The 144,179-nt window shown below is 36.4% G+C and overlaps 1 protein-coding gene and 1 long non-coding RNA gene across 11 annotated transcripts; one reads left to right on the top strand and one right to left on the bottom strand.

The window, feature by feature from the left end:
• The first annotated feature begins 25,704 nt into the window (after positions 1-25,704).
• NR3C1 (nuclear receptor subfamily 3 group C member 1) lies at positions 25,705-142,508 on the top strand. 10 transcript variants are annotated; one of them, XM_023587154.2, is made up of 9 exons: positions 25,705-26,041; positions 30,463-31,650; positions 99,516-99,679; positions 105,232-105,348; positions 112,751-113,029; positions 114,010-114,154; positions 117,802-117,932; positions 137,685-137,842; positions 138,376-142,508. In XM_023587154.2, exons 1-9 carry the CDS (start codon positions 25,719-25,721, stop codon positions 138,526-138,528), a joined length of 2,658 nt encoding a protein of 885 aa, XP_023442922.1. In that variant the 5' UTR covers positions 25,705-25,718; the 3' UTR covers positions 138,529-142,508. The 10 variants fall into 10 exon arrangements, with proteins under 10 accessions (XP_023442922.1, XP_004452683.2, XP_058136173.1 ...); XM_004452626.4 differs by having other exon boundaries at positions 99,516-99,682; XM_058280190.2 differs by lacking the exon at positions 25,705-26,041 and adding an exon at positions 27,032-27,236.
• Positions 55,204-129,080, bottom strand: LOC111762776 (uncharacterized). The gene is made up of 2 exons (XR_002795804.3): positions 128,815-129,080; positions 55,204-55,454 (listed from the first exon to the last, which is right to left on the bottom strand). It is a non-coding gene; the product is annotated as an uncharacterized lncRNA (long non-coding RNA).
• Positions 142,509-144,179: the final 1,671 nt, after the last annotated feature.

Below are 144,179 nucleotides of genomic sequence, written 5' to 3'. Positions count from 1 at the left end.
CATTACTTCTTTGAATATTCCTTCTGCCCCTTTCTTCTCCTTCTGGGTCTCCCATAATAAATATGTTTGATGGTGTCCCACAGATCTCTGAGGCTCTGTTTGTTCTTTTGAATTATTTTTTCTTTCTGCTTCTCAGCCTGAATCATTTCAATTGCCTTGACTATGAATTCACTGATTCATTTTTCTGCCACCTCCAACCTGCTGATGAAACCATTTAGGGAACTTCATTTTTGTTATTGTATTCTTCAACTCTAGTATTTCTGTTTGGTCCCTACTGAGAATTGCAAAGAGATTCCCATACTGTTCACTCATTATTTTTCTCATATACCTTAGTTCTTTTTTTTTATTTTCAAGACTAAATAAATATGTTAATTTATTTTATTAGTGTATTAGTCAAAGGGGTGCTGATGCAAAATACCAGAAATTGGTTGGTCTTTATAAACGGTATTTATTTAGGATAGGGGCTTACAGATCCCAGGCCATAAAGCAAAAGTTACTTCCCTCACCAAAGTCTATTTTCAATTTTGGCACAAAATGGCTGCCAATGTCTGTGAGGGTTCAGGTTTCCTTGTTTCCTCTCTTCCCAGGTCTCTCTGGGCTCAGGGCCTCTATTTACTCCACAAGGTCAGCTGTAGACTATCAGGCAAATGGCCCTGTCTTTCTCCCTGGGGCTTCTGCCATGTCTAAGGAGCTGTCTGTGTTCCTCTGTGTCCTTTTCCTGGCTCAGGTCCTCTATTCTTGGGGCTTGCTTCTCTTTCCTTTGTAAGCTTACTTCCTGGGACTCCAGCTTAAGGCTTCAGCATCAAACTCCAACATCAAAACTCCAACATCAAAAACCCTCAACTCTGTCCTTTGCCATGCCTTTTACCTGTGAGTCCCCATCCACCAAGCAGTAGGGACTCAACACCTTAATGAGGTGGCCCAATCAAAGCCCTAATCGTAACTTAATCAAGCCCAGATACAGACCAGATTACAAACATAATCCAATATCTATTTTTGGAATTCATAATCATATCAAACTGCTACAATTAATGTCCATATAAACCTATGGAGATTACATTTAAGTTAATAAAATTGAAACAATTATAGATTATGTAAGAAATTTCTTTTCCTCCATAGAAGACTAAAACCTCTTCCTTCATAATATTCTTAAAATTGTGAACAACCTTAAAAGCATACTGATTAACTTCTTGAATATACTATAATTATTTAATTTGTATTAATCATAATTTAGAAAAAACTTCCTATGGCTTTTTTATTTTGAATGCTAATAATTTTAGTCCATAGTTCATTTCCCAATTCTGAGAACACTAGCAGCTTTTCCTATTGATTTTTTGGTCTTTATTTTTTTTTTTTAATGTTACATTCAAAAAATATGAGGTCCCCATATATGCCCACCCCCTCACTCCACTCCTCCCATAACAGCAACCTCCTCCATCATCATGGGACATTTGTTGCACTTGGTGAATACATCTCTGAGCACTGCTGCACCACATGGTCAATGGTCCACATTTAGTTTACAGTCTCCCCCAGTCCACCCAGTGGGCCATGGGAGGACATACAATGTCCAGTAACTGTCCCTGCAGTACCACCCAGAACAACTCCAAGTCCTGAAAATGCCCCCACATTACACCTCTTTTTCCCACTCCCTTCCCTCAGCAGCTACCATGGCCACTTTCTCCATATTAATGCTACATTTACTTCCATTACTAATCACAACAGTTCCAGAATAGAATATCAGTAAGTTCACTCTAATCCATACTCTATTCCTATTGAGTTTGATGTGGCATTTTCTTGATTCAGCACCTTCCCAGTTAATGCAGTCCTTTAACTGTTTTCCATAGTTTTGAGGCAGGTTGCTTTCTTTGCCCAAGGAGGGTTGGAACAATGGCTGCCCTCAGATCTAGTCCCCCAGCAATCAAAAATAGTAATCAGCACGTCTCATCATGTAGCACGGCCCACAATTCATGTCTTGGATTGGGTACTTGCCTCTTTTCTTATTTCTTAGTAAACTCTATAGGAGGTATCAGAGATTGAACCCGAACCACTGTATGTGGGAAGCAGGCACTCGACTTCTGAGCTACATCTGAGAGTTGGTTTTTTCATTTGTTTGTTTGTTTTAGGAGGTACTAGGGATCTAACCCAGGGCCTCATATATGGGAAGGAGGCGCTCAATCATTTGAGTTACATCCACTCCCTCTCAATAAACTCTTTATTCCCTTGTCTACCCTATAGTGTGTCCTTAAATGTATGAAGACTGGGTAGTCTAGGCTTTTAAATTAAATCCTGTGCCCTCTTTTGTTTTGTTAGTGATTTCCCCAAGACTCTCAATCTGGGCCATGCCTGAAATTTTTTTCCTTACTCAGTCCCTGGGAAGCCCTGAGATTCCTCTTAATCCATTACTTCTGGGGTTCCCTAGTCTGTTTTGCCTGTAGGCTGCTGAAAAGTCTCTGTTTTTCACCATGCCTCTTAATGTCTGGTTTAACTGTAAAACTCAGTCCCTGGCAATGGCCATAAAATGAGCTCTCTCTCACAGCCACTTTCTTTCTAAGACTTCTGCAAGAGTAGGCCGAAAGAAAGGTCGCTAGCCAGTCCCTTTTCTAGTGGGAAAGCTCAGCTTGGAGATTCAGTCTGGGAACCAGACCCAGATGTCTCCCAAGACCTCTAAGGCTCTGGGGATGCCCAGAGACATAAGACTCCTAATCCCTGAGACCTGGGGATAGTGAGTAGGGCTCCCTACCGCCAGGACACTAGCTCAAAGAGCCATTCATTCAACTAGGTCTAGCAGTGGGATGCCACCAAAACTGACAAACACATTTATCCTCCCCTAGGGTAATAAGCAGCTTCTCCAGCATTCCAGCAGATTCCCCATTGTGGTGTCTTCCCAAGAATTGAGACAACTTGCCTACTGATGGTCTAAAAAGGAAGAGGCTAATCTTTTCTTGCCACACCCCTTGGCCACAGTACAGCCAAGAGTGGGTTCTGTATGGCACCCTGAATTCCAGTTAAATCTGTATAAGAGGAAAGAAGGGGGCAAGCAGATCTGACTGCCAGAGACTATGTGATCATGCCTCCTTAAAGGGATGAGGAAATGTGCTACCAAACCAGTCAATTTTAAAAGCTCAGGTAGCTTTTACTCAAAGGTAGAACCTTAAAACTGAGCCTTATTTCGTAGAAAGCTGGTAGAAGCAATAAAGATACTCTCATAGATCCTAACTCTAGAGAAGGACAGATCCCCTTAAGAACTCACTTTATTAGCCAGTCTGCCTTGGAAATCCATAGAATGCTGCAGAAACTTTCCCTGGGCCCCCAAACTTCCATTAACTCCTTTTTAGAAATAGCCTTCTCAGTTTTCAACAATTGAGACCATGCTACCAAGATGGAGAAAGTAAGGAGCAGCAGGCATAGGGCCCAGAAGCAGGCTCACCTTTTAAATGCTGCCATTACAGGCACTGTCACCTTAGAGCCACCCAAATTCAGGCTGTCACCAGGAACCTAACCCCAAGTTGCCTCACCACTGAGACGGGGCTTTGCACCTGTGAAGAATGGAAGGTACATGAAGCCATGCATGAACCATCAACCAGGAGAAGCCTTGGATGAACCTTGACATGGCAGGTAAAATTGATAATTTCCTAATTAACATGGGAGTCAATTACTCAGTCCTAGTCTGCCACTCTGGAACTCTCTAGCCTTAGATGTGCCTAATAAGGGGAGTGAATGGGGAATCAAGATATAAACCATTTACTAAACCTCTACCCTGTAGAATAAGGAATTCCTTATATGCCATCAATTAAGATAAAAAGGTTCCTGGAGAATGGCTTTCTTGAGGTTTTTCCTTATGCTAAGTAAATGTGTAAAATTCTCTTTTAATCTGTGTTCTCTGTTTAACTTTTTAAATCTGTGTTTAACTTTGTCAATCTGTCCATGGCTAGGAACTCGTATATGAGATTTGGGGTTCCCCTGTTATAAATTGGATAATGGTAAAAGGTGGCCTAAAAATGAGCCTTTAAGTGTCAATTCTATTGAAGCCAGCTAGTAAGATAAGGAATCAATTGATGGGTCTGAAACCTGGCATGAAGTCCATGTGAATGTTGATAGCCCCAAGATGGCTGCTGGAAGACCCTCTCCAAGATTCTGTCATTCAGAAGAAGATTTCCTCTGGAAATCAGAAGTGCCAGATATTCTCCAAAAACTTTATCATTGGGCCCTCCTAGGGGATTGATGGGTGGGGTAATCATCAAATCAGTAAACAGCCAGGGCTCCTCCTAGGCCATTAACAAAGGGGTGGAATAATTAACAGTTCAAAAAGCAGGCGCAAGGCCTGAACAGGCTCTCTCTCACCTTTGTACCCCTGTTCCTGCCTTCTGCACCCTGCTCTCACCATTTTTCCTCTACCATGATGGCCATGCAAATAAAACCTGGGCATTTATAATCTATAATGGGAAATTGTAGTCTGTAAATCAGCCCACTTTATCACTTTTCAGCCTCTTCCTCTCTACCTGGTGAAGCCAGCTAGTAAGATAGGGAATCAATAGATGGATCTGGAACGTGGCAAAAAGTCCATGTGGACTCAATAACCCCAAGATGACTGCTGGATGACTCCCCAGCCACACATAAGATTCTGCCATTTCCTCTGGAAGCCAGGAGTAGCCCTGGATATTCCTCAAGGACTTTATCATTTGACCCTCCTAGGGGATTGATGGGTGGGATAATCAATCAAAACAGCAAGCAGCTGGAACTTCTCCCCTGCCATTAGTAAAGGGGTGGAATAATTAATGGTTCAAAAAGCAGGTGCAAGGCCTGAATGAGCTCTCACCTTTGGACCCCTGTTCCTGCCCTCTGTGCCCTCTGCTCTCGCCATTTTCCCTCTGCCATGATGGTCACACAAGTAAAACCTAGGCATTTATAATCTATAATGGGAAATTGTAGTCTATAAATAGCCAGCTTTATCACTTTTCATCCCCTTCCTCTTCATCTGGGACCCAAGGTCTGTTATTTACTCGCATTTCTCTTCCCTCCCTACCTGAATAAATTACTGGCCTAACTCACCGGACATGTTCTTGAAATTCATTTCTACAGCATAGTCAAGAACCTAGACAAAATCTGTTAACACTATTTTGCGATTGGATTTGATGTACAAAAGAAATCAGAAGTGGAATTAGTGCAACTGCTGAAATAGCAGAAAAACTTCGCAACATTGATGTTACTAATAAAATAGGTTTAGTTACCTAGTTAATAAACTTAATTGCCCACTTTGTTTTTAAAGTGAAAACTTACTAGAAACTGGAACTAAGGGTTAAGATCATTATGTATTAATATATGCCTTTATTTAAAAAACAGCAAAAGCTGAAATTGCTGTAACTGGGTGGATTTAGCCTAAACCTACCATTGTGATGGTAATCTTAGACTAATTTACCTTTGTTTATGGTTACTTCAGGTCGAGCATTACCCTTGCATGTGCTTGTTATAGTAATGATAATTATAAACTGAACTTACTTTTGATTATGGTTATTTTAAGACTAACTTCTTCCCTGGACCTACTATTGTGAGTATACTGAGTTTGCCTTTGTTATTTCAGGAATGGCCTCACCCTTGAATATACTTCTCACCTTTGTAATGGTAACTCCTCTATTCTTCAGGAAAACTTCTGCTCCCCATGGCGTGGGAAAAGGCAAATTTGAGACATCCCTGTCTCTTGTCCTTCCACTGGTGTTAATAGTCCTGCTTTCTTTCATGATTATCCACACCTAGATAATTTACCTACTCTTACCCAATTCACCTACTCTGGGTAAGAGCCCAGAGGGACCTCATGAACTTTAAGGAGATTGCTGCCTCATGAAATCCTTGGTCCTCAGGGTTGGATGTTCACTCTTTCAGTCCATTGGCCACTGGAGTCCTGTTATCTCTGAGGACTGGGGAGTGGGGAGACATCCCACCATGAGCATCAAGAATTCTGAAAGCAGCAGGTCATAAGAAAAAAAACAACTGTTTTCCATGAGACTTCAATGACCTCAGTGAGTATATATTGGCATTAGCATTGCTAATCCGAGGTCTGCCAAAGTCAAAATGGGAAATAAGCAGAGCTCTAAAGTAAAGGAAAATGTTGCAGACTGTATTTTAAAGCATTGGGAACAATTTGGTTATAAGCTAATAACTAAAGAATAAAATTCTTGTGAAATACTGCATCATCATAGTACAGAATAGAATAATCAGAAATAGCTTTCAAAGAGATTTTAAATGTTATTTTACAATTAAACTTTTATTTTGTAAAAGAATGAAAATCATAAGTAATATTATTGAATTGTGGTTTGTGTGTGTCTATGTCTGACTCTATGTCTGCCTATTTGCTCAGTGTATATTTTCATACATTGGGATGGTAATATCTAATTAAAAAATGAAAATTCTTAAAAGAGCTCTATTCAAATTGTTAAAAATTAAATATCCACTCACATATGTGAAAGAATATTCCTGGAGTCCAAATTAGGCTATGTAGGATGGAAAGGTCATATAGAAATCTGAATATAGGGAAGCGGACTTGGCCCAGTGGATAGGGTGTCTGCCTACCACATGGGAGGTCCTGGGTTCAAGCCCCGGGCCTCCTTGACCTGTGTGGAGCTGGCCCACGTGCAGTGCTGATGCGCACAAGGAGAGTCCTGCCACGCAGGGGTGTCCCCGCGCTGGGAAGCCCCACGCGCAAGGAGTGCACCCCATAAGGAGAGCCACCCAGCGTGAAAGAAAGTTCAGCCTGCCAAGGAATGGCGCCGCACACACGGAGAGCTGACGCAACAAGATGATGCAACAAAAAGAAACACAGATTCCTGTGCTGCCAATAAGGATAGAAGCAATTACAGAAGAACACACAGCAAATGGACACAGAGAGCAGACAACTGTGGGTGGGGGGGAATGGGGGGGAGAAGGGAAGAGAAATAAATAAAATTTTAAAAAAAAGAAATAATCTCATTAAAAAAAAAAAGAAATCTGAATATAGAAACTATTTGGGAAAGGGAAAAAGGTTTTCCTAAACTCTTTGACCTGTCCAACCTCCAGGGCCTTCTCTTTGCAACAGCTATGAGGGAAGAGCTAGGTGTGACAGATTAAAAGTCTATCTTCTACTTAGGAAAATGATAATCATAGTGTGTCCTGTAATCCCCCAATTTACACCTTTTAACAGTCTTAAAATAAGGGTGGTCAATAATCCTATTAACAAATTTCAGGAAAGAAAAAGTTCTTGAAAACTTTGGAAAGGTCTTTTCTAAATTATGATTCAAACAAATTAAATAATTATACTTTATTCCAGGATCTAGCTGTCAGTACGCTTTTCAGATTATTTACAGTTTTAGAATTTCATTAAAGAAAAGAGGTTTTAACCTCCTGTGAAAGAAGGAAAAAAGAACACGCCTTAAATAAAATATAATTGTTTCAAGTTTATTTAGCTTGGATGTAATCTCCCTTGGTTTATAGGATAATAACAAATTAACATCATATATATTTTATCTTTAAGATGATGAAAGTTGTAAGTTTGTGTTTAATGAAATTAAAGAAGAAAAGGTAGATCTGTCCTAAAATGAAATGACTAGCTTTCACAGAACAGAATGAAGAATGTAAGACAAGGCTTTTAAATGCATAAAGGTAAATTTCATTGGTTGCCAATTATAATTTAATAATCTTATTTAAAGGTAAAAGCAACTTATGGTTAACTATAATGAGTTTGCAAAGGCATTGTCTAAACTGAAGTACTTAAATAGCTAATTCCAGAAAGCCATTATTAATTAGAAACCTAAACTGATTTTTTTTAAGATTTATTTTTTTATTTATTTCTCTCCCCTTCCCCCCCGCCCAGTTGTCTGCTCTTTGTGTCCATTTGCTGTGTGTTCTTCTGTGACGGCGTCTATCCTTATCAATGGCACCAGGAATCTGTGTCATCTTGTTGTGTCAGCTCTCCCTGTGTGTAGCACCACTCTTGGGCAGGCTGCACTTTCTTTCGCACTGGGCAGCTCTCCTTAAGGGGTACACTCCTTGCGCGTGGGGCTCTCCTACGCAGGGCACACCCCTGCGTGGCAGGGTACTCCTTCCGCACATCAGCACCGCACATGGGTCAGCTCCACACTGGTCAAGGAGGCCCTGGGTTTGAACCACAGACCTCCCATGGGGTAGGCGGGCACCCTATCCATTGGGCCAAGTCCACTTCCCTAAACTGATTTTAATAACAAAAAGTAGCTTCATAACACAGAAACCTGTCAGAGGTCACCTCAATCTGCATGTTAAGGTGGTGGTAAGGGTAAGATAATCTTGATTCCATTGGGAATCATAGATTTTCATAAAATAATGGAGAAAGTTTTTCTGTACTGCTAAAGTAAAATACCTGTAATTAACCTAATCATGGTAAAGGTGCAGAAGTAAAAAGTAAAGTACTAAAATAGTTAAGTTCATTTGATATGTTATAAACTGCATTGGAAGTATTTAACGGGTATATAAAAATTAAGAGACAGATTTCAATATCATCAAACTTTCTTGTGCATTCAAAGTAAGCTTTCAATGCCCTGCATGGTGCCTCTCCATTTCAGTTTTGACTACGTTGGTCACTAAGACCCCTAAAAAAATAAAGATATCTACCACATCTCTGGTTATCTCCTGAAGTGGATGGAAAGTGCTTTGCAGTTTCAGACTCTTGCAGCGGCCAGCGATGGCTCAGTATGGTCATATTCACAACGGGCACTATGAGGGCAGGGGCCTATCTTATCTCTATCTCCAGTACCTTGTAGGTGCCCAACAACTTTTCACCAAAACTTTGCAGTTAGAGGTTTCCTAAGACTTTCATAACAAATCAAAACAAACTGGGTAGCTTAAAACAATAGAAATGTATTCCCTCACAATTCAGGAGACTAGAAGTCTGAAATCAAAGTGTTGTCAGAGCCACACTCCCTCCAAAGGCTCTAGGGCAGGGGGTTCTTAACCTTTTTCGTTTCACAGACCCCTTTGCCAGTCAGGTAAAAACCAAAGACCACTTAGGAAGTCCACACTATACTGTGTATTATTTAATAAGTATATCACACATGCACCAACATGTCCCCACAAGAATAATGTTTTTTGAATTTAAATTCAAGCCCATGGACCCCTCGTTAAGAACCCCTGTTCTAGGACAGTATCATTTTTTGTCTCTAACAGTTTCTGGTTCCTTGATTTGTGACAGCATAACTCCAATCTCTGTACCCATCTTCACATGGCTGTCTTATCTATGTTTCTCTGTGTCTTCTTCTCTGGTAAGGACACTAGCCATTAGATTTTAGGAAATTACCTAAATACAGGATGAGTTCATTTCAATATTCCTAATTATTTACATCTGTAAAGACTCTATTTCCAAATAAGGTTACATTTGGAGGTTCCAGCCAGACATGAACTTTGGGAGGGCGGCCACTATTCAACCCACTCCAGAGGTAATGAAAGGAACATAATTACTTTTGTGAGGATTGAGAGAAATGGGGAGAGAAAATCTGGAGACCTGAGCAGAGAAAGGCAAACAGTCAAAAAGAGGAAAAGTAATTTATTCAAGATGATGACATTAGAAGGGAGGCAGAGAAGAGTCATAAAGCCAAAATCAAAACCCAGTACCTTGCTCCTCAGTCCAATGCTTTGCTCAATAGGTTACACAAACTTTGATCACGAATTTTAAGTGTTTTGGGGCATATCCAAGTAAACAAAGGAATTTATAGGTTGATGCATGACTAACAATACATTCATAAACAATAAATAATGACATTTGAAGATTATATACCACTCTGGTTAATGGGTAGAGAACTTGACTAGGAGTTAGGAAAGCTTGCATGCCCATTTTGCTTCTTTGGTAATCAGTGAGACTCCAGACGAAAAAATATATATATTTCACTGTACTTTATTTCTTTTGGCTGTAGAATTTTGCTGGTTAAAGAGCATGTAATCAACTTCTTTGCTTTTAAATGTCTGCCTTTATTTGAGCATGCTCAGTTGGATGTGGAAAAATCTAGTCCCTTGGGTTTAATAAGGATCACATCCCACAGCAATATATAACTTGTGTGGTTTGTGGAATTACAGGACCCCAAACCTTAGGAACCTGATAAATCATAGAGTGATACCATTAGTTGGATTCAATAAACATTATTTAGTTATTAACAGCCTCAGCTCAGTCTAAAATAGACTTGAAACTCTGTCCCATAGTAGATATGTGTGTTTAGGCAAGTTGCTTAACTTCTCTGCCTCTTAGTTTCCTAATCTGAAAAATAAAGTTAATAGCTATATTTCTTTTACAAAATCCCTGGATGCAGGTGCTCCATTAGCCTAATTTTCCAATCCATGATGTAAGGAGAGGTTTAGTATGAAGGAAGCAAGAGTATAACGTGTGTTTATGTGTGTGTGTGTTGTGTATTTGCTCTTTCTGCCTGGGGTATGCCTAAATGTCAAACTTGAATACTAAACTTCCTGCAGGGATTATGGCTTATTAATTTTCTAACAATGCCAGTCTATAGCAAAGGGCTTAGCCCATAGCAGTAATATACAATAATAATAGTTACTTTACCAAGCATTTAATGAATGTCAGAGACTATCTTAAATGCTTTATATAGAATACTTATTTAAACAATATAAGAAACTTATGAGGCAAATACTACTAACTTTATTTTTCAGATTTGGAAACTAAGAGGCAGAGAAGTTAAGCAACTTGCCTAAACACACATATCTACTATGAGACAGAGTCTCAAGTCTATTTTAGACTGAGCTGAGGCTGTTAATAACTAAATAATGTTTATTGAATCCAACTAATGATATCCCTATCCACCACTACTTCATATTCCCCACTATAGATGAGCAAAGATGAATTTATGTTAACAATAGTAACAATATTTGTATATGAATGTCAAATTTAATTTAAGGGCTTGATTATCAGAAAGTAGAAAATGGACTGGTAATAGACATTCATTTTTAAAATAAACCCATTAATGTGACACATTTAGTGCTTAATGATTATTAAGAATCACATTTGCTTGAGAAATTCCAATTCCATCCTACAGAAATACTAGGATAAAGGTGCAAAAGTATAGATGCAAATGTTCATGACTTGTAATAGTGAAAAAATTGGAAATAGCTTAAATATTCACCAACAAAGGAAGAGCTAAATAAATTTTTAACATAGCTAAACAATAGAATACTGTGCAACTATTACTTGAAAATATTAACATGGATCACATTCCAATATGTTTGATGCAGGAAAATCTCATTTTTGGTTAGGAAAAAACTGTGCATGTGTGTACAAGCGTGCACACATGCAAAGACCAAAAGAGTCTGAAGTTACATACCAACTCTTTAAAAATAGTTACATCTGCAAATCTGGATTATGGAGTAGGGAGTTTTTACTCTTTATGCATTTCTGTCTTCTGTATTTGAATTTATACAAGAAGTATGCATTATTTTCCAGCATGTATTAAGTTTTTTAAAGACAGAAATTATATCTAAAGTTATGTTTCATCCTTCTAATGCCATCTAACATAATCAAAGATAGCCTTTTGTCTTGGAAACTCTCAATCTCCCTTTTGTATAATCTTTCCTCATTTGTCATAACTCAAACTCTCACCCCTCATTGGTCTCTATTTTCTCTGCAGGGTAATCCCAGTGAGGATTTACAGCCTTAGTAAGCATTAGTTATATTAGTTAGTTAGACTAACTTGTAAAACAAATGTGGAATGTACTAATATAACACCAAGCACACAGTAGCCATTCAATAACTTATTTTTTTTTTCACAATTTATCCCCTCACTGCTTCCAGAGAGGACTTGCATGGTTCATGATAAAAACAAATTTATTGACAATTATATACATACAGCATAGATGGAATATATAATTTACAATTACATACACACAGCATAGGTGGAATAAAACTGAACAATTAGAAACTCTGACCACAGGAAGCTCTGTCAGTCTATGAACAGAAACCCATGTGATGAAATTACAAAGAGGTAAACAGAAAATGAAAATCAGAACCAAGGGAAGAAGAAAAATATGCTGGACATCATTCAGTAACTATTTTCTGGTGGTAATTATAGGGATGGAAAACCCATCAGGCCTATGGAGCTAAAATTAATCAGCAAATATTCATGGAGTTCCTCCTGCTTCTATTACTGGTTCTGGCTTTCTGCCTGCCCAGTGTCAAGCGTGGAGAGAGCTGTGTGACAATCAGCTTGTAAAGACACAAGAATCAAAATAGGCAGGCAATGGTTCATACCAGCCACCTATATCCCATCATGTTGATTGGAATCAGTCAAGTGAGACAAATTCCTTTTGTGAAAGACTATAAAACTAGCTAAAAAGTAGTAAACATCATATCACCAAAAACATGCCCAATTAAGTGTAGGTACTATTTCAAATCATTCATGTACCATTTGAAATTTCAAAGTCCAAACCACATTCTTTTCAATTAAAGTCCAGAAGGGAAACCAATACGACTTGAACAAATATACTTTTTTCAGGGTTCTTTCAATTAAAAACTTAATTAATTCCCTTAAAATGTAAAATATGATGTTTATGTCATTGCTCATATTTTGATAAATAACTATTCTGGTGGATACCCTTTATTTTCTGAATGTCCAGCATATCTTGCCTCATTTAACTTAAAAGCTCCAATTTGGATGGTGTATGCTTTACTAATATATAGTAATAAAGTTGGTTTTTAAAAACTGGAAAATAAAAGCACACCCTCTTTCCTCTGTCTCTCATTTGGGCACCACCCATAAGCATCAGGTGTAGGAATTTTACCTAGGTTTTGCCAATCAGTATATACATCCCTTACATTACATGATGCCTTTTTAGTTCTTTTTTTATTATTTTATTTCTTTATTAGAAAAATTATAGGTTTACAAAAAAAATCATGCATAAAATACAGGATTTCCATATCCACCCCCCACCATCATCCCTTTGCATTAGTGTGGAACATTTGTTATAACTGATGATAGTACATTTTTATATTTGTACTATTAATTAAAGTCCATGGCTTAACTTAGGGTCACTTTGTACATTATAGTTCCATGGATTTTTAAAATACTTTATTATGTTCCCATATACAACAATCTAATATTTCCTCTTTTTATCATATTTAGATACATATTTCAGTGCTGTTCATTGCACTCACAATGTTGTGCTACCATCATCACCATCCATTACCTAAACATTTACATCATTTGAATGTTTCTAAATAGGAACTCTGTACATTTTAAGGCTTGACTTCCCATTCCAAGCTCTTGTGACATCATTTCAAGCCATGTATCCAGCCATGTCTGAAACTAAACTTCCCTGGATTTCTGAGTTAAGTGAACCAATAAACTCCCATTTGCTTCAATAGCTGGTTTTCTCTTAACTGCACCCAAAAACATCTTGATTAATAGAATACTAATAACAATTTTCCTTTAATAGTGTTATTTCTGGAAAAATGACCAAATAACCTGGAGGTCTCAAATCAGTCATGCACACCTCCGGGTTTCTCTGGTCATTTGGGCTCTGAGAGTGGGTGAATGGGGAAGGTGATTCTTTTGCAAAATATTTACTATTTTAAAAAATCTATAAAATTTAATAGCCTGTCTTACAGGTTGTTAAAACTGAAACAAACAACCTGTAGAGCATAGGTTGTAGGATGTAAGATAGGGAGCAGAGACAGCAGTGTTAGAAGCTCATTCATAATTACTAGATAGACCACACAACTGGGTAATATATGGTAGGGTCCTTTCTTATAATGTACGAAAAGAAAACTGGGAATGAGGTAGTGAGAAGTATAAAAAGCAGCTCTATCTATGCAATACAGGGTGATGAAATTTTACAATTAACATGGGCAAATGCTAGAAAAAAAAAATCTGTCCTAGTTTGAGATAGGATCAGACATTGGAATCAGCAAATAATCCCTCCATAACTTTCAATGTTCAGCAGAAAAAAATTTTTTTCTGATGAGTAAGAAAACTTCTAAGTATGTGAGTTCCAGTTATGACATGTTACTGATATTTGGGGTTTCCCCTCTCCATCCCCACTTTAAAGCAATTAGACATTTAACTAAGAATCAACCTAACTTTCCCTATACCACTTGTACATGTCACTTCGACTCATATTCTCAGATGTAGCTTTCGATGCACTCACCCCATTCAACCACTGAAACTTCTTAGTGTTTGCCAGTCTTCCCTTAGCATAAACAGTTCCTAAATGTTAATATACTACATGGAAATGTCAAAAGATTGCTATGTCTTCCCTTGGCATCCAAAATACACCATTCTATAGTATGTTCATTATACAGATCCAATACATGGAAAATAACTTTAAAACCATAGTGAATGTAGTAAAATAATCAGAAAGTGCAGTTTTGGGTATTACCATGGTTTTTCATATACTTGATTGAAATTTTATATATGATTTATAAAAATAATTTATTCATTGTAATTGTGGCAAAATGTATGTAACATAAAAATCATTTTAACCATTTTAAGTGGACAATCTTTGACATTAAGTACATTGACAATACTGTGTAACTTTCACAATTATCTATTTCCAGACTGTTTTCATCATCCCAAACCAAAACTCATACTCATTGAGCAATAACTCCCCTGGTAACCACTATTTTGCTTTCCCTCTCTATGAATTTGCTTATTCTAAATATTCATATAAGAGAAATCGTACAGTATCTTTTTGTCTCTGATTTATTTCACTTGATATGATGTCTTCAAGGTTCATCTGTTATAGCATGTTCCAGTATTTTCCTTTTCAGCTGAAAAACGTTTCATTGTATGTATATACTACATTTTCTTTATCCATTCATTTGTTTATAGATAATTGGTTTGCTTCCATCTTTTGGCTATTGTGTATAATGCTGTGATGAACACTGGTATACAAATTTCTGTCCAGGTCCCTGTTTTCAATTCTTTTGGGTATGTACCTATGAGTGGAATTGCTGGGCCATATGGCAATTCTAAGTTTAACTTTTTGTGGAACAGCCAATGAGTTCCCCATATTGGCTATACTTTCCCTTCAACAATGTACAAGGATTCCTGTTTCTTGGCATCCTCTTCAACACCTGTTCTTTTTAATTTTTTAAATAATAGCTATCCTAGCAGGTGTTAAGTTGTATCAGAACATAGTTTTCATTTGCATTTCTTTATTGGCTAGTGATGTTGAGCATTTTTCATATACTTATTGGCCAAATGAATATCTTATTTAGAGTAATGTCTATTCAAATCCTTGGCCCACTTTTAATTGGGCTGCCATTTTGTTGAGTTGTAGGATTTCTTTTTATATTTTGGATATTAAACCTTTACAATTTATGTGGTTTCCAAATATTTTCTTCAATTCTGTAGGATGTCTTTTTACTTTCATGATTAAGTCTGTTGCACAAGTTTTTTTTCCCTTCAATTTTGGCAAAGTTCAATTTATTTTTGTTTTCTTTCTGTGGTTTATACTTCTGGTATAAAATCTAAAAATCCATTGCCTACTACAAGGAAGCTATTACCCTGCGTTTTTTGAAAGAGTGGTATTAGCTCTTATATTTAAGTCATTTAATAATTTTGAGTTAGTTTTTGTATATAGTGAGAAGTTGTGGCCCATATTAATTCTTTTGTATATGGATTTCCATTTTCCTCAGGAGAATTTGTTGAAGAAACTATTATTTCCCCATTGCATGGACTTGGCACCTTGCCAAAAATCGACTGGCCATAAATGAATGGATATTTCTCTGGAATTTCAATTCTTCTCCATTGGTCTAGATGTCTATCCTTATGCCAGAACTACAATGTTTTAATTACTATAGCTTTGAGGTAAGTTTTGAAATCAGGACATGTGAGTCCTCCAATTTTGTTCTTTTTCAAGGTTGTTTGGGCAATTTGGGGGCACCTTATAATTTGGTATGAATTTGAGGATCAGATTTTCCATTTCTCCAAAAAACATTGCTGGCATTTAAATAGGGGTTGCACTGAATGTGGAGATTGCTTTAGGCAGTATTCATATCTTAGCAATACTGTCGTCAAATCCATGAACATAGGATATCTTTCCATCTATTTTGGTCTTCTTTAATTTCAGCAATATTTTACAGCTTTCAGTATACAAATCTTTCACATCCTTGGTTAATTTATTCCCAGGTATGTTATTCTATTAGGTGCTATTGTAAAGGGAATTGTTTTCTTGATTTCCTTTTCAAATTTTTCATCACTGGTGTATAGAAACTGAACTGACTTCTGTGTGTATCTTGTATCCTGGAACTTTGCTGAAGTCATTAACTAATTCTATAGCTTTCTTGTAGATTTTTGGGAACATTCTATATAGAATCATGTCCCATATCAACTCTGGATAAGGATGTAATTTGACTTCTTCCTTTCCAATTTTGACATCTTTTATTTCTTTCTCTTGCCTGATTGCTCTACATAGAAGTTCTAAAATACTGCTGAATAACAGTGGTGACAGCAGATATCCTTGTCTTGCTTCTTATCCAAGGGGAGAGTTTTCAGTTTTTCACCACTGAATACAATATTTGCTTTGGGCTTTGTCAGAAATGCCCTTTATCCTGTTGAGAAAATTCCCTTCTATTCTTAGTTTCTGAGCATTTTTATCATGAGGGAATGTTGGATTTGTCATATGCCTTTTCTGCATCAGGATGATCATTTCCCCCCTTCATTCTAATAATGCTGTATATTACACTGATTTTCTTATTTTGAACCATCCTGCATTTATGGAATAAATCCCACTTGATCATGGTGTATAATTCTTTTAAAATACTGTTGGATTTGGTTCGTTGGTATGTTGTCGAGATTTTTTAATCTGTATTCATAAAGATTGTTGGTGTTAATTTTCCTTCCTTGTACTGTCTTTTTCTGGCTTTGGTATTATGGTAATATTAACCTCATAGAATGAGTTATGAAGTAATCCCATCTCTTCTAATTTTTGGAAGAGTCTGAGAGAGATTGGTGATACATCTTTAAATGTTCAATGGAATTCAGCAGTATAACCATCCAATCCTGGACATTTCTTTGTTGGGAAATTTTTAGTTACCAATTTAATCTCTTTACTGGTTATAGGTCTGCTGAGATTTTCTATTCTTGTGTCAGATTATGGGATTTATTTATATTAGGGAATCTGTCCATTTCATCCAAATTCTCTAATTTGTTGGTTTATAATTGTCCAAATATCATCTTCTAATCCTTTACTTTTATAAAGTTTGTAGTAATAATCTTTTTCATTTCTGATTTTCATTACTTCTATGATCTCTTTTTGTGTCATTCTGGCTAAAGTTTTGTTGATTTTATTGATCTTTAAAAATCTTCTTGAGTCTCTTTCTTGTTTTTCTATTGTCTTTCATTTATCCCTCCTCTAAACTTTACTATTTCCTTCCTTTTACTAACTTTGGGTTTGGTTTGCTCTTCTTGTCCATTTCCTTAGCTGTGAAGGTATTAATCTGTGATTGTCTTTTTAAATGTAGGCATTTAGAGTTATAAATTTTGTTCTCAGCACTGCCTTTGCTGCATCCCATAAGATTTGGAATGTTATGTTTTTATTTTTGTTCACCTCAAGATATTTCCCAACTTTCCTTGCGATTTTTTTGACCCATTGGTTGTTTAATAGTATATAGTTTAATTACCATGTGTAAATTTTTCAGTTTTCCTTCTGTTACTGATTTCTACTTTATGCCATTGTGGTCCAAGAAAATATTTTGTGTGATTTCAAAATTTTTATTAATATTTGATTTGTGGTCCAATGTATGGTCTATCCTGCACAATTTTCCATATGCACTCCAGCAGAATGTGTATTCTTCTGTTGTTGGGTGAAGTGTTCTATATATGTCCATTGGGTTTAACCGGTTAATTGTGTCGTTCAGCACCTCTATTTTCTTATTGATTTTCTGTCTAGATGTTCTAGCAATTATTTAAAGTGATACATTAAAGTCTCCAACTATTATTGTAAAACTATTTATTTCTACCTTTGATTCTGTGAATTTTTGTGTCATATATTTTGGGGCTCTGTTGTGAGGTATATGTATGTTGATAATGGTTATATCTTCTTGCTGCATTAAACTTTTTAAGTCAATATATAATATCCTTCTCTGTGTCTTGTAATCTTTTTTAACTTAAAGTTCTTTTTTGTCTGACAATAATACAGCCATTCTAGCTCTCTTTTGAATACTGTTTGTATGAAATATCTTTTTGCACCCTTTTATTTTCAACCTCTTTGTGTCTCTGTACCTAAAGTGAGTCTCTTGTAGACAGCATATAGATGGATCATGCTTCTTTCATTCAGTCTGATAGTATCTGCTTTTTAAAAATAAGGTTTAACCCATTGACATTTAAGCTAATAATTGAGAAGGATTTACTTCTGCCCTTTAGTTACTTGCTTTTTGTATGTTTGTATGTTTTTTGTTCCTAAACCAATGCATTACTGCGTGTGTGTGTGTGTGTGTGTGTGTGTGTATTTAGTTGCTTTTTGGTAGCAATCAATTTTGATTCCTCTATTCTTTCCTTTATTCTATATATTTTAGTTATTTTCCTAGTGGAAACCTTTGTAATTTCAATGAACGTATTAAACTAGTAAAAACTAGTTTGAATAGTACCAACCTAGTTTTAATAGCATACATACTTTCTCCCCCTATATATCTCCATACCTCGCCCTTTAAACTGCATTGTCTTTATACAACGTATGCCTATTAACATAGATTTTAAGTTATTTTACATGTTTGCCTGTCAAGTAATATGCGGGGTGGGGGGGACAGGAAGCATAGTTACAAACCAAAAGTATGATAATACAGGATTTAATATTTACCTATGCAGTTAACTTTGGAAAAATTTTTTTATTTCTACTATGGCTTTGAGTTACTGCCAAAGTCTTTTTATTTCTGCTTGAAGGACTCCCTTCAGCACTGCTTATAGGGCAAGTCTTCCGGTAAAAAACTTTCAGGTTTTGATTATCTGTAGATGTCTTCATTTCTCCTTCACTTTTGAAACATAACTTTGCCTGATACTGAATTCTTGGTTAACAGTCTTGTTTTTTATTCTCTTCAAGGGCTTTAAATACACGATTTGACTATCTTCTGGCCTTCATGGTTTCTCAGGAGAAAACTGTTCTTAATGTTATTGAGGATCTGTTTTTGTGATTAGTATCTCTTGCGGCTTTCAAAATCCTCTTCATCTTTGGATTTTGATAATTTCATTATAATGTGCATCCTACTTGGGGTTCATCCTGGATGTATGTATTCATGATATTCAACAGATTTAAGAAGTTTGGGGCCATCATTTGTTCAAATACTTTGTCTTCCCCTTCCTTGTCCAATGATGCATCTGTTATTACTCTTGGTGGTGTCCCATAGGCTCCTCAGGCTGTGTTAATTTTTCTTCATTTTCTTTCTGCTCCTCACACTAGATAATTTCAATTGCTCATCCTTTCTTTTGCCTGTTCAAATCTGCTGTTGAATCTGTCTAATGAATTTTTCATTTCGATTACTGTATTTTGCAGCTCCATAATTTGTTTGGCTCCCTTTTTATCATTTCTGTCTATTTTGTTTTAACATTAGGACAATGATTATCTAATTTCCTTTAGTTCTTTTATGGATTCCTTTAGCTCACTGAATATATTAGTCCTTGACTAATAGTTCCTATGTATGAGCTTCATCAGAGATGGTTTCTAACAAATTCTTTTTTTCCTTTAAGTGGGGCATGCTTTCTTGTTTCTTTAGGTCTTTCATGATTTTTTTGAGAACTTGACATTCTGAATATTATATTGTTATAACTCTGGAAATCTAGTTCTCCTGCTCCTCTACAGTTTTTGTTGTTGTTGAGGGCTGAAACTATCAATTTGTGACTGTTAAGAACTATTTTTGCTCCAAAAAGGGAATGGATAAAGAAAAGAGAAAACTTATAGATACTGCCTCCTTAATACTCCTCTGCCACTTTTGCCTGAAGGGCACTGGAACATTGGCCAACTTCAGAGCCAGTCTACCAGTGATCTGAAGTACTTGATCAAAAGCAGTGGTCAGCAATCAGACCACACACAGATTGTGGAGGACTAGGGTCCTTGTAGCCCACCTTGGTACCAGCAAGCTTCACCAGGAACCCAGGCTGCAGTCCCCACTGCTGCCTCCAAGTGATTGGGAGATAGGGGAGGGGATGGGATCTGCTGCATGGAGGATGAAATTCATTGATATTTACCAAAATTTACTGGCATTTTCCTCCAGCTCTTCTCAAGATGCTGCACTGTGTTCCACTATACCCCAGAGTTTCAAGTGGTTGATTCAGACAGTTCCTGCTAGTTCAGTACCTGTTTTGATGGAAGGACTGATTCCTGGAGCTTCCTACTCCACCAACTTCCCACAATCCTTCTCAGATTTATATATAGTTTAGTTTTTATTAATGGCTGTGTTTAACAACTGACTAAAAGTAATGACCAAAATTTAGCAATCAGCTCTTCCAAGATGGTACAAATTGGCTCTAGTATACTACTCAATTTTCACTTCTTTGCTTAAAATTATTTTAGGCTGCCATTGCACTGGTTATCTGGAGAATGAGTGAATGAGGACAATGACAATTTTCAATAAATTTAGAAATCACTTTTATTGTGGTGAGTTGATGGGAAAATCGTGTTAAGTCCTTTTCTGTTTAAAACTCCTTTTGTATGTATTATCCTTTTTCAGACTTAGAGATTTCTTATGTGATTCGTGGGGTAGATAACATTATCCTTCCTTATGGATAGAAAATCAATGCCAAGAAAAATTAAATGACTGGCTCAAGCTCATTCAAGTAAATGGCAGAACAGGGTCCCAAACCTAGGTCTTATATTGAAAATTAAACAAGAGGCTAAAGAAAATTTATTTGACTGATACTGACATATAAATAAATTCATTTAGTAACACTTCAGTGTCTGATATAAAGTACATTCATGTCTTGCTAAGGGGTACCTATTCTAAAACTTAGTCTTATAAACCCCACTATTTCTAACTTACACTTTAAAAAAAAAAAAAGAAAAGAAAAGTATGATTTCATGAGTTAATAAGGTATAAGAACCCAAATGGAAAGGTAGGTTCTCAAAGCTTAGCTGAGGCAGCGGACTTGGCCCAGTGGTTAGGGCGTCCATCTACCACATGGGAGGTCCGTGGTTCAAACCCCGGGCCTCCTTGACCTGTGTGGAGCTGGCCCACGTGCAGTGCTGATGCATGCAAGGAGTGCCGTTCCACACAGGGGTGTCCCCCGCATAGGGGAGCCCCACGCACAAGGAGTGCGCCCCGTTAGGAGAGCCGCCCAGCACAAAAGAAAGTGCAGCCTGCCCAGGAATGGCGCCGCACACACGAAGAGCAGACACAACAAGATGACGCAACAAAAAGAAACACAGATTCCCATGCCGCTGACAACAACAGAAGTGGACAAAGAAGACCCAGCAAATAGACACAGAGAACAGACAACTGGGGTGGGGGTGAAGGGGAGAGAAATAAATAAAAATAAAAAAATAAAAACAAAAAAAAACACAAAGCTTAGCTGAGTGCTTCCACCTAGAATTGGGGCAGATTGAAACAACCTCAACTAAAGGAACATGGGACAAAAACAGGAGATTAAATCAGAAGAGGAAGAAATCTGATGACCTAACAGTGAGCCACAAATGCCACAAATGAAAAAAACAAAGTACGTCATGCTTGTTAAAACTATTCAATATGCTTGCTTTAATGTCTCCAAACATTATAAACATTAGGTTTCTACTTATGGTAACATTTGTCTCCTTTATATGCTGATTTTGACTTCAACTTGAATCATATACTGTGTAAACTATGTTCTACCAACATAAAGGATATAGACTGAACTAGGACATCCATAGACCATTTCATGCATACAAACATAAATCGTGATGTTTTAGGTTACTTATGATGAAATCATTGAAAGTATTACAGGAAGAGGCAAAATATCAGGGAAGCTGATAATTTAACATTTCCCAGTTCCAGTGGGAATGCTAATTCCAATTACAAAGAGCAATACTAAAGTGGAGTTCACTAAGATTAAGAACTTGCTATACTAGTGTGGATTGTTTATAATATACATGTCTGGTATAAAATGCAAATATTGCAGAAGAGAAAGATGGGCATTCAAAGCTCAGCTTGGTTCCCTCGAATCTCTCACCTTAAACAGTTAAATAAGAAGTATTTCCAGGAAGCAGACTTGACCCAGAGGATAGGGCGTCTGTCTACCACATGGGAGGTCCAGGGTTCAAACCCAGGGCCTCCTGACCCGTGTGGTGAGCTGGCCCACATGCAGTGCTGATGTGTGCAAGGAGTGCCCTGCCATGCAGTGGTGTCCCCTGCGTAGGGGAGCTCCACGTGCAAGGAATGCGCCCCGTTAAGGAGAGCCACCCAGTGAGAAAGAAAGTGCATCCTGCCCAGGAATGGCACCGCCCACATGGAGAGCTGACACAACAAGATGATGCAACAAAAAGAAACACAGATTCCTGTGCTGCTGAAAACAACAGAAGTGGACAAAAAGAACACACAGCAAATGGACACAGAGAACAGACAGCTGGGGTGGGGGGAGGGGAGAGAAATAAATAAAATAAATCTTTTTAAAAAAAAAGTATTTCCCAAGGTCACAGGATGTTATTTTAAAGAGGCATCTAATAGTTATGATAGTTGATGAAAAAAAATTAAGTAGGTCTGACAACCAGCAAAATGGTTTTTGTTGGCTTAATATAAAATCAACATATGCAAAATTATGAATATACATATAATAAAATTTGACTCCAATCTACACTTAACATGAAATATTTAAAGTGGGGTCAGGCTAGAAATATAAAAGAGCAAATGATAGAATCTAGAACTATGACAAGAAATCATGGACTCTGGGAAATTAAGTCACTGGAGATAGCCTTAAGTGAGAGAAAATATGTGGTAAACGACAGTAGAAGTGAGAATGAATGTAGTATAATGTCATGCCTTTTCTCTAGCAGTATTTCTCTTAGCTTACTTACTCTCTCTTGTGTTTTTCCTCCAAACATCTTTATGCCATTTGTGCTTGTTAGTGTAATTAATTAAATATTAAGAAAATGATGGGATATGACTGTGAAAAGAGGTTTTTAATAAATCTAAATGAAAATATGCCGTATACACAACTGCTGTCAATTTAGGTTGATGTAAGACTATTTAAAAAGACTGGGAGGATTAGAAAAATTTATAAGTCTGCCCTTGTATTATTTTGCAAGTACCTTTACTTTTTTTGCTCCAATTAAAACAAACAAACAAAAAACTGGGGGAAATAGTACTACTAGAGATTAGTAATAATTGCTAACGACAATTGAGATCTTAATATGTCCCAGGAATCAGTCTAAGCACTTCACATATATCAAATTTATTTAATCCTTATAACCTATTATTATATCCCCATTTTATAGATGATGGAAACCGAGGCACAGAGAGTTAGTGACCTAACAAACTAACAAAAATAAACAGAGGTTACAGTTCTCATAAGTGACGGAGGCAGGATTTGACCCTGACATTCTGGCTCTCAACTGGTATGCTATACTGATGCAATGTAGGTCCACTTTATACATGAAAGAAGACATGGAATTCCATTCAGTGGGTTCACAAAAGCTTTGGCCTTCCATCAAAAGACTGGCAAATAAATGTTCATTGCAGGTTTTCACTTTTTAAAATTTTAAAGTGTGATTTCCTATGACCCTCTTACTCTGACATTTTAATTTAAAATAGCAATCTTATCAGCAATGTTTCTCCTGTGGAAAGGAGCAGGTGAAAGATAATGGCCTTAAATACCAGCCTGGGGAGCTGGCATATGCATATCTTTGGTATAGGGAATTATTGTAGATACTTGAGCAGAAGCATGGCATAATTTAATTGGTGTTTTGGAGGAGTAATCTGGCAGTGAAGCTTGGATTATTTAATGGGAATGGAGATGTTAAAACCAAGGAACAGATGGGAGAACTCACTTGGATATGTCAATTATTGTGTAAATGTAAAACATGGTTTGCTTAACACTCAGGCTTGAGGTTTTGTTCACTTCAGAACACAGTCTCCAAGACCATATCCTTTCATTCATTCATCTAGCCATTCATTTATTCATTTATTCAACATTTACTAAGCCCCTACTATATATTAGTGATACAATGATGAACAAGACAGAGTTCCTGCCTTCACAGAGGACAACAGCACATAAATAACGAACTATCATTGTGATTTGCTGCCAGAGTAAAGTACAGGATACTCTTTTCATTAATTCCATGACAACCCAGTAAGATAAAGTGATATTATCTCTAGATGACTAGTTGTTTCAATATTATCATAACTCTGCAAAATATTTGCTGCTTGCCTACTATGTACTGGGTCCTGTTCTAGAAGTAGGAGACAGTAATGAACAAGACAGATCAGGTCCCTGCTTTCATGGAGTTTGAATATATCACTTTCATTCTCACCTCAATTCCTGAGGTAATCAAATATATTCCCCTTCAGATGGGGATTTGTCTACTTTATGTCTTTTCTTGTAGGAATAATAACTTCCCAGGGTTATAGATTAGTAACTGTCATACTTGAGATTTAAGATAGGGCATATAAAACACTTTGGCTGGCAGATAGTAGATGTAAAAAACCTGTTAACTATTACTATGATTGCTACTATTATTGCAATGCTAAACTTCATGTTCCTCCTGGTAAACAGGACTTCATCTCTTGAATTAAATTCTGTAAACATTTATTGGAAGCCGACCATGGGACTGACATTGTTTCATGGAAATTATGAGATCAGTGACAAAAACGCCTTTAATACTAATTCCACCCTCAACACTTTCAGGCTGAGAGACCCTGGACAAGCAGGAACCTCCACAAGCCTCAGTTTCCTCATCTTGAAAAATGGAAATAAAATTACCTATCTCATTGTTTGTAGCAAAGTGGGGATCAATAAATGTTAGCCATAATTATAACTTTTTGTTATGGACACTGGCTTCACCTACAATTTATGCGTGCTTTCAAATCAATGTGAAAGACCAGGTGTATTTAGACCTATGAAGAAAAAATTAGGCAAAATTGACCGCTTTTGCTCATAATGTTTTCAATGGCAATTTATAATTTAAAATTGAGTATTCTCCCATTTTAATATGTGCTGGGCCAACAGAGAGAAAAAAAAGGATGAGTACAACGGTAACTGGGAACTCTTGTAAAACGGAAAATCAATTGAAAGCAAAAGGTACCTGCAACCTAGAATTCGAACAGATTGTGAGAGAGAAGGTGTATTGTTTTCTCACAGCAGAGATCCAGCCATGACATAGGATTATAGCATGGGGAGACTTTCAAGTTGGGAAAACTGACAGGTAGGCAAAAAGGTATTCTTGGAGTAAATTCTTACTTAGTGCCACTATGAGCGCCCAAGGTAATAGCTGCCTTCTAGTTGACTCGCACCAAAGGATGAAAGAAGGTGAATCATCGCTTTTTGATCCAGGAGTGGGTTTTGTCAACACCGAGTTGCTCAGGGTTCAACGTTGGTCAAACGGTTGGGTTACTTTCTCTTTTCCTAGGAGGCAAGCATCGTTTCCATTGCCAAGATGGCGGCCCTAGAATCGTCGGGAGGCATCCCCCATATAGTCCCTGGATAGGCGGCTTGCTAAAAGCCTAGCTTTTTCGTTTCATAACAGACAACGCACAAGGTAGCGTTTAACTTTCAGAATCGACAAAAAGCCACTTAGATTACTTGCGATCGAGAGCCTTTGCCAAGATGGCGGACGCGGGTCCGGCCGGGTGTCACCTTCCTTTACCAAGATGGCGGCAGGCAGCTTCCGGCACGCGCTTCCCCAATCCTCTTCAAGATGTTAGAGCAGAGGCTGCCGCCCGCAGAGTCCCGGCGCCGCCAGAGGAGAGACAGACGCTGCTGCGGAGCGCCCCACCAGGGACTAAGTGGAGCCGCGGCAAACTCCGCCTATGCCAGGAGCTGGCAAGAGCTGTCACCGGTGGGGGCGCAAAAGTTACCTTACCAGACCCTAAAGCAACACAGCACAACCGTCCCCCGAGTCACAAAAATCATATTAAATGCCGTACAAGGTAGGAAGCTCTGGTCTCGGTACCGCCTTAGCCTTCCGAATGGGCTAGTTGGGGGCTAGTTGGGGGAGCTGGAGCAGGGGCCTGAGGCACCGACACCCCTCGCCTTAAGCCCCTCTCCTCCAGGACTGGCCACGTGTTTCTCTCGGACTGAGGGGGAGGCGAGTAACCTGAGCAGTTAGGGGGAGTTAAATGCTGACGTTTTAAAGCTGCGCGTGTTTTATTTGGAGGGGCAAGTGTCCAGTGAACGAGAAAGGGTTGTCCACGCATTGAGTAGACAGCAGCAAATGTCAAGATTCGGGGGAGGGGCCTCACCGGGAACTTGGAAGAGGGACGTGACAGGGGAGGGAGGAGAGGTCAGGAGTTTGTGGCGGGGGGGTGAGTGGAGAGGTAGGGCGTACTTCGCAAGCAACTTACTGTTTCGCCTGCAACGCGCTTTTATGCTTGCCACCCTCTGCGTTCCTTTAAAAAATAAATAAATAAAGTAAAATTAAAAAGTGCAAAGAAATTCAGTTCGCCGGAGGTTTTGCATTTGGCTTGCAACTTCCTTCAAGTGTGAGCGCTTTGGGAGGAAGAGAGAGAGGGGTGAGGGTAGAACTTGGCAGGCGGCGCCTCCTTCTGCCGCCGCGGCCGCCGCCGCCTCGCAGACTCGGGAACAGGGTGGGGGACTGCCGGGCGCGGGGGAGGGTGGGTTCTGCTTCGCAACTTCTCTCTGGGCACTAGAGCGCGGCAGTGGCTGCTGCAGACAGGGCTGCCCAGACGATGCGCGGGCGCGGGACCTGCCGGCACGCGACTTCCCCGGGGCCCAGACTATGTACGCACTGACCCCCTCCTCTCCCTTTCCCTCCTATTGCTCCCCAGAGGGCGTGTCTTGCCGTCCGGTCCCGGGCGCTGCCAAGACTGTGCGGCAACGTTTCAATAGAACTCTGTAGCCCCGTGCAAAGTGACACACTGCGCGCAACTTGTCCCGGGGGCGGGGCCGGGGACCACCCCCGCGGCTTTGCTGCGGGCCGCGGCCTGGCTTCCTCCCCCTCCCGCTGTCACCCGCTGGGGGCGCTGGCGGTGGTCGCCGCCGCGGGAGAGTGAGGTCCGGAGTGGGTTCGGAGTCGCGGGGCGGGCCGGGGCGGGGACGGGGAGGAGGCAGAGAGAAGAGAAACTACAAAAAGTCGTCTTCTCTCCTAAGCCCGCCTCTGACCAGGTTGGTTCCCGCCGCCGCCGCCTCAGTTTATTTTTCCTCTGGGGGTGGACGAGGAGAAGCGTTCCCGTACTGGGGACAGGAGTGGGCCGCTTGCGCTGGTAAGATGCCCCGGGACCGCGGGCTTGCAGGCGCCGTCGAGGGCCGGGGTGCCAGGGCCCGCGCCAAGGGCCGGGGGCGGGGGCTCCGGGCCGCGCCTGCAGTTGCCGAGCGTCGCCAACAGGTTGCACCATTCCCCGCCGCTGCCGCCGCCGCCGCCGCGCGGCCCCTCGGGCGGGGAGCGGCCGGGGGTGGAGTGGGAGCGCGTGTGTGTGCGCGCCGTGGCGCCGCCTCCGCCCGCTTCCCCCCCGCGCGGTCCCGCTTGCTCACCGCTGTCGGGCGGCCCTTTCGCGTGTCCTCGCTCCCTCCTCCCCCCTCCTCCTCCATTTTGCGAGCTCGAGTCTGTGACTGGAGTCCGAGTCACCGCCCGCCCGTCGAGGACCGGTTCTAGTAGGTTGAAGGGGACGCCGCAGCCCGAGCGGCCAGAGCGTAGGGGCGCGGGGGCCGGGGGACGTGTGCCCGGGAGCCCTGGCCCGCGGAGACGCGAGACGAGCGAGGCACTGCCTTGTCAGCCGGGAAATGGGAGACTTTCTTAAATAGGGGTTCTCCCCTCCCCCCCCCCCATGGAGAAGGGGGCGGCTGTTTACTTCCTTTTTTTAGAAAAAAATATTTCCCTCCTCCTCCGTCCTCCTCGTCCTCCTGCGTTCGCATGCTAAGTTGTTTATCTCAACTGCGGTGGGAGCCGCGGACGCCGGTGGGTGAAGCGGAGTCTGCCAGAGGTAAGAGGAGGGATGGGGTGGGGTGGGGTGGGGGGCGCTGGGGCCCGTGCGCGCGCTCGCCGCCCCGAGGTGCGGCCGCCGCCCGGGCCCGCGAACTTTTATTAGCGCGGAGAAGTGGGGTGGGCGCTGGCGAAGGCTGGACGCGGTGACGAACGGGCAGCGCGCGAGTGACAGCGCTGGCCTCTCTCTCCTTCCGCCGCGGTCCCCTGGCCGGCGAGGGGGAGGAACCTGAGCCTGGCTGCGTGCGGCGCGTTCGTCCGGCTGCCTGCGTTTCCAGCCTCTCATTCCTCAGCGCGGAGCTGGCCAGCCCCCACCCCCCACTTTCCCCAAGTTACCCCTTCTCCCTCCTAGGGGCCGCCTAGGCACCCGTTGTTTGTTGTTGTTGTTGTTGTTTTTGGTTTGTTTGGTTTTTTTGATGGTGACTCTAAGCCGCGTCTGAATTCTCCTCGCCGGGGTATTTCCACTCACTCTTGAGCACCAGAGCGAGATCAAGGTTTCTGTCTTGGCTCCAGCGCGTCTCTTCTGTCGGGCGTGGGGGGTGTGTGTGTGTGAGTGTACACACTCTCAGGGGGCTGACAGCCTGCGACTTGGAGACTTCGGCCAGGGCTGGCGTTATCTGGTGGAAGTGGGCGTGTCGGAGAAAACTCAACAGGTCTGGACACATTTCTCTTTTAACCTCGCACTTTTTCCTTTCCCCTCTCGCTCCCGGTTCCCCTCTCCCCCAAGTTTTTTAGCACTTGGCATCATTTCATACCTGGCATTTCTAAGTGGTCTCTTTTAATAAATGACCCTCCCTATAGTTCTGTGGTGAGATTTTGACTACCGCTGGTTTGACGTTTGGGGTTGCGGACTTGATAATTGCAGCCTTGTAATACCACTTAAGACCCCTTGGCAAGGTCATTATGACCAATTAATGTGTCAGGGTTATTTGCAATTTAAACTGGGGGATAATGTGGCTTGAGTTTTCCAACAAAGTATTGTTTTGGTTTCGGGTTTGAAGGCAGCTGTCAAAAAAGCGGAGTGAAAATTCGTTAGGCTCAATTTGATACCTTTTATTTAGACATCATTATCAGATAAACAGAGTGAAGATGCAGAGAGGTAAGCAGTCTACCTTCAAGATTTGTAGTGGCAGGAGCCATCCCTCTCCGCCTTCCTCTCCCATTTCAGTGAGGGCCAGTGAAGTTTATGCTTTTTAACATCTTGGTACAGAAAAAGTTTTCTCCTGTTGTAGGGGATTTGATTATAATGTCCCAAATGTGCTTATCAGAGTCTTTGCCCGCCTCTTAAAATATCCTGGTTACTAACCTAACCTTCCTAAGAATAGGCTCAAAATTGGGATAGGTGAAGGTTTAGAATGCAGAGAAAACAATTCTGAGCATTTTATTGGTTAGTATTTTACCTTGGCTTGGGTAGTATTTTACCTTGGCTTATATGAATGTAATTTTATAGTTCTGGGTTTTTCTATTTTTCAGTACTTAAATAGGAAAGAAAAAATGTTAATTTAGAAATATAGCATTTCATACCTAGGACTTAAGTAGTTAAAAAAATTTAAATAAAAGTAGCTTAATCTAGATTGTATTGTGAGTTACGACAAAAATCTAGACATCTATTTTTAAGTTATACTTAAGCTAAAATTGTAATGAGAAGCTAGCTACTACACATTCTATTCTTAAATTTATATTTTGGTTGGCTGGTGTACAATGTATTTAATTTCATACATCCAAAATTTAGAGACAGGCACTATTAGACAGGTACATCCAGTCAGAAATATGGGTTAAAAATGAGAGCTTTTCCCAGCCTATTGAAAAATTAGCTGATCATTATTGTTGCCTATGTGTCAAGTAAAATATGCATGGCTTACCATAGGTTAAACTAAAAGGTTGGATATGTGACTAGATGGTAGGAGGGGAATTAGTAATTAGAGAATTCTAGAGTAGTATTCATTAAATTTTATGTGTATTGGTTCTCAGAAAAGCATACAACTTTGATTGAAAAGAAGTAGGAACCTTAATGATTACACATCTTTTTAAAATTCAAATACATTGACATCAACTTTTGAAATATAATCATCTTTAATGAACTGTAATGTCTATGATGAACAAAGTAACACGTTTGGAGAGTGACAAGATGGATAACCAAGCTTAACACGATATGATTTTATCCTCCACTGTGCAAATGGACTGCATTGTACTTTTAAAAATGGTTCATTGAATGGGGGCAGGGGAAATGGCTATTTTATTTTGGAAGATAGAAACTGCTCTTCAGATAACAAGGAAATTAGATTCAGAGTTAACTAAAATGTTGATTTTAAAGGCTACTTTTTACTAATTTTATCCCCAAGCTGATGTGACTTTATAGCTTATTAAATTCCCCTCTCCCCCCCCCCCCCCCCTTCTCTCTCTCTCTGATAGCTGTTATTCACTGATGGACTCCAAAAAAACCTTACCGTCCCCCAGTGAAGAAGAAATTCCCAGCAGTGTGCTTGGTCAGGAAAGGAGAAATGTGATGGACCTCTATAAAACCCTAAGGGGAGGAGCTACCGTGAAGGTTTCTGCATCTTCACCCTCACTGGCTGCTGCTTCTCAGTCAGACAACAAGAAGCCAAGACTTTCCGTTGATTTTCCTAAAGGCAGCGCGCAGCAGCCAGATCTATCCAAAGCAGTTTCACTCTCCATGGGATTATACATGGGGGATACAGAAGCAAAAGTGATGGGAAATGACCTGGGATTCCCACAGCAAGGTCAAATCAGCCTTTCCTCTGGGGAAACAGACTTTCGGCTTCTGGAAGAAAGCATCGCAAACCTCAATAAGTCGACCAGTGTTCCAGAGAACCCCAAGAGTTCAGCATCTGCTGCTGTTTCTGCTGTCCCCACAGAGGAGTTTCCAAAAATTCACCCTGATGTATCTTCAGAACAGCAGAATTTGAAGAGCCAGAGCAGCACCAAGGGTGGCAATGTGAACTTGTATACTACAGACCAAAGCACCTTTGACATTTTGCAGCATTTGGAGTTTCCTTCTGGGTCCCCAGGTAGAGAGACAAATGAAAGCCCTTGGAGAGCAGACCTCTTGATAGATGAAAACTGTCTGCTTTCTCCTTTGGTACCAGAGGACGATCCATTCCTTTTGGAAGGAAACCTGCACGAGGACTGCAAGCCTCTCATTTTACCGGACACTAAACCTAAAATTAAGGATAATGGAGATCTGATTTTATCAAGCCCAAACACTGTGCCATTGCCCCAAGTGAAAACAGAAAAAGAAGATTTCATTGAACTCTGCACACCTGGGGTAATTAAGCAGGAGAAACTGGGCCCAGTTTACTGTCAGGCACCCTTTTCTGGAGCAAATATAATTGGTAATAAAATGTCTGCCATTTCTGTTCATGGTGTGAGTACCTCTGGGGGACAGATGTACCACTATGACATGAATACAGCCTCCCTTTCTCAACAACAGGATCAGAAGCCTATTTTTAATGTCATTCCATCAATTTCTGTTAGTTCAGAAAATTGGAATAGGTGCCAAGGATCTGGAGATGACAATTTGACTTCCTTGGGGACTTTGAACTTCCCAGGCCGATCGGTTTTTTCTAATGGCTATTCAAGGTAAGATTAATGATTTACTACTTCTTAAGAATGAATGGTACTGCTAAGATAGATTGCTAGCTTTAAATATTCATTTATTTGTATATGTACTCGACAAAGATTTGTGTACTTTTTCATGTGAATACATGGTCTTTTTACCACTTATGTAGTCACTCTAAATGATTTATCTCTATGTAACCATTTCAAGTTAATTTTTCTGAAATAATTTTATTCGGTATCCCATTGACCAGTGGTTGGAAATTTATTTTAAACCTTTAAAATTATGAATTCAAGGATGTATAATGTCTGGTAAGATCATAGTGCATTTATTTCATGTGTTCATTTAGCTGTTTTAGAATGTGCTCTTATATTACAATAAACATGCTTTTAATACTTTAATCAAAAGTTATACAGCTATATTTGTACCTTTGTGAAGTGTTAGCTTGAGGCGATTAAATGGTTAAATATTAGAAGTATCAACAGTGAGCTCAATTCTTCAAATTGAACCCTCTGTTCAAGAATTTGAGTTCTGTGATTGCTAAAACAATGCAGTAAACAGTGAACACCTTGTCCATAGGGTTCCCAAGCAAAATTAGACAAGTTTTGTTCGGTGATAAATCTTTTAAAGAAAAGAACTGGTGAAAACGTGGTGCAAAACAAAATTCTACATTCAAATGTTCCTGCAAGCTCTGAAATTGATAACTGATGGCCAATTAAGCTCTAATTCTCAGCTATCATTTGATTTCTCTTTTTTATTTTCTCAGTCATTTATAAGCATGCTGACAGTTTCTCTCTGACTTCAGAGTCTGTTAAAATGGAATTATCAGAAAAAGTTCTATAATTCAGATATATATGTTGGTATTAAATTCTCTCTCCCCAATACAGGGGAATGAATGCTGGATTGTGTATCCATTTTAGGTATGAAGGAAAAGATAAAAATGTGGATTGTAGAGACCTGAGATTGATTTATCAGTGGTTTTTTCTGAAAGAAGGTCTAATAGATGCAGTGATTGATTTATTTGTACATAACCTTTTCAAGTTTTTTCTTAAGATTTACTGATATTCGTTATTCCCATTAACTAGTCATTGAGGATTTTATACAAAGCTCTCTTTAAAATATTTTTTTCCATTTAAGATAATATTAACACTAAGGTGGCTCTTCTCTTTAGGAAATTTTTCTTGTTGAGAGGAAAATTTAGACTTAGATTTAGGCTATGTCTTATTCTAAAAGGCTTAGTTGCTTCTTATCAAAAGAAAAAAACTTTGAGCTTTGTGTATTTTAATGTAAGCTACCTACTAACTATTGTTTAAATAATACTTTTATTTAAATGAATACTACTTTAATTTTTTATTGTTGTCTTTCTGAATCTAAGGTTTAAAATGTATTTAATAAGGAAGTTTGAGTTCTTACCACATAAGCAGTTGTGTTTTAAATATTAGGTAAAGACATATTGTGTTTAAAATGTTTCTATCTCAAACTTTTTGGCAATGGAATTCATGATTGAATGTGCCTGGTTTCTTAAAAGAGCAAGTACATTTGATTTGACTAAGCTATGGTAAGAAACTGTTAAATTGATTTATAAAACATATAATTGTACAAAGAAAATAATACATCTCAGGAAACTCTTAGGAATTATTCATGCATTTTGTCCTGATAATCACTATGGTATTATTTTCATTTTCCTTATAAAAAAGACATGGAACAAGACATAACATTTTCATTCACAATGAACTTTCATTAAGCCCCATAAACTCTGGGATATTGAGTATAAGTTTTAGATGAACAAAGTTGCCCTTAAATCATTAAAGATAATACTTGAACTTTTATAGTACATTAAGAGATATAAAGTGTTCACACATATTTCATTTGAGCCTCATAATAACCTTAAGAAGGTGGGCAAAGCAGTGATGATGTGGCATTTTAGAAATTCTTCATTATCCTATGAATGATTATTTTTATACTGACGCGTGGTTTGGAAATATATTCAGTAGTCTATGTCCTAATGAAAAGGTATAATACCTTAACAGGATCATTTAGTAATGTTTTGAAAATTTTATGCCTTATGGCATTAACTTAGCATTGAAAACTATGATTACCCAGTACGAAGAGTCTTCCAAATAAATTGAAACAATGTTTCTTTTCTAATCATTACTGAATTAGTCTATTGTTTCCAAACAAGAGCCTTGATATAACGCAAATTGGTTGTTTTCTCCTTCTCTGTCTATATGTTACAGAGATCTAGCCAACATTAGCAATGACCAATGACCCTCAGAGATCAGCAAATAAATCAGCATGTTGACAGCACAACTGAATTGAAAACTGGCTTTCTGACTTCATAGATAAAAATATTAAATTCTATTAATAATTTCACCTGCATTATTTTGAAATTAATAAAAGCATAAGGTGAAATTTGACTTTTTGAAATGCCACCTACCATTGCGTTTTCTCAGAAGACTAAAAAAAAACACCTTATATACTCTGATTGTGGGCAAGGAAATTCCTTCAGATATGTCAGTGCACAACAGTGTTCACTTTTATTAACTTGTAAAATTATGAATATCATGATTGAGCCTAGTAAAGCATTTTATCTTTAAGGCTTAGGCTCACTGAGAGTAAAACAAGAGAAATCTCATTTGTTGCTCAAATCCATCCCTTACATAAAGTGAACTTAGCCATTCTAGTTTAATATGCTTTTTAAATGCAGAAACTCAGTTAGTTTTCCCTAAACTTGTCACATTGATACAAGTGCATTTCTGCATAATTTGATTTTCAACATTGTTTCACTTCAGCATTAATGGTGAAACTTAAAAAGAGGCAGAGAAGTACAAGGTTTCAGGTGGAGTTACAACTTTTATTGTGATTATTTTGAAACTTGTGTGTGAAATTAAATGTGGCTAGGGATTGCTCCTCCTGGTCTTTTAAGATTTATTGAAGGAGAGATTGGTTCAAAAGGGTTTATTTTACAGTGAATGCGAGGGCATCTGCAGTAATTGGTTATATAAGTCTTCATGCACGCTGGCCTACAGGTGATTGAGATAGCCTAGTTATGTTAGGAATACTTAATTTATATTAGGTTTAAACTAGGTCTGGGCATGGTTCTTAAAATTTACATTTAAAAATTTTTTAATACATCTCATTTTAATTGGCAGTGCTTTCTCATATGTACTATCTACGTGGGCAAATTAAATAGCAAAATAAGTTTTTGTTGAATATCATTTACCCTTCTTAGGACATCCTAGTAATAGTTTCATCAAAAGTAATGCAGTATTTGCCAAATTAATAGGCACTTGCATCCATACTGTTGAGTCATGGAAAATATATATTGGTGAATTCTATTGCGTAAAGAGTTAAGCTATAACTGAAAAGAAAATCAATTACAGGAGAGTTTAAAAGACCATGCTCTCCTAATTTCTGTAGCTCCAGAGAGCCAACCGCTCTCATTTTCTTCTGGCTTATTCTACTTGGGTTTTATAATTTTCAGGTAAATAAAAATATTCCTGTGGAGAACTTCCACTTTTAAAAAAAGAAAAGATCCATTAAATGTATCCTTTCCCATTGAGTTGTGTATGAACAATTTGAGATAAATTAGAATAGTTTATATATTAATGTATATTTTAGAAAAAATAAAAGTTTATAGCAGTACATAATTAATTGTAGACAGTGTTTTCAACCCCCAAGCAAATAATTTTGATTTGCCTTTATTTCCAATATCATCAAAAATGTCTCTTAAATACAGGGTTTCCAATGGAGTTTGAGAGTTAATTTAATGAAGGGTGAGGGGGCAGTGAAGGAGGAGGGATATGGAGTATGTGTGGAATGGTAGAAGTTAGAAATATCAAGAACAGTTCTGATAACCAACAATTTTAATCAATTGCTGTGAACAATTTTAATCAATTACTGTGAATTTAGAGGACTAAGAAGAGAGATTTGGGACTGTGTTTATGTACAAGGGAGTGTACAAACCAGGATTACAATTTGATCTTTTTTTCATTTGAGGTAGAAATTTAAAGCTAATTGTGGCGTAGAACCCATGGTTTAAAGAGTGGTGTTGTCTCTTACTATGTTTTATTACCAAGAAAGGATAGAATGAATATTTTAATTCCGTTCAGATTATTTCACCTAAAGTAAAGTTCATATTGGCTCCATTTTAATTTAAGCTGCTATTTAATTAATGAAGATCTAGTGACTTGAATGTAGTTTAAATAATGATAATGTCTCTTATGTTGCTATAACCACTTTCTATTTCCTAGTGCACTTTTGCATACATTGTCATCTGACTGGAATGCAACCCTTTTCTTTAGTAATACGTTTCCATGGGTGGTGTGTTTTCTGCTAGAATTTTGAGGAAATTAAATTCATAATGGTACATATGTAGAATAAATTGCAGTGTTCTGAAAGTGCTAGATTGCAATTTAAACTATTTACATTGCATTCTAGTCCTTAAAGCCAATGATTGTGTCATCCCATAATTTTATCTCTGGGCCAGTTGAAATATAAATGACATCCTAGTAGAACTGCATACCTAAACCTCCTTCTTTTCTGCTTCTTTTCTTTTTTTTCCCCAGAGTAACCAAAGCATTAATTTTGCGTACTTAAAAGTAATTGTTCTTTTATGACAGGTTTCAATAGGATTAATAGTGTCTATAATGCAGCAAGTTTAGTAAAAGTACCTCTTATTTTAGACTTCTTCGATCACACTATAGAGCACCAAAAATATATGTAAGGGAAGAAAAAAGTTTGATGATATTAGTTGTAAATGTTTATTTAGCACATTGTCTTATCTTGAATTTTTGTTTTTGTGACATAATTTGAGGGTGCAGTGTGGATTGATAAGTTAGCATTGTTTAGGACACACAGTTCATTGTAGTAAATATTAACTTTTATTTTTTCTTTTTTATAATAAAATTAGCCTTTATTCTAGTTGATTTCATCATTGTCCTCAATATTATTTAACTGTGGTTATTAGGAAAGTATATTTGATTGCCAAATTTTGAAAGCTATTATGCAATGACTTCCAATTTAGTACAAGATTTATTATTTCATGCTGGTTGTGACAGTGCAGTTCCTTATGATATATTATGTTTCTCACATATGGACCATTAAAGCTCTACTGGTTTGTTATGGATGCTGTTTTAATGTATTTTGTTTTTTAATCATTGAGAATAGGGCTTCCTTAATTTTAAGATGCTTTAAATGCAAATTTTGGCAGTGGCAGTCTTTTTTTCCCCCACCCAAATTGATTTAATTATTCAAATGTAGAAATAGCAGAAAATACTAACCTAAACATCAGGAGACCTGGGTTCTAAGGATGAGCTGGGCCACTTAGGTAACAGGCAACTAAGTGTTCTAGGGTCAAAAATACTTTAAACCATATTGAAATTATTTTTAAAACACCTGTGTTGGTGTGTGTGTGTGTGTGTGTGCATCAAATTTCTAAAATTCAACAATCCTCCTAACCTGTCACTTTAGTGAAGAAGCAGTTGGGATAGGGGCTTGTATACTAAGGTTGGTTCTTTGACATATTATTTGTACATTATCAAGTACAAGACAAAGAATGAACCCAGATTTGGTAATTTTATAAGATTAGAATTTAAAATAATGTAGTTGGTGGTAGCATATAGAAAATAATATGTAAATATTGCTGTTTTAGAGCCCTAAAGTGGTCCTGTTTGGGTTCTTAGAGCTTGCTTTGTGTGTTAAGTACAATAATTTTAAATAAGAGCTTAAAGGAAATTGAAAGCTGATCTACTCCCCACCCCCTCATTTTTTGCAGGTGAAATTAGACCCATAATAAGTGTCTAGGAAAAGGTTAGGGAACTATTTAGTAGTGCAGCCAGCCAGACTGAATATCTTAATTCTTTCTTATCTAAGCTCTCTAGCAATTACCTAAGCTCTTAACATCTGGATCTCTTTTAGAGACCTGAAACAGATGGCTGATTGACACAATACACTAGACAGATGTTTCATAAAAGTTACTCTGAGTAGTTTAGATATTTAAAAACCTGTGGGTTTTGTTATTTTTTTCCCTAATAATTGAGCACTTATGTGGAAGTACTTTGCTAAGCCCTTTGTGTGCATTCATCACATTTAAACAGTCTTAACTCTATGAAGGTTTTTATTCTTGTTTCAATATTAAGTTCCTGATTCTGTCAGCATCCATGTAGAACAGAAGGCAGATGTTATTTACCTTAATTTTACAGATGGGATAACTTGACACCTTTTTAAAAAAGGAGAGAGAGAAAAGACTCGCCAGGAAAACTTAATACTAATCCAAAAGGAAATGCTTAATATTTGATGTGTTAGGAATTCCTCATGGAACCTTTAATAATTTTTGTCAACAATGATTCCTTAAACACAATATTTAAAAGAAAAATGGAATCAAGCCTTTGCTTTTATATTTATATAGTAACTTGCTGCTCTCTGTGGCAGTTTCAATGTCTATAAAATAGTGATAACACTCAGTTTTTTTGCCAAACTGGGTTTGTGCATGTGTGTTTAGTTGGAAAATTAAAAAGCACGGTAGAAATGCAAGGAGGACTTTTTAAAGCTCTATCAAGTCTACTCACTCAAACCAACATGAACTTCACTGGCTGAAAACAGTGAGACATCTGTGACTGTGGTGTAGCTATTTCCTATTCACCAAGCACTAGGAATTCCTCATTGTTTGCAATTCCTAATGGGTCATGGATCCCAGTTTCATAAGGACTGTTTTATTTAAAATTCTCAAGTGTCAAGGTGATTTTCTTTACACTGATTTTCTTTTTCCCATTTTTGGTATTTTGTTAGCTCTTTCCACTTTTCAGTAGATTTTGTTACATATTAAGTATGCCATCTAAGTTTAACAGTGGCAACTTGGACCACATTGCTGTTGTTTTTTATTAAGTACTAGAATATCCTCTTCTTCCTTGGCCTGTATTCTTATAAAATCAGGTATGACAAAGCAAGACTTTGTCACTAAGACCCTTAAAAAATTTAATTAGAACTTCATATGGAATTTGTCATCTGGAATCCAGCTGGATTTCTTAAGGACAAGGTGTGATTAAGAAATTGATATTTTTAAACAGATAACAAAATGAATGTTACATTTCTAAGCCTCCCCTTGGGAGGTTGTATATATTACTCCTTTTTTGAAATTGTCTTCAGAGCCACCTTGTAAGCCATAAAAGAAAACTGGTATTATTAACACCTAAATGTTCTTGCTAAATCAGAAATCTTGTATTTCTTAGCTTGATCACCTACCTTAATTATGTGATTCCAAATGATTTGACCATTTCTAGAAATTTACTCCTACCTTAATTAAGGAATTTAAGGTAGGAGTAAATTTCTAGATACTAAACTCTTATCAGACATGTGGTTTCCAAATCTTTTCTCGCATTGTGTCCCCATTTACTTTCATGACAGAATCATTTGATGCACAAAAGTTTTTAACCATTCTGAAACTATTCTGGGAGTACTGAAATTCTTTGAGAGTATAGCCTGCTTTAAGAACTCTCATTTTCTTGTTTGTATTAAAAACAACTGATTTTCTCAAATACTTATTTTTTCTCCCCAAAAGATAATTTATAAATGTTTTCAATAGTTAGGAAATAGGAATTAAGAGACACCATAGCATGGCAGATGTGTAGTTACTGCTCACTTTGGTATTATTTTCTACTTTGTTATATTAGTCTTGGAATCTCCCAGTTCTGTTAGCTAGGTAGTAAATTCTTCTTATCACCAAGTGCATGCCATAGACTGGGGTTGGTACAGTGTGTGGGTACTAGATTTTTAGTATAATCTGAGAAGTAGAGATATTTTAAAGCGAAAGTACAAAAAATACATGAAAGTAACTTCTCATGCAGTGTGTTAGGGATGAATGACCCTTTAATTGGTAATGCCATCTTATAGGATGCACAGTGCTTTGGGGATACCCCAGACATATTTAAAAAGAGAAAACTGTAAATAAGTGAAGCCAGAGGAAATGTTAGAACTAAGAAACCAATGGAGAAAGAAAATGAAAGTTCTAAATTCCAGTTCTGGTAACATCTAAATTTTATTTCTCTGTGTCTAAGTATTCCATATGAGCAACCTAACTACGTAATTGTGTTAATAAGTGGAAGAGCTACAAAGGCATGCCTCTAGGAAAGGGATTCTCTTGAGATGAATGAAGTGTGAGAGGCTAAATGATCTCAAAAGTTCTATCCAACTGTACTTGCATTAGCAAACATTTATTGAGCTAGGCACTGGACATGCAAAGATGAAGATTGAAAAATTCCGACCTCAGCGATAGCAGTCTGTTGGTCCTCCAGGGATCTTTGTATTCATTCCCTTCCCTCCCCGATTTGCTTTTAGAAATGGGCTTTTGAATATGTCAAGCTCTTTGCCAGGAAAGCATAAATGAAATTTCATGGAGGGAAATATGTGGAATTGGTAAAAAGAGTTGATTTAGCTATCTGGAATAACACAAGGTAGGTAGCAAGAAGTCTAAGACAGAAAAAGGAAAAGATGGAAAAAAAGAGCTGACCAAATGAACCAAGAGAGGATTCCATTCATCTGTGATGAATTATGTGATACAAGAAAAGGAGAAAATGCAATTTCTGCCAGGTTCTGTACCTCTGTAACATTACATTTTTCCCCTTCTAGTCAACTGAAACTTTTTTTTCCCCCTTCTAATAACTTACGAGGAGTGTCTCTTATTCTGTAGGAGAAACATAGTCCTCTTTCTGGCCTTCCCAGCTTCCCAGTGTTATGAGCCCAAACCTAAGGAATTTTTGTCTGGAATGTTCTTCCCCCAGGTAAATCCACATTGCTTACTCTCACTTTATTTAGGTCTCCACTTAAATGTCAGCTCCACAAGAGAGAATTTCTCTGATTGCTCTATCTGAAGTTGTAGCATCTTTCATACACTGTTCCCTTACCCTCCACTTTATCTAGTCGTGTGTGTCTTTTCTATTCCCATGCTAGAACGTAAACTCAGTGAGAGTAGTGACCTCATCTCCCTTGCTTATTCCTGTATCCCAGCATCTGAAGCAGTGTCTAACACATAGTTAAGACCTCAATAAATACATGTTGAATACATGAATAAGTAAAACTGGACATAAACCAAGAAGATATGTGGGAATGGATTGTACTTCTCATCTTTCCAAAGAAAGGAAAAAAGCCCAGGTTGCCTTCTCCAGATAAGAAATCATTCTGAGGACTGACCAGTGCTTATGTATATGTGGAGAAAGTGTATAGAGAGAATATGTATTTCAATTGTTGACAGTCTTTAAACTTTCTCTAAAACTTTGAAATGGATTGCTGAATTTCTTGGAATAATTCTGCTACATTTAACATTGAACAAATTGGGGTAATTAGTTTAGAAATGAAGGTTTGAGGGTTTGGTTTTTTTTAATCTTAAGATAGTAGAGTGGCTTGCAGAAAATTTTCAGTATAGAACCTTTTGGAGCAGAAGTTTGCATTACATTTTTCACTTGCCTAAGAATTTGAGATTATTCTAGCAGAGGAGTCTAATGTGAATCATTTATATTGACAACTGCAAAATCAGGCAAAATATCAATTTGTCCATTTTTTAGATAAGTGTGCGTGTAATAATGGAATACTCCAAGTGAAGAGAGGTGTCTTATTTTTGCCTGAATTTCTAAATAATCTGTTTTCAGCTTTCTTCTGTTTTAGATTTATCTTATTCTATGTATAGTTTTCACTTCTTCTGTCTGTAGGACAGAGTGACAATTCAAAAGTTTAGGATACATTTATCTTTTCTACTAAGAGTTGTAGGGGAGTTAAACTTAATAGGCCAAAGACATTCACAGAAAAAAGAAAATGCAAGGTAAGTAGTTATTAGCAAGAGAATGAGATGAGGTCATTTAAGAATGAACTGCTTTCCTGTTAAGGAAAAAACTAGGGGAGGAACAAGGACAGGGCTCTGGAAGGCATCCAAAGAGTGTAGCCACAAGATATTGAGTGATTAGCTAGAGAATTAGGAGAGGGCAATCTTAATATGGGAGCAGGTAAAGAGTAGTTTATACAGTCAAGTCAACTAATGTAGAAGAGAGAAAGCGGAATTTCATAAATATGATTATCCAGTTCTTGAAACATGTAAACATTATTTTAAAAAGTCAAAGCCAGAGAAATTCGTGAAATCCTAAATGGTACAACATAACCAGTGATTAGTCTATAGTTAAAAAGAGAGGCTAATCAGTTTTTTAAATTTAGAGTAATATATTAAAGTAGATAATAAGAAACAAACTTCTGAGACCACAAAGACCCCGAGTCTGGGTTAGGTGTAAGTGACAAACGCTGGAAGCCAAGAGGGAATTAAGTTTCTGTTCCCTGAGAAGCCAGTGTTACAGAAAAAGCTGACCATACCCTAGTTCAGACTTTTATCATTTCAGTAGTCTCCTGATTGTTTTCCCAGTTTTTCTCTCTCCTTTCTAAAGCCATTCTGCAGACCACTCAAATTAATCTTCCTAGAACACTGCTTTCAATATTATTCCCCTAACCAAAATATTCTGTAGTTCTGCACTGCTCATAGCATAGTGGTTCTTTCCATCATGATCCATATGTCAAATGACATATGGCAAGTAGCCACAAAAACAATGCAGAACCTGTAGAGGATTTGGATTATGTACAATTTCATGCAGTTCCACCTGGTCTGTTTTACCTAAGAGAGTTTATATCTGAATGCAAGTGAACACTATAGGGATAACCTGTGAATTGGCGCTTTTAATTTATTCATTGTTTTTGCAAATTTCTCTTCAAAATTTACAAAAACTACTGAATTTTACTTCAGTAAAATTAAACCTCCCAAAGTTAAATTTAATTCCCTTCTCTCTCCTTTCCCTTTCTTCTTCCCTTTCTGCTTGTCTCCCCCTATCCTCCACATTTCTCTGTAATCACATAAGCATTAATATACACATATAAGGCATTCTGGATTGTCTGTTTTCAAATAAGAATGGTGTCATCTTATACCCATTTCTCTGCTGCTTGCTTTTCTCTCATAATAATACACCTGAACATCCTTCCAAATCCACAGAGGTGGATCACATCCTTTTTAATAGCCATGCAATAGTTCATTCAGTTGTTTCATAAGTGTTTGCCACTACAAACAAAGTTCCAATAAACACCCTTTTCCATCTATCCTTATATATAGCAACTTGATTTTTAAAGCATTGATTTCCCAAAGCAGGATTGCTGAAGCAAGGGTATTTGAAATTCTATCAGATATTTCCATATTACTTTCTGCTAAGATTTTAGCAGATCACAATCTCACCTGGCACTTTACAATAAAAATAAAAATAGATAACTCATTTGCAGCCTTCACTACTTATTATTAACAATGGATTCCTTGTCAAAAGTCTTTAAAATTGATCACAACATGCCAGTGTGCCATATGACATAGCTGAGGACTGATGCAGTAGCATAAAATTTAAAAAAACATACATAACCTAGAATTGAAGGCTTTTTTCTGTTTAGAAATTTATTTTTTTTTGACTATACAGGTAACAACTTTTGCCCAAACTGCCTTTGATTATTTGGATTATGAAACTAAGAAATTTTTGCATTACACTGTCTTCATACTGAAATATTTTTCACAATCTTCTGCCGTAATTGACCCCTCATTGTTCTTTCAACACCTCCACACATTTCTGCCTCAAAACCTCTCTCCATTTTGTTTCCTTCCTCAGTTTCATTCACATCCCTGAAATTCAGGCTCCCTCTCTCTGCTTTTAACATTATGTAACCTTCTAGATCAATTTAAGGCCCACTTACGTTGTACATTTTCCTTTATGTAGTCCAGCCTATTGCATTCTCTTCCTTATTTGATGATGGCCTTTGGTAACTGCTGAGCATACAGTTCTTCATAACCTAACTCAGTTATTGGCATGGAGTAGGTGCCCGATAAATGTTGAATTAATACTGTTGTTGTTTTTTTAAATGTAATTCTGATTTATCTCTTCACCTAGATCCAGTCTTCTTAAGGACAAGGAATGTTTTTATCATAGCACCTAAAAATTAAGGTCTTCAATTTAGGCTGGCTGTTTGAACAAAGAATCACAGAGAAGAAGTAGTAAATGTCATGGCCTTGCCTTTAATACATATATTTCACCCCATGTAGGGTAAATTGACACTGTAAGAATCCAATAACAACAGTAAAAACAGCACTCTTATTGAGCATTTACTGTATGTGAGGCATTATTCTAGCTGCTAAGAATATAGCAGTGAATATGGTCAGTGTCTCTGCCCTTGTAGAGTGTATGGCCTATGGATGTTAACATCTAGATTTGTAGGAAACATTTAAAAAATGTCCAATTTTGGGCTCCTTCCAATAGAGACTGGAATATTTATCCACTCATTGAACATTTAGTTGATGTTTACTATGTCAAGAACTAAAGAGGAAGCCCAGGAGTAGTCAGACGTCTGCTAGGAGGTGAGGAACTAACCAAGGTGACTGCTTATGGGCAGTACACTTGATTCCCAAACTAACCTCACCATTTCTATATCATTGTATAGAACCAAAAGAATAGGTAGAGTGTTTCACATTAGCATATACCCCAGAGGGGCATTCCTTTTTGGGGGAAAATGCCAGTCCTCATCAGTGCACCAAAAACACCAACCATAAAGGAGTATGCTCCTGTCATTATCACTGAATAACAATCTCAACTGGAGGCAGTTTGATATCCAGTCCTCACTTTATATACGAGAACTGTGGCTTAGTACAATTAGTACAGTATTGTAGGTAAGAATTAGGATTCTGCAGTTAGATTCCCTGGATATGAATCTGACTACTTAACAGCTTTGTGACCTTGAGCAAGTTCATAACCCAATAAACTTTCAGTTTCCTCACCTTTAAAATAGGTACAGTGAGATAATGCATGTAAACTGCAAAGTACAGTGTCTGGCACATAGAAAGCACTCATGCAATGTTAGCTGTTATTTTTAGTGGCATGGCTAAGATTAGACAGCACCTTAATGCCAAAGGTTCCTGCAAGAGAACTGTATCCATTGTTCTGTACCACTCTATTCATTAGCCTTTTTCATTAATTGGTAGTTCTCATACTAACTTTACTGTGATCTTAACTTTCAGACTAGGTAATGGAGACTCTAACCTCTGGTACCATTATCAGACTTTTATCTTGGCTATAAGTTTGAACAGTAACTGTAAATATATATGTTATGGATATTTAATTAAACAAGTGCTTCTGAGATAGAAGACAGATTAGAGGTTACCAGGGGATGAGAGGAGGGTAGAAGGGGGGAGTGTATCTTTGGTAGATATGGAGTGTGTGTAAATAAATAAATATCATGATTCTACTTCATCATAACAAACAAAAAAATGAGTGCTTCCATCCTGCCTCCTCCCCACCTCCCAACACATTCATCAGTTCCTCTGCAGTAAGAGTCCCTGGCCCAGTATAACTGTCTGAAAAATATCAAGCTTCTCATGTTTAGAAGAGATTATTAGGGTTTTAGAAAATAGGCTAATTGCTTCTGCTATCTGATTTCTTATATATTGATTTCTTTATATACTGTTGGCTTTCTCTTGAGGAGAATGTTAACTCATAAGAGTTATATTAGAATACAAAGATTCTACCTCTTAGAAGGAGGACTTTTTCAAAACTAGTTTTTCTGTGATTCACTATGAATTAAATCTCACAATTAAAAGAACCCTACTGTCTCAAGGTAGATTTTCAAATATACAATTGTTCATCTTCATATTTAAATTTATTACATACACATTAGCGCCTCACAAATTCTTATATGCATCAAGCCACATGATACAGCATGTTTTGCAAATTTAAGTCAAGCCTAATTGAGGATTTGTGGAATATCTTTCTTAATTATCAGCAAGCTTTACCATGTTGGAGCCCATCTTTTAGCAGCAACTTTTTGTTGTTCTTTCTCTGCCATCCAAAATAAAGTTGTGTGATAGTTACACCAGTTAGTATTTGTTCTCTAACAAACCACCCAGAACTTAGTGGCTTTAAAATAACAATCATTTATTCTTCTTGAGATTACAAGTCATACTTATTATTCCTCATGTGTCTACAGGTCAGCTGGGTGGTTCTGCTGATCTGGACCAGGCTCAGCTGGGCTCACTCATGCATCCATATTTATGAGTGACCACAGCTGGTTGACTGTTACGAAGAGGAAAGACTAGGCCGAGTCTCATCATCTAGCAGGCTAACCAGAGCTTGTTCACATAACAACAGCAGAGTTCCAAAAGAACCAGCATCTGCATACAAAATTTAAGGCCTAGGCTTGGAACAACTCTATATCCACCACATTCTACTTGACAAAGCAAGTCACAAGGCCAGTGCAGAAGGAGCTGTAAAGTTACACTCCAAAGGGGCATGGCTATAAATGGGGTCATTTTTGCAATCTATTAGGTGTATTTGAAATTCTGATACTTTAGTTTGTGATCATCTTAATTGTTCATGAAAATTGCCTAGGGTGGAAAGATGGAGTCAGTGTGAGCAAAAGCATAAAAGCTTGGATTTTGGAGATTAACTAAAGGTTCAAATTCCAGCTCTATCACTTACTTTTTCCATCCTATACAAATTACTGAACCTTCCTGGTAGACATTCAGTAATGTCTGGTTCACCTGAAGTTCAGATTCTGCACATATAATTTTTTAGGCTTACACATGAAAGACTTAGATATCTGCTAAGTATTTAAATAACTGCTTTTTTATTTGCAACCTGTCTCCCACACTCCAGTCAAGGTGCAAGACTCAGCCACTCAGTGGCATAAAAAGTAGAGAAAATATGACGGGGAAACGAAGAGGAATTTTTGACCGACTGTCACCTCAAAATGAAGTGACCACTCACTGGAGTATCTTACTCTAAGGAAGGAAGGATGAAACCCATAGATAAGAGCTACAAACCAAGAGGTCTCCTTGATTACAGTGGTGAGAATTATAACATTGTAGACATAGTCCAGATCTTTTGAATAGAAAAGAAATACCCTGAATGCCATAAAACTATATTTTGAAATTTTCACTTCTAGAAATCAAGCTTTACCTGAGGTGGGAAGAAGAATGGTATCATCCCACATTAACTGCTGCTTTTATTTTATTTTATTTTGTCTTTATTTTTTTATGTTACATTAAAAAAATATGAGGTCCCCATATACCCCCCATTCCCTTTACCCCACTCCTCCCCCCATAACAACAACCTCCTCCATCATCATGAGACATTCATTGCACTTGCTGAATACATCTCTGAGCACTGCTGCACCTCATGGTCAGTGGTCCACACCATAGCCCACACTCTCCCACACTCCACCCAGTGGGCCATGGGAGGACATATAATGTCCGGTAACTGTCCCTGCAGCGCCACCCAGGACAACTCCAAGTCCCAAAAATGCCTCCACATCTCATCTCTTCCTCCCATTCCCCACACCCAGCAGCCACCATGGCCACTTTCTCCACACCAATGCCACATTTTCTTCGATTACTAATCACAATAGTTCATGAATAGAATATCAGTAAGTCCACTCTTATCCATACTCTATTCCTCCATCCTGTGGACCTTGGATTGGTTGTGTCCACTCCACATCTATATGCCTTATATATATACCCAGGTTGAGCATCCTGCCATGTATCCCTCATCACTGACACCCCCACAAATGATTGTCCCCTGCCACAATTGTAACCTCTCTGTGATCCAAAACTTCTTAAAAAATGAAGCCAATAAAATAGCCAAATATGATTAATAAGAAAATAATGATACTTTTAAAAATAAGAAATAGAATACAGAAATTTAAACAAAATAAAAATTTGGGACAATAAAAATAATGAAAAAATATTAAAATTTTTTGATATTTTGCCTTTCATCACTGTCAGATCTGTTGTCCTGTATGTACAGTGACATTTTCATCCATTTATTCCCCCAGTGTCTTAATTTTTTCCATTTCATACTCAAAGAAGTTTTAAATGATAGAAAAGTCACATACGAAATGCAGGGGACTCCCATATACCCAACATCCTCCCCCTTTTTCCCCTTTCCCTATTAACAACATTTTATATGTGGATGATATGTTTGTTACAACTTATGTATAAATACTGAACATAGCTATCAGACATGGTCAGTGGTTTACATTGTGGTTTACAGTTTGGACCATACACTTTTATAAACTTTGATGCAATTCAATATGGCCTGTATCCATCATAGCAAGATCATGTAGAACACTTCCATCTCCCCCAAAATGCCCCCTGTTCCATCTATTCTATTCCTTCTTCCCCCTCCCCTCAGGACCCATGGCAACCACCAGGCTTCACTCCTTGAAGGAAAAAATTCAGAGTTACTTGCAACAACACCGAGGGCTTGATACACTGGTCTGCCCTCCCCTGTTAAGCACTGCCCATGCTCTCGAGAGACTCCTGACACTCTCTATTTGAGAACATGGTGAGCCTCCTCAGGATGGAAGTCTACCACCTTGCTGCTCATTATGTGGGTCTCCACCCACTGATATAACACATTACAGCAAGATGAACACTTACTCCCTAGAAGCCTGCCCCAGGTGCACCCTGTCCTGAATGCCCCCCACATCCAACACCCCAAACCAACAACCCTCACTTGTCATATTGCTGAAAGAACATTATAAACATTGTAGTTTCAACCATGTACCCAGAAATCCCCAGTGTTCACCTGCTCCCTTCCCCAACTCTTCCCCCAGTTCCAAGGACAGTCCAACCCACTCTCCCCACCCCACCCCCTGACAAACCAGTACTACCTAGACTAAAAGTATCATTATACCACTGTCATGCCCCTCTGCTGTACAGCTACACACTTCCCCTTATAGATTTTACCCATATGGGCATTGGCTGAAAACCACCTTCTTTCTATTTCTGGTTTTTCTCCCTTTCAGTCTTCCAGGCTCTAGCTCTGTGAGTCTGCTCATTTACTTAATTCATATCATTGAGGTCATTTGTCCTTTAGTGCCTGGCTTGCTTCACTCAACCCAAGGTCCTCAAGATTCATCCATGTTATCCCATGTGTTAATACTGCAGTCCTTCTTACAGCTGAGTAATACTCTGTTGTATGTATGTACCACATTTTGTTTATCTATGCCTCTGTTGATGGGCACTGGGGTTGATTCCAAGTTTTGGCAATAGTGAATAATGCTGTTATGAACATTAGTGTGCACATATCTGTTCATGTCCTTGCTTTCAGTTCTTCTGGTTATATACTCAGTAGTGGAATTGTTGGATCATATGGCAGTACTATAGTTAGTTTTCTGTGGAACTGCCAAATTGTCCTCTACAGTGGCTGCACAATTCTACATTAGCACCACCAGTGGATGAGGGTTCCCATTATTCCACATCTTCTGCAACACTACATGCCTAATGGGTGAAAGATGGTATCTCATCATTTGTTGACCCAGGACAACTCCAACCCACGAAAATGCCCCCACATCACATCTCTTTCTCCCACTCCCTACCCCCAGCAGCCACCATGGCCACTTTCTCCACACCAATGCCATGTTTTCTTTGATTACTAATCACAATAGTTCATGAATAGAATATTAGTAAGTCCACTCTAATCCATACTGTATTCCTCCATCCTGTGGACCTTAGAATGGTTGTGTCCACTCCACATCTATATCAAGAGGGCGCTTAGATTCCACGTGGATGCTGGATGCAATTCTCCTGCTTTCAGTTGTAGCCAAGAGTGCCTACAACTGCTGCTTTTAAAGAATTAAAGGGGCCATATGATTTTCTTTCTCATGGTAAAAATGGATATACTGGGTGAAAGCTAAACACTTAAATCCCTCCAACCTAATAGTAGGGAATAGAAATAGTGAATGATCCCTCCCCTCCAAAATGATAAAATTGCTTTAGCTTGGCCACACAAAAAGCCAGGTATCTCAGAATTCAATCAGAAATGCTAACTGGAGTTTTTATTCCTTCTCTTAGGAGAGGTACCAGGTAAAGTGTTCTGGATCAGTAAATGTATTGCTGATAACTTTCCACCTATTCCTGCTGTACTAGGTGCTCAGAGACTGGAAAGAGAAATAATCTGTTCTTCTTGATCTCAAAGGAGGTTGCCTCTGGCTGGGGAGACATGATGCAGACACATGAAATAATTAAGAAACAGTTAGGTGTAGCAGGTGCTGAGGAGTGTGCCAGGAGGTCAGATGGTAAAGCTAGTGTGGGGGAAGGCACAATCCAATGCATCATCAGGTCATTCTTCTTTATGCAGACTCATGTTCACTGTGGGTCAAGTTTCCTCCCAGACACACATTAGCTCCACAGCTACTACCCCTAAGGCCAGCCCAAGGTGAGTTGCAAAATCCACCATATTGAGTCATGGCCTTTTTTGGCACCCCCTTCTCTCCCTTCCAGAACCAGGGATACTGTGCCTTCCATAAACTTGCTTTATTTTGGTGGCTCATTAGAAACAAATGAATACTGGTTGAATACTGTATGACAGGTTGAATTCCGAAGGGTATTTCTGTTTTAACAAGTAAGAGGACTTTAATGAAGGAATGAAATCATAATGGTGGAATTGCAGGCATTAGTGCAAAGCTAGTGAAAGAGAATTTGAGCAAAAGAGCCTTCCCAGCATACGGCAGATCAAGTACCTACTTCACAAACTCGTGAAGCCAGCCCTTTCTTCCCCATGGAACAGTATCTGCCTTGTTCTACTCCTCACCCCCAACCCCGAGATCATTATTCATCTCCATTCTCCTACTGCACCTTTTCCCAAACCCTGATAGCCTTAAATCACAGTAGTGATTAGTTAAGATTAGGTTATGCACTAAAGTTACCAAGCTCTCCCTGGAATGCTTTAAGAGAAATACTGATTTCTGTACACAGTTTTCCCTCCTATCCCTTCTTGGCCCATTTAGTAGTTCTAGAGGTAGAGCCGAAGAATGTGAATATTTTTTTGTTTTGTTTTTTTATACTTTCACCATTTTATTTATTTTTTAAGATATATAGATCACACAAAATGAGTATTTCTTAAAAATCCCTTAGAATGTTTTGATGATAATTCAGATTTAGAACCACTGCCCTAGAAGGAAAATAAAGATATCAAACTTTGTCGCCAGGGAAGTGACCCTGGAACTTGGAATTCTACTAACGAAAGGAAAAGCTGAAGACTATCTTCCCACTTACACAAGAATAAAGCCCAAAGCAGCTGGGCAGGCATGTTCTTGCTATTCATGGCCATTGTCTCTGCCCTGACTCTGTCTTGAGATCTGTGTTGAGCCCAGGGGGAACATGGTCAGATAAAGAGGTAGTTCTAGATGGAGAGGAACAATGGGTATGATGGAAAGAATCCTGTGCAAGAAGTAGAGATTCCCTTAATGACCTTCCTCTGCTTGGGCATCAGTCCTTATCAGATAACCTTTTTTAAGATTCTTTCCCACTATTAATTTTTGGTTCTAACTGCATTTGTTAGATAGAAAAAGGCTGTGTTCTCCACCTTCTATTTTTTATCCCATTAATTTATTACTGCCACTGTTTCTGAGTGTCAAATATGAGGAGTTAGGGCTTCCTGTAATCGCACCAGTTTACTCTGACTTTTCTCCACACCTTTCAGTTTTCTAGTGGTAATAATTTGTCTAATTTGCCCTAAAAAGATTCTTATTGGCACAGACCAATTTCAAGGGGCCCCTACCTGGAAAGCTAAATAATATCAAGGGTTTATAAAAATATGGTAAAGCATTCTGCTTAGTTTAAAAGGGGAGAAATGGTTAGTGAAAAGTTTCCAAATACCAAACCCTGTGTTTTGTATTCTCCCAAGTATTCATCCAGAGATCAAGAAATTAACAAGATTATTTTGCAATGTTTTTTCCTTAGTTTAAAAAAAAAACACTTTATACCTTAACTTCTGTGTTTCTCTTTCATTAACCAATTTTATTGATAATGCAAAATGATAAATTCATTCCTCAGGGAAGTAGATTCTTGTCAGAAATTGTCAAGTGGCAGTGTGGTATTAGGAGAGATGCTAATCTAGTCCTTTCTGTCTTCAGGTAGAACTTTCTAGAAGTTGACAATTTACTTGTAAGTGAAAGTATATAATCTTTTATTCTTTAAACATTAACATTTTTTTGTTTAAGAATAGCCATCTAATTTGCAGAATACATGTGACTGGGGGTATATCCCTGTATGTGTATATATAAATCATGCCTCTTAAAACCATATCATGTAAATCTTCCCATGTCAAAACATACCTACCACTTTCTAATAGCTGAATGGTTATCACTACAGTATATTTAACCAGATCACCATTGAAGGAAATTTAGGTTGCTTTTGTTTTTGGTGTTTTGTTGCTATACTGTAGTGTACAGTTTGAGTGTGTATGTGTGTGTACACATATACATTTTTCCCCCTCTGTTTCTGGTATATCTGTAGATTTAATTCTTTGGAAGAAAAAGTTTTTAAATTGTCTGATGTAACATCAGAAACATTAAATGTAGCTTTAAGTATTTTTCTTTTTATATGACTAGTTTTCAGTCATTTGTTCTGCATAAAATTACTAAAATCTTCAATTTAAGAAGAGGTGAGATGACTAAACTTTCTTAACTGAAAGAGTGAGGCCCTGTGAAGAATTTTGGAAGCTGTGTTCAAATACAGCTCCTGACAAATGTCAGCCTGTAGTCTGGCAAGGCTATATGCTGAATCTAATGTCAGCCTTCAGGATTAAGATATGTGGTTTTCATCACTTCATAGTAACCATCTACATTATAAGGCGGAACCTCTGAAAATAGGTACAATATGGATGCCTACAGAGCTTGGGAAAAAAACCATAGTTTAGATACTAAATAAAACAGGACTTGAGAATTCAAGCCACAGGTTCTAAATTCTGCTTTCTCCTTTCTTTTTCATTCACTATAAATTTTTAAATGCTTGGTTTCATTTACTTCCTCTGTAAAAATACTCCCCCAGGTTGATTTGAGAATGAGGCAAATTATTAACAATTTAGAATTTGGGAAACTTAATATAGATATTGAATAGTGAACATGCTGAAAAGGTAATGAAGGCACTAGTGTAATATTTTATATTTTTAAAAAGTAGCAAAACAAGACAGTTATAGAAGTAGAAGGACAGTAAAGGGTAATTGACGTTATCTAGAAAACACATTTTTCTATGCTTTACCTTAGTACTATGTTTTTTATGAATTATTTCATACATACAGAAAAAAGTATATATAACATATCTATGGTTTACTGAATAAGAAAATAAACACCTCCTTGTACCCACCACTCAACTAAAGGAATAGAACATTACTATATTGTCTTTGAAGCCCACTGTATGCTTCCCAGGTATATCCCCCTTTTTCCTTACCAAAGGTAACCATAATATTGGAATGTGTATTTTTTAATTTTTTGGTTTATTTTACAATTTTACTACCTATTTACATAGCCCTAAATAATGCATCATTTAGTTTTGCATGCTTTTTGAACTTCATACAATAGAATCATGTGGAATGTACTGTCACAACTTATTTTTTATTCAAAATTATGTTTGCAAAATTCAACAGTATAAGCAGAAGTTTATTTGTTCTTCTTAAAGTTATGCCTTTGAATATAACACACATATTTATCCACTCTCCTATCAGTGGATGTTTGGGTTGTATCTAGTTTTTTGCTCTTTTGAATAATGCTGCTTTGAAAATGTCTCCTGGTATATATATTTTTTAAGATTTATTTTTTATTTATTTCTCCCCATCCCTCCCCCCCCATTGTCTGTCTGTGTGTCCATTCACTATGTATTCTTCTGTGACCGCTTCTATCCGTATCAGCGGCACCAGGAATCTGTTTCTTTTTGTTGCATCATCTTGTGTCAGCTCTCCGTGTGTGCAGCGCCATTCTTGGGCAGGCTGCACTTTCTTTCACGCTGGGTGGCTCTCCTTACAGGGCGCACTTCTTGCACGTGGGGCTCCCCTAGGTGGGGGACACCCCTGCGTGACAGGGCACTCCTTGCGCACATCAGCACTGCGCATGGGCCAGCTCCACATCGGTCAGGGAGGCCCGGGGTTTGAACTGCGGACCTCCCATGTGGTAGGTGGACGCCCTCTCTGTTGGGCGAAGTCCACTTCCCTCCTGGTATATATTTATAAGAGTTTCTTCCTAGGGAATTATACCTAGATATGAAGTAACTAGGTCCAAGTGTATACATATATACAACTTTTACTAGATAATGCCAAATTGTTTCTAAGCAGTGTTGTAAATGTTCTTTTTGCACAATGGACTCACCAACCTAATAGTGCTAAGTCTTTTACATTCGTCCCAGTATGTTGAGTGTGAAATATTTACTTTGTTTTTCATGGTACCCTTTAAATAGGTTTTTAGAAATCAAAGCTCTTTTTTTGCTCTTTAAAAAAAAATTTTTTTTTACCTGCAGAAATTGAAATTAGGACTTGGGAATAAACATTGGTTGGTAAAGACATGAAAGGTAAACTTTTTTGGTATTCTAAAGCTACTTTGCTTCATTGATTAAAATTAGTATGTTCAATTATGCATGTGTGGTTTAGAAGTCAGAGCAGTGATTGTGATTGTATGAGACACACTAGTTATGGGTCAGTTTTGGCCTTTCCAACTTTTATAGTCTAAAAGTTCCAACAAGATTTAAGGACTTATTTTGGGTGCGTGTGATGGTGACCAATTTTGAGAAAACATGCCCCTATCCAGCAAGGAAATATGAAATTTACTATTGAGTGTTCAAAGAAGGGTGAGAAACATAGGTGAGACAAACTTGTTGGAATGAATGAGTTTAGTAGTTTAGAGGTAGGCAAAACAATTCACCAGTTTTGGGAAAAGATTAAAAAAAAGTGACTAATGTGGCAGGTTGAGATTACTTGTGAGTCCCAAAGAAAGAAAAATTATGTTTGTAAATTATTCCGCTGGGTGTGATACCCTTTGACTGTATTAAATTCAGCTGAGGTTTTTGTTAAATTAGATTACCTTATAAGATTAGGGCTTTTGATTTGATTACCTCAGTGGGCATGACTCAGGTTGAGTCCCTGCCCTCTTATTGGGTCTCATATAAACTGACAGACAACACACAGGAACTTCTACCACATAACAAAAAGGAGAAGGCTCAAACAGCTGCGGCTCCAGGGAGAGAAGAGCCATTTTGCTTGACAGTTTACAGCTGAGATCGACAAGAAAGTGTAACAACTGAGACTGATAAACGAGGCCTGCAAACAAACTAGCCCTATGCCATGAGGGAGAGGTTACAGGATCACTTAAGCACAAAGTCTCAAGAGGCTGGGCCCAAGAAGCTTCAAGAGGAAAAGGAAGCCCAGAGGGGAAGGCAGAGACCAGGCAAAGATTGACAACCACCTTGCTTCAAAACACAGCAACAGACCAGTGAGAAAAAAACCTTGAATTGGACTTTTTATGGCCTTGTGACCATAAGCTTTTACCTTCAAAAAATATCTTTTATAAAGCCAACAGATTTCTGGTACTTTGCATTGGCAGCCAGCCCTTTGGCAGCCTAATACAATTAGCATTTTACTTTAGCAACAGTGGTAAACATAATGGTAAATTAGTCACACAGAACTTTTTACTTTTCACAGAACACACATTTCAGAGAACTCACGTGTGCTACATTTAATGATAACTCTGAAAGAAAGGTATCATTTATCATTGATTTATTAATAAAGAAACAAGAGGGAAGAGAGGTGAAACAAGTTGACCAAAAACCCCCATCTGGTAAGTGACAGAGATGGGATGTGTCCTCTGGACTTCTCTTGTGAAGCAAAGGGTTCTTTTTCCTTCTTACTTTTCCACCTTCTTAGCACCATAGATGCAATTTCTGCTATGGGCAATGCATGTCAACAAGGATGGATCCTCTGCTTTCTGAGCACTCTTTATATCCTAGTAAGGACTGAAAAGAAAAAGGCAGATTTCTACCTAGAAGCTTACAGTCTAATAGAGCAACAAGAAAGACTGACATAAAATAAAAGATCAAAACGGTTTCTAATAAAGTGCTATACTGTGTAGCAAAGATTTCAAAAAGGATGCTTAAACTTAAAATACGCATTAGTTGTAAGGTAAAAGCCAGGATACTTCAGAATGGAGGGAAAATTAAATTTAAAAAATTAAAAGGAATTTTTTTCAAAGTTCCAACAGATTTTTCTTTCACGGAAAAACACAACTTTTAATCTGGTAATTACTATACGACATTACTAATTTGGTAACCTCAGGTAATGTAATAAAGGATGCATGTAAATAATAAAAAAAAAAAATTTTTAAAGACCAAAGACTATTACCATGGATTCTCCAGATCCAAATGAAAAGTCAAGTGAAGCCATAAATGACTATAAATAAAAGTACAAAAATATGAGAAACTAAATGGTTTTTATATTTCTTACCTGACACATAAGGGAGTATGTCTTGACATAGTAAAATAGGTTACCTTTAAGGTATACTTTAACTTGAGACTGGTACTTGAACACTCCACACCTTTTGATTTGATATTGTTAAAATGAGTGAGGAATTAAACTTGGCTCTAATAATTTTGGAGTACTGTGTCACAGAATATAGTCATGTAATTTCCTGACTGGTTAGTTTACCTTTTTTAAAAGACAAAACTTCACCTTAGAATGAGGTTCTTTGACCTCAATACCTTTGACATTTTGGACCAGATAGTTCCTTGTTTTGGGGCACTGTTCTGTGCATTATAGAATGTTTAGCAACATCCCTGACAACCACTAAGCTACATACTGTCTCTGAGGATTTGCCTATTCTCAGTATTTCGTATAAATGGAATGATATATATGGCATTTTGTTTCTGGCTTCTTTGATTTAGTGTAATGAGTTAAAGATTCATTCATTTTATAGCATATATCAGTAATCCATTCCTAATTATGACTGTATAATATTCTGTATATATAAACCACATTTAGTTTATCTAGTCATCAGCTGATAGATACTAGATAGTTTCCATTTGGGGCTATATGTTCAAGTTTTTGAGTGGACATATGTTTTCATTTCTCTTGGGTAAATACCTAGGAGTAGAGTTGCTGAATCATATGGTACTGTATATTTAGCCTATTGAAAAATTATTTTCCACAATTTTGCATGTAGATACCCAGTTTTCCCAGAACCATTTGTTGAAAAGGCTGTTCTTTCCCCCTATTGAATGGTCTTGGTAACTGTAACAGTTTGATGGTTATGAATTCCAAAAATAGATATTGGATTATGTTTGTGATCTGGTCTGTTACCTGAGCATAAATGAGTCATGATTGAGGTTTTGATTGGGCCACGTCATTAGGGCGTTGAGTCCCCACCCCTTGGTGGGTGAGGACTCACAGATAAACGGCATAGCAAAGGACAGAGTTGGGGATTCTTAATGTTGGAGTTTTGATGTTGGAGTTTGATGCTGTAGTCTTAAGCTAGCACCCCAGGAAGTAAGCACACAGAGGAAAGAGAAGCAAGCCCCGGGAAGAAAGGAACCTTGAACCCAGAGAGAAGCAAGACCCTGGAAGGGAGGAACCCAGGAAGCCTGAACCCTCACAAAAGTCAGCAGCCATCTTGCTCCAACATGTGCAGATAGACTTTGGTGAGGGAAGTAACTTATGCCTTATGGCCTGGTATTTGTAGCTCCTACCCCAAATAAATACCCTTTATAAAAACCAACCAATTTCTGGTATTTTGCATCAGCACCTCTTTGACTCACTTATACAGAGTAACCTTGCCTGATCAACTGTATGGGTTTTATTTCTGGACTATCAATTCTGTTCATTTGCACTGTGTCTTTTTTTATGCCTTGAGGCACGTTGTCTTGATTATGGTAGCTTTGCATTACATTTTGGAATTGGGAAGTATGAGTCCTCAAATTCTCTACTTCCTTCTGAAGAATATTTTGGCTATTCCATGTTCCTTACAATTGCATATGAATTTTAGGATCAGTTTGTCCTTTTCTGAAAAAGAGCAGTTGGAGTTTGGCTATGAATTACTTTGACTCTGTAGATCAATTTAAGGTATACTGACCTCTTAACAATATCAAGTCTTCCAGTCCATGAGTACAAGATGTTTTTCCTTATTTTTAGATCTCTTAAGTTTATTTCAATAATGCTTCATTGTTTACAGTGTCCAAGTGTTGCACTTCTTTGATTAAATTTATTCCTAAGTGTTTTGTTGTTTTTGATGCTACTATGAATGGAATTATTTTCTTAATTTCATATTCAGATTGTTCATTGCTAGTGTGTAGAAATGCAACTGATTTTTGTATATTGTTCTTTTATCCTGCAACTTTCTGAACTTGTTTGTTAATATTTTTTGTAGATTCTTTAGGATTTTCTATATATAAGATCATATCATCCTCAAATATAGTTTTACTTCTTTTCCAATCTGGAATGTTCTTTTTCCCTTTATTTTGCTTAATGGCCCTATCTAGAACCTTCAGTACAATGCTGAATAAAAGTGGGGAGAATAGACATCCTTGTTTGGTTTCAGATCTTAGAAGGGAAAGCTGGAAGTTTAAGTGTTATTCTAGCTGTGGGTTTTTTTCATAGATGCCCTTCATCAGATTGACAAAGTATCTGTTTGTTCCTAGTGTTGAACATTTTTATCTTGAAAGAGTGTTAATTTGCATGTCCCTATTTTCAGATGATTATGTGGTTTTTTAAAATTCTATTAATATGGTTCATTACATTAATTGATTTTTGTATATTGAACCAACCTTTCATTTCTGGGGATATAGCCACTTGGTTATGGTATGAATCCTTTTTATATGCTGCTGGATTTAGTCTGCCAGTATTTTACTGAAGATTTTTATACATATACTCATAAGAGATAGTGGTCTGGAGTATTCCTGTGATGTCTTTGTCTGGCTTTGGTATTAGGGTTAATATTAGCTTCACAGACTGAATTAAGTATTATTCCCTCCTCTTGTAGATTTTGGAAGAGTTTGAGAAAAACTGTTAATTCTTCTTTAAATATTTGGTAGAATTCACCAGTGAAGTCATCTGATCTTGGGCTTTTCCCTTTTGGGAGTTTGGTGATTACTAGCCCAACATCTTTACTTACTAGATATATATATATACAGATTTTCAGATTCTTCTTGAGTCAGTTTTAGTAGTTTGTCTGTTTCCAGGAATTTGTCCATTTCATCTAAGTTATCTAATTTTTTAGCATATGATTGTTCATAGTTCTCCCTTATAATTCTTTTTATTTTTGTAATGTTGGTAGTATTAGTAATATTTGGTAGCATTTATTAATGGGTAGAAATCATTCCTGATTTTAATAATTTGAGAATTACATCTTTTTATTCTTGATCACTAGCTAAAGGTTTGTCAGTTTTGTTGGTCAGTTCAAGAAATCAGTTTTTTTGTTTCACTTGTCTTCTCTTTTTCTATTTTATTTATTTCTGCTCTTATCGTTACTATTTCCTTCCTTCTTTGCCATAGGTTTCATATGCTCTTCTTATTCTAGGTGGAAGGTTATTATTGATTTGAACTCTGTTCTCTTTTTTAAATGTAGGTATTTATATCTATACATTTCCCTCTGATCACAGCTTTCACTGTATCCCATAAATCTTGGTACTTTTTTTTTTCGTTTTCATCAATGTGTTTTCTAATTTCCCTTGTGATTTCTTATTTAACACATGGTTATTTATGAGGGTTTTGCTTATTTTCTACATATTTGTGAATTTTCTTCATTTCTTTCTGTTACTAATTTCTAACTTCATTGCACTGAGGTTCAGTAAACATGCTTTGTGTAATTTCAGTCTTTTTAAATTTATTGAAGCTTTTTCTATGGCCTAACATATGGTCTAACCTAGAGATATGTTCCATATGCCCTCAAGAAGAATATGTATTCTGGTGGAGTTGTCTATAAGAGTCTGTTAGGTCTGGTTGGTATATAGTGTAATTCAAGTCTTTTATTTCTTCCCTGGCTTTTCATCTTGTTGTTCTATCTATCTTTGAAAGTGTGGAGTTCAATTATTCAACTATTACAGCTGAATTGTCTATTTCTCCCTTCAATTTTGAGGTTCTGTTCTTAGATATATACAATTGTTTTATCAATATATACTATCCTTCTTTGTCCCTAGTAACTATTCTTATCTTAAAGTCTCTTTTTACTTATACTAGTGTAACAACTCCAACTCTCTTGTAGGGGGTACTCTTTGGATGGGCTGACTTTTCCCAGTCTCTTACTTTCAACCTATTTGTGTCTTTGACTCTAAAGCAAGTCTTTGTATATGGCATAGAGTTAGTTCATGTTGTTTGTTTTTGTGGTAGTGGTTGTTTTATCCATGCTGCCAATCTCTGATTTTTGGGTGGAGAATTTAATCCATTTACATCTAATATAATTACTGGAAAGAAAGGACTTAATTCTACCATTTTACTATTTGTTGTCTTTGTCTATGTCTTTTTGTTCCTCAATTCCCCTATTACTACCTTCTTTTGTATTAAATAGATATCTGCTAATCTGACATTTTAATTCCTTTGTCATTTATTATATTTTTGAGTTATTTTCTTAGTGGTTGCCTAGGGGATTACAATTAACATCTTATTTTTATAAAAATCTAGTTCTGGTTAATACTAACTTAATTTCTGTAGTATACCAAAACCTTGCTCCTATATATCTCTATCTACCCCATTTTGTTATCACAGATTAACTCTTAATATATAGTGTGTCCATCAACCTAGATTTATAATTATTGCTTTGTGCAATTGTCTTTTAAATAAGACTGATAAAAAAGGAGTCACAAACAAATAATACATTCATACTCTCCTTTGGTTTATCTATGTCATTGCATTTCCTATAGTCTTCATTTCTTCATGTAGTGTTGGGTTACTGTCTAATGTCCTTTCATTCAGCTTGAAGGACTCCCTTTAGCACTTGTTGGAGAGAGGCCTGCCAGTGATTAATTCCCTCAGTTTTTGTTTTTCTGAGAGTATTTTAGTTTCTCCTTCATTTTTAAAGGATAAATTTGGCAGATATAGAATTCTTGATTAGCAGTTTTGTTTTTGTTTTGTTTTGTTTTTTATTTCAGCACATTGAATATATCATCCCACTGCCTTCTGGCCTCCATAGCTTTTCATGAGAACTCAATCCTTAATCTTAGTGAGGTTCTCTTGTATGTGGTAGTCACTTTTCTCTTGCTGCTTTCATGATTCTCTCTTTGTCTTTAGCTTTTAGCAGCTTGATTTTGATGTGTCTAGGTATGGATATTTTTCAGTTGGTCCTAGTTGGAATTTGGTGAGTTTCTAGAATGTGTAATCATTTCCATCAAATTTAGCAAGTTTTTAAACATAATTTCTTCAAATATTCTTTCTGTCCCTTTCTCTTCTTCGAGTCCCATTATGCATATGTGGTACATTGGATATGTACATATGTAGAGAGAGAGGAAGGGCAAGAGAGAGGGAGAACGACAGGGAAAGAGACTGACTTATTATAGGAATGGCTCATGCAACCAGGTGACCATCAAGTCTGAACTCTGTAGGGCAGGCCATGAGCTAGAAACTCTGAGAAAGAAGGAGTTGTATTCCCCAGGAGAAGCTTGCTGAAATTAACTATCACAGAGAGTGATTTGTAGACATTTTTACTCTGCCACTTTGCATCTGCATTGTTTTTTAAGAAGCATTCCCTAAGTTTCTGTAAGCCTTTGGTTAATTCCAGAGTACTAAAAATTTTGATTCTGACAGTTTTTGCCCATTTTTTCATTGCTTTAATGTAAAGCAGCATTTTGAGTTCATTATTCTGTCATTTTCACTGATGTTACTCATAGATTTTTTAAAAAGCAATTTTGTAATACCCAATTCTGAATAATTAAAATACTGTTACTCCCCTTTAATTGGGGAAATTAATTCATATTGGTAAAAGTCCAATATTAGAATTCCTTCAAACTATTATACTTTTTCCTTTAAAAAACTATAGAATCTGAAGAGCCCTATATGTTGTCTAATTAATATACAGGTGCTCTTCAACTGTCTTAAGCTCAACTTTGGAACAAAGTACTTTTTTGTAGAGAAGTTGTAATTGTTTGAAAATTATATATTGTACTCTCTAGCAAACTGTGTTTCATGGGAAATCTCAAAATTTCATTTAGCAAATGACAAACATTTCAAGTCCCACTGCATGGTGGTACTGCCTGTCACACGACTGTTTAAATAGTAGTGCCATTTTTATCTGTATGGTGGTGTTTGAGCAATTGTTTGTTTTATTAAAGTCTTTTCAGATTATTCAGAAGAATTTCCAGGTACTATAGTGGTAGTTTGAGCAATTGGGAAGCAAGTATGGAGAAATCCATACGGCTTTTATTACATGCCTTATTTCCAGATACACTTTCCGCTGAAGAAGGATTTATAGGGTTAAAAAATAGTTTCACATGTCACTTGTTATAGTGTATTTTTATGATTTAAAAAATTAATGGAAAACGGAAACATTTAGGTACTATACTAGTGATAAGACTATTGGATTTCTATATTTGATACAGTTAAGTAAGAGATGCAAATCTTTGGGTATGCAGCAAACCATCTTTGGCTTCACTGTCCCCATCAGGTGTTCTATGTATTCAGTAATAAAGGGAAAAAATTAGAGAGCACATTGCCTATCTTGTAATGTGTAAGTCCTTTTACACATTACAGTGGTTTGAAGAATGCATTATGTATTGAAGTAGGGAATGCTTATATTTATCACTGAATCAAGACTCTCCATTGTGTAGCAAATAATTTCTAGAAATCTGGTTAATATATCTTTCATTTCCTCTCCTTTTATTTCCTTTCCATTAACAGTTTTTAGTTTATGCTATAATCCAGGCCAAGGTTTTAATCCAAGGAAGTATAGATTATTCAGTCACTCAGCTGTTTCACTACTTATTAAACTAGTTTAAACTAATAAACAAAAAAGAATTGTTTCTAAATCTAGAAAAATAGAACTAAACTGTTTTTTTCTCTAAACATCCCATAGACTCTCCAGTTGATGGAAGGAAAATATGCTCAATCAAGAATTGCCCTGCAACATGATAATTTTACCTCATGCTCTTCTCCTTCTTCCACAGTATATTTTATTTTAAATTGTATTCAGTATGCTGTAACTTTTTGTGCTGTGTTTGTTTCTGTTTTTCACTGGATACACCCAAGAAGGAACTTTTAGGTCCCCTACAGCAGTAGCTATTAGTTTTTAGTCCATACAATTTACAATGGATCTCTGCTGTGTCCTTTTATATATCTAGCTTGGAAATTACTGCTTACTATTTATCAGTAATGAGATACCATAGAAACATTAGTAGGTAGAGTAATATCATTTATGTTTCATTAAATATTATTGGTAACACAGTTTGGTACTATTTTTGGCGTGCAGGTATTTACGCCTCATATTTCTTCATTCCTATATGGAAATTGTTCCTTTTATATGACAATAGAAAACTTTAGACTAGGCTTCAATAATCAGTAAAAAGAAAGGTCAAAGTCTGAGACTCTCCTGAATATTTTGTGCATCTAATTAATGTAACAATGATCTAATAAGCCACATTTACAGGAAAATGTAATTTATAAGCTTGAAAATTTCTCTTTTAAATTGCCAACTTGAATTTTACCTTTACCAATTTCAGTTTTATCTCTCTTTTTAAGCTGCCTCAGGTCCTTTCTGAAACAAGGCAGGCATCTTTTATGATTAAAAGAAATAGCTTGATAGTATACAAAGGTGCATAGAAAAGACATAAACGTTTCAAAACTGAATCATACAAACCAGTAGATGTTTGAACTATGCATTTATCGGCAGAGATCAAAACTTAAACATTTAGTATATGTAGTATATTTAAAATCATTGTATATAATAAAAAACACTTTGGGTCATTATTCTTTAATCAAATGTGTGGAAATGCGCCTTTTCTTTTGCAACTTAGCTTTTCAGTGTGCCACATTATGGCTTTTAAATTTTTAATTACTCAACAGTAAGCTGAAACCAAAACTACCATTTAAACTATATGCATTTATACATGCTTTCCTACAAAGTACATGGGCAAATTTTCATTTGAAATTGAGGAATGGTTTTATCATCAATAGGGAAAAAAACCCTTGAATTTTAAAAATCCAAACCGAAGAAACAATTGTTTAATTTAGTGCATTTCTCTATTAGAGTTCTTGACTGTATCCCATGTGGCTCATAATCATGTTTAAGTATAGCCCATAAATAAAGGCAAATACTTCAAGATTCATGAGTGGCCAAAGTTGCTTAGTACTTGGGAAATAAGAGGAGAAAGCTTTTGTTGAGGATAATCCAAGGTAATAATGGGCAAAAAAGAAAACAGAAAAATCCAAAATCTCATTGTAGGCACTCTGTGTATGTATTAAAAAAATGAGTGAACTTGGCATACTTTGGGACACAGAGAAGACCAAGACCATGCTGCATGGAAGGTAGTTCCTGCAGGAAATTAGTGGAAAATATCTTACAGTACAGATTTGATTGCCCTTATTAAAGTTTTGGTTTTATTTTTATAAAAGGAGGAATTTTTGATAGAGGTTTGGAAGTGAGGTTTGGGGGTAATAATGGGGAAAGAGTGAATTTTTAGGGCAGTGATTTTCAAACTGTTGAAATACAGAATTATTTGATAGTAAGTTGGACCTGACTTGGAATTATTGTCCATAATTTCCTATTTCAGCTTTTTTGATTTCATCAGAACATCTTAATTGACCCACTTTTTGCTTCTTACATAGATTAATATTTTAAAGGTGAATGTATAAAATAAGCTTTTATCACTAAAATACTACTTTTACATGATTTAGTGGGGGCTCTGCATAAGATTTAATTTATTAAAAGAAAGGATTTTGCTGTTAAGAGTTTGGAAATTCTTGTTTTAGGAGGAATGGATTAGAGTGGGTTAAAACTAAAGGCAAAGGGAATAGTTAGGAGGCTCTTGTGTTCAAAATTCTTTGCTAACATTTACACAATAGAATTATTTCTGTATATGTTTGATGACACCAGATATTAGGTGGTTTTAATGGCTGAAGTGTTCAAAGGATGCTATCATATACATGACTCATTACCAAAATGATGTTAATGTTATCCCTTTTAGAAATTAATTTACACATCAAATAGTTCATGATATCAACCTAAATTGCCTTTTTTCAGTTCATCTAGAGCTGAGGATTACAGGATTCTTTTTAAATGTTTTAATGAAAGAAATTTCATTTATTTGGTAAAATGTGGATGTCTTGCTTTTCTTGCTACAAATTTCAGCTTTTTAATATTGTGATTCTCAATTTTGTATAAAATATTTAGTGTTTTGGTTTTTTAACTAACAAAATAGTTTGTTTCATTTCTGTTTTGATAGTTAAAACAGAAAATTCCCATTGACTAAAAGGGAAAATAGAAGTTAGAAATTGATCTGAGAAATGGAACTATTCCTATAATTATCAACCTATTACATTTAAATTTTCTTTGTCAATACTAAGCATAATTTTATTAACTTATTTATCATTGTTTTGACAAACCAACTTGCTTTCCTATAGCAAATATACTAGGAATACATGAAAAATATAAAATAAAAGTTTCAGCCTATTTAATGAATAGTTGATGCTTTTTATCCCTTTGGATATAGAAGTAACTAAGGAAGTGAGAATGAACCACTGCTGCTTCAGCATTATATTTAAATCCTGTTCATAAACTATAATTTCCAAGGCCATGAGTCTGGCACCTTTCCAGGCAGTAACTATTAGAACAAAGATGGAACTTGATTTTATTTATTTACCTACTGATTGAAGTCTAATTTAAACCTTATACCCTAGTGAGATCTTAAAAATAACATATGGCCTCTGACTGATAGTCCCAGGATTCCATGTATAAATTCTTTCTTATTTGGGCTCCTAAAAAGAAAATTAACCTATGTCTGACTATCATTAACACTAAACTTTCTCAGGAAAAAAAAAATTAGAAATAGCATTAGAATAATTTAGTAATTTAGATAACAAATTTGATAGAATTTGCACATCAGAGATCTTTTTGAAGAAGTGGAAATTTGGAAAAACCCAGAAAAGTAAAAGACATAGCAGAAGAAAACATTATTATAGGACCAAAAGATTGCGGGAACTAAGACTCTGAAATTATTGGGCAAAATGGACTGAAAACAAGGAAGGAAAAAAAAAACTAGCTCAGACGGTCTAAACAGAGTATTAAAACCCACAATCCTATATTGTTAATAAAGTGATTTTTTTCTGCCATTTGGGCTTGGGAATTAGGTGAAATTGCTCATGTCACAGAAAATAGCTAGCATGAAATGATGTATTTAGTGTACTTATAATACAGTAGAAGTTATAGCTCTCTAGAATGAACCAAAAAAAGTGACTCAAGACATATAAGGAGGAAGCCAGAGAAGACAAGAAGATATACACAATCATGCTCTCTGTTTTTTAGTAGCTAGCTTTGGATGTTTTTGTGGTCTTGTGAGCTTCTTCCTCTTTCCACATTCTGTTGAAGGTATCTGTCATTTCTGTGGTTGGTCATCTTTTGCCACAGACTTTTGGTTTAAAATGTACTTTTGGTTCTAAGACCCTTCGCACTGGGGTTTGTCAAAAATGTCTGCTGGTCTGATTCTGTGATTAAGTTGATAGTGATGAAATAGTCTGAGACATTACCTGTTTATGTGTATCGCTCATTTTTTTTTCTTCTTAATTTTCTTTTAAATGTTACATTAAAAAAATATGAGGTTCCCATATACCTCCCACCCCACCCTATATAGTTCATTTTAACATTCACCGAACACTCTAAATGAAGATGTGTTCTGAACATTCCAATAGACAGATGTTACCAGTGATGACATGTAACCTTTGGAAGGCAATTTAAGCAAATTGCTATAGCAGAAGTTGGGTCTAAGAGAAAAAGTTTTCTTATGACCTGGTGTTCTGAGCTGAACAGGCCACTGTGGGTGGCAGGAGACTTTCCAAGGGCCAGGTATGAAACATTATTATAATTTGGGGGGGCCTACCAAGAATCACTTATTTAAATCCCTGCTTTTCTTACATACTTCACTTGATAGTCAAGGTTCATTTTTCTAATCTCTTCTCCTCTGGACATACTGTTTCTTTTACTGTTTTGTCTTCATGCTAAATATTGCTTATTTAAAGGTTTCAATATAATTGATTTAACGTTCAAATCTATTTTAAGGTAGATATCGTGGTCTTTAAAAATTATATTAAAATGGTATTAAAAATAAAGAACAATACCCATTCTACTGATAAAGTATAATTTTAAAATTATCTATTGAGGGGTAATTATTTGACTTCAAAATGCTGAGATTACAGAAAAGGACTGGAATATTTTGGAGCAGTATTAAAAATACCTGTAAAAGTTTAGGAAAGCTCATGAACTTTCCACTGATCTATCTTGAAAAGACACCGCCTAATTTGTAGGCATTCCTTCTCTGTGACATAATTGGTACTGTATAAGTGGGGACCATACCAGTTGACTTCAGGCAGCCTCAAACTTGTAACTTGCACTCAGGGTAAGGAAAATGCCTTTTAACTTATTCATTTCTGCTTCTTTCAAACCTGGAAGAAAGGGATAACTGCTGATTTATTAAATATCTTATCTTTTAGGGTTTGCAAAATGTTTTTAGAATCCCCTAGGAGTTATTAGTACTGTTTTACAGGTTCTGAATACCTCTCACCTGATAATGAGAAGTTTTTAAAAGGCAGTTTTGAGCATAAAAAGCAATTTCTCAAAGTGATTTACCCTCACCTTGTCTAATTCATTTGAGGTTATATTTGGGAATTTCTCTGACCTACATTCATTGTATTTAATTTACTTTCTAGCATTATTTTGGAGGGAAAAATGTTACATGGTATAAAAAACTAAGTTTTTTTTTTTCTTTTTTCTTTTTCATTAGATTAGAGGAACCAAACAAATATCTTAGAAAAGAGAAAAAGACCTTATCTTTATCTCCAAGGTCTTAATAAGCTCAAAGCATTCATTTGGAGCTGGTGAACCATTTAAGCCAGCCTAGTGTTATCCTTATGTGAAAAGTAGAGGCTGCAGATTTCTGTACATTTGTTTAATTGAAATACTAGTTTACTGTATTGTATCTGCAACTCAAAAAGTACTATGCTTTATTTTTAAAATTAAAATTAGTGCAGTTTTGTGGAATCAAACTACAAATTAGAAAGTTTCGAAAGGTTGTTGCAAATTTTTATTTAAGGGAGTAGGAAGTAATAAGATTATATGTAAAAGTATATTTGTAAATTATGTGATTAAGGGAATTTTGTCCAAATTTAAGTACAATTTTATTTTAAAACTTTCAAAATTAAGAAAAATACTTCAATAATAAAACTATATATAGTTATAACAGTTAAAAATGCAATAATACAATAGTTTACATTGTAGCTCTCTCACCTTTAAAAACACTTTAAAAACTTTTCCATAACTGAAAACTTTTTAGAGTAGGGTTACACTGGATGATGTAAAGTCAGATTATTAAAACAGATTTAATGAGATTTCTTCAGGTGAATAAAAACATTTTTGGAGTTGGCATATTTTTCCCTTTATACGATCATTTAAATCCTTGCCTGCCCTTTCAGTGAATTCAAAATATGTATAACTGAAAGTTAGAAACAGGACACTAGATTTTAGATAGCTCTTCTTTCTGCCCATTGTTAAAATTATGAAAATTATTTTATTTACAACATACGATGTATTTTAGTGACCTTTCAATTGTACTTCCTGAATCAATGTTCGTAAGTTTTCTTGGGCCATAAACCCTTTTGAGAACATGAGGAAAATAACTGACCTCTCCTGGAAAAAAATGCATGAAACACACAGACTCTTGAATATTTTAATATCATCATTTGAGGAGGTTTCTTGGACTGGGCTAAAGCCCTTTAGTGAAATTAAAGTAAATAAGTCTTGGGTTTTGTCTACATTGCAGACAGAATAGAACCTAAAATGTTTAGGTTTGAAAATTTCTAGTGTTAACAATGTTTAAGGAATTCAAATAATGATACTCTTTTCTTCTTGAAAACTAGAAAAGAAAGTGAAAACTGGAATTAGCATTTGCCATTTCATACATTGAGATATTATTTAATTTAATTTAATAGCAATGTTCTAAAAATTAAAATAGAGATGACGGTCATTGTCTAAGAAGTGTCAGTAGCAGTTTACTTAGTAAAAGCATTAAGAAATTTATCTTAGTTTGTATTAAACTAAAGTGTTAGCAACAACAGAGGCACCAAGTAGAAATTCTTATGATTGTGTGACACAATCATATAAATCATGTTGTCACCTCTAACTGATATGAAGACTATGATGAGTAAAAGTTTCCTAGAACCACTGTAACATAATAGCTGTGGCTACTATAGAGTACTTGGTCATATTTAGACATTAATAATACTCTATTGTTCATCTATTTTCTGATCATTTAAGAGTAGGTTGCACACATCATACTCCTTGAACACAGTACTTTCATGTACATTTCCTATGATAAGGATATTCATTTATGTAAACAACTTAAGTGCAGTTATCAAGTTCAGGACATTTAACATTGATGTAAACCTTACATTCTGTATTCCAATATTTTCTTAGTACCAGCAATGTCCTTTTCTCCATCAGTTTTGCATGCTATCCAGTGTCATCTATTGCATTTATCATTATTGCTTTATTTGCTCTCTCTTTCATATTTGCTAATAATAAACTATACTTTTTTTAGAGTTTTAGATGTACAGAAAACTTAAACCAAGAGGAAATTCCCATATAACTTTGCAACACACCCACACACAGTTTCCCCTATTATTAATATCTTACATTAGTATGGTACATTTGTTAACAACTGACAGACCAATATTGAAGCATTGCTACTAATCAAAGTCTATAGTTTACACTTTGTGTAACACAAAGTATTACACTTTGTGATGTCCAATTATACAGGCTTTGACTAATGTATAATGTCATGTGATCGTCTTTGCAGTATCATTCCAAACAATTTTACTCCCTTAAAAATGCCCTGTATTCCATCATTACATCCCTCCCCCTCCCTTCTGAACCCCTGGCTTTTATATCAATGTTACAGGATCTTCCATTAACACAAGATAATAACTACAGTATCAATTTACTTTCGTCCATGGTTACACTTCCCCCTTATGTTTGTTCGTTCCTCAATCTTGAGGGATTTGGGATGATTCCACTCTGACTGCTTCATTTTGAGAGGGTACTTAGATAACTTCTTATTTTTTGGGATAGGATTTGTCCATCGTCATTGTTTTGTCAGTTGTCCAGGGCAAGCCTGAAGAACTGGAGGGGAGCTGGCTGCAGTTATGCTGGGATTCAGAGCTCAACTATCATATGAAACAATGCAAAGATTTAAGTCTCTGAGAGATATATTTAATGGGTATATTGAGAATTAATAGGTCCAATGAAAGGATTAGAAGAAGCATGAGTAGGGGAATTATGTTATATTTGGGAAATAGATTATCATATATTCCCAAATAGGGCCTGCCAAAGAGATGTTGATTTCACAGGGCTATGTGCCTTGCCTCTGGTGTCCAGATGTCCCTAGAGCCCTCTGGAGCACATTTGTCTGAGGCAGTTAGTGAAATCTGCCTGAGACCCACATAAGTGTAACTCTAGTGTAACTTCCCAACTCACTTTGAAATCCTCTTAGTCATTAAAAAAAAACAACACTTTTTTATTTACTGTTTCCCATTTTGGTCAAGGTCTTTTTCCAAATGCATCACTGGCTAGCACTTGGTAATAATCCCTTGGTGCCAGGGAGGCTCATCCCTTGGAGTCATATCCAACATTCAGCAGAAGGTAGTGAGTTCATTTGCTGAGTTTTGCTTAGAGGCCACATTGAGTAACAAATTTTCAAGAGGTAACTCTTAAGCATTAATTTTAATTAGGCTACATTTCATTTTTATGAATAAGTAATAAGATTCATAAGTACAAGCATTAAGATCAAGGACTTGGCATATTGGCCAGTTTGTTAGGCATGGCTTATATATTCCAGAGATTTTTGCCATTTTATCTGAGAAAACAGCAGGACTTCCCCAGGATCAAAGTTTAGTATTTGCTAACTACTGTATAGGACTCTTATCAAGAAAACATACCTATGACAACTCAAAAACATTCATATCCCATAGAAGTGTGCTTTAGGTTCATTTTTCCCATATATCACCCTACTGTCAACACCATGTACTAATTGTATGCCTTTATTATAGAAACTGAAAGAACATTCTTATATTTGCATTCTTAACCACAATCCTCTGCCACCCCATAGTTCACTGAGTTATACAATCACCTGTTTTATCCTCTACCTTCCTTCTAGCATCATGGACTGCCCAAAAGTTCCCCTTTAATCCACATACACACTCACACTCCAGGGCTGTTAGTTACACACTCGTATCACTGCACCACCATCACATCACCTTCATCCACTTCCAAACCATTACAATCAACCTAATTATAAATTCGGCATAGATTAAGAATCAGCTCACCAATCTCTACTACCCTTCAATCTCCTAGTAACCTGTCTTCCATACTTTACCTCTATGAGTCTACTCACTATCCTTAGTTCATATCAGTGAGATCATGCAATATCTGTCCTTTTGTTTCTGGTTTATTTCACTCAACATAAGATCCCCAGGGCTCATTCATGTTGTAGCATGTATCAATACTTCCCTCTTACAACTGAATAATATTCCATCATTTGTATATACCACATTTTGTTTAGCCTTCTGTTGATGGACACCTGGGTTACTTCCATCTTTTGGAAATTGTGAGTAATGCTGCTCTGAACACTGGTATGCATATGTTCATGTCCTTGCTTTTAATTCTGGATATAACCTAGATCATACAGCAATTCTATACTTAGATTCCTGAGGAACCACCAAACTGTACTCCACAGTGGCTGCACCGTTCTACCTTCCCACTAATAGTGAATGAGTGTTCCTATATCTCCACATCCCCTCTCCAACACATGTAGTTTTCTGTTTTCTTAATAGCAACCAGTAAAAAAATCTACAGCACAGCTACTAGAGCTGATAAATGAATTCAGTAAAGTAGTGGGATGTAAGATCGACATGCAGAAATCAGTAGGGCTTCTTTACATTAATGAGCAATCTGAGAAGGAAATCAAGAAAAAAACTTCCACTTACCATAACAACTAAGAGAATCAAATATCTGGGAATAAATTTAAGGATATAAAGGACTGGTGTAGAGAAAACTACATTGCTAAAAGAAATCAAAGAAGACAAATAATTGGAAGGATTATGCTCATGAATTCAAAAACTAAACACTATTAAGATGTCAGTTCCTCCCAAATTGATTTATAGATTCAATGCAATCCAAATAAAAATTCCAATAGCATTCTTTACAAAAATGGAAAAGCCAATTATCAAATTTATTTGGAAGGTTAAGGTTTGGAAGCTAAAAACATCTTGAAAAAACGAAGTTGAAGGACTCATGCCATCTGACTTTAAAGCATACTACAAAGCTACAGTACTCAAAACTGCATGGTACTGGCACAAAGATAGACATATTAACTAATGGAATTGAATTGAGTATTCAAAAATAAATCCACACATCTATAGCCAACTGATATTCAACAAGGCTGCCAAGTCCCCTCAACTAGGACAAAATAGTCTCTGCAACAAAGGTACTTGGAGAACTTTTAAAGCTTGGAGTCCCTAAATTTGACAGAGCAAAATATATTTACTAATAAATACTAAGCAGTTTATCACAGGAAAGTAACTTAAAGGTTGCTGGATATTATACAACTTTAGTGGTATATAATTAATAAAACTCTACGATTTAGAAAACAACTACTAGCCTAAAAGTACTCTGACTTACAAAGTAAAATCTTTCATTACCTGTCTTTTCATAAATTAACAACAAAATGTTGAGTGAACGATATCTGCAATTCAACTCTATGATTTTGACTTAACGTTTAATCAGTGCAACTTGCTGTATAAGGTAGAGCATAGAAATTGAAGTTATGGAACCTGGATCCTGCAAAGACCTTTTAAAGCCTCAGTTTCCTCATCTCTAAATGGAGATAAGAATACATACTCTGTCTACCTTCCAAGAATATTATGAAGATAAAATTAAATTGCTGGGAAGCAGATGTGCTCAAGCAATTGGGCTCCCATCTACCAGACAGGAGGTCCAGGATTAGAGTCCCAGGACCTCCTGGTGAAGGCAAGCTAGCCCACATGGAGTGCTGGCCCACACAGAGTGCCGGCCCACACAGATAGCTGGCACAGCAAGATGACGCAACAAAGAGAAACACAGGAGTAAGAGATGCAGCAGGCCAGGGAGCTGAGGTGGTTCAATAAATTAAGTGCCTATCTCCCACTCGAAGGTCCCAGGATCAGTTCCTGGTGCTGCCTAGAGGAGACAAGCAAACACAGGAAAGTACACGGTGAATGGACACAGAAAGCAGACCGCAAAAACAAGAAGAAGAGGGAAAGAAATCTTTTTAAAAAATTGTTGCTGATGTGAAAATACTTTGAAAAAGCTAAGTACATAACTGTTAAACTTCACGCAGGCTAGTAGTACTGGAGTTACATTGCTATTAGCAATGCATAAGAAAGAACCAGCCATACCCTGATGGTTAAAGGTGTAGACTCTAGAGCCGGGATGCCTGATACAGAAATCTGACTCTACTAATGGTTAGCTATCCAACCTTGGGCAGGTTATTTAACTTTTTTGAAACTGCATTTTCTAGTACCTTCCTCATGTGGTTGTGGTGAGGATTGAATAGAGTGATGAATTTCAAATGGTAGTATACTGTGTAGCCCTTAATACACAGTGTTAGCTACTACTATTGGTTCTTGTTATCAGTGGTGTTGTTTATCCCTGGCTGTTTGCCATGATATATTGGAATTAGGGAATGATGGATGTTAGAACTGAAGGAATCTGGAGAAAATTTTCAGGTCCAGCATCCTGCCTTCTACAAAATAAGCGGCTTATCCTGTGAGTCACAAAAGAGGTAGCTGAAGTCCCAGCAAGCTAAATGAGTCATTGATGTTACCTCCTCCAGGAAGGCTTGCCTGACACCTCTTCCAACCTAATGGCCCTTCCATATTCTCCAATGGCAGCATGAATCACAGTATGTAATTACTGCCCATTTCCTTGTCATCTCCTACAATGGGTCTAGAAGCTTCATGGAAACAGAATCTGGGTCTATGTTTGTTTACAGTTAAAATACACAGCACATTGCCTAGCCCCTGATTAAGAACTCAATAATCTTTCTTTCCTTTCTTGTTCAGATATTTTGATTTCATCTTAGAACATTTGGGGCATATCCTTCTCTTGCTTTTTGGTGCTGTTGTATCTTACTGCCATGAAAAGTCTTTATGTGACTTTCTAAATTTCTATTAAAAGTTGATTTTTCAAATGTAGGCTCATTCGTAAAATGATAACACATTTTACCAATATGTCATCAAAATGGAGAGCAGCAGCAGAATACAGTGAAGAAACTACTCAGCTAGAGATCTGAGAATCTAGAGTCTAATTTTCACAGAATTACCACGTGGGTGGCCTCGGAGAATTTACCTCTGAGCCTCAGTTTCCTTATTCTTAAAGTGGGGATATTAATAGAGTCCATCAGTAGAAATGTTCCCACAATGAAAATAGCCAAGATAATTCCATTAGAGCATTGGCACAGTGCCTGACACATATTAAATGAATGCAACAATTCTATTAGTATTATCATAAGAAATTAGAGGATTAAAGGAAGTAACGAAAAGGAAGAAATTCTGTTATTCTTAAAACATATTTTAGAACGTATGTATGTGTATAAAACACATGCAAAAATGGTTTTCTGTGAAATCCCTGAATGGCACCTTTTTAAAATTTGTACAGTTTTGACTGTGGCTATCCTACTGAAGGTCTGTTGGACCAGTGTATCATTTTGAACATGGAGTCTGTGGATGACTCAACAATCACATCATCCTGGACAAGCATCACATGTATACGAGCCAGGACATGATGTGATGATAGACATTCATTTCTCCCCTATTCCCTCTCTCTTTCTTTGCCACAAAACTCTACTGATGTCAATCCCATAATGGTAACAATTCAGTTCATCATAAAAATTGAGGAAATTTGCATATATTGTCTTTCATAAATTCTCTATTTAACCACATTTGAAACGGGTCTTTTTATTCTCAGGATTCTACTTTAACAATGAAAGAATAAATATCTTAGAATATTTAAGAACAGGTTTAAATAAAATATTTAATGACATTTCACTTTCAACCTTATCATTGTTAAAAAAAACTATATTAATATCAAAGGCTATAACACATAATTTCTGTTAGAATAGTTTTGATGGTTAGAAGACTTTAAGTTGTCTTCTTAGGTTTGAAAAGGATACCACTCAGGGCAGTTGTGAGCCATGTATATATACAGATGTCCCTGAAAAAAAACAATGGTGGATCTAATTTTTTTTTTTAATTGGCATTCTGGATATTGTCTGAGTGACTAACTTGTCTTGAACCCTTCTCAAATTCCTACTGTTCTAATGACTTAGCTGAAGTAGAGCATCTTATTTTGCTGTAAGCCATCGGAACATTTACCATTAATTTTTTTGTGGTACCAGGGCCAGGGACTGAACCTGGGATCTCTTACGTGGGCACTCAGCCAATAAGCCACATGGGTTTCTCTGAGTTGGCTGTTTCATTTGTTTGCTTATTGTTCACTTTTTTTGTTAGGAGGCACCGCCGATTGAACCAGGACCTCCCATGTAGGAAGCAGGCGCTCCAATCACTTGAGCCACATCCGCTCCCTTACCATTAATTTTTAAAAGTACTCAAATGAGAACCTTATAAATTAAAGGAACACCTATAATTCTAAGTTAAGAGATATAACCCAAGTATTAGGTAGAAGGAAACTTCCTTTAAATTGGTTTGCTTTTCTTTAACAATTCTTTGGAGCTGTGACTTCTTTTAATGTATTACAGACTTCTAAGTGACCTAAGTAATATAGGTTATTGTTTTGGGTTATTGTTTTGGGCCATTCTGTAAGTACAGTAGTTAAATATCTGGAGGAGACTTTTGTGTATGCCCACAAATGAAATAACTGATTCAATTTTATTGACTGAGCTACCTTTGTTATTTATTGCCTAGTACTCAAAAATATTCGGTGAATGAATGTGTTTTTAAAATCAATATCATTCAAGAGATATTTAGCCCTTAATGAGAAGGAAGGGCCAAGATTTAGGATCTTCTACCTCCTTTGCATTTCCACGTAAATTTTAGAATCAGTGTGTCAATATCTACATGCAAAAAGCTTGCTGGGATTATGATTAATATTGCATTGGATTAGAGTGGATTTACTGCTATTCTACTATGGAACTGTTGTGACTAGTAATGGAAGAAATTGTATCATTGATGTGGAGAAAGTGGCCATGGTAGTTGCTGAAGCAGGGAGACGGAAGAAGAGAAGGGATGTGCGGGCATTTTCGGAAATTGGTGTCATCAAATGATATTGTAGTGACAAATGCTAGACGTTATATATTCTGGCATAACCCACTGAATGGACTGGTGGAGAGTGTAAACTACAATGTAAACTATCATTCATGTGGTGCGGCAGTACTCCAAAATATATTCACCAAAAGCAATGAATGTGCCACAGTGATGAAAGATGATGTTGATGTGAGAGGAGTGGGGTATGGGAGGTATGGGGGGTATATGGGAACCTCATATTTTTTGATGTCACATTTTTTGTGATCTATGTATTTTTTAAAAAATACAATTAAAAATGATGAGGGTGGGAGAGGGGAGAGGGGTATATGGAAACCTCATGTTTTTTAATGTAATGTTTTGTGTGATCTATTAACTAAAAGAAGATAATTAAAAATTTAATTACATTTTTAAAAAAATTATTGCATTGAATTTATAGATCAATTTGTGGAGACAGCCATGACTCTATTTAGAGTCTTTCAGTCCTGGAATATGGTATTTCCCTCCATTTACTTAGATCCTCTTTAATTTATTTCAGCAGTGTTTTCTAGTTTTCCTTGTAGAGTTCTTGTACAGCTTTTTTTTGTTGTTGTTCATTTATTCTTATGTTGTGGGGTTTTACAGTGATTTATAAATGGTTATTGATTTTTAAATTTCATTTTTCCCATTTGTTACAATATATAAAGTTGATTTTATACATTGTATCCTGTAACCATGTTAAATTCACTAGTTAAAAAAAATTTAGTAGATTTCTAAGAATTTTCTATATATGTAGACCTAGCTTATGATTTCAAAACAAGAGCCTTTTATTTTACTTTCATGCCTTGGCACAGTAGGCTAGGATCTCCAATACAATACTGACTAGAAATGGTATATGTGGATGCCCTGGCTTTATTTCCAGTCTTAGGAAGAAATTGTTCACTATCTCAACATTTAGTAGGATGTTAGCTCTAGATGTTTCCTCCGTGCCTTTTGTAGTTTGAAGATCTCTTCTTTTCCTATTTTGCTGGGTTTTTCTATCATGAGTGAGTTTGGAAATTTGTCGAGTGATTCTTCTAAATTTGTTGATGATCAGATGGTTTTCTTCTATTTGGTTAATTGGTGAATTACATTGGTTGATTTTTGAATTATGAATCAACTTTTTATTTTGGATAAACCCCACTTGGTTGGTTATGATGTGTTAGCCTTTGAATGTATTTCTGGTTTTCTTTTGCCAATGTTTTGGTCAGCATTTTTGTTTATCTATTCACCAAGATCATGTCTTTTTTATCAGTGTTTCATTGCATACTGGACATCTTGGATAAGTTTTAGACTCTGGATTCTGTCATTTTCTGAAGAGTATTAATTTTTACTCTAACAGGCAGTTCAATTATTGTCAGATCACCTTGAATTTGTATAGGCTTGGTTTTGCATTTCGTTAGGATGTCTCAGTGGAGAACCCAAGGGGTTCCCCAAATTCTTTCCATTTGGGAAACCACAAACTTTCTCTTCTGTGGGTCTTGTTAAGGCTTGATTTTGGATGTAAAACCAAGCACAGATCTAGAAGATCTAGAGAAGGCATTACTCTGTGGTCCTGTCTGGTTTTTTATACAAATGCCCAAGTTAGTAACAACGTCTTTCTACTTTAGCAAGGTCTCTCTGCACTTCTGCACTTCTTGTCTCTGTTCTCATTCATCCTATATTAACCACCATCCACAGAAGGGGAGTCTCTAGTTCCAGTCTGATTTTTGATCTATCATTGTATGAAACATGTTTTTCCTCTCTGGAAGCTTTGTCCCTGGTTTTCTGAAATGTTATGATTGGTGTGGGATTATTCATCATGGTAGTTAATGGGCACTTTAAACTTGGAAACTCATGTCCTTCAGTTTGGGGAAATTTTCTTGAAAAATAGTATCGTTGTTATCATCTTTATTTCTTTGATTATTTTTCTCATGTTTTCTCTGTTCCCTTGTTCCAAAATTCCTGTATTTTCAGACGTTTAATAACCTGAACTGGTCATCTGGTTTTCTTATCTTTTCTATCTAATATTCCATCTTCCCTTTTTCCCCTGGGAGAAGTTTAAAGCTCCAAGTTTTTTATTTCTGATAAACATCTTTTCAGTTCTCAAGAGTTTAGGTTTTTTTTGTCAGGGTTCTTTTCTTTGAAAACATTATTTCTTGCATACAATATCTTCTCTAATCTCTGATGATAACTGATAATTTGAGGGAAGTTTCCCTTTCCCTGCATAGTTTGTTTGCTCCAAGTTGCTTTTTTGCTTGAGTTGTTTTGTTCTGTCTTTCAATGTTATGAGGCTATATTCAAGGATCTGGGGATTCCCTTGCTGTCTGTTTCTATTTTGAAAATGGACTAAAAAGCTGATTGAAAATTGTGTGGAGCTGGAGTTTGTTTACTGTGACCTTTGCTACATGTGATCTAACTAAGCCATTTTTCTTAGGAAATTTACAATGCCTACATATTCAGGTCTTATCCATAGGGCTGGTCATATACCATGAAGAATATTCTTCCATCTTTCTGCCTGAAGGGTATTGGGCTAATTGACATCATTGTGGGAACCACAGGGGAGGAAAAAGCTGAGTCTGATATTGGTATGTAAATTTCATTTAAACTTACTGCTTTTCATAAGATACCTTTACCATCAACTGTGTCTAGAATCCTTCAGTTCAGAGCGCCTTTATTTTACCCTTTAAGGAGAAAAATTTTGTCTTCTATACAGAAGGGAGGGGATGAATAGGGCGAAAGGAAGGGTACCATTTAGTTTTAAAAACAGAAATCAAAGCAAAGATAAGAAACCATCTTGGAGGAAATAGAAAATATGCAGGGACAAGGAAACATACATATTTAGGTTTGCTATCATTTATATCTCAGATAAGAAAAACACTATGCCCATGAAAGAAGATGGATGTAATAGCCATCAAAGAGGCTATTATACACACACACACACCATTCAGAGAATAAAAGAGAACTCTTGGAAATTAGGAAAAAAAAAAGATAATGTAATTAACAACGCAACAGAAGTATTATAAGATAAAGGTAAGAAAGCATCACAGAAATAAGAGCAAAGACAAATAAGAGATGGGAAGTAAAAGAAGAAAGAAAATTAGAGGACCTTTATGCTTTCAAGACAGAACGCAGGCAACAAAACATAGGAAATCAACAAAGATTAGAATAGGGGAGATGATATAGGGATTAATTCACCTTTTTTCTCTATTTTTAAATTTTATTTCTAATTTTTAAAAAAATTTATGAAATAAAGCATACTTACATAAGAATTAGCAAAACACATGTATGTACAGCTTAATGAATAATTATAAGGCTATAAGGCTAACATATGTGTAACTACCAACCAGCCCAAGAAACAGAACAGTCACAATCTCAGAACTATCCAGTGGGACCTTCCAAGATTTACTACCTCCTCTGCAGAAGTAGCCACTCAAATGACTCTTATAATTATTTTCTTGCTCTTCTTAATATCTATATATGTATTTCCCTAATCATAGCTTAATTTTGTATGTTTTGTACTTTGTATGAGTGAAATCATATTATGATTATTTATATCTTGCTTTTTTCACTCACCATTGTCCATTTTGCCAGTGTTAATAGATGTGATTTGTTCATTGCTGTAGAGAACCAGTCTATAGATCCATTCAACTATTATAAACACTGAGAAGTTTCTCGTCTTGATTTACTACAAATAATGCTGCTGTCAATATTCCTATACATTTTACTACACACACATTAATTTCTTTACAAGTGTATGCCTAGTAGTGGGTTGTTGGATCACAGAATATTCTTCATATTTACCAGATAATGAATGATAAGCTGTCTTCCAAAGTGGCTGTGCCATTTAAACTCAGACTCTTCGTATTGTCAAATGTTTAATTTTTTGCCAGTCGGGTAGGTGAGTAATGGTATTTCATTGTGGTTTGAATTTGCATTTCCCTGATTACTAATGAGGTTGAATAGCTTTTTGTATGTTCTTTGGCCATTTAGAGTCCTTATTTGTAAAGTAACTCTATAAGAAGTTGGTTTTCTGTCCTTTTATTTGAAATCCAGATTTGCCTGAATCTGTAAATATCTTCAGAGCATAAGTGGCTGTTGTGGTGTTCTCCCTTAGATTTTAGGTTGATGGTTCCACATCATCTTGTTAGTGCTTTTAGGAGATGTCTGAAAAATATATTTTATCCAACATCTTAGTTGTTGTTAATAAGTTGACCCAATAAACTGACCAGTCATTTCTATAAAAGGAAACTCTTATGTGTCCTTAAAGAGACTTTGAAACAGTCTTCATAATTTTGACCGCTTCCTTCACCCCCAATTCCTGAGCATTTTGGAATTTGTCATATTAACTTGGTTGTTTCTTACCTTTCCCCACTGGAGAATTACCAGATTCTAGAAAACCAAATCCTTCTTGTCCATCTGCTTTCCAAGTTGTAAATTGTTGCTGGTATTATCTTTATGCTTTTTGTCTTTATTTTTAGAGGTTTTATGTCTTTAAAAACAAATACCAATACTCTCATTTTACTGGGATCTGGATTTTCTAAATATTTATTATTTTTATAATTTAAAAGGCATCTTCCAATTTAGCTTTATATGTCAAGTACCTTTTTTTTAGGGAAACGGACTTGGTCCAGGGGTTAGGGCATCTGTCTACCACATGGGAGGTCCGCGGTTCAAACCCTGGGCCTCCTTGACCTGTGTGCAGCTGGCCCATGCGCAGTGCTGATGTGTGCAAAGAGTGCCCTGCCATGCAGGGGTGTCCACCTCGTAGGGGAGCCCCACATGCAAGGAGTGCGCCCCGTAAGGAGAGCCGCCCAGCGCAAAAGAAAGTGCAGCCTGCCCAGGAATGGCGCCGCCCACACTTCCCGGTGCCGCTGATGACAACAGAAGCAGACAAAGAAACAAGACGCAGCAAATAGACACGGAGAACAGACAATCGGAGGAGGGTGGGGGAATAAAATAAATAAATAAATCTTAAAAAAAAAAAAAAGTACCTTTTTTTGGGTGGGGGAGGGGGCACTGGGGGCCAGATATTGAACCCAGGACCTCATATGTGGGAAACTAGTGTGGTGCATTCAACCACTGAGCCATATTGGCTTCTCTGAGTTGGTTTATTCATTTGTTTTCCTTGTTGTTTGTTTTTGTTTTTGTTTTATTCAGGAGGCACTGGGAACCAATCCCAGGGCCTCCCATGTGGGATGCAGGCACTCAACGGCTTGAACCATATCTGCTCCCTTTAAGTTACTTTTTAAATTATACCTACCTGTATATTTCTAAATGAATTTAAAGCAATAATCTTGAAATACATTATGGATTAGCTATAAATTTAAAAAATGAACTAGGAAAAATAGTTTGTACTTTATGGATACTGAAAGAAGTTTTCCTCATTGTGGGAACCATAGGTGTATTATTGAGTCTCTTCAATTTTCCTTTCCCAAATGAGTGAAAAAGAGGCAAACCTTGCATGGGACCTGGCAATACCATTGCTAGGTATATACCCAGAAGTACAGAGAGCAATGACACAAATAGACATCTGCACATTGATGTGCATAGCAGAATTATTCACTATAGCCAAAAGATGCAAACAACCTACGTGTCCATCAACTGATGAATGGATAAACAAATTGTGGAGTACACACACAATGGAATATTATGCAGTGGTACAAAGAAATGAAGTCGTGAAACATGACAACATGGATGAACCTAGAGGACATTCTGTTGAGTGAAGCAAGCCAGACACAAAGGGACAAATACTATATGACTGACCTATTATGAGCCAAATATATTATGTGAAACGTAAGTATATTACATGAAATATGAATATGGGTAAAATTGCATATATAAGACCATTTTTCTTTGAAGCTGAACAAAATGGAGGTTAATACTACAAAATGTTAATATCAGATAAAAAAAATGTTATACTAAGTGAAGGAGACAAGACACAGAGTACTACATATTGTATGATTACATTGATATAAAATGTAAATATAAGTCAATTTATAAAGATGAAATTAGATTACTGTTTATGTAGGGCTGAGGAAGGAATGCTAAGGGGTGTGGAGTCTTTCTTTTTGGAGTAATGAAATTGTTCTAAAATATTTGAGATGATGAGATGAATGTAAAAATATTGTGATTATACTAAAAGTAATTGATTATATACTTTGGATAGATCCTATGGTTATGTGAGCAATAAAACTGCTTAATAAACAAATAAGTAATTGTGCAGTAGCCAAAAATAGCCACTTTGTACATCAGGGGAAACAGAGAGATTGAGAGGTGAAGAATTTCCTCGTTTATTTGTCTGGTTTTTGTTTATTATTATTATTGAAATAACGAAAATGCTTTAATAATGACTGAAGTGATGAACGCACAACTGTGTGATTATACCAAATACCAATGATTGTACACTTTGGGTAAACTGTATGCTTTGCTAATAGGTAACAATAAAATTGATTTGTTTAAATTTAAAAAATGGGCAAGCCTATAACTAAAACTGCCCTGGCTTGAATCACTCACTCACTGAATATGATAGTCATTTTTTGATGCTAGCAGAGCATTCAAAATGGGACCTCCTAGTCATTGCAGTGGCAGGCAGATGAGAGCTCTTCATGTTCTTTATTTTGTGAGTTTTCCTAAGTCACTGTTTCTGATTCTTTTCAAGTTTAGGGTTTATGCTGCAGTTCAGAAATTATAGTATCTTTTTCTTTATCTTACCCTCTTTGGACACTATGAAAAAATTACAATATCAAACAAGATGCTTCTCAGATGCTATTTATGCCATTTTAATTTACTTATGTTTATTTTTTGCCCAATTTTCCTCCCCAGGCAAACTAAGGCAAACTTTTGCAAATGGCCCTCATTGTAATTTTAAAAGATTTCTCTTCTTCTCTCTGTAGTCTTTATTTTCAGAAATTCCATTTCTCTCAGACTTTGGAGCTATCATGTTTGTGGGAAATCTGATTATTCAGCAGATTGTCTTCCTGTACACAGAAGTGACTGCTTATGTAAGAACTCAGTTTGAGACTCTTTGAAATGGCTGATGTTCACATTCTTATCCTTTTCAGGAGATTTCATTTAGTTAAAATAGCAATCTTTATAATACTTTATGAATATACAAACTTTGACAGAGCTTTTAAGACAAATTTGAGAAAATGAGAGTATTGCTTTTATTTTTAAATTTACTGCAACTTATTGTTTAATAAATTAAAAGCAAATAGAGTTGCTATTATTTGATCATAAGTACTATCAGTTTTAAAGTTTTCAGATTCCAGTTTACCCACTACAGTACTAGTTTTCATATATCCTTTCCAAAATGTGCTGCATGTACCTTTGAAATTTTTTACATTCTAAAAGTATCTCCAAAACTTTAAAATAGTTGTCACTCACCTACTTTAAAGTTTCTTTTCCATTCCCATATGGCTTCTAAAATGTTTGCAGGTGCTATTTTAGAATAAACACAAGTTAATTTTCTAATGAATATTCTAAAATGAACTGTAGTAATCTATACTTATTTGGCTATGAAAAACAAAACCAAAGCTCACTTGTTTTCTGCTGCTAAACTGAACAAAAGTGAAACCACATGATAGCTTATGCTGCTTATCACTCTGTGATTATGAAATTAATTAGAGAAAATCTGTATGTGGACAAATATATGGAAGCCTGAGTACATATATATTATAATTGCCATAATATGTTTTCTTTTTTTTTTTCTTTTTATGTTTTTTGGTTTCTGCCATATTACTTTTTTCAGGATGTTTTGACCATTATTTAATTTTTAATATAATTTTCCAATGTGATCTTACCAGAGTACATGAACATACTGAATTTTAGAACAATTTACATAAATTTTTAAAATTTTATTTTTGAAAAAGCTTTAGATTACGTAAATTTTACCTCAAAAATATAGGGGATTCCCATACCCCACTCCTTTCCAGTCCCACTCTTTTCCCCATTAACAACATCTTTCATTAGTGTGGTACATTTGTTACAATTGATGAACACATATTAAAGTACTGCTACTATTAATAACCATGGTTTATAGCATGCATTATGTTTTACACTTTGCGCCATACAATTTTATAGGTTTTGACAAAGTGTAAAATGACCTGTATCCATCATTGCAGTGTCATGCAGCACAATTCCAGTGTCCCAAAAATGCCCCATGTTACACCTATTCTTTCCTCTCCCTCCCCTCAGACCTCTCGTGACCAGTGCCCTTGAATTGTTTTTTCCAATTCTTCCATTACTAGAATAATAGTCTACTTTAGTCCATAGTTGCATTCCCTCCTTTTGTTTGTTCATTCCTCAATCTTGAGGATTTAGGAATGGTGATGTCTACTCTGTTTCTGATTGAGAGGATCCCATGGGGCAGATGGATGGAACTGCCTGGCTTGCAGTTGTACATACTCTTGTTTTTTGGGGAATGGGCTTTGTCCATCATCGTAATTATCCTGCGGGAGTCTGATGAACTGGAAAATAGGTGTTGGCTGTAACTCTGCTGAAATTCAGGACTCAGCCAGCATATGAACAGCCAGAAGACTTAAATCTCTGGGACACATATTTAATGGGCTTGTGCTAATTATAGGTTCAAATAAAAGGGGCATAAGAGCCATGTATTGGAAAATTATAAATGAGTCTAACTCTGATACATTGAGGGGATTGGTTATCATGTATTCCAAGATAAGGTCCACTGACAGGATGCTGAATTCCCAGGGTTGTCTGCCCTGCCTATATTGTCTAGATGTCTCTAGAGCCCTCTGGAACCCACCCTCTCCCTGCCCCCTGCTTGAGGAATTGTTTACTGTGGCAGTCAGTGAGATCCTCCTGAGATAAGCATAAGTGTAACCTCAGGAATGACCTCCTGACTCCCTTTGAAAGCTCTCAGCCATAATTTCTCCCTTTTGGTCAAGGTCTTTTTCCATATGTATCACTTGTTGGGACTTGGTAATAATCCCTCTGTACCAGAAAGTTTTCATCCCTGAGAGTCATGCCCCACACCAATTTTTTAAAATGTAGTCAGCCCTTTTTACTGTATGTGGAAAATATTGGATAAATGAATAATAAAACAGCTATTAGGAGAAAGTACTATTATAAATCTAGGGTAGCTGTTCCTTCGGGCATCCCTGACCTTAGGTTCTGTGAAACAAGATTTCTAAGTCCTATACTTACTATCATTATGATATCATTCTAACTTAATCTATCATACATTAGACTGCTGAAGTTTATTTTATTTTATTTTTATTTTTAACAAAAAATAAAGAGGTCCCCACATAACCCCCTCACCCCACTCCTCCCACATCAACAACCTCTTTCATCATCGTAGGACATTCATTTGGTGAATACATTTTGGTTTATTATTGCTATGTGTGAATCTTAGTTTCTGCATAATAGGAATAATAATATCTGCTTTCAAAGTGAAGTTGAGGATTATAGATTCGTTTTTTCAAATTCCTAGCATATAAGTGCTAAATAAATGGTAGCTATTATATAGTTGAGTAGAATTTATAAAATTATGGTGTTTTAAGTACGCTTTAAATAGAATAAATAGAATTTGGGGGGGGCTTTATTAATTTGCTCATTATCAGGTGACATGTTAATTTATAGCTTAATTTTTTTTCTCTTTAATGGTTATAAATTTTCCATCTCTAAAGTTGGTAGTGTGGCTAGACAACTCCTTTTTTAGTTGAGGCCACACAGTATTAAGTTTTCACTTAACTATTGTTAGGTATTTTTCAAAACAACACAAAAATACTATTCATATCACTATATATGCCCAATATCATATTTTGGTGGAGCAGATGTTTCAGAAAAATCAAATGTATCTCAAAAGATTTTCAGGCCAATAATGCCAGTCAAAAACATAAAATAATGTACTTCAGAACTCCTGTAGAGGCAAAAAATAGTATTAGGAATATACAAAACATTCCTATTTTTCTTTATTTTTTTTTTTATGCATGGTCTCCGTGTTAATTCTATATTCGCTAGCATGGCATTATCTTAATAATTCATAATACCGATAAATTAAGTCAACACAAAAAGAATTAAAGGTGAAAATGACTTGGATCGTTTCATCTTTTAATTAGAAATAATTTCTACTTCATCGTGATACCAGTAATAGAAGAGAGAATAACAGAAACTATACTTGGTGTTAACTTTACCTCAAGATTGAAGTAATATATTTATGTAAAGTAACAGCTATGAAACTTGGCATATAGAATTAAAAATTAATAGTTTCCAATATGATGATTATTGTGATGGAGGCATTTTGTTTCATGTACTGAAAACCTTAGTGTCTTACATTTTTCTTCTAACTGGGTGTTCTACAGTTATCCACTAAGTAACTTTTTCATCATTCTAAAGACGTACTACTTTCCTCCTTCCTCTTCTAATGACAAGTTGCCAGTGCTTTCACTATTTGTTAAATACTTAAAATTCTTTCTTTAAATTGTTTCAGTGGCTATTTAGGAACCAGGGTATGAAGTGACAGCACCATCATAAAAACTGAAGGGAGATTTACATAGCAGAAATCTCACTTTGAAAGACTGGCATAAAACAGAAACCAAAATTTCTTACACTGTGTGAATTTAAGAATTGAAAGCTCAAGTCCAGGCCTTTGACTGAAGGAAGGAACGGAGTTATGTGGCTTCCATATTTGTGGTTGGTTCTGAGGTTTTCTCTTCTCTTTATACTAGTATTAATATAACACAACTGTTCTGAATTTCAGTTTACTTTTACAAGTATCTTTTTAGGGATTTATGAATTCTGGTGATAGTGTAGTAAGAGAACAATATAGATTGTCAACTCTCTGGCAACCCTATTTGGGCAAAACTCTTCATTTGTAGATCATGATTAGAAGCTGGCACAGGGAATTTGCTACCTTTTGTTATATGTTACTGAGATATCACACCTCAGCCTACAAAGCAGAGGGTACTGTTAATCAATTTGAAGATGTGGATCTATCTCAGCTTCTCAGTTCTGCCACTTTGTCATAGTAAAGGAGGTGAAAATTGGTTAAGTACACTGACTTTAGTCTTAGAAAGACCTGGGTTTGAATACTGGCTTTGCCAGTTATTAGCTCTGTCACCTTGGGCAAATCAACTTTTTTTTTTCTCTCCTTCCACCAGTTGTCTGCTCTCTGTGTATTCCTTGTGACCGCTGCTATCCTTATCAGCGGCACCAGGAATCTGTGTTTCTTTTTGTTGCATCATCTTGTGTCAGCTCGCCACGTGCATGCGGCGCCATTCCTGGGCAGGCTGCACTTTCTTTTGCGCTGGGCAGCTCTCCATACAGGGCGCACTCCTTGCACATGGTGCTCCCCTACGTGGCAGGACACTCCTTGCGCGCATCAGCACTGCACGTGGGCCAGCTCCACATGGGTCAAGGAGGCCCGGGGTTTGAACCGCAGACCTCCCGTGTGGTAGGTGGACGCCCTATCCACTGGGCCAAGTCTGCTTCCCGCAAGTCAACTTTATATGTTGAAAAGAGTACTCATCTCACAAGTCTGTGTAGAGGATTGAGTGGGATAATGTATGTAAAGAAGGAGATTGCACAGAAGTGCCTAATAGTGGTGGGGTAATACCTATATTCTGGGTATAATCTCATAAACATCTATAATGCTAGCTGCCTCAAATTACTTTGCAAAACAATTAAGATATAAGTATTGGGGAAACGGACTTTGGCCCAGTGGTTAGGGCATCCGTCTACCATATGGGAGGTCCGCGGTTCAAACCCCGGGCCTCCTTGACCCATGTGGAGCTGGCCATGCACAGCGCTGATGTGCCCAAGGAGTGCCGTGCCACGCAAGGGTGTCCCCCGCGTGGGGGAGCCCCACGCGCAAGGAGTGCGCCCCTGAGGAGAGCCGCCCAGCGTGAAAAGAAAGAGCAGCCTGCCCAGGAGTGGCACCGCCCACACTTCCCGTGCCGCTGACGACAACAGAAGCAGACAAAGAAACAAGACGCAGCAAATAGACACCAAGAACAGACAACCAGGGGAGGGGGGGAAATTAAATAAATAAATAAAAATCTTTAAAAAAAGAAAAAAAAGATATAAGTATAAATAAACTAAATAAAATAACATACTGGACGGATACTATACAAGAGGCCTAAGACAAGGGCCCCACTTAAAAGGAATTATTGCTAGGAAAAGATACATACAATAAAAGATAACAGGATAATCTGTAAAGGGGGACAGCACAATGTTTAAGGGAATCTCAGAGTTTCCATGGATCAGAAATGCCAAGGAGGACACTCCAGGCAAGGGGAACAGATTTTAACAAAGGCTCCCACAATAAATGGGGCACATATTAGGCACTTCAAACATACTTGTAGACTAGATAATCTCTGATATAATGAAGAAACCAAATGGTTTGTGTAGGGGAAAGACATGATTGTGTAGGAGAAAGAAAGAGGACCAGATTATGGGATAGGACTTGTTGCATAGGAAACTACCAGCACTCCTATCTTGGGTGTGTACTTTTTGCTTTACATTAAATTCTTCTGCTACTATATGACTAGTCCTTGAATTCTTTCTTTCTACTGTGTCAAGACCTTCCTGCTCTTGGTTGAGGTCTTTCTCCAGGACCTCCCAGGGCTTCTTCCAAGTCACATCTTAGTGACTGACAGAGGGACAGGCAAAGTCAATCTAGGCCTAGCAGAAGATCAGGACATGGGTAATTCTCCCTCTGTACCCAAAGACTACCCTCTTGGATGCCTCATAAAACACTGGGGTCTTTCTAGCTGGGCAGCTTACAGTGAAACAACTCATCTTTTTCTGTAATACTGCATGGCCACAATAAAAATTGGAAGATAGAGAAACATAATCTGAAAATGGAATTCTTAATTACAATACCATACTTCAGTTAGATCTTTTCTGTAAGCAACAGGGAAAATGGACTGAGGTTCAGACCTTCATGGCATTATATATCAAAACCCTGACTGCTGAAAGACCTGCAGTTTGTTAGGCTCATTCCCCTCTAGAGAAAGCAAGCAGGATGAAAAAGCCGTATAAAAATCTGAATGTGGGAATTATTGGGGTGGGGAGGTTTACTAGGCTCCTTGATCTACTTCTCTTTCCGCCCCTTCCTCCTCCCTCCCACCCAGGGCCTCCTCTCTGAGAGCGCTATAGGGGAAGGGCTAGGTGCAATAAGGTAGGAAAATGTAAAATTGAGCTTAGAACTCTTATCTACTAGGCTTGAAAATTAAGAATGAAAGGAACAGAGGAAATGTTATAGAATAAACCTTAGTTTGCATAGTTTGTCCTATAATTCCCCAATTTAAACCTTTTGAACAGCCTTGGGATGACAGTAATTAATAATCCAGTTGCCAAATTGTAAGTAAAAATTTTTAGTTGATATTGATAACAAAAAGTAACTTAGTAGCAGAAAAACCTGTTGGACTCCACTTCAATCTGTTATGATCTATGCTAACTAAGATTTGCTTACCAATTAGTAAACTGATGAAAAACTAAAATTTGACTTTCTCTGTTAAAGTACATTATTTTCTTAAATGGTTGGTCTCTTTTGAGTAGAAAGATATATAAGTTCTTTTGAAATTTTACATATATATATATATATGAAGAGCAGAGTCTGTGCTTTAATGGTTTTTTAAAAATACAGGGCCACTATTATTTTGAAAAAAATTGTTTTCTTTCAGTACTGCTGAAGGTTCTTTGTGATAACCAGTGTCTATCTGAAAGAGAAAATATGAAGGAGAAATTAAATGTGTAATTTTCTTGTATATTTGGGGATTGTATAAAATTCTTAAAGACTTTTAAAATTCTCACTGTCTAGTCTGTCCTAATCTACATGAAGATATTGTTGGTTATAGTATTATTCTAAGAAAAATGTGGTGTTATGAAAACAACCAAAATCTCTGTCCTGCTCTGATACTTCTCTAAAAGAGCATGTAGCCAGCTCATCTTCAACAAAAAGGACTTTAAGGAGAAGTAAAGCAAGTCTATAAGTTATGTTTTACCTGTTAATTAACATAATCTTGGTAAAACTGTAAAAGTAAAACAAAACAAAACTTCTACTATAAGTTGTCATAAATGATCTCTAGAAAGAGCTTTAAGGAAATTAGGGCCTAAATTGTAAACTCTTGTAGCAATCACATTTATTCCTGGGCTCTTGATTTCTAATTGTTATTTCTAAATCCTGAGATGCTTTACTCTTTGTGTGTATCCTGATAGCTCCCTAGAATTTTTTAAGTATCTATATAATACCCAGAACTCAGAGTTAAATTTAGCCAGCTCTAAAAGTGATAAAGAAGCTGGCTGTTCTATAGCTACACAAGTGTGGTACCTGGCTAAGGCAATAGGCATCCTCATTAAATATTCTATCCTAATTCATATTATACAAGATTGTGAGGCCTGTTAACAGCTCCAAGTTCAGTGTTTTACAGTAGTGGGCATGTGCATGGAGCCAACATACCCTTAAGGGACTGGCAAATAGTTTCATGCATTTAGACCAGGCCCCAACTACCACACATGTTCTCCCTGCATTTGAGTTATTGGTGTGGCCAGTTAGTATGGCCCCTAAAACAATAAAGTAAGCTTATCTGCTACATCACCTGGTCATGCCCCCAAAGTGGATGGAAGCACACTGCTGCTGAAGACGCCTGTGGCTTTGTTAGCTGGTGAAGGCTCAGTCTCCTGAGCCCTACTGTGGACTCTGCCTGCAAACAGTGCCAGAGGGTGCAATGCAACAGGCTGGTGGGACACAGGAGCAACCTCCCTGTTTTCATGAGGGATGACAGTATTACAGTATGTCAAATGCATGAAAGTTATACCAACAGGGGCAATACTTGCCAGAGTGATGTGAGTAGAACCTAAAGAAACACATTTGGCTTTATGGCATACTCCTGTGGAAGGTTAACTTGGAGGAAGACAGTTGGGCAGGGACTTGAACAGATACTTGCATACCAATGTTTATAGCAGCATTATTCATAATTGCCAAAAGATGAAAGCAGCACAAGTGTCCATCAACTAATGACTAAACAAACAAAATGTGGCATATATATATAATGGAATATTATTTAGCATTAAAAAGGAATGAAGTTCTGATTCATGCAACAACATGGAAGAACCTTTAAAGAAAGATATCAATGTTGAGTTAAATAAGCCAGATGGGGAAGCTCAAGTGATAAGGCCTCCACCCACCATATGGGCGGATCCAGGTTCAATCCCTGGGGCCTCCTGGTGAAAAAGAAGAGAAAGAGTGCCTGCCTGGCAAGCCATGTGCCCACATGAGTGCCCACATGGTGAGCCAGTGCCCACACAGCAAGCCGAGTGCCCACATGAGTGCCCATGCAGTGGGCCAGTGCCTGTACAAGTGAATCACACAGCAAGATGATAACCCAACAAAAGGGAGACAAAGGGGAAAGTCAAGGTGAAGCACAGAAGAGACCAGGAACTGAGGTGATGCAATTGACAGGGAACCTCTCTCCACATCAGAGGTCCCCAGGATCAAATCCCGGTGAATCCTAAGGGAGAAAGACAAGAAGAGAAGACAAAAAGAGAAAAACAGATACAGAAGATTATACAGCAAAAGGACACAGACAGCAAAAACAGCAGGGCAGGGGAGGGGGAGGGAGAGAGGGAAGGGAAGAAAAAATAAATAAATGAAAAATAAATAAGCCAGATGCAAAAGGATAAATATTGCATCATCTCACCAATATGAAATACTTAGAATAAGCAAAGTCAAAGAGTTAGACTCTAGATTCTATCAGGGATTGGGTTGGGGATAGGGAATGGGGAGTTAATGCTTAATTTGTACAAAACTTCTATTTGGGTTGATGGTAAAGTTTTGGAAATGGATGGTGGTGATGGTAGCACAACATTGTGAGTATAATTAAAAGGGGAAATTTTAGGTTAGACATATGTTACTAGAATAAAAATTAAAAGATAAACCAGGACTGCACAAGACTGAACCTACTGTAAATTATAAACTATGGTTAATAGTTCAATTATAAAAATGTTCTTTCACGAATTATAACCAATGTCCTACACTAATGCAAGGTGTTAATAATAGGATGGTACACTGGGAAAAAATACACCCAAATGTAAACTATGGACTATAGCTAATACTACAATTATAAGAGTATTCTTTCATCATTTGTAGCAAAGGTACCACATACCAATGCAAAGTGTTAATAATGGGAATGCTGTATTTTTTTTACATGATTTTTCTGTAAACCTACAACTTTCCTAATTAAAAAAAATTTTTAATTGTTAAAAAAGATAGTGGCCGTTAGAATGGACAACAAAGAAAAGGTGCAAGACACACGATTATAAAGGACTAATAAATAGGTTATAGGAAAGGGGTAGAAATTGGCAGAACCTCTGCATTTAAGCCTTGGTTGCTAAGCTTAATGACTGGAATTCAAATCTCTCTTTAAGAATGGAATTAGATACATACAGTGGTAGTTGAGGTGGAAATGAGGGGCAGTTCAAAGGTATGTGTGATACAAAGTTTGAAGGGAGGCAGGTGACCATACCTGTGTCCTCAACTTGTTCTTGCCTTCTTTGAAGATGTCACATTTATAATTCTAGATGTACCAAGCCATATATTATCTTTTTGTGCCCTTTTTTCTTCTTTTTTCTTGTGTGCTTTTAAAAGTTAGGACGCATCACATGAAAACAAAATCAGATCTTTATTCTAGAAATAACCATGTAATGAAAAAAGATTGCATTCGTCATTCATCATTCTTGACCATTCTTGGTCTTAGTATCCTGTTTCCCACAATATCATTGTTCCTCTTAAGATACATGGTCCCAAATATAGGCCTAAACAAACGAAGAACATAGAGTTTTATATGGAGTGCCTGAAACCTACCAGATTTAATTTATTTTCCTATATCTTTGGAGCTTGGTTTGAAAAGTAAATGATGAGACAGAGGCTATGGACTAAATTAGACAAGTTGCCAAACTGAGTCTTGATCCTTCCGTTGAGAAGGAAATGCTTATTTCTTCTGTAAAACATATTAGACTGAGAAATGCATAGCCTTTAAGTAAGAAACAGATAAGGGCACCAAAGTCTCTCTTTTATAAATAAAACCCAAGCATATCCCACACCACCATCCCACCACCTTAGGAAATATGACCAGCTTACTTGTCGTTTATTGATCCAAGACCAAGACCTTCATTTTACAAAGAAACCAAGCCCAGAGACATTAGGTGACAAGCAATTGGTGTCTGAGCGGTATGAAAAAGACATCTCTTTCGCTCGTTATATATATATATAGAAAGTGCTCCTGGCCTATTATTTGACAGGTTTTGTTGCTGTAACCCACTCCCTAAGATGAGTGTAAGTGATGCATAATTTGGGGGAACTGTCTTGATAAACACTTAGAGTTGAAATCAATAGAAATCTCTTTCTCTTATCACCAAATGAAAATCAGAGACAATTAGTCTTTCTTTGGCTTGCTAAATAAGATAAAATGCTTTCTGCTAAAACCATTTAACAGAAATATTGTGAAAGCCTTCCCCCCAGAATATTTTTCTATTTAATTTTGAAAACTATTCCATAACTTATTATCAAACAAATCACTTATCCTTTAGCTAATGTGGGGATAAATGGGCAGTCAGAAATATAATCACCTGGCATTTGCTGCTGAGTATTTACATGTTTCCTAATGAACAAATATAAGAAAAGTACAGGTGACTTTAATGTGCAAACACCGCTTTTTTAGGGCTAGTGCTAGAGGGAAAAATAAAAGTAAATCACTGACTCAAGCTAATCCTGTCATTGGTAATGAGGTCTCTTGTGGTTTCTGGCCTCAGCCCTGTTTTGAATCTCTGGATCTTTCTTGAAAGGACTGCCTCCGTAGCAGTTGTTCCATTGGTAAAGATACTTTAGAAAGTTTTAGAACATGTTTCTGCTCCTTGTTGAATTTTATTTTTTTCTCCACTTTATGTTGCTTAAAGCCTTATGGCAGAGTTTCTCAACCTCAGTACTACTGACATGTGGGGCTGGATAATTCTTTGTTGTCAAAGGCTGTCCTGTGCATTATAAGATGTTTAGCAGCATCCATAACCTCAAGTCACTAGATGCCAGTAGTTGACACCCGAAAATGTTTCCAGACATTGCCATATGTCCCACGGGAGTTAAAATTACCTCCCTACCCCTGCTCCATTTGATTAACCACTGCTTAATGATATTTTAATGGTATTTGAATAAAATCTGAGGAGTCAATGAGAATAGACCTATTCCATTTGTTCAAAATTAATCCATTTGTAGCAGCTGTATTTCCAGATTTCCATGTTAATATTTGTTTTCTAAGGTGATGATGATATCCCTTCACTATTTTCTTCCAGATGGATTTCTTGCATTACATTGAAAAAAAATTTCATTAAATTCACTTAAATTGAGGGCTAAGCCAGCAACACCATTTGGATTAAGGGAAAGGCTCTGATTTAGTAAACAGTACTATTTCATTTTGCCAGGTCCTGTGTTAAGCACATTACCTTCCTTTTTATCCTCTTTTAGAAAGAGGGCAGTTGAGATTTAGAAAGAGTAAAGGTCATGTAGCTACTGAATTACAGAGTTAGGTTCTGAATCCTCTTCTGACTCAAAGCCCTCCTCCATGCTCAAGAACAGCAGTTCTCAAAATGTGGTCCATGGGCCCTGGGAGTTTCTGAGACCCTTTAGAACTATTTTCATGATAATACTATTTGCTTTTATCACTGTGTTGACATTTGCACTGATGGTACAAAAGCAATGATGCATAAAACTGCTGGTGTCTTAATTGTACAGTAGTCATATTCACTGCCACGGACTCAGGGTTAAAATAAAAGTAAAACTGAAGAAAGCCAGTTCCACTGATGACTGTTTTGAGAAAACAAAAATTATTAATTCTGTTAATCTTGACCTTTGAAAACATGTCTTTTTAATATTCTGTGTGAGAAAATGGGAAGTATGCATAAAGCATTTACAGTGCATATAGCATTTGATGGTTGTCTCAAAGAAAACCATGTGAAAGAATAAGTTGCGAATTGATCAAGTCTCTTTTTTCTTGGAATACCATGAGAGAGAAACTATGGTTATTCGGCCTTGAGTATCTGACAGATATTTTCTCAAACGTCATTGAAGTGAGATTTTCAAACTTCAAGGAAAATAAATAACAGTTTTTGTTGCCAGTTGATAATATTAAACCTTTCAACCAAAAATTAGAGCTTTGGAAGACTTACACCTGCCACTATGAGCTTGACAAATGTGAATTTTTCATATTGTATAATGAATTTTGTCAACACTTAGAAGATCTGCATAAGTTAGTGAACCAGTATTTTCCAAGTGACTAATGCATGATGTTACAAAATCATGCACTGGAGTAAAAGATCGTTGAAAGCACAAGGCAGACCAATGGATTTTAATTTAAACATTACAGAAAGTTTATTGGTATGACTTCAGATTGTGCATTACAACACTTATTCTTTATGAATTTTGGTATAGTATCTAAAAAGAATATAATTACCTGAACTTAAGCTTCTGGAGGGCCTGGCTCCATGGGAAAGCTTGTAACACTTCCTTTTCCTGAGAGCCTCTAAGGAAAGGGGAAGGAAAAAGGAGGTAGATAATCCCCAGGGAATAAGATAGCACCCTAATGTTCATATGTGGCAGTGCTTTATATAATTTACAGATAATCCACACAAAACCCCCAAAATCTGTAGTAATAAGGAAACAGGTACTAGTTAGAAAAGAAGAGCTTAACTCAGCTAGAGAAAGGATTTGAATCCAGATCTATCTGTTTTTAAAGTTGATTCTTTTCATAGTAGCACTGTGATACAAGAGGCTGCTTTAAAAATAAATAAATAAATAACCCTGCTACTCCTTCCTACATCAAAGTTTCAGGATTTATTATAATTTCAATATTGCATTTCGTGCATGATAAATGAGACTTCTTTATCCTCAGAGTGCCTAGTTTTAGGTGCCAGGAAGTGTCTGCTGAATGAATCTGTATAATTTACCTGGACATTTTACATGCTCTTCAAGGTGTATAATTAACTTTCATAATCCATCCATGACAGTTTCATCCCTGATCTTCCTTTAAACAATTTGCTTTTCCTGCAAGAGAAATTAGATAGAAAAACCCAGCTTCATGCATGTTCTTCTCTCTTAACTGTAATAGCAAACTCAATAGCCTTAGGAATGACTCAGTGACCAGCACACTCTCCATTCACCTAGAACAAGGCATTCTGTTCCCAAGATTATTCAAAAGAAAGCACTCCAGGGTTAGTCAGTTCATAATAGAACCTCTTAGCATCTTCAGAATGTTTGGCACAGCTGTAAACACACCGTAAGCAATCAATAACTACTCTAGATGATGCCCTTACGACTAGGACATTGTAGCTTTTCCATTCAAAGGTGTAATATGCACTCTTATTATGATGTACCTTTGGTTGCTTTCTGCATGTATCCTTATTAAGATGGAAGTTCCACATGGTTTTCCCTTGAGTTTTAACCATTTGTTGTATCCTACCTAGCCCTTTTAGGAATATCATAGGATCACGTTTGTAATTGAATACCATTTACATTCATCCATTTCTGTCCATTGTATTCATATTTATTTGACAAAAATTGATTTTTCCACTGACGTCTATGGAATAATTGGCAGCTTTCCATGTACTCAGTTTTTATCTGACACAGCCTAGAATGACTGTCTGAAGGTTTGTCAAAAGCCGGACTTAGTCTCCACTTTCTTAGCTACTGTTTTATCAATCCATTTGTTCATTTGTCTTCAGTGTTCTGTTTTGTCATCTGTAGCTCACAGCTGAGTGGTCTAAATGTTTTGCATATGCTCTAATTTATAACAGAGAATTGAGGACTACCGTCCTGGGTTTTAGACTTAATACCACCTTCCATTTATATGATGCTTTTTAAAATAAAATCTTCAATTATTTTGGAAGAGAAACACTGAACATTGATTGAATGCCTACTAGAAGCAGGAAATGTGTGCCAGACTTTTTTATGTATTATCTTATTTTCACAACACATACATACAGGTGATATCTTTCCCAGTTTACTGATGAGGAAATTGAGGCTCAGAGTAGCAGATACCTACCCAAGTTCATACAATTTATTAAGTGGTATAGCGAGGATCTGAAACAAGTCAATTTGACCACAAATAGACTCCCTGATTAAAGAGGCTCCCTGTGGCCTGTATGACGTTGTCTAGGGATGATGATATACTTTTCACTGAGTTGTTGAGAGGATAAAAAGTTTGTATACATGAAAGTATTTAAAAATATAAAGCATTGCAAAGTAATGTTTAAAATTTTTTTAAAAAGTATGTATGTATGTGTACATGTATGTATATGTATATATATTGTTTGGGGAAACATTACAGAATTAATAGTAAAGTCTTTAAACATCGTGCACTATAGACACAAGTCGGGAATTTTTTTGTTTCCCCAACATATTGCTCTATCACCACTCCAAGACCTGCCTACTTCTCTCTAAAACTCTGTGTTAGTTACAAGTTTCCATTAATCAAGTGTGGCTCGGGCCAGACCCACAGCAGAGTCATTTCAGCTTATTCTTTCCTATTGTAGACTTTCAATATGCACTCAGTCCATTCTCCCAAATGTAGCAGGGAATCAACACCTTGTGATACAGAAGCATCCAGAATTTTTTCTTGTAATTGTTCAGAAAACATCATGAAACATGGGGCCTATTCCCAGAATTGGAGTGATGGAACGCTATCCTGCTGACTAAGCCTTTTAAATAAGCAGAGGATTGGAAAGGTACTGGAAGTTGAAGGCAACTGGATAATATAATGTTAGGGAACTGAATCAGGCATGGGCAAACAGTTTTAACTTCTTTATCCTGTTTTTATAATGGTAGTATTTATGGTTTTCCTAACAAGGAAGAACAAGGAATTCTAAGGGGAAGCTTGGTTGGAGGACAGATCTTAGGGGGAGCTTTTAGGTTTACTAGCCTAATTACTTACAGAAATATTTATAAACTATCATTTTAGAATTATTACCTTTTAACTTTTATTCTTAAAACAGAACCAAAGAAAAAGCATTGCTTAATGAATATAATTTCTAGCCATATTGATAAAAACAATTTCAAATTAGTTTACTCAGTGAATTCATTTAAGATATTGGTAATTGAGATTAGTACCGTTAATGGCAGGAATAAACAAAAACATATAATAATAAAGGATGATAAAAAGACATCTGCAAGTAAAGTTTATTTCTAAATGCCATCTTCTTTAGGGAATAGGCAAATTAAGAAATGTTCAGAGAAAGGTAAATGTGTTGTGTACGAACATTCTTCTATGCACTTTATAAGTTCCAAAGTTTCAAAATCAACAGATTGCTACTAACATCCCTATTTTTGAAGGCGTACTTGAAAACATGTAACTAGATAAGGATATTATCTGATATAAGCAAGATACTAAAAAGTCTTTTTTAGCTACATGATAGAGTTTTGGTCCTAAAGTCAGCATATAAGACAAAAATCTCTTAGGATGATACAACATTGGAAACCACCATACCATCTATTATGAAATGCAATAGTTTCTTTGTCAGCATTGAAAGGATCACTGTATCTTGGTATATCTTTATAAGCATGTGGTGTAAAACATTAAGAATTAATAAAAGTAAAGGATATATAGTCATTGTATAATTCTTTCAACTTCTTGAAAGTTAGAAAATTTTCAAAATACATTAGGGAAAAGAATATCTGTAAACCCTAGATCCACACTAAATGTGGTGAGAAGTTTGCACAGTGAAAAAATGAGCTGTGAGAGAAGCAGTCACATTTTCCACATTTTGCTCCAAGGCATATCCTCATTGCATGGAGAGGGCAGAATCATCCTCAATGTTGAAAGCCAGTGCTTTATCTAATCTTAGTGCAAGCCAGATGGGGATATTATAAAAAAGTAACATTTCTGGATCAGCCTTTTCTAAGTCATAAGGAAATATGGTTTCCGCTAGTATAACATTAGGAATGAGAGATATAGGACCAAACGCTTAAGATTTTGAAAGGCGTTGACTGTAGTAGAGGACATGGGTAGAAGTGTAATGAGACTTGACTGAATTTAGAAAGAAGCTAATATAGTATCTTAAAATTAGAAGAAAAAAAAATTGATGTCCTAAGCAATTAAAGGGATAGGAGATATCTCTTTTAATTTGTTGGAAATGCCCTATCTCTTGATTGTGGTAGTAGTCACAGAACTATACATTAGGCAAAACCCATCAATTGTACATTTAAAAATTAGTGAATTTTGCTGTATGTAAATGATACCTCCATAAAGGTGATTATAAAAATAAACTCTAAGCAGTGAACAATTATAATTGCTAAGGGAACTGCAACTACACCATTCTATTTACAGGACACTGCAAAAGAAATTAACTCATTCTTAATTTTGTATAAAAGAATATAACATCATCTGAATATATTTAGATATGGTATTTTAATGCCTGCTAGTACTGAAGCCATGTTCAGTGTAAACATGCTACTGTGGAGTAAGAAGGTAAAGTAGCTGTATTTTTTATATTCCTTTGACAGAACAGTTAAAAATCATGACACTGTTTTCTTCCTCCTTTAGCCCTGGAATGAGACCAGATGTAAGCTCTCCTCCGTCCAGCTCATCAACAGCAACGGGACCACCTCCCAAACTCTGCCTAGTGTGCTCTGATGAAGCTTCAGGATGTCATTATGGGGTCCTGACTTGTGGAAGCTGTAAAGTATTCTTCAAAAGAGCAGTGGAAGGTAGTGTGTGTTTTGAAGAGTTATTTTTCCTCTATTTGGTTCCTAGTTCTCAAAGTAGGCTTTGAGAGTCCTATTATATGCAAAACTCATTAAGTCTAGAAATCAGTAAAGTAGGGAGAACCTTGATACTCCTCCATTCTTGGGTGGGAAGGACATGTTTTTTAAAAAAACAGCAAAAGCAGAACTAGGAAAAATAGAAAATTACATATTGAAGGGAGAGAGTTTAGTCAGAGAGTAGAAAATAACACTGTGATGAAGTGTTATATGAAATGATGACGTCAAGTTTGGGCAATAGATTAATGCTCATTTTATTGGAATCATGGATTTTAACCCCCATAAAACTAGTTGGTTTCAAAGCCACCAACTATACAAAACTGTTGTATAGTTGTTGAAAAATGTTACAAAAATGAGAAACGCGAGAATTGAGGGGGAAAGGCATTCATTTCATTAAATTGTTTTTTTCTTTCTTTCTGTTGAACCAGTGCACTATGCTAATGATATAAATACAAATTAAGACTTGATCCTGGCCCTCTGAGAGGTTACAGTCTACTGAAGTGAAAGATGAGTTAATAATTACAAGGTACAGAGATTATAATATAGAGAAGGGAATGATAAACTCTGCCTGAGGAGGTAAGGGAAGAAGCATATTTTAAAAAGGTGATTTCACTATATGAATATTATATTAATATAAGCCTTACCACTCTTATGAAATAACTCAGAAGTTCAGCCTGCTGACAGAGACAATAGCATTATATCCCTCAAAAAGGAGATATTCCTTCCAAATGAATTATTAGAAGTGAATCTTCTTGGGAAAAATAATTATATAATTTAGGTATTTATAAAGCAGTCTTGAAAGTAGTGTAGCTCTATTTTAATTAAGTTATATTAACTTTTAAAGAATGAATAATTATATTATTTGGCTAGTTATGTTTGAAAAGAATAAAAAGCTAATACACCACCACTGCAGACCATGCACCTATGTGTTTAACCTGCTTTAAAATGAAATTCTTATACTTTAGGTAAAACTTAACTGAATATTAGGTATATTCATTTAAAAATGTTTATCATCTAAGTATTTCAATAAAGTATGATGGTTAGATTACATGATTAATAAAGACAGGTTTAAATATGGAACATAGCAAGTAAATAATTTTGCTATTTCCTTCTTTACTTGGATGTTGGTGTTCTCCAAAATCCCTCCCAGCTCTATAGTTTTGTAATCCCTTGATAACCTAACTCACAGCAGTTCTGTTGTTTTTGGGTTGTTTTAGATTTTATTTATTTATTTCTCTCCCCTTCTCCCTCCCTCCCCCCAGTTGTCTGTTCTCTGTGTCTATTTGCTGCATGTTCTTTGTCCGCTTCTGTTGTTGTCAGCGGCACAGGAATCTCTGTTTCTCTTTGTTGCATCGTCTTGTTGTGTCAGCTCTCCATGTGTGCGGCGCCATTCCTGGGCAGGCTGAACTCTCTTTCACGCTGGGCGGCTCTCCTTACGGGATACACTCCTTGCGCGTGGGGCTCCCCTACACGGGGACACCCCTGTGTGGCATGGCACTCCTTGTGCACATCAGCACTATGCGTGGGCTAGCTCCACACGGGTCAAGGAGGCCCGGGGTTTGAACCGCGGACCTCCCATGTGGTAGACGGATGCCCTAACCACTGGGCCAAGTCCGTTTCCCAGTTCTGTTTTTTTGTAAGGCATTCCCAAACAACCTTCTCTTGTTTGGAGAGGGGAATCCTGAAGTCAAAGCCCAAAAATTTTAAGGGAAGAAAATTTTCAGAAAAACTATCTAGACATGATGGAAATATGCTTTAAGGCTCAGATACATATTTTGGAACATTTCCTTCAACAATTACAAAAGAGACAGGTTGTATGCTTTGCATCATATACTTAATATTCCGGTTTTAGCACCTGCTACTTATTATGTTATCCTCCAAAAGTAGCACAGTACAATAAATACCTAAATATGTAGCAATTCTTAGGAAATCTGAAGTTTTATTTATGTACTTTCTAAGCAACCCAGACTAAAAATGGATATTTTAGAATTTTTGATTCAGTATACTGGGAGTAATCTCTCTGCACCCAGAAAAGAATTGTTGCTACATTTATTTCGATATATACCAGAACAATAATAGGTTTTTCTTTTTAACCTGGGTCCCTGTTTCTTATTTTCCTTTTGCCTAAAAGTGCTTCTGATTTTTGTTGGCAGGTCATAATGGAAATAGGCATCAGCTACCCTTAATTTACCTTGTACAAGTACTATGGTTTATATGTCATACCATTTTATTAATGGCTCTGTGAACTTTCAGATGACAATATGATTTGCACGTGATATACAAGGAAACGGGGGACAAAAAGTTTAAGTGGTAGAACTGGGATTCAAACATATCTCTTCCCAAAATCCAAGCGCATAATCTTAAAGCTACACTGACTCCTTTAGAAGTATATGATAAACTTTTATGACCTGGCAGTTTATAATCTAATTAGGTACTGGAATGAAATTAATCAAAAGGGAATTTACTAATAGCTAACATTTATTGAGGGTTTACAATATGCTGGGTAATGTACCAAGAACCTTCCATGCAATTAACTCTAATCCTTGTAGAAGCCCAGCAAGATAGGTCTACTTTTTTCCATTTACAAATGGGGAAATAGAGACTCAGAAAAGTTAATAAATATTACTAGATCACATAGCTAGGAAACAGAGCTGGAATTCAGATCAGGGGTTCCCTGGCACCCTATCAATGCACTTAACACTGTACCAAACTGCTCCTGAGAGCAGGAAAAGAAAGAAACTCAAGCTGACAGAGTTCATGTTTGATCCTTAGGTACTTCAAAAAGAGTATACAACTTATAGAAGACCCAAGAACAGGCCCTCTGCACCAATGCCCATTTCCTATACCACTTTCATGATCTTGATCATACCCATACATCAACTGTCTGATGAATATTTTTTGTGGTCACTTTTTTAACATTTAAATTTGTTTAAAGAGAAAACTTTACTCTCCCTATTGTATTAGCAATATATTGCTGTGTAACAAATTATCCCCCAAATTAGTGGCTTAATATAACAAACATTTATTATTTCATTCAATTTCTGAGTGTCGGGAATCTAGGAGCAGCTCAGTAGGGGTGGTCCTGGCTCAGGGACTCTTTCAGAAGTTTGCATTCAGGCTGCTGGTGGAGATTGGCTGCCATTATCTGAAGGCTTCACTGGGGCTGGATGATCTACTTCCACTCTCATTCACATGGCTTTTGGCAGGAGGCTTCAGCTCATTACCATGTGGGCCTTTGCTAGGACTTCTCTTGACATAGCAACTGTCTTCTCCCAAAACAAATGATCTGAGAGAGGTTGTGACACAACCGTAATGTCTTTTATAGCCTAGCTTCAGATTGATATACCACCACTTCTGTCATACTGTGTTGGTCATGAAGATGATTCCTGGTATAATACACTAAATTATGAAAACCATGAGGAAGGGATCATTGGGGGGTGGGGTGAGATAGTAGAGGATAGTTAACACACCTAAATAGAAAACCAGATGCATGCACTAAATGCAGTGTAAACAAAACTATGTTAAGAAATTACAACTGGCCTGAAGGCTCTTTACCTGACAACTATTCTGTATTAGGGAATTTACCAAGAGGTATAAAACGTAGGAACTCCAAACTGAGATGTCATCTTATCAAAAGGATCAAAAGGGAGTGGCTATTAGTGGTACATGTCCATTCCTTGTGAAATAGTGACCACTAGTTAGAACTCCTCGTTTTATAGATAAGGAGCAAACAGCCTACCCAACTTCATACTTAACCAGATATGACTAATTTTAATTTATGAAGGTACAATGCATCTGATCCTGCAGCTTAGATTCTTAGTTGTAGTCAAGACATACCTGGGATAAAGAAATTGCTATTAGTATAACATGCACACTCTGAAGGCAAGCAGTGGAATTTTTCTGTTTTTACCAATAAGTAATTTTTTTTCAATTGTCTATCCCAGTAACAGCAGTACAATGATTTAGGAATTTATGGGGTAAACTTCTTTGTATTATAACTGCTACAACTAGGGATATATCTGTTGTTTCTGCTTTCTCTTTATAGAGGATAGAGTTATTGGGTTAGTGCTTCTATTCTGCATCCCAGTAATGAAACTAGGAAGCTTACAAAATACAGAAGGGAATTGAAACAGCTGGTACAGACATTTGGCATGGGAGATCAGCTTTGAAACAAAGCTGGATTGTATTCCCATTATGCCTTTGTGGCCTACTCCTCACAGTCAGAGAATTGAGCCTGATATAGTTAGCCATCTACCCAAAACCAGTATTTAACAGCACTGTGATTAATCATATTAGGAAGAAGGAATAGTTTGCATCCAAATCAAGTCTTACGTTGGCCTATGCATAGAAGATCTTTTCCCAGAAATCAGAACTAGATATATTCATCCTAGTAAATTGATAATTGTAATTTTTCTCTTTTCTTTGATTATGATTTATTCTTGAGAACTGTCCTACAGATTCTTGTCAGGTCCTTCCCATCCAGTGTAAGGTACATGAATACTTAGGATCTAGTGAAATCTGTTTAGACAATGGCGGTGCTGTATAGGAGACTCCAGTTTTTGTCAGGCCCAACAGATCCTCAGATAGTTTTCTTCAACAATCAGTAAACAAATTAAAAGAAGACTATGAGAATGTGCATTTGGGCACAAGACTTTAGTCTTTTCCTTTTAAATTATCCTTGAAAATGTCTGCCAGGAGAGAACTCAATTCTATCCCTTAACACCTTATTTAACACTGGTTACCAGAAGATTTTAGACAGTAATTGTCTTTAAATTTATATTTGGGGTCAGTGGTGAATTCAGATATTCTTATATTGTAAAAGCATGTGAAATAATGCACAGAACTCTGTAAGGGCTATATATATACAATAGTTACAGTAGTCTAGTTTGCCAGGTCTGTGATTCACCTAAAATAAGTTTCTCACAATATTAACATGCAAGATTAAATATTGCTGTTATTACTTCATTTAAAATTAGGAAGGAGAGCAAAGAACTTTTAAAGCAGTTAACTCTTTCTTTAGTCATAATAAAATAGTGGTAACAGATGACTGTTAACTTATTTTAAAAAGAACTGTTTAAAGCAAAAGTAATTACAAAAAAAAGTGGTTGCATTTGGTGAGTAGTGACTGGAAAGAGACTAAGAGAGGATTATGGAGTACTGTTCTGTTTCTTGATCTGAGAGATAATTACATGGGGATGTTGAGTATGTGAGAACTTATTAGGTGGTACACTTACGATTTGAGCATTTTTCTATATGTATACTTTAGTGAAGTTTTTTTTTTAATGAACTATTTTCAATGTGTTAAGCAGAATAAGAAATTCTTTTTATTTGACCTTCCAACTTTATAATGGGGATAAGGCAAGTACATTGTACCTTCCTTAATCAGTGCCTTTGGGCCTTGACTGTGCGCCACCCAAAACAAAAACAGAAAGAAACTCACCATAAAAATTTCTTTTAAGATCTGTGAAATTTTAATAATGCCTTTATTTTCCATGTAGGACAGCACAATTATCTTTGTGCTGGAAGAAATGATTGTATAATTGATAAAATTCGAAGAAAAAACTGCCCAGCATGCCGCTATCGAAAATGTCTTCAAGCTGGAATGAATCTGGAAGGTAAAGTAAATACCCGACAAGAACTGTTTGTCTCTGCATCATAGAAAAATATACTATTTTACTTTTTAAGATATAAGTAAGCAGATGTCAGAATTAGTAATTACAGTATACAGGTTTATGTTAATGCCCAAGAAAAGCAGAGATTTTTTTTCATGAATGTCATACTGTGCTTGTTTGTCTAAGTTTATTTACTAGTTTTTGTTATAGATACTGCAAATTGTACTATGCTGTAATGAAACTTATGTAATTTGAAAGAACATTATTTTTATATTTTGTATTCCTTTTCTTCAGCTTCAAAACTATTGTCTAGGGTTGGAAGTGTTTCTGTATCAAATACATTTAAATGTCTTTTTTCTGTCATTTACCTTCTAAAAATATGTCTTTTCCTTTGCCATTTTTGTAAATATAGATTTTATTACATATCTTCAGGAGAAAAACTTCTCAAGGAGGTACTGAATAGATTTATTTTATTGAAAGTAAAAAAGAAATCTGAAACCAGTTATAAATTTGAGTTTCATATCCCTGTTTTACATAAGCTGTACAATTAACATTGATCCCATCGTTAAAAATTGCCCTCTGAAAAAAGTTTGGAATTCTGCTCTAGTTGCAAGTTCCATGAAAGCGGTGGGGGGGGGGGGGCAGGCAGTGATCTAAGATGCCATGTGCTTAATAGACAGTGGTGAGAGTAGCACTTACATTCAGCAAGTATTCACCAAAGGGGCAGGTACTAGACATAAAATGGAATAAATAGTGCCTGTTTTAATGGGAGTTTATTGTCTAATTAGCTCGCAGAGTCAGTAACAAAATGGTATGGAGCACCACAGGAGTTAACAGAGCCACAGGAGCAATAGGAGGGTCCCTAACTCTGTCCTGAAAGTCAGGGAAGGCTTCCTAGAAAAAGTAACATTAAATTTTAAATCCAGAAGCCAAGTAGGCATTAGGTAAAAAATAAATTTAAAAAAAAAAGCAGAGACATAATCAGATTTGTGTTTTAGAAAAACTACTTGTACAGAGTGACCAATTAAGCAACTGTAAATTATCTAGATAAGAGATTGTGATTCTTAAGATAGTAGACTAATTCTTGGTACTATCCTAGCACACATTGAAGACTTGCTCTTAAATATAAAGTAGGTTTTTATGGGTGTGGCTGTAATTCCCCAAACCACATATACAACTTTATCTCCTTGCTTCAGAGATACACTTTGTATTACTTAGTAAAAGACAAATGAAATCAGGCAGTCTTCCTCTTATACACAGGCAATTGTAACACAACCAATCCAATTTTTTTCTATGACCAGACTGCTTAAACTTGACAGCAGAGTACTGGTGTGTTAAACAGTGACCTAAATATGAAAGTTACTCTTATAGGCAGCATTAACCAGTGTTGGTGATTAATTGGATTTGGGGGAGTATGAGAGAGAGGGAAAGAGGAGTCAAGAATTATTCTGACCTTGGCTTAATGGATGATGATTTCATTAACTGAGATAAGGGATACAAGAGAAGAAAAGGTTTTAGGAGGGTGGAGGTGATGCATTCACTTTTGGATTTTCAGAATTTGAGATGTCTGTGAGACATTGATTTGGAAGAGATGGAGCCTAGGGAATAGTGATTTGAAAGGCAGATGTGTTGGTTATACTTGAAACTTGGAAGGGGAATGATAGTGACATTGCTCATTGAAAAAGGGGAGGGGAAGGAAACAAAATTTTAATATTTAAAAGACAGTTTGGGGGAAACGGACTTGGCCCAGTGGTTAGGGCATCCGTCTACCACATGGGAGATCCACGGTTCAAACCCCGGGCCTCCTTGACCCGTGTGGAGCTGGCCCATGCGCAGTGCTGATGCGTGCAAGGAGTGCCGCACCCCGCAGGGGTGTCCCCAGCGTAGGGGAGGCCCACGCGCAAGGAGTCCGCCCCATAAGGAGAGCCGGGCAGCACGAAAGAAAGTGCAGCCTGCCCAGGAATGGCGCCGCCCACACTTCCCGTGCCGCTGACGACAACAGAAGTGGACAAAGAAACAAGACGCAGCAAATAGACAGAGAGAGCAGACAACTGGGGGAGGGGGGGAATGAAATAAATAAATAAATCTTTAAAAAATAAAAATAAAAAAATTTTAAAAATTTAAAAAAAAAGACAGTTTGGTGTAGCAGATCAGTTGTTGAGTGGGGATGGGAAGAAAAAGAATTAAAAAACGATAGTTTTGCCCATCTTTTTGTAGATGTTACGAAAGCTACGAAGATAAATTACAATTCATATACAAGTGCACTTTCAATGCCACAAGGATATTTTGTTGTTGTTCTAAAATCAAGACGGTTATTCCTGACTTTCTTAGGTACCAGATCTCTGCCTAGATTTTACCCAGTTTCATTTTGCTACCTTCTAATCTCTAAACTGTGTAATATACTTTGACCACTTATTATGGATAAATATATAAAATTAAGTCAAATCCATGTTTAGTGATTGGCTCTCCAGCTCCAATTTTTCTACTTTTCATATTTAGTAATAGTTTGCTCAAAGCACAAACCCAAATAAAATTCTATCATATCACTAATACTCTACAGTGAAGTTAACTTGCTCAGTAACATTTTTAGGTGCTTTCCCAAATACATATCAGGTTTACTTAGCTCTTTGGAGTTTTAAACATGTAATACTTCTCTGAGCAATTCTTCCCCTGTCCAAAGGTTAAGGGAATTCTTTATTCAAAAGAAATAAGCTATATCAATACCTAAGTAGTGATTATAAAGGACCAAGTTACTAAATTTATCCAATTTCTTCCCTCTCTTACAAACAAATAACAACAGTTGTGCCTTTTTGCCCATACCTCACTAAAAGAAGACCAGGCACTGATAATTTTTCTCTATTATCATCAAGCATGCCATCAATGTCATTTCTAATTGGGTCTTTTGTTAAGTCTGTCAGAATTTGTTTTGTTTTGTTTTGTTTTGGAATAAGGAAGATTTAAACATACAAATTAATCTGGCCTGAGTTCTCAAAATATTGTATTTATAAAAACATACTGTTTGCTTTTATAAATTGTCAATATAGAGAATAGAGGGCAAACTAGCATTTGTCAAGAGCTACTACAGGGAAGCGGACTTGGCCCAATGGATAGGGTGTCCGTCTACCACATGGGAGGTCCGCAGTTCAAACCCCGGGCCTCCTGGACCCGTGTGGAGCTGGCCCATGCACAGTGCTTATGCGCTCAAAGAGTGCTGTGCCACGCAGGGGTGTCCCTCACGTAAGGGAGCCCAATGCACAAGGAGTGTGCCCCATAACGAGAGCCACCCAGCGCGAAAGAAAGTGCAGCCTTCCCAAGAATGGCGCCGCACACACGGAGAACTGACATAGCAAGATGACGCAACTAAAAGAAACACAAATTCCTGGTGCCGCTGATAAGGATAGAAGTGGTCACAGAAGAACACACAGTAAATGGACAGAGAGAGGAGACAGCTGGGGGGGGAGGGGAGAAAAATAAATAAAAAATAAATCTTTAAAAAAGAGCTACTATATCCTAGTCTTTGATATACCTTCTTTTATTCAAAGTGGTTATTTTTAGATACTCTCTTTGAATTAGAAACACCTTGGAGTAGGTCCAAGACTAACCTTATTATCTACTCTTTTACTACAAAGCAGAACAAAGTTCTAATTTGTCTTTTTTTTTTAAGATTTATTTTTTTTATCCACCCCCCGCCTCACCACTTGCTTGCTGTCTGCTCTCTGTGTCCATTTGCTGCACATTCTTCTGTGTCTACTTGTCTCCCCTTTGTTGTATCATCTTGCTGCGCCAGCTCTCCACGCTTCCCAGATGCAGGCCATCAGCTCTCTGTGGGGCACGGACCAGCTTGCCTTCACAAGGAGGCCCCAGGACCAGAACCCAGGGCCTCTCATATGGTAGATGGGAGCCCTATCACTTGAGCCACATCTGCTTCCCTCTAATTTTTCATTTAATAATATATTAAAATTAGGTATTAGGTGGCACATATCATATGGTTGATAATCTAATTCTACCTGTAGACAAACTGAAAGAAACATTTTAAAAATCCAGGTTTACAGGGTTTGGGGCTAGGAGTGGGTAGAGGGAAGGTTAGTATAAAAGCCTCATTTTACTCTGAATCATCCCAGTATACATAGAAAACCTTTTTTTGGAGTAGGCAGCCCATATACTTAGGAACAATAGAGGAGAGCCTTGTTGTTCACACTTATTTTCTTTAACAATCTTTAGAATTATTCTCTCATTCATTAGAGGGTTTCCCCTAAGTCAAGCAATTTCAAAGGTATCACCAGAGTAATTTTTCAGAAGCAGTGATTAGCTCTATGTGAGCCCATTTGTCTCCATGAATGTAACTTAGTACTGCAGGTACTATATTTTGATACTGTTGCCCCATACCAAGTAAATCCAAGAGTCCAAGAGTTATTTTAAGCAGCCCTCTTCACTTGTTTGAAGTGCCTGGTATTTGAGTACAGACAAATTTTTTAAACGATGATCCTAAATGTTTTTTGTGGGTTTTTTTTGAAGATTTTTTTTTTATTTCTCTACCCTTCCCCACCCCACCCCCCACCCCCGTTGTCTGCTCTCTGTGCCCATTTGCTGTGTGTTCTTCTGTGTCCGCTTGCATTCTTGTCAAACAGCACTGGGAATCTTTGTCTTTGTTGCATCATTTTGCTGCATCCATTCTCCATGTGTACAGCGCCATTCCTGGGTGGGCTGCGCTTTTTTCACACAGGGTGGCTCTCCTTGCAGGGCACCCTTGTGCATGGGGCACCCCTACGTGGGGGGCACCCCTGCTTGCCCATGGCAGCATTTTACATGGGCCAGCTCACCACATGGGCCAGAAGGCCCTGGGTATCGAACCCTGGTCCTCCTGTATAGTAGGCAGACACTCTGTCAGTTGAGCTACATCCCGCTTCCCCTAAATGTTTTGTACTCATTCAAGCTGTATTGTAATCATTCCAAAGTACAGCTTTATTTTGGGTATAAAAGTCAAATGAAACTTATGGACAAGTAGCGTTATAGCATTACCAGATTTCTTACCTAATATTTTTAACTAAGTTTTAAACTAAATAAGATTTCTTCAAAGATTTATCTATCACAGAGTCATGAGTACTTCTGTAATGATCAAAAATTGACTAATCTGTTGTAAGCCTTGTGTACAGTAAAATTTGGTTAAATTGTTTACAAATAGCAATTGCTTAACTAATTCAGGTAACAACTCCTTGCTGAAGATATTTTAAAAATGTATTAGTATACTTTCTTGTTGAGTTCACTAGCATTTTGTGAGCTATATTCAGAAGCATCAGCTCTCTCATATAAGAATACAGATAAATGGTGAAAATTAAACAGCTTTATACTAATTCACAGAAAAAGATTTTTTTAAATTCCTCCAAACAGTTTGTCATTATCCATTCCTCTCTGTTCTAATGTGAGTGTAGGAATACACATTCTAAACAATTTAAAGTTATGGTTATTTGAGGTTTTCAGTATACTGTTTCAATGTATGGATTTGTGACACGAATGTCAACAAACTACTTGCCATCAATTTGAAATCTGGGTTTCAGTGAACAATCTTTACTTGTTTAAAGGGATTCCTTAAGTATAGGAGCTCTTTCTTTTTTATATTTGATGACTCCTACACAAGGTTGTACCATCTGATTTTAAAACAATCTAAAACCTTAGGCTCCTTCAAGTTGAGGTAATGATAGTTCTTCTATAGCACTTACCATGTGCCAAGAATTCTTCTAAGCATTTTAGATGTTTTAATTGACTTAGTCCTTACAACAACCCTGTAAAGTAGGTACTAATATCCTCATTTTTCAGGAAAAGAAACCTAGCACAGGGAGATTAAATAACTTTCACAGGCTACTAAATGGCAGAGCCAAAATTTAAACCCAAACATGCTGGTTATGAAATTGAGCTTTTTACTTACTATAACATACTGTGTCTCCAATAGAGCATGTAAAATAAATTAAGGTCTATCAAGGTCCTTGAAATGTTGATTAAAAATTCTTTAACTTTTTAATGCCACATTCAGCACAAAACACAATAAGAACTGAACCATTCTATTTAATGTAAATGACGGGCTTTTATTTTCCTTTCTAACATTTGGACAGTGAGATATAGTTCCCCTTGCTACATCTAGTCCATCCTCCACAAACTATTTATATTGTCATTTTAGAGATAGAGAATCTACTAATTATTTTTAAAGGTGACTGTCAGGGAAGCGGACTTGGCTCAATAGATAGAGCATCCGCCTACCACATGGGAGGTCTGTGGTTCAAACCCAGGACCTTCTTGACCCATGTGGAGCTGGTCCACACGCAGTGCTGATGTGCACAAGAGTGCCCTGCCATGCAGGGGTTTCCCCCACGTAGGGGAGCCCCACACGCAAGGAGAGCCACCCAGTGCAAAAAAAAGTGCAGCCTGCCCAGGAGTGGTGCCGCACACACGGAGAGCTGATGCAGCAAGGTGACGCAACAAAATGAGACACAGATTCCTGGTGCCGCTGACAAGAATAGAAGCGGACACAGAAGAACACACAGCGAATGGACACAGAGAGCAGACAACTGGGGGGGGGGGGGATATAAGTAAATAAATAAATCTTTAAAAAATAATAAAAAATAAAGGTGACTGGCATATAATTTTTCCCTTAGCAAAATGATTTGCAGCCCTGGTAATTGAGGCAGCTACAATTCTTTTTTCATACAAATCATATTCCCTACCCTTCCTTAGAGTTCTGAATACTTCTCTTTAAAAATTTTCTTTATGAAAGGGACATTTTCCATTGATAGTCTATGTAAAACAATATAAAGTTTTTCTCTTTATCTCCCAAATGTTTTCAGTCCCAAGTATAGTATTCAGCATTTAAAGATAAAAAGTGGAATTTTTTTTTTCTTTCAGCATGTGAGCTGCATGTCATTTTCCTACCTTGATAACAAAGAAGCTTTGTACAAATCTATCCATAGTATAGCTCTCTTCATTATATATACTACCATAATTTAGATGAATCTTAAAACTGCAATTTCTAGTCAGGTATTACAAGCTTAGATTCTTTCTTTCAATTTATAGAAAAGATAATTTGTTTAATATAACCAATGAAAATTTCTACTTTGGAGTCAAACTGAGACCGGAATTAATTCATGGAAGAATAAATGGAAGTAATTTGTTAGACTGTTTTAACATAGTGCTGTAAGACATTTTTGTGTAAGGTATAACTAATGAAGAAGTATCTGGTTTATCTGTAAAGGAAATTAATAGAATGGATTCCTGTTAAACCTAGTTTTAAGAAAAAAAATTTTTTCTTCTCTTTCAGTCTGAATAATTTCAGAAATTAAAAATGACTCTTGAATAAACTGCAACCCAGGCTTTTCTAATACAATTCATTTGTATATATATATTTTAATACCCACAGCTCGAAAAACAAAGAAAAAAATAAAAGGAATTCAGCAGGCCACCACAGGAGTCTCACAAGAAACTTCTGAAAATTCTGTTAACAAAACAATAGTTCCTGCAACATTACCACAACTTACCCCTACTCTGGTATCACTATTGGAAGTTATCGAACCTGAAGTGTTATATTCAGGATATGATAGCTCTGTTCCAGATTCGACTTGGCGGATCATGACCACACTCAACATGTTAGGTGGGCGGCAAGTGATTGCAGCAGTGAAATGGGCAAAAGCAATACCAGGTAAGATGCCAAGGATGAAAAGCTATGGTACAAAGCTTTTTATTTTCTTAACTCTCTGGCTCTTTACCATCCTGTTCCCATAGAGTGCCTTATTTTTCTTACCCAGTTCTGGGGATTAAGTAGGGGAAAGTCAGGGGAATATGGCAGGGTGCAGAATGAATAATTACACTTTTACACTGCTCCTTACTTTTCAGATTATTACCTAGAGAAGAGTAATTCCAGATAGAAGGATGACATAACATCAGAACTAGAGTTAGGGGACTTACTCAAAATTCCTTTTACACTGAAGTCTAGATGAAGAAAGTGTGTAATATTCCTAGGAATTCAGTTTGTTATTTATAATCGGTAAAAATCAGATAGGTTGATACTTTGTCAAAATACACTAAAGTAAAAGTATATTAATTGCATCAAATGAAAATTATGCATATTTAATGTAAATTTTAATCAATTTTTAAGATAATTTTAAAGAAAAGTTTCTCTATTAGAACTTGATGTGGGATAGCAGAGGTCAATGTTAGTATCAATCCTAACTTCACAGTAAAAGAAAAAGGGGAATTGACAAGCTTATGTTCATACAAATAGGGACAAAACAAGAATGAAGTAACCTGACCTCCTGTCATAGTTCTTCCATCAGGAAGCAAAGAAGTATGAATAGCATGGAAAATTTTTTTTATTTAAATTCATTGATTAAGTAATGTTCTAAGCCAGGAATGTCATCTTTCTAATTAGTTCATGTTTACTCAAATAGAGTGACCAGTTTTTGCCACCTTTTGCTTGAGTTTTCTTATATTGAATGCTGTTAAAAAGCACTGAGGACTTAGGACACAATGTGTCAGGTGATAAAAGAAAACTGCCCACTTAATGCTTCATTTCCTCTATTTGTTAGTGGTCCCCCAAAACAAGGCTAATTGACATCAGGTCTATCATCTTCTCTTCAGCAACTATAGTGTCTCCTCATACTTTTATTTCTCCTAATTTAGGATTCAGGAACTTACATCTGGATGACCAAATGACCCTACTGCAGTACTCATGGATGTTCCTCATGGCATTTGCCCTGGGGTGGAGATCATATAGACAAGCAAATGGAAACTTGCTGTGGTTTGCTCCTGATCTGATTCTTAATGAGTAAGTCATATGTGAGCCATTTTTCCTGTATTCAAAGGCTACTTTTAATCAGCTGATACTTTTCTTATGGACTATTACTATGATAATTCAGGACTGAATCAATCCTATTAGGTATCTTGGAACTGGGCAAACTTGACAATTGTTGCAATGCTTAGGGTGGCCAACTGTTACACAGAGCAAATGTACATGGGATATATTTAAGAATATTATTTAAACAGTGGGCATCTCTGGCATCAGTAAAGTCTGTGGCAAGTAACAAGGGATGTTATTGTAGTATTGTTTCAATTATATAACCCTATTCCAGGAAGAAAAAGCATGATAAAACTCATACTGCTCTCACTTTTAGTGGGACTGTTACAGATGAGGACATCTAGGCTGAGGAGATAGGAAATGCAGACCTAGGTACAAGAGGTATCTCTTTGCATGGCAAGGCTGGCTCATTGTTATGACTCAAAAAGAATATTGGAACAGTTTTTTTTTTTTTTTTCAATTGGGAGAGAAGCAACCAAATCTTAAGATTTTATAAGTTAACTGGGCTCCCACCCTCTGGGCCTATACTTCTATCTATGAAATATTTCAGGTGTCCATTCCCCCTTACCTTGGTGCAGTTGTTTCCTAACTAGTTCTCTGCTTCCAGTAATTCAACACATTAGCAATTTTTTTCTTCTTAAAGCACAATTCTGATGACATCACAACTCACCAACACATAGATGTCTTCAGTATCTCCTCACTCACCACACAGTGTGTACTCAGAATGGTATTTCCAGCTTTCCAGAACTTGGCTCCCACTCAGTTTAGCTATTCCTCAACCATCCCTTCAGCTCATGATGTCAACATTATCAGAGATGGCCTCTCTGTTATATATTCCTAGCTCTTACCACCTTCTACTTGAGTTACTACTGTTGGTAACCATCATTTATCTCGTTAATTAGAATGTAATTCATACATATTCACATACACACACACTAATATACCTGTGGTCTTGGCAGAGTAATAGAGGAGATGTGGGTTTGTACAGAAGAAAACAACAAGGATTTCCTTAATTGTGAGCTCTGGGTGCTATTGATAAAAATTCCTCACAAAATAACGAAATCTTAAACCACATAAATAGAATAATAGTCCCAATGTAATCTATGTGAGTCAGTCCATCATTAGTAGTTTGTGTTCAGAACTGGATGCCACATTAAGAGTAACACTCCACAACCTGGAATGTGTCTAGGATGTCAAGGTGTTTGGAAATTAACACTTACTGATGAAGAAGGAATGTTTTAAGAGATACAGAGACCTGAAATAGATGATACCCTGAAGAAAGATTCTGTGAAGATATAGTGAACATTCTCTATTGGGTGTGCCAGACCCAACACCAGCATTTATTTGAGCTGAGTGTTAGATGGGGGTGCTTGCTTACCTTATGAAGTAGGAAGCTTCCTTTATTGTGTTTAGTAAGGACCGGATGATACTAGCCCCATATATTTCCAAAGAGATTCTTAGGCATTGTGCAAGAAGCCACAGGTAGTGGGAAGGATTCTAGAGCCAAGATACTCCTTCCTTATACTTCCACTAGGTAATCCAGGGCAACATATCTTGCAGGATAAATGGGAATTATCTAAAGGAGAAATTTCAGGTTTCCCTTCTCATAGGCAAGTTGAGTTAAAATTAGTGGTGTATCTTCATGAGTGATGCTTATCTTCCAGTAGAGTATTCATTCATTGATATTTGAATAATTAATAAATTCCAGGTACTCTTTTAGGAGCTTAGGATATAATAGTGGACACAATCGATGAGGACTCTGCTAATATTCTGATGGGGGAAGTCAAACAAATAAATGACCAAAATTGTTTCAGAAAGTCATGATACAGTGGTACATGGGGGAAAGGGGAGAGGAGGTAGCAGTTTATATTTAGACCATAGAAGGCTTCTCTAAGGAGCTGAACACTAAATGACACAAAATAGCAAGCAATGTGAAGGGGTAAGGCACTCCAGTGTAAAGCCTGGAAACAAATTTAGCATGTTTCTGAGAAACTGAGAGAAGGCTACTGAGGATACAATGTGAGTTTAGAAACCGGGACAGAGGCCAAGTCAAGCAGAATTGGTTAGACCAAGATACAGAGTTTAGATTTTATTCTGGGAGCAAGAAGAAGCCAGTGGATGGTTTCAAACAGAGGATAACACTATGAAGAATGGATTAGACAAAGAAGAAGAAAGAAAAAAAATGGATTAGAGGAGAACAACAAATATTTATCACACTCTAAGACAGACAAGGTTCCCACCCTCAAGTTGCTTACATTTCAGTAGGGAAGAGGCAGATAAGCATCAAATAAATAAAATAATTTCAGATTGTGTTAGAGTTTTTACTAGAGAGAAGTCTACTTCAGGTGACTAATGGCTTCTTGGAGGAGGTGTCATTTGAGAGGAGAAGGAGCAGGCTTCATAGTGAGAAGCAATGTGACAAGAGGCACATGAAACAGATATGCTGTAATCAACTACCTTTATTCCAGGAAGGGATTATATCTCAGCCCTCAGCAAGTAGGTATTGCCATGTGCTAGGCCAGACTGTACCGCCACACGGGGTATCTGTATCAGGGCAGGAAGTCATCTTAACTATTCCCAAAAAGAGGATTGTTTAAACTACCCCATCACAATTTAATCAAGTTTAAGGTGTTTGATTCAACTTTAAATGAATTGGTAAATATGTTTAGCTTACATGTAAACTTAGATATTTATAATCTCTAACTACTTGTTGCTCTTTTCAGAACCCAACCATGTTCATTTAAAAACATCATGTTGGCATTATTTATTGTTTACAGTGACTTTCTAAAAAGCAATTTGAAGTCATCTGATTGGGATTAAAACCATGAACAGAGATTTATATGAAACACTGACTTACCCTTCTCTTTTATAAAATTAAAGTAATTAATTTAGGGTTTTTATTATTAGGGCACTCAAATTTAGAGTTAAGCAGGTAAAACCCAATCGTGATATACTTTTACATGAAGTAGAAATTTTTTCTTAACAAAATTACGTTAGTTTATTTTTTATTAGAGGATATGGATAGACGAGTGATTTTTTGAGATTTCAGCTAGTTAATTAATTTTAAATTGTAACTCAGTATTCAACTTTATTGAAGGATAGGTGGTTTAAGAGAAAAATAAGTGCATTTGTCTTTATGCTGCTGTGTATGAGATGACCCTCTGTATAGCTATAAAAGTATCACACATGGTTTTCTTTAGAACTGAATGTTAAATACACACACACACACACCTTTATTTCCAAGTAGGTAGAATCTAAAACTGTTTTGTTTAATTGGCCATAATCAAATGATACCATAAAACCTTGACTTAACCAAGTAATGGGTAATAAATTCTGTAGGAATAAGTTCTAACACTTAACTAAATAAATACATGTCAGGCATGAAGGAAAATTACTTTCTCTAGTGTAAAATTAGACTTCTCTTTAGATGCTTGAGACCCACAAACAAATTTAAGGAAAGTTTTCTATAAGTGTTTCTGTAGACAATTGGCATTAATAGTAATAGTTAGGTTTTTCTTTTTGTGGCCATAATTTTGCAAGACAAAACAAAAAATGTACTTTTTGGGGAACTAGCACTATTTCTTTCTAATTCAAATACTGATATTTGTCTTTCACAGGCAGAGAATGTCTCTACCCTGCATGTATGACCAATGTAAACATATGCTATTTGTTTCCTCTGAGCTACAGAAGCTTCAGGTATCTTATGAAGAGTATCTCTGTATGAAAACCTTACTGCTTCTCTCTTCAGGTTAGTAGAATGTTTACTCCCTTCTAAATATGTCAAAAGCAAGAAATATGAAAGTCTAAAAACATTGATTCTTTCATATACATAGTACTAATAGTTATATCAAGTCTATTGCAGTTTCCTGCTAGTCAGATGACTAAAATTTTCATAAATGTGAAATTTTAGTAAGGCACAGTGAACAATACCAAGATTAATAAGACAAACAGGTGTAGTGGGTATATGAGCTACAAAGGAGTCTCTTTTGACCTGAATTTGTACAGACTTCTTCCTTTCTGTGACTTTTGCTAGCTCCAATATAGAAGAAAATGGAGAAATAAAGCCAACTAAAAAGGATTTTTTTTTTTACATTGTTACTTGGTAAAAATTTTTAGTTTCACAGTGAGTACTACTATGAATAAGTTACAGGAGAAAAGACACATCCTAGAAAAGGTGTGCTTGCTTTACTACTTATTAGGGGATTCATTAATGCAGCATTTGAACTGGAGTGTTGCGCAGAGGTGTTCTATCTAGAAAACAGCAACAAGACTTTATAAAACCATCTTGAAAGTTTAGATATTACTGGGATATAAACTTCAGTGAGATTACTTTCAGCTAGCAAAGACATCATTTACTAAAACTTGAACACTTGTGAAAACTATTAAGTATCTTGTCTATATTAGGGAAAATGTGGCATTTTCCACAACTAATAAAAGAAGACCTGTGAATCAGTATTGTAAACTTTAGGCCATTTTAGTAAAAAATGACATTATGAGATTAGTGTTGGTAAAACAATAAGTTAATGACTGAATACCTCTTTTATATACAAATAAGTAAATTCACAATTTTTTTAATGTCATCATTCCATTAGTAACTGTGGCTTCACAGTTTCCAAAAAATTTTAAACTATGAATGTTGCACATGATTATATTTATTTAACCTCTTCCAAGATACACATCAGTCTACACCAATCTTAATATTTTCTTTCTAGCTTTGCTTTACAAAGTTTTTTTATGTTAATGAACTTGATTATTAATAATATTTCCGTCAAGATGAGAATTTTTCACAAGTCCCAAAAAAAATCCTAAAAGTAAAGACCATTGCCAGAGACTTAAAGGTTACCTATAGCGGTAGTCATGGTGAGCCTGATGTTATTTGAATAAACATCAAGTTAAAGGTCTAATCATGCTTCTAACGGATCACACCAAGGTGACTGTTCAATATCAGTATATAAGCACCTTATTTCTAAAAATAATAGCTTAAATTTTATCCATTAAATGACTTACTGAGCTATATAATTTGTTTCATTATAGATAATAAGATAAATGCACTGAACTAGTATGCACCACATTCTTTTTTGAAATCACAAGGATAAAAGTACATTCCTGAAGATACAGAGCTTGATTCTCATTATTTGCAGTTTCCGTATTTGTGAATTTGCCTACTTGTTAAAATTTATTTGTAACTCCAAAGTCAATATTCACAGTGCTTTTGTGGTCATTTGTGCACATACAAAAGCAGCAAAAATCTTTGCTGCCCAACACACATGTTCCAAGCTGGGGCCAAACAAAGCCATACTTTGTCTTCTTGTTACTGTATAAACAAGTGTCCTTTTTGTGGTATGTTTAGTGCCACATTTTTGCATTTGTTTGCTTTTCCTTAGTGATTTCACTATTTAAAATGGCCCCCAAGTGTAGTTCAAAGTGGAAGGAGGCCTGAGTTACAATGCAGCTGGTTGTAAGTTCATGTTAATGAGTCAACTATATTAAATAGGGTGTCTTTATAATAGAAAAATGCATAAAATGTTGTATACTGATAGGTTATTGAAAATGTTGTGACCAGGTTTGTAGGAAGTTAGCCTTGTACTTTCTTGAGGCGCAGTGGTTCAGTATTCACAGATTCAGTGTTTGCAGCAACTTAATAGAGCATATCTACTGCAAATTGTAAGAACTAACTGTATTATTAGATTCATTTCCAATAGCATGCTGAAATAAGTACCCTAACCTCCAACTAAAAATGCTAGACTAAAATAAATAAATTCCTACTTGTATTGATCAGCTGGAAGAACCCAAAATGGTAAGCTGGACTCTGAAGCCAGCTTTCTCTTTGAGGGTATCTTCAGGACCTGGTAAATTAGTATTTTTAGTTAGTTTTACAAGCAAGGGTTGGAAATAAATCTGTGAAAAAATTAGCCAGAACAGAGCTAAAATGTGTGTGTGTGTGTAAATGAACAAGAAGGTAAGAGATATGATCAAGTTAGTGTAAAACAATGCTTCACAACACTTTTCATGTCATAACAAACATTTTTTTAAAAATCCAGCATTCATATGCATAACACCCCCTAGATAAATAGATGAAACCACTTGTAGCCAGTGGAGACTAGCTTGGCAGGTCATTCTCTTAACACATCAGTGGCCTGTTTGCAGTACAGCAGTTGAGAAAGCGCTGGTCTAGCATAATCATCAGGGATCAAAAATGAAAGGTGAAAGAACAGAGAAAGGCATTATATAAAGAAATAATGACTTGCGAATTTTTCAGAATTGTTAAAAGACACTAAATCCCACATCCAGGAACTTCAATACATTACTTAGGTTCTGGCTAAACAGGAAAGTTAACAAGAAAATTATCAAACAAGCAGGGGAAAAAAAAGAAGATTTTCAAAAGAGAGGCAATCTGGCTGAATAAGCACAATGGGATACTTTTTATTTTTTCCCCAAAATGCTGAGGGAAAAAAACAATTGAAAAGTGAAGGTGGATTTCCTGTTTTGTTCCAGAATGTAATGAGGTTGGAAGCTGGTATTAAAAAACTGAGACTTAATCATAAAATTATAGAAAGTTTCCTTTCCTCAACACGTTAGTGCCACATCAACAGGGCTTCAGTGTAATAATAGTGAATTACTACTGAGACAGCTGCAAAACACAGACTCTATTTAAGAAGTTTTTATGGAAATCCAAAGACAACAGGGGAGAAAAACATAAGGAAACTAGAGCACACAGAAGTTTCTGGCAGCTACAGCAAATGTTATACACAGCCCAGCTCCTACCTAAAAGCTTAATTACTTCAGTTCCTGCTACTAGATGGCTCTACCAACAATGTATTTAGTGATCATAGCATAAAGATAGGTGAAATGAATGACAGTCATGTTATAAGGGACAGGAGGGGAGTGACTGAGAATACTCTTAAGACACATACACTGAACTGAAGTACTAGATTATTATGTGAAAGGTGACTTAGATTCACTTCATGAGATATGTTTGGTTAGAATCAGAGAAGGCAAGAAAAGGGGGATACATTTTTTTTTACTCGAAGAACAGCACAATGAATAGCAAAGTTACAAACATAGTAGATATTAATTCAACTATGTCAATAATCACTTTAAACATGTGTGAGCTAAATACACCAGTTACAAGACAGAGTAGATAAAAAACATATGACCCAACTATATGTTTTGTACAAAAAAAAAAAACTTTAAATATAAAGACACAGATAGGTTAGAAGAAATATAGTGAATAAGCAAATGAGAACATGCTCAACATCATTAGTCATCAGGGAATGCAAACTGAAAAACCACAATGAGAACCACTTTACACCTACTAAAATGGCTGAAATTAAAATGTCAGATAATAACAAGTATTGATAAGGATGTGGAGAAATCAGAACACTCAAGCACTGCTGGAAGGAATGTAAAATTGAAATGATGAGTCATAGAATTACCAAAAATGACCCGGCAGTTCCACTCCCAGGTATATATCCAAGAGAAATGAAAACGTGAGCAAACAATAACTTGTACATAAATGTTGGTAGCAGCATATCCAAATAGTGGAAACAACCCAAATGTCCATTAAGAGACAAATGGATAAATAAAACATGGTGCATCCATACAATGCAATATTATTAGGACATAAAAAAGGAATGAAGTACTGATACATGCTACAGTTTGAGAACATGATGAATGAAAGACGCTAAGATACAAAAGGTCATATATTATTTGATTCTATTGATATGAAATATCCAGAGTTAGGGAAATCTGTAGATACAGAAAGTAGAGAAATAGAGGGATAAAGGACTAATAACCAAAGGGTGTGGAGGTTCTTTTTTGAGGTGATGAAAATGTTCTAAAATTGATGGAATTGACTGTAGAGGTGGTGGCATGGCTCTCTGAATATGTAAAACCACTGAACTATACACTTTAAATGAGTAAATGGTATGCTTATGTGAGTTATATCCCAATATAGCTGTTTTTTTTTTTTTAAAGTAAAGTGGTGGAGAAATATAAATCATGCTAAGAAGGTTGGAATAGCTATATTAATTTCAGGCAAGACAGACTTCTGAGCAAGGAAAATTCTAGGAGATATAGTGGTCAGTTCTCCAAGAAGACACAACAATTTTTAATGTGGATGCATCTAACAACAGAATGTCAAAAAAACCTTTCAGAACTGCAAGAGGAAATAAACAAATCCACTCATAGTTGGCAACGTCAGCCTCCCTCTATAAGTAATTGATAGATCCAGCCAGCAGAAAATCAATAAGGATATGTATAGTTGAACTAAACAGCACTGTCAAACTACTGGATCTAACTGACATTTATCGAACACTCCACCCTACAAAAGCACAATGCACATTCTTCTCAAGCTAACATAAAACATTCACCAAAATAGACCATATCTGGACCATAAAACACACCTCAACAAAGTTAAAAGAACAGAAATCATACAAGGTATGCTCTCAGGCCACAATGGATTTAAACTAAAAGTCAGTAACAGAAAAATAGCTGGAAAATCTCCAAATATTTTGGAGGTTAAGCAACATGCTTTTAAATAACACTGATCAAAGATGATGTCTCGAGAAATTTTTAAAAAAAATAATTTGAACTAAGTAAAAAAGAAAATGCTATGTAATCAAATTTTGTGGGATACAGCTGAAGTAGTGCTTTGAGGGAAATTTGTAAGGTTGGATGCATACATTAGACCTAGACTAAAATCAATATTCTAAGCTTCCACCTTAAGAAACCATACAGCAATATAAGCTCAAAGCAAGCAGAAGAAATGAAATAAACTCATTTATGATCATGAATTTTATAATAATGAATTCATTAAATAAATAATAAAAATGAGAGCAGAAATCAATGAAGTTGAAAACAGAAAATCAATAGAGAAAGTCAATGAAACTAAAAGCTGGTTCTTTGAAAAGAGCAATAAAATTAGTAAATCTCTAGCAAAGCTAATCAAGAAAAAAAGAAAGACATAAATTACTAATATCAGAAATGAAAAAGAGGTCATCACTTACTTATCAAAAAGATAATAAAGGAATATTGTGAACAAATCCATAATTTGATATCTTGGATGAAATGAAATCTTGAAATTATAATACTCATGCTGGGAGAAATAGATAATTTGTATTAAAGAAATTCAATCAGTGGATTAATAATCTTCAAAACAAGAAAGTACCGGTCCCAGATGTTTTCACTGGTGAATTCTACCAATCATTTAAGGAATAAATGATACAAATTCTCTATAATCTCTTCCAGAAAATAGAAAAGGGGATATCCAGTCTATGAGTCGGGCATTACCCTAATATCAAATCCAGATAAGGACATACAAAAAAGGAAAAAACTATAGGCCAATATCCCTCACGAACACAGATGTAAAATTTTTCAGCAAAACAGCAAATCAAATCTAATAACGTAGAAAAAGAATAATACGCTAGGACTAAGGGTGATTTATTCCAGGATCTGCAACACTCTTTCACCATTTGAAAGCCAGTTAATATCACATCATCAGGCTAAAGAAGAAAAACCACCTGATCATAAAAGATGCAGAGAAAGCATCTAACAAAACCTACTACATATTCATAATAAAAACTCAGGGAAGCGGACTTGGCCCGATGGAGAGGGCTTCCACCTACCATATGGGAGGTCCGCAGTTCAAACCCCGGGCCTCCCTGACCAATGTGGAGCTGGCCCATGCACAGTGCTGATGCACGCAAGGAGTGCCCTGCCACGCAGGGGTGTCCCTCACATAGGGGAGCCCCATGCGCAAGGAGTGCACTCTGGAAGGAGAGCCGCCCAACGCAAAAGAAAGTGCAGCCTGCCCAAGAATGGCGCTGCACACACGGAGAACTGACACAACAAGATGATGCAACAAAAAGAAACACAGATTCCTGGTGCTGCTGATAAGGATAGAAGCAGTCACAGAAGAAGCACACAGTGAATGGACACAGAGAGCAGACAACTGGGTTGGGGGGGGGGAGAAATAAATCTTTTTAAAAAGATATTAAAAAAAAAACTAAGTAAAGTAGGAGTAGAGGGGAACTTAAATGTCTCCAAAAAAACCTTCAGCTAAAGGGAGAAACTTGATGCTTTCCACCTAAAATTAAGGACAATGCAAAGATGTCTCACACCTCTCCTCTTCAACATCATGCTGGAAGTCCTACCTGTTGGTATAAGGCAAGAAAATGAAATAAAAGGTATACATATCAGGAAGGAAGAAATCTGTCTATTGAAAAACTGACAAAAAGAACCTTCTAGAACTAATAGTTATAACAAACTTTATATGATACAAAGTTAATATACAAAAGCCATTTCCTTTCCTGTTTACTGCAAGGAACAATTGGAATTTGAAAGTACACCATACCAGTTATATTATCACCGAAAGAGTAAAAACTTACATATAAATCTAATAAAATATGTACAGGATTTATATGAGGAAAACTAACATCTGATAAATCAAATATATAAATAAATGGCACAATATTCCATGTTCTCAGATAAAGAACAGTCATTATTGTTAGGATGTCACTTTTTTCCAACTTGATTTATAGAGTCAATGAAATCCCAATCAAAATCCCAGCAAGTTATTTTGTGGATACTGAGAAATTGATTATAAAAGTTATATGGCATGTAAAGGACCCAGAATATCTAACCCAACTCTTAAGAACAAAGTCAAAGGACTGTCACTACCAAACTACCCATTTAATAAGTAGATAAGAGATTTACTTAAATAGAAACTTTTCCAAAGAGGAAATACAAAGGACTAAAAGGCACATGAAAAGATGCAAATCAAAACTACAAAGAGATATCATCTTACACCGATTGGACTGGCTGCTATTTAAAAAAAAAAAACAGAAAACTACAAGCATTGGAGAGAATATGGAGTAATAAGAACACTCATCCACTGCTAGTGGAAATGAAGAATGGTACAGCCAGCCACAGTAGAGGACAGTATGGCGGTTTCTCAGGCAGCTGAGTATAGAATTGTCACATGATCGGGCAATCCCACTAGTAGGATTATACGCAGAGGAATTGAAAGCAGGTATGCGAACAGATATATGCATACCAATGTTCATAAGAGTATTATTCACAATTGCCAAAAGTTGGAAGCAACCCAAGTGTCCATCAATAAATGAATGGGTAAACAAAATGTGGTATATATACATACAATGGAATATTACTCAGCTGTTAAGAATAAAGTATTGACACATGCGACAGCACAGATGTACCTCAAAGACCTGAGGTTGACTGAAGCAAGCCAGTCACTGATGAAAGACCAATATTGCATGATCTCACTGACATGAACTAAGGACAATGAGCAGACTCACAGAGGAAGAGTCCGGAAGATGGGTTAAGGGAGATAGAAAGGGAGTAGAGAGTGGTGAACTGATGCTCAATCTGGGCAGAATCTACCATAAGATAGATGGGGGAGGTTTGGCAGTGTAGAGGGAAGATGGTGGTGTAGCAATGTGAATGGGGTCAATGATGCTGGAGTGCGTAAATGGGATTGGGGAAGTGGGTTGGGCTATCCACAAAGCTGAGGAAAGAACAGGTGACCTCTAGTGAGGTCTGTGATTGAAAACACAATTGTAGGAGTGTTCTTTTGGCAACTATGGCAGGGGAGGATCACTGGTACAGGGTGTGGGGAGGGTAATGTGTAGGGAAGGGTGTACCTGGGACATACCTCTATGTAATATGAATGTGTTCACGTGGTCATAGGGTGTTATCTCAGTGGGTGGGGACCCATACAATAACCAACAAAATATTAAAGTCCCATCCTGGAGAGTACTGATACATTCTCTAATAGAGCGGCAAGAATCTCTAGAGTACATAGGCAGTGCCTTTTACAAGAAAACAGACCACTACACCAAGCCCTCAATATTAATGCTTGTACTTATGAATCTTATTCTTGTAAAATTGAAACTTAGCCTAGTAATATCTATTACCTAAGAGTTACTTCCTGAAAACCATGTTACTTAAATGTGGCCTCTCTCTAAGCCAAACTTGGCAAATAAAGTCAATACTTTCCCACAACCCAGTGTGGTACATGACTCCCAGGCATGAATCTCCTCGGCACTGAGGGATTATAACCAAGCACCAACCAGGGAAGAGAGTTTTTATGGTTGAGAGAGTCAGGAGGTCAATCCAGAGGTTATACTTCAGCACATCTCAAGCGTTATCTCACTGTCACAGTAAACAAAGGGCTCTAGAGACATCTGGACACTATAGGCAAGGCACACAATCCCATCCAATCAGCCCTGTGTCCATGGGCCTTAACTTGGAATATATGATAACCTGTTTCCCCAGTGTAACAAAGTTAGACACATTTAAATTCCCCTACACATGATTCTACCCCTTTTACTTAAACCTGTAATTAGCACTATATCCATTAAATATATGTCCCAGAGACCTAAATCTCTGGTCTGTTCATGTATCAGTTGAGCCCTGAATCTCAGCAGAGTTGCAGCCAACACCTACACTCCAGTTCTATGGACTTGCCCACGACAACTAATAAAATGATTATAATGGACAACCCCCATCCCAAAAGCAAAGAATATCTAAAAGTGCAAGCAAAACAGTTCCTTCCATCATCCCCATAAGATCTAAACCCCCTCTCAAGCTGAAGCAGAGTACGCATCACATTTCCAAATCCTCAAGATTGAGGAATGAACAAGCATAAAGGGGGAATGCAACCATGGACCAACATAAACTTATTATTACTGTAGTAACAGAAGAACTTGTAATGCTGATATAAAGATAGTGGTTACAGAGATTCTGAAGGGAGAAGGAGGGAAGAATAGGTGGAACATAGGGCATTTTTAGGGCATTGGAATTGTTCTGCATGATACTGCAATGGCACATAAGGCCATTATACATTTTGTCATAACCTATAAAATTGTATGGTGAGAAGTGTAAACCATAATGTAAACTATAGACCATAGTTAGTAGCAGTAATTCAATATTTGCTCATCAATTTTAACAATATATCACACTAATGGAAGATGTTATTAATAGAGGAAAAAGTGAGAGGGGAAGTGGGTAGAGTATACGGGAATCCATATACTTTCTATGTAACTTTTTTGTAATCTAAAATTTCTTTAAAAATGACATTTAGAAACAATACCATGGCACTGGCAAAAGAATAAACAATGATATCAATGGAATAGAATAGAGAGTACAGAAGTAAAGCCAAAAAATAGTCAACTGGTCTTTGACAAAGGAACTAAAACAACTCAATGTCTTCAACAAATGATGGAGTTGTTGTTCTCCTTATGCAAAAAAAAAAAAAAAATCAAGACACAGACCTTTCACCTTTCACAGAAATTAACTCAAAATGGACCCAAGTACAAAATTATAAAGTATCTAGAATATAACATAAAAAAATCTAGGTGCCCTTGTTTTTGACGAGTTTTTAGATACGACATGAAAAGAACGATCACTAACAGAAAAAAAACTGGACTTCATAAAAATTAAAAGCTATTGCTCTATGAAAGATACTGTTAAGAAAATGAAAAGATAAGCCAAGAACTGGGGAAAATATAGGACTGTATCCAAAAAACACAAAAAATTCTTAAAAGACAAAAATAAAACCCAATTAAAAATGGACAAATGATCTGAACAAACACTTCACCAAAGATAAAAAGATTCAAAGAAGTATATAAAAAGATGCTCAATATCATGTCATTAGGGAATTGCAAATTTAAATGGTTAAAATCAAACATCTGAAAGTACCAAATACTGACATGGATGTGGAGCAGCAGGAACTGTTCGTTATTAATAGTAGTAATGCAAAGTGGTACAGCAACTTTAGAAGAGAGTTTCTCTTTACAAGAAAGCTAACATAGTCCTTCCACACAATTTAGTAATCATGCTCCTAGATTATTTCCAGTTGAGTTGAAAAACTATGCCCACACAAAAACCTGCACGTGAATGTTTGCCAAAAACTGGAAACAGTCAAGATGTCCTTCAATAGGTAAATGGATAAACAACCTGTTGTAAATCCATACAATGGAATATTACTCAAAAATGAAATGAGCTAGCCAGTTATGAAAAAACATGGAGCAATCTTAAATCCATAGTACTGTAAGTGAAAAAAGCCAGTCTGCATGTATGAAATATGTGTGATGTGTGTATGATGTATACATGTGTGTATATATTATGATTCCAACTTTATGGCATTCTGTAAAAGGCAAAATTATGACAGACTTAATAAAAAGATCACTGGGCACCAGGGGTTCTTGGGTTGGAGGGAAGGATAAGTGAAACTTTGAGGATTTTTTTATTTTTGGAGGTGGTGAAACCATTCTATATGATCCTGTAATAATTAATGCATGACATTCGTCAAAACCCATAGAACTGTATAACATGAAGGATGAAGCTTAATGTAAACTATGGACTCCAGTTAATCATTTATCCATACTGGTTCATTAATTGTAACAAATGTACTACACTAATGGAAAATAGTAGGGGAAACTGGAGTGTGGGGAAGGTAATTATACAGAAACTCTTCATACTATCTGCTTAATTTTTCTGTAAATCTAAAACTGTTCTGAAAAAAAGTTTATTGGAATTTATTTTAAGTAGAAATGAAAAGAAACCACACAGACCCTCACTAAAGAAATATTAAAGAATATACTTACGCTAAAGGAAAGTGATCCCATCTTTAAGAACGTATAGGGCAGCGGATGTGGCTCAGGCGATCTGCTTCCCGCCTGACGCCTGGCGGTCCCGGATTCAGCTCCCGTTGCCTCTTGGACAGGACCGGCAGGACAATGGGCTGGCGTGCGCGACTGGCGGGCGCGGATAGCTGACGGGGCAGGGTGGTGCAACAAGAGACACCCAGAGGAGGGCAAGATGAGAGGCGGGGCGAGGCGGGGCAAGACGAGGCGGGGCAAGACGGGGCGGGGCAAGACGGGGCGAGGTGGGGCTGGTCGAGACGGGGCGGGGCAAGACGGGGCGAGGCAAGACGGGGCGAGGCGGGGCAAGATGGGGCGGGGTGAGGCGGGGCAAGATGGGGCGGGGCAAGATGGGGCGGGGCGAGGCAGGAAGACTGGGCGGGACGGGGCGAGACGGGGCAGGGGGGCGGGGCGAGACGGGGCAGGGGGGGCGGGGCGAGACGGGGCAGGGGGGCAGGGCGAGGCAGAGATAGCTCGGACGATTGGGTCCCTCCCTGTCATCACGTGGGAGGTCCCGGTTCGGTTCCGGTGCCTTCTATTAAAAAAAAAAAAAAAAAAAAAGGAAGACGAATCCATGCAGCGGGTGCAAGCGGCGGAGGATTGGAGAGAAATGGATAAATAGAATGGATCTTTGGGTAAGGAAAGGAATAAAGAACTTTCTGAAAGTGATAAATATGGAGATTCGTTTAAACAAACGTCCACTGTATAAAAATAGCAACGTATGTAGAAATGTCTTTAAGGGAGGGGGGAGGTAAAAATTCAAAAGTACACTATAAATAGCATGTAAGCCAGAAGAGGAGTTTAATTAAGAATGAATGTTTAAATTTCAAGGATTACAAGAAACAGGAAGAGTATATAAAATACCAAACTATAAGAGGGAGGAAAAACAGAAGAAAAAAAATTTTTTTAATGACAGAAATGAGATGAGAAAAAAAAACATTAGAAAGGTAAGATAAGAGGAAGTAACAAGATGTTACAAATAAATTCACAGGTATCAGTAAACTGAAATAAACTAAATGCTTCAAGCTAAAAAGACAAGATTGCAGGCAGGACTGAAAAAGAATCTTATGTTCTTTCCGAGTTTTAACTAAAAACATTAAAAACTGAAGTAAAATGTATATACTTTGCATACTTTAACCCAAGAGGAGGCAATTTTTTTTTCTGTAAAGAGCCAGATAGTAAATGTTTTCACCTTTGCAGGCTATATGATCTCAGCGAATACTCAACTATGCCCTTATAGTATGAATACAGTTGTAGACAATATGTAGACAGAACTGACATGTCTATGTTCTGATAAAACTTTATTTACAAACACAGGTTGTGGATGGGACTTGGCCCATGAGCTGTAGCTGCTGATCCATGCTTCACCCAAAAGAAAACTGAAGCAGCTACATTATTGCCAAAAACTAGACTGAGGCAAGAAAAAAAAATTATACATCTTAAGATACTCATTACATAAAACTTTCTATTCACCAGGAAAATAATTCTAAATATATTAGCCTCAAGGTACATGAAAGAAAAATTTTTAGAACTACAGGGTTAATTAGACAGATCTTACATAGTGACATATTTTATCAAAACTTTCTCAGGAATTAATAAGCAAAGTATATTGATAAGGATATGGACATATGCTTTTCATTTCTATTGGATCGGTAAATAACTGAGCTGTGAAATAGTTGGGACATAAGATGAGTGTATGTTTGTGTTTAAAAAAAGAACTGTCAAACTTTCCCAAAATTGTTACAACATTCACCAGCAATATATGAGGCTTAGGGTTGCTTCACATCCTCCACAACACTTGGTATTGTCAGTCTCTTCGATTGTAGCCATTCTAATGAGTAGAGGTTGAGTACTTTTCATGGGTTTATCACTGTATTTTTCCTTTGGTGATATGATTCTGAATTTTTTGCCCATTTTTTATTGAATTGTTTATCATTAAGAATTCTTAATATTTCCTGGGTATAAGGCTTTTATCAAATATGTTTTCTTTTGTAAATGTTTTCTTTCAGTGTATGGATTGCCTTTTCATTTTCCTAATGGGGGCTTTCAAAAAACAAACTTGCTTAATTTTGATGAAGTCCAGTTTGTCCTTTTTTCTTTTATGGTTCATGCTCTTTGTGTGCTAAGAACACTTAAACACATTGTTTAAAAAGATTTTCTACTGTGTTTTCTTTTAGAAATTTTGTAGTTTTAGCTTATGTGCTTTGGCATATGATCCATTTGAAGTAAACTTTTATATGTGAGGTAAGGAATAGGGTTCACTTTTTTCCAAATATTTCTCTAGCTGTTCCAGAAGGGGACTGTTTTCCCCATTGAATTACTCTGACAATTATGTAGAAAATAAATTGATCAAATATGTGTGGGTCTATTTCCAGACTCTAATTTTTTACGATGATCAGTATGTGTATTAGGGTTCTCTAGGAATACACTGCCCCTGTATCAGTAAAACACTGTCTTGATTACTGCCATGTTATAATAAGGCTTGAAACCTGGTAATGTGAATTCTCCAACTTCATTGTTCTTTTCCAGAGTGGTTTTGTATATTCTAGTTTCTTTGCATTTTCACATATTTTCTACAGAAAAGTCTGTTGGAATTTTTATTAGGATTGCATTGAATCTATGAGATAAATTAGAAAAGAAATGTCATATTAATTTTGAGTCTTCTAAAACATGAAAATGATACATATCTCTTCATATATTTAGGTCTTTAATTGATCTTAGCAATTTCTAATAATTTTTAACAAAAAAGTCTCATACATATTTTACAAAATTTATCCCTAAGTATGTTATAGGTTTTGATACTAATTAAATGGAGTTTTTAAAATGTCATTTCCCATTTGTTGAAAGGGGTTGGACATCCAGCTATGGAGGAGTGACAAGATCAGAAAATCTTCTCTCAAAAAAAAAAACTGTTCTATAGAGAGGAGGAGTCCACAAATGTTTTTTGGCAAAGGGACAGACAGTAGATATTTTAGTCTTCATGGGTTATAAGGTCTCTGTTACAACTCTCTGCTGGTTTAATAAAAGCAGCTGTAGACAATATGTAAATCAATGGGCATGCCTACATTCCTATACAATAAATGAATACAAAATTAGGCAATGGGTTAGAAATGGCCCATGGGCTGAGGTTTGCTGAATAGGTCATAATGCATAATTCTTTTTATCTATTCTTAGATTTGGATTAGTAATTTTTTGTTAAGCAATTTTGTGTTTCTGTTCATGAAGGATTATGGTCAGTAGCCTTTTCTTCTGAAGTCCTTTTCTGGGTTTGGTATCAGGGTAATACTGGCCTCATGAATGATTTGGGAAGTATTCCTCCTTTTTTTTCTGAAAAGAGTTTGTATAGGATTGATCCTATTTGTTATTTAAATACTTCATACATTCCACAAGAGAAACATCTGGTTCTGGTCTTTTCTTTGTGGAAATTTTTAAATTACTAATTAAATTACTCTACATGTTATAGGTCTTCAAATTTTCTATTTCTCCTTGAAAAAGAAAACTGGTATTTGGCAACCTCTGTCTTTGTATGAACTTGTCCATTTCATTTGAGTTGTCTAATTTGTCAGCAGAAAGATGTTGGCAGTATAATCCTTTTGATTCGGTTTGTAGTGATGCCTCTTGATTTTGATAATGTATATTGTCTCTTTTTTTCTTAATCTAGTTAAGATTTATTTATTTTGTTCATCTTTTCAAAGAACCACTTTTTAGTTTCATTAATTTTCCTCTCTGGTTTTCTTGTTTTTTATTTCGTTGATCTCCACTCAGGTTATTATTACTTCTTGTTTATACTGTAATTTGCTCTTCTTTTTCTAGTTTCATAAGGTGGGAGTTTCCATTATGTTTGGAGAACATTGTTTTCTTTCATAGATATTTAAAGCTATAACATTTCCTTAAAGTTCTACTCTAGATTCATGCCATAAATTCTGATATATTTTCACTTTCATTCAACAAATCCAATATACTTTCTAATTTCCTTTATGATTGTTTTTTCTTTGACTCTACAGTTATTCAGAAGTGTACTGTTTAATTCCACAGTATTTGAGGATTTTCCATATTTCTTCCTTTTGTTGATTTCCAACTTAATTCCATTGAAGTGGGAGAATATACTTTGAAGACACTAACTGCTTTATATTTTCTGGACTTTTTTATGCCTTTGCATATGATTATCTTGGAGAATATTCCATATGCCCTTGAAAAAATTCTCTGTGGTTGAGCAGAAGGGTTTGTAAATGTCAGTTAGGTGAAAGTTGGTTGACAGTGTTGTTCAAGTTCTGTCTAGTTCTTCTAGAGTCCCCACTAGACTGTGTAAGGGTTCTGCTTTTTTATGTCCTTGTTGGCACTTGGCATTGTCTGTCTTTTTCATTATAGCCATTTTGGCTAGTGTGTAGCCATATCTCATGATTTGCATTTCTCTAATGATTATTCATACCATAAAAGCATTACTAATAAGAGCAAAAAATGAGAATCAGTTCAATGTCGAATTTTGTCAAATGATTTTTTTGCATCAAGATGATCATATAGTTTTTCATTTTTAGTCTGTTAATATGTTGAATTACATTGTTTGGATTTTAAATGTTAAACCAGCCTTGCATTCCTGGGATAAATCTCACTTGGTCATGATATATTATCCTTTCATATATAGCTGAATTCAATTTGCTAAAACTCTGTTAGGTATTTTCATGTCTGAATTCATGAGGGATATAGTTCTGTAATTTTCTTATAATGGATTTGTCTGGTTTTATGAAAATTTGGTATTATTTGTTCCTTACCTGTCTGATAAAATTTACCAGTGAAACTATCTTTGTTTTGAGCTTATTTTTGAGGGAAGAGTTTCAACTGTAAATTCACCAAATTTTTACTGTCTGCTTCTTGCATGAGATTATCTTCTACTTCTTGCATGAGATTTGTTCTTCTGCATTTTTCAAGGAATTTAACCATTTTATTTTATTTATTTATTTTTAAGATTTATTTATTAATTCCCCCCCTCCCCCAGTTGTCTGTTGTTTGTTCTCTGTGTCTATTTGCTGCATCTTGTTTCTTTGTCCGCTTCTGTTGTCCTCAGTAGCACAGGAAGTGTGGGCGGCGCCATTCCTGGGCAGGCTGCACTTTCTTCTGCGCTGGGCGGCTCTCCTTAATGGGCGCACTCCTTGCGCGTGGGGCTCCCCTACGCGGGGATACCCCTGCGTGGCAGGGCACTCCCTGCGCACATCAGCACTGTGCATGGGCCAGCTCCACACGGGTCAAAGAGGCCCGGGGTTTGAACCGCGGACCTCCCATGTGGTAGACGGACGCCCTAACCACTGGACCAAGTCCGTTTCCCTCAACCATTTTATCCAAACGTTGAATTACTGAATAAAGTTGTTCATAATATTCTCATACTGTCTTCTATTAGTGTCTGTAGTGATGGCCCCTCTTTTATTCTGGACAATGGTACTTTGTATCTTTATGCTTGCTGGCTTTATAAGTCTAGCTAAATATTTTTAAATTTTACTGACTGTATTAGTCAGGGTTCTCTAGGGAAAATGAACCAAAAGGGAGATATCTGTAAACAGTATGAGATTTTATAAAATTGTCTCACATGACTTGGGGTGCACAAGTCCAAATTCCATAGGACAAGCTGCAAGCCAAGGATTCCAATGAAGGTCTTCAGTGAGTACCCCAGGTGACACTATCTGAAGTAAAAATAGGAATTCTCTCTCTGAACACTGAAATCAGTTCTCCTTTTAAGGCCTTCAGATGATTGCATGAAATATTACTTGTTGCTGACAGCAATCTTAATTGATTGTGTATTTTAATCAGCCATATATGCAATCAACTCACTGATGATTAAAGTCCATGAAGTGACCTTGAATTACAATTAGCCCAGTGCTTGCTTGAACAAACAACTGGGTGCTATTACCTGGTCAAGTTGACACAGCTTAACCATCACACTGATGTTTTCCTAGAATCAGACTTGTATTGATTTTCTTTGGCCATGTTCTTAGTCTTTGATTTCTACTCTTCATCCTTTCCATTTTTCTACTTTTCTACTTGCCCTATCTCTACCAGACATTTAAGGTGGAAGCTTAAATACTTATTTTCTAATATAAGCATTTAATGCCATAAATTTCCCTCTAAGCACTGTTTTCACAATATCCCACAAATTTTGATACATTGTATTTTCACATTCTTTCAGTATGAGATATTTTAAATTTTCCTTTGTGAGGTCTTCTTTGACCCATGGGCTATTTTAAGATATGTTGTTAAATCTCAAATATATGGTGGTTTTTTTTTCCAGATACATCTGTTACTGACTCCTTTTTAAATTTCATTTTTGTCAAAAAGCTTTATTTGCATGATATATAATAATCCTCTTACATTTATTCAGACTTCTTTTGTGTCCTAGATTAGACTCTATTTTGGTATATGTTCCACGTATATTTGAAAATAATGTTCTTAGGTTGAAAGTTTTATAAATGTCAAATTAGGTTAAATTATTTTGTAGTATTGTTTAAATCTTATTCTTCTTACTGATTCTCTAATTCTATCAATTACCATGAGGGGGTATTAAAATCTTCAAATGTAATTGTGGGTTTGTCTATTTTTCCTTTTAATTTCATCGTTTTAACTTCATGTTCTTTGAAATTCTTTTATTTGGTACAAACACATTTAAGATTATATATTCTTAATAAAGACATAATGACAACCAAATACATCTTCAAGACACTGCCAAATGTCCCCTGGGGGACAAAATTCTCCCAGTTGAGGACCACGATCTGACCTAGGGTTAATTAGGACTTGCTTCTAAGGTGTGGCCTTCTTAGGTCACTACTGAGTGCATCAATGAGATAGCTCCTCTATGTCAGGAAGGAGTAAAAATGATTCCCAGCTCTCTATGAATTATTTTTCTTACAACTCCCCAGTAATTTTTTTCTTAGACATTATTCTTATGTTGCCTCACAGGATTTCTCCTTAAGCATGTATAAATTTGTATTCAGCCATATACTCCAGTGGATCCCTGTACGAATTTCTAGAGCCCTTTCTTTGTGTACTCTTTCTCCAATACTTAGCTACAAATTCTAACTGCCTTGGCCTCCCTACATTTCAATCTCTTTTCTTCTCAGCCCAACAAAATTGCTCGACTCCCGCCCCCCACAACACACTGTGATATAATTACTTTCAAGCAAAAAGCCTAGAATTAAGAGTTCTTGTCCTTAAAATTAGGTATGGCTCATCGGACTTGTTTCCCTTTTCCCAGGAATTACAGTCATACACAGTTGTTGTCCAATGTCTGTTATTTGTCCAGTTTTCTAGTTGTTTATAGGAGGAGGGGAATTTCAGGTTGTACTTACTCCCCAGAGCTAGAAGTGGATGAAATGCCAGTGGTTTTAACACTGAAAAATTAGAGGAAAAAATATATATATCATTAACCCAGAAATTTGGGCTACGTAAAATTCTTTTGAATATAGGTATCGAGTTGGACTTTACCCAATTCTCCTAGAAGTAGTAGTAGCCAGCAGGGAAAGGATGATAAATAAGCAATAACTATTTTTAAACTTAGTAATAATTTGATTATTTGTAATATCACAGTGTGTGAAATTAACTCATTTTTAATATGGTAGGCACTTATCATGCTTGATTAAATGGCTTTCATTTTCTTATCAATACCAGCATCTTAGAATTGCCAAATACTGCTTTATAGAATTTCTGTATTTATTCTTTGGTCTAATCCTAATCACAATCCAGTGAGTAAGAGAAAGCTGGGGATAATTATTCTAATTTTATAGTTAGGGAAACACAGGCACATGAAAGTTATACTCAAGTCTACATGGTAAGAAATAAATTAAGATTTCTTGCTCCTAAATCCACTGCTTTTGCTCCTATACCAGCATCTTCCAAAATGTCAGCAGAAGTGAAGTTTGGGAAACAGTGTATATGCTATAACCCTGTCTGGGGAGTCACAGTGCATAATAATGACTCTGAGAAGTCCTGAAATTCAGAAACCTGCCTCACTTCATTTGTATTAAGCATTTAGCCTTTCTTAAATTTTGATCACCAAATCCCCCCCACCTCTATTATTAACACAGAATAAATGTTCCCAGGAGCACATTTTAAGGAATGCAGATTTAGCAAAAGTCATAATTTCTGTAAGATTTAAGTGAAACTATGATTATCTAGGACCATCTATTTACCATGTTTTACTGGTATCAATTTTTGATAAGTAATATACAAAATACTAATTTTATATCAGCTTCACAATCTAGAATCCATAAGCTATTTTCTTTATTTTGAAGTACATTTGGAAAGACAAACAATTTGCTCCCCAGTAAGGCATTTTTGGCTACATAAAAATTTCAAGTTTATTTTTTTGAGATGGGATCATATCACAACTCAATGTGTTAACACATTTTTGCATGCTGATTTTAAAGTTCTAATTCATTGTTGATAACATAGATATTCCAAGGTGTAATTAGTAGATTAACACTGCTATTGAATCCTCCTGCCTTAGTATTAAAATTAAGTGAGAATGATAGCCAAAGTTAACTGAAAATTCACTGTATATTTCATTTGACCTTCAAAATGGCTTTGTGAACTAGGGAGGAAAATGTTTTCACCATTTCCACTTTATAGATGAGAAACGAAGTGATTTACCAAAAGTTAAGTTAAGTCCTCCAATTCTTTATTATCCTCTGTCTTTCTTGGCTGCAGTTTCATAATCCTTTGAAAATGTTTATATTTTAGAATGCAGTAATAGTATATAGACAAAATACTAATGAAGTGTGCTATTAATGCCCTACTTGCACATATGAAAAGTTACAGCAAAAAAATTCTTTGCCTCTACCTCAACCTTTTAGTTCCTAAGGAAGGCTTGAAGAGCCAAGAGCTGTTTGATGAAATTAGAATGACCTACATCAAAGAGCTAGGAAAAGCCATTGTCAAGAGGGAAGGAAACTCAAGTCAGAACTGGCAGCGGTTTTATCAACTGACAAAATTTTTGGACTCCATGCATGAGGTAAGTATTAAACATAAATCCAAATGTAGAAGGATTTTTTGGAACACAAAGTGTATTCTGATTAGTATATATGTAATATATAATAAGTTTTCATTTCTAGTTTATGGATATTGGTGATGGTATGAATTCAGTTTATGAACTTCAGTTTTATACACATTTTTCCAAAGGCCAATTATGAAATATCACTAAATTTAGTTAGGTGCATATAGCATTATAATGCTATTGCAGAATTTAACAGCACTGTTTTTATAAAAAGGTAGAATTTCCTGTTTTTATATGATAAACCACTTAAATTAGAATAATATGTCCTTCATACATTATGGACTATAGTCATCATGAAACAATTCCATAAAATTCTACATAAAATTTTAAAAGTTTAAAATGTCTTTTCTACTTGAGTGCTCATTGTTTTTAACTAAATTTCCCTTTTCCTTGGGGATTCCCAAGACTGGTGTATTCTATGTTATATAAATAAAAACAGTAGAGGCCAACAAACATGAGACCTCCCTATTGAACTATATTTTCTTTTGCAGGTGGTTGAAAATCTCCTTAACTATTGCTTCCAAACATTTTTGGATAAAACCATGAGTATTGAATTCCCAGAGATGTTAGCTGAAATCATCACCAATCAGCTACCAAAATATTCAAATGGAAATATCAAAAAACTCCTGTTTCATCAAAAGTGACTGCCTTAATAAGAAAGGTTGCCTTAAAGAAAGTTGAATTTATAACTTGTATTGTACAAACTATCAATCTGTCCTGTAGCAGTTGTTTTCTTTTTTGTTTTTGTGTGTTTTTTGTTTTGTTTTTGTTCTAAATACTCACTACATGTGGTTTATAGAGGGCCAAGACTTGGCAACAGAAGCAGTTGAGTCATCACTTTTTAGTGATGGGAAAAGTAAAAAAGTGAAATTCATTTGGTGGTATATCCTGAAAATTAGAAACAATAATGTGGAGTTAATATCCACTGTCAGAGGAGGATAGCACCTAAATCACCAGTGCCCGAAGTATGGGTGACGAACTTTCTGCTCATACTTTCCACAGTTGGGTGGATAAAATTTTCTAGACTTTTTGTTGGTGTATTTCCCCCTGTATAGTTAGGATAGCATTTTTTGATTTATGCATGGAAACCTGAAAAAGTTTACAAGTGTATATCAGAAAAGGGAAGTTGTGCCTTTTACAGCTATTACTGTCTGGTTTTAACTTTCCTTTATATTCAGTGAACTACGCTTGCTCATTTTTTCTTACATAATTTTTGTATTCAATTTGTGTGTTGTACAGCTGTTTAAGATGGGCAGCTAGTTCATGGCTTTCCTAGGTAAACTCTAAACATTAATCTATGTGAAAATGGGTTGGTGCTTCTAACCTGATAGCATTTAGCTGTCAGAAGACCACAAAAATTGACTCAAATCTCCAGTATTCTTGTCAAAAAAAAGCTCATATTTTGTATATATCTGCTTCAGTGGAGAATTATATAGGTTGTGCAAATTAACCGTCCTAATTAATATAGAGCACCTGGTACAGTGACCTGCTTCGTAAACAGTGGATGATGGCTGAAAAAGACAAATTTTTTAAAAAAACTACTAAGAGGCCCTGTTTTTACCTAATGCCCTTTATCTGAAATGGCTAGATGGTAAAAAAAAAAAAAAAGTTGGTAAACTGTCAGGACCATCTGTAGTAATTTATGTAATTTCTTCAAAGTTCTGATTCCAGATAACCAGCTATAACACAACTGAAGGATTTTTAATCAGACTAATTCCTATCACTAAATTTTACCCAAGAAGAACAAATCTCTAATATGGCAAAAGTAACTAGACACCCATTTTCACATTCCCATCTGTCACCAATTGGTTTTTCTTTCCTGGTGGTACAGGAAAGCTCAACTACTGATATTTTATGATTTAGAATTGTATGTCAGACTTCCATGTTTGTAAAACTACACATCCCTACATGTGCCATAGAGTTTTGCCTTCTCTATGTTGAGAATTATAATTTTAAACAAATTAGAAGCTGTAGTAGCCCTTTCTGTGTGTACCTTACCAACTTTCTCTAAACTCAACACCTAACATATTTACTAAGCCACAAGAAAGTTGATTTCTATTCAGGTGGCCAAATTATTTGTGCAATAGGAAACTGAAAATCTAATATTAAATATATGAAAATTCTAATATATTTTTATATTTAGTTATAGCTTCAGATATATATCATATTGGTATTCACTAATCTGGGAAAGGAAGGGCTACTGCAGCTTTACATGCAATTTATTCAAATGATTGTAAAATAGCTTGTATAGTGTAAAATAAGAATGATTTTTAGATGAGATGGTTTTATCATGAAATGTTATATATTTTTTGTAGGGGTTAAAGAAACGTTGATGGATAACCTATATGATTTATACTGTGTACAAACATTCATACAGGCAGCAGTGGTCTCAGAAACCAAACAGGTTTGCTCTTGGGGAAGAGGGAGATGGAAACTGGCCCTGTGTATAGTGAAGGTTGCTGAGGCTCCATCTCATATCACAGAGAAAGTATCCTCTACCTCCCATTCTGACCATCCTTCTCATTCCAACAATGAGTCTGTCAGTGCAGGTTTAGTTTACTAAATCACCTCTTGCGCTGAAGTATATAAACGGGACAGAAAGATGGTGCTTCCAACTTATAGGCACCATCTAATAGCGGAGTTACTTTCACATACAGTTCACTAAAAACAAAGGCATTAGAAGTTTGGCAATAATATGCATAGAGGTACCAGCAATATGTAAATAATGCAGAACTCATAGGTTGCCAATAATACACTAATTCCTTGCTATCCTGCAAGAGTTCAGTTCCAAATAAAATGACATGTGTATGCTTTTTGAATGTTATTTGCTATTTTCAGTATTTTGGAAAAGTTATTTAATAAAAAAATGTAATCATTTGTTTTTTTGAATGATCTCTAAAAGGGAATGTTCCTTTGTAATGGTTTAAATTGATCTCAAAGTATTTTAAGATGGTCTATAACCCAGCTGGATGTGAAAATTTATGGTGCCTAAGTAATACCACTTGAAATTATTATCAAATGACAGTGTTAAGTCTCAAAAAGAGCTTCAGAAAGTAAATTATTGTCCATTTTTGGAATGTATGTGGCTAAAACCAGAAAGCACATCACACATTAATTTTATTTTAGTCCTGATAACCTCAGCTCTCAAAAAAAATTGAATTTAGTGAAAAAAATATGTGTAGTACTTTGCTTTCAATCAACTGACGTTCATAAAATTATAGTATGTTCATTATATGGAAAAAGAGGCTGTGCCTTTTCAGAATATGTGGAAAAGAAGAAATATATCTTAATTATGTTTGAATATAATTATGGATTTAAGTGAAAAAAGATAATGGTGCTATTTTAAAAGCAGCTTCACTTTCTGTGATTTTGGGTTATCCTACCATCTCAAATTATTTAGTTTGTAGTAACTTCATTGAGTGTTGGTGACATGCTTAGGTGACTCATACAACAAATTCTGAAAAGTATTTTTAAATTGCTGGAAAAAAGTGACCCTCTCAGTGTTTAGGCCTTACTGTGGTATAGTAGATGAGCAGAATTGAGGAACTAAGGGCATAATGCTTTTTAGGTATATATATCCAACTGTTTAAAACTATGGGAGGGGAACGTAGAGCACCTGTCTTGTGCAGGGAGAAAAATCTTGGTGACCCCAAAGGAAAACTAACATGATTAATGTCAATGGAGAGCTTGGTAATGAGCATAGGACAAGCTCTGGGCATGCATATGAAGGGAAGCCAGCCTCACTTCAGAATATCAAGGGATAGAAGGGGTGAGCATTTCCAATTTTACTATCAATACAACCTGTAATTATTAAATCTTATTTTAGTTCCCTTTGAAATGCCCCAAAACAACATCACCTTTGAATGAACAACATTATACACTGATCTGTCAAAATGCAAGAACAGTGCCAGCCCTCAGTGAGATTTCAATCTTGGTTGGTCACCCAAATAACTGTAGCTATAAATGAATGTGTTTTTATGTGCCTGGTTTCACTGTTGGGAGGGAAAACACAAAGATGACACTTGAAAAACACTTCAAATGGAAGTTTCATCATTATCCAGACTTACCAGTCAGCCTGGTCCACCAAGGACCAGGTTTTCAGAAAAGGATTAGCTTCTCTCTAGAAAATGAAAGAAGGATTTTATTTTCTGATGAAAAGCTATATGAAAATACCCTCTTCAAATAACTTGCTTAACTCTACATATAGATTCAAGTGTGTCAATATTCTATTTTGTATATTAAACAAATGCTATATAATGGGGACAAATCTATATTACACTGTGTATGGCATTATTAAGAAGCTTTTTCATTATTTTTTATCACAGTAATTTTAAAATGTGTAAAAATTAAAACCAGTGACTCCTGTTTAAAGATAAAAGTTGTAGTTTTTTATTCATGCTGAATAATAATCTGTAGTTTAAAAAAAATGTCTTTTTACCTACGCAGTGAAATGTCAGACTGTAAAATCTTGTGTGGAAATGTTTAACTTTTATTTTTCTTTTAAATTTGCTGTTCTGGTATTACAAAACCACACATTTGTACTGAATTGGCAGTAAATGTTAGCTAGCCATTTATAGCAATGCCAAATATGGAGAAACATCATAATAAAAAATCTGCTTTTTCATTATGTGACTCCAACATGCTTTTGTAGAACTTGGGTAGTTCCAATTTGCCTACTTTTTTTTCCTCCCTATTCTAATGATGGTTGAGTTACCACTTTAGGAACTTTGAGATGATAGTGGACATTTTAAATGTCAATGTGGTACTATTTACCTACAATTATGGCATAAATTCAGAATTAGCCTATCCCTGGTGCTAAAGACTCAAAGACTATCCCATCCATGCCTCAAATGGTTGTGTGCCCATTACTGCTTACCAGTATGAAGAGAAAGAAGAACTCATTGCCAAGGATGCTCCAAAGATGAGTCTTATCTTCAATGATAATCTAGTCAAGATCCTTACTTTAAAATCAGCTCTTTCTCTAAGGAAAGAGACATAGTATTTTAAGTCAGAGCAATGTTGCATAATATAAAAGATAATGATGGGGGTGGGAGGTAGGAGAGGTAAATCACTCTATACAATGTAGTCAGTGATTTTCAGACATAATATTTTCAAGTCATATACATGAATTAGATGACCTCAAAAACAAGCTTTCCTATAAATGCTCTTTGCTCCACAAGAAACTTCCATCACTAAGAAAGATAACATTATGATTTAAACACCAAATTTGCCTTACTCATCAAATGTGCATCAAGTTTTTGGTACATGTCTGTCTACTGATCATAAATATTAAAGATACAACATAAAACTACCATCACTGCCATCATCACTGTATGTGATTGTATGCCAAAACTGTATGCCAAGGCTTCTTTCCCAGTTTCTTGAGGTACAACAGTATCACTATATAAACATGATTGCTTTCTATTCACTTCAAGTATTAACCTTAAATTTGTAGAACATTTTCACATACATATACCATTTAATCCTCATCCAATACTTGAATGAAATGAATGAATGAAAGAAAGAAATGAAAGCAAGCAATGAGGAAGTTACTAACTCCATTTTATAAAGAATAGGCTCAGAGCATAAGCAACTGACTTATAGCTGCTAACTCCCATTTTACTGATGTTTAATGGAAAGCTGCTATAATGAAGTCATTTATTAGGTATCAGAGAGCATGCCTCGGACCTACAAACCTCTCAGAGAAACTGGTTTTGTTTTTCTGTTTTTAAATTAATGCTTTCTATCTACTGAGCACTAACTATGTGTCAGGCACCGTGGTTCACATACATTATCTCATTTAATCTCAGCAACCCTATAAAGTGCTACACGTAAAGTAGTACTATTATATTCATTGTATTTATATGAGGAAACTGGCTTAAAGACTTGAGTAACTTGCATAGGATCAGAGAACTTGTAAGCCATTAAGATAGCCAATTTTTTTTTAAACCCTGGTCATCTGGATCCATGTCTACTGAGAAATTATTAATATGAAGCCCCTAAATGGATCAAATAAACCCAAATTGAATATTATTTTGATGAACATGATCTCATTTAATCTAATCTCTTTCACTGTCTTATCAGTTTTGACACAAACAATTAACCATGATACTTATTTTAAAAATGTGTCTGTTCACCTCAGGGTGCTGATGTTGAAAAACAGTGACTGCCCACAGATTGTGAAGGAATACCCCTTGGTTTCTCAAAACACAACAAGTATCCTGTCTCATTTACCAATGCCCATAGGAAAATCAACAAACTTATTTTTCAAATGATGTGGAGCATATAGGCTACG

Source organism: Dasypus novemcinctus, chromosome 2 (assembly GCF_030445035.2).
Source record: "Dasypus novemcinctus isolate mDasNov1 chromosome 2, mDasNov1.1.hap2, whole genome shotgun sequence".
NCBI classification, from domain to species: domain Eukaryota; kingdom Metazoa; phylum Chordata; class Mammalia; order Cingulata; family Dasypodidae; genus Dasypus; species Dasypus novemcinctus.
Note: the sequence above shows the minus strand (reverse complement) of the source record. Positions and strands in the feature narration are given on the sequence as shown.

Coding starts and splice junctions, on each gene's coding strand:
- NR3C1 (XM_004452626.4), top strand. CDS start 25,719: ATGGCGGACGCGGGTCCGGCCGGGTGTCACCTTCCTTTACCAAGATGG. Junction 31,651..99,515: donor TTTTCTAATGGCTATTCAAG/GTAAGATTAATG, acceptor TTCCTCCTTTAG/CCCTGGAATGAGACCAGATG. Junction 99,683..105,231: donor CAAAAGAGCAGTGGAAGGTA/GTGTGTGTTTTG, acceptor TTTTCCATGTAG/GACAGCACAATTATCTTTGT.